The sequence below is a fragment of the Electrophorus electricus genome, chromosome 2, assembly GCF_013358815.1.
Source record: "Electrophorus electricus isolate fEleEle1 chromosome 2, fEleEle1.pri, whole genome shotgun sequence".
NCBI lineage: Eukaryota > Metazoa > Chordata > Actinopteri > Gymnotiformes > Gymnotidae > Electrophorus > Electrophorus electricus.
The window spans coordinates 8,665,143-8,791,015 of NC_049536.1; the positions used below are offsets into that span (position 1 = coordinate 8,665,143).

At 39.9% G+C, this 125,873-nt stretch overlaps 1 protein-coding gene across 1 annotated transcript; it reads right to left on the reverse strand.

Annotated features, from left to right (window-relative positions):
- Positions 1-24,302: 24,302 nt before the first annotated feature.
- LOC113571802 (PDZ domain-containing RING finger protein 4-like) lies at positions 24,303-63,070 on the reverse strand. Its single transcript, XM_027000937.2, has 8 exons — positions 62,822-63,070; positions 41,330-41,583; positions 39,217-39,319; positions 33,443-33,541; positions 31,064-31,126; positions 28,969-29,070; positions 28,070-28,195; positions 24,303-27,720 (listed from the first exon to the last, which is right to left on the reverse strand). Exons 1-8 carry the CDS (start codon positions 62,888-62,890, stop codon positions 26,284-26,286), a joined length of 2,253 nt encoding a protein of 750 aa, XP_026856738.2. The 5' UTR covers positions 62,891-63,070; the 3' UTR covers positions 24,303-26,283.
- Positions 63,071-125,873: the final 62,803 nt, after the last annotated feature.

Below are 125,873 nucleotides of genomic sequence, written 5' to 3' on the forward strand. Positions count from 1 at the left end.
GTCAATTCCTGACCACAGGACCACTGTTACCTCCATATTCCTGCATGGCAGAGCACTCCCAACCCAGCATGTATAAAAAGCCCAGCAACAAATAAAGTTAGTGCTCTGTTCATAATGATCTATGATGCAAATAATATCCAGTCAGCATATAGTCATTAGCCAATGATGAACTGAGTAGATGAAGGCTGACAGATTGTGCATGAGAAGAGATGGGCTGCACACCTATAACATAGATGTACCTAATAAATCTCCCAGTGGGTGTAGGTAGGTGTTTCTAATAAAGTGAATGGGTGAATAATAAATAAAATATACTTGAAATATACTTGTATAGCATTTATTACCCTTTCAACTGTATGACTGAATTGTACCACTATTATATACAATTGTACATATTATTTAACCAATTTAATTGAGTTTTCTGACAGCAAAATTTTGACCATACGTCTGCATGTATTTTTTTTCATACAAATATTCAGGATTCATTATGTGTAAAAATACAAAGGGTTACAAATGGATATGTAGATAAATGCTGTATCCTACTGGGGTGTCAGCAAGATCACTAAGATTAAGATTTTAAGATTCTTTTAATCTAAAGTTGTAGTGTTGGCAACAGGGCGGAACTATTCTAATTAAGAAAATGAAATAGGCCTCTATTCCCTTATTTTATTATTTTTTTAAATGAAGAAACCTGCTATGCGCATGGGTCAAATTCTCAAATTGATTGTAAAAATAATGAATTGGTACCAAGCTACAGAAATACACTAATGAACAGCATTCAGAATCTCACAAACAAATCGTTAAAAACAAAAATTCCAAAAGTGAACTAGTTTAGATGTTATGTTAATGAAATAAAAATGAACACATACATATGTATGTGTATGTAGCACTGCATTTAGCATATATAGCAGTGGTAATGGATGTGGCAGTCCCAAGTGATGGAAACATCCAAAGGAAGGAATATGAGAAGCTGGAAAAATACCAAGGACTGATAGAAAAAAATGCAAAGAATATGGAAGGTTAATACAAAGGTTGCCCCAGTAGAGGACTGGCTCCAATAGAGCACCGGAATGAAAATATCAGTTTTAGTCCAAAAGAGCACAGTCCTTGAAACACCAAAAATACTACACCGCATACTCAAACACCCAGGCCTATATTGATGTATAGTCAAAATTGCAGTAAAGTACACAAGGAAACAGGATGTTTGCTGTTTCTCTGGTAACCTTGTGTTCTACATATATAAGTATGTAATATATAAGTATATAGTATTGTATGTATGTATTACATATTGTATGTATGTATGCACTATATAAGTATGTAGTATAATTGTGTGTATGTATGTTGTATGTATAATTGTATGTGAAGTTTTCTCTCTCTCTCTCTCTCTGTGTGTGTGTGTGTGTGTGTGTGTGTGTGTGTGTGTATACACACAAAATAGTGGTTAGCCCACAAAAAAGGTTATCCTAGAACTTCCACTGCCGTTTTAGGGTGCCACTGATTTAGCATATTGTGTACTGTATGTGGCCAGCTAATTGCAATCTTCGCTCTATGACAATATCTTCTAATCGTTCGGAACTGCTTCTCTGTAACGCTTCTTCATTCGTGATGTCTTCCAGGTATCTGATTTTGAGGATCCTCCTGAGGCAGCATTGGAGGGGATATTCGGTGCTATTTTGACTATAATTTTCCATGTTTTGCATGTGTAAATGGCAGCAGGAATCACAATGTTCTTGTATAAGCTCAATTTTAGTTCTGTATGTTGGTTGATGCCCAGACTATTCAAAGCTTTTGGAACATCACCGAAGGTTTGCCAGTCCTGCAGTTTACATCTGTATACCTCACAAAATGAGTGCTCTTGTTCTCACACACAAACAACTGTCTATACTCAGAGATTTCTGTTATAAATATTACAAATATATAAACTGCAAATATCTTACAGATGGTTTCACTAGCTTTGCAGACAAGAGATTACACAACACAAAGGATTACTTGGATTCCACCCACGGCAGACATATACTTTATATGTACATTTTGGTCCACAAACTAAATAAAACAATTGTACAATAAAAAATGTTTCACACTATGAACATTACTGCACCTGCAAGAAATGAGTGATCTTGTGCTCACACGCACACAACTTGCTGTGGGAAAAGATAAAAATACATGCTACATTAGCTTAACTAGCTGCTACACACTCTTTACCTAACTCAAGACATGTACATGATAAAACACAGCTGTACATGATAAAACACTAAAATTTTGTTCACTACTAATTAAAAGAACACAGCTACATACACTATCCTGTAACTACTCTTAAAGTGTTAAAATTGGTACTTCAAATGACTCTTAAAAAGTTAGCATAAAAAACTCTAGAAAACACCTACATATCCTCAGTAAAATTACTGAGAACTGGGGATAAGGTACAGTCTCTCGCTGATGATGTCATCGGACGATGCTCAGTGCCTCAAAATAAAATAAAAAAGTATAAAATGTATAAAATGCTCCAAATACAAAGGTATCAATAAAATAAGATAAAATACATTAAGTAGTAATACCCAAAGCAGTTATCAGAACTAACAGAGGATTTTATGTGAAGGGGGCAAAAAAGAGCCTCTAAGAGTCTTCATCAAGAACACAATGGGGTTATGGAAGACAACCCTAGAGGCCAACTTCAAACTAATAGCATGATTCACAATCGAGTGCAGATTTTACCAAGGAGATGCCCTGCCCCTGCTGCTGTTCTGTGTAGGCCTGAACCTCCTCAGTGAGATTACCAAGGGTGGCTACAGATACCGGCTACGAAATGGAGCATTCATCAGCCACCTCCTCTACATGGATGACATCAAGATGTACACTAGAAGTGAATGAGACTCACTAATCCATCTCACCAGAATATACAGCAATGACGTCAGAATGTCATTTGGTCTGTATAAGTGTGATTGGATGGTTACAAGGAGAGGAAAGGTAGATAGAACTGAGGGGGTTGTATTACTAGAACGTAACATAGCAGATGTCGAAGGCAGCTACAAGTACCTTGGAATCCCACAGGCAAATGGGAACCATGAAGAAGCCACAAGGAAAGCAGCTACAGACAAATACGTACAAAGGTCTGGCAAGTCCTGCGAAGTCAGGTCAGTGGGAAGACCAAGATCCAGGCTATCAATGCCTATGCTCTACCAGTCATCAGATTCTCTGCTGTCATAATCAGCTGGCCAAAGGAAGAGATCAATATCACTGACATCAAGAAAAGGAAACTCCTTACAATGCACCGAGCATTTCATCGCAAACCCAGCACTCTGAAACTGTACCCTAAGCAGAAGGAGGAGGGCTGAGGACTAGTGAACATCAGGGCAACTATCCAGGATGAAACAACCAAGATCCAGAAGTACACCAGGAAGATGGTCCCAAGTGCTTAGTAAACCCTTTTCCATCAGCAAGGAACTGCAACCTGTTCAGTTCATGTAACTAATTTTAAATCATTTGGTACATTTCCACCAAAATAAATACGTTTCAGAACATAAAAAGTTTGTTCCTAGCTGGAACCAAAGGGGCATGTCAAGTGGTATAGGACGTGTTATCCTGCAGTGGAGCTGGATGGGGTAATTTGCCAGTGCATTATGTTGTGCTTGATGGCATGCTGACAGACCAGCAAACCAGACAACTGGGGCGCTGCATTCAGTTACAGCAACACTAGTGTGACAATGGCCTGAGTTCCACAAGGCACGGAACAGGACACACAGACTCCCTTGACACTGTGAAACTTTTATTAACATGAAACACAAATGACAAAGGTTCTTTTGTGTGAGTGCCAGAACAGTGAACATGAACACACAAATGGTTTTACACAATGTGAACCTTAACACAGATTACATAAACCTTGACAATGGCTAACATACACTGACACTAACATTGACATGAACATTAACATTGACATTGACATTGACAATGACCAACACCTAGGCATGCACTGAGGGGTGTTTAAATAGATGGACAAACACTCGACGTTAAACCCCATGCAGGTGCGTGCCATCACAGGGGTGTGGCTACATACATACACGTGGCAGGCGGTACCATGTGACTGGGGGGGAGGGGGTAGCGTCCCGTGACAGAACCCGGCTCCCGACTCGTCTTTTCCAGGACTGCGAGCCCCAGGTCGCCGTGTACACTTACAGAAACACTGTATGGCTTTGCCTGGTGCCCATCCAACATGAGGCGAGCTAGGAACCAAAAGCCCGGAAGACCTCTTGAACGGAGGGAGGATGACAGAATCCCTGCCTCCCTCAGGGCAATCCGGTATGCTTCTCGTAACATGCATGGGGGAGGCATTCTCCGACGATGACCCCTCCCTAGGGGTGCAGTTCCCAATGCTTCCCCTTCTGGGATAGCAAACTCTAGTCTTGCTGGCGAGTCCATGGAAGGGAAGGAACTTAGGGCGCAGAACAGGACGCACAGACTCCCTTGACGCTGTGAAACATTTATCAACATGAAACACAAATGACAATGATGGCACTCACACAAAAGAACAACAGTGAACGTGAACCTTAACATAGACTACATAAACCTCGACTATGGCTAACATACACTGACACTAACATTGACATGAACATTGACATTGACATTAACAATGACCAACACCGAAGCATGCACTGACAGGGGTTTAAATAGACGGACAAACACTATGTTAAACCCTGTGCAGGTGCATCCCATCACGGGGGACCCCCCACCCCACACACAGCAGACTGTGCTACATGATTTGTGGGCCGGGGGAGTGTCCTGTGACAACTAGAAGCTGACACTGCATCTCCTTCCACATAGCCCACTAATGACAATAGGTTGATTACATTAAACTTACTTGTAGTGTTGTTCAATTTCCATGACTATTTAATATTGTTATATTCATTGTACTAACATACTTCATTAACTCTTATTATTTAATTATCTTTTATTATTTTTGCCAGTCTTCTTATAACCAATAGTTGATCCATGCTTGTGTTTTGAATAAAAACAACCATCTGTAACAACAGCACAAATGCTCGCATCATGCTCACATCAATCTATGTGCACCACCATCTTGTTACTACTGTTTACTTCTGTTGTGCACTGTGCCATGCCCATGTATTAATGACGCATCCTTGGTTCCAATATAAATGGGTGCAAATGCAGGTTGGTTGTCAGAATAGCACCGAAGTTCTCAGAAATGTGAACTGGAATGGTGCGTGAATGAGAACAGAACTCATTCCTCATTGGTGGAAAGGGGTTAAGAGAGTACTTCAGACAGCAGAAACCGGATGAGGATTGGAATGAGAAGGAGCAGGAACCATCATGGGAGGATAAATATTAGAAGTGTCTAATATGAAAAAATCCTACCAATGGCTGGAAAAGGCTGGATTAAAAGATGGTACAAAGGCACTAATCATGGCATGCACAGGCACAAGCTCTGAATGCAAGTTCAGTAGAAGTTGGACCACAGATGCAGGCTGTGCAAAGATGCCCATGAGACCATCTAGCACAAAACAGCAGGATACAAGATGCTAGCAGGCAGAGCGTACATGGAATGGCATTACAAAATGTCTGTCATAGTATACAGAAACGTCTGTGCCAAGTATAGGCTGGAGGTTCCAGGGTCAAAGTGGGATACACCACAAAGGTGTGACAGAGTTAAGATCCTGTGGGACTCCCAGATACAGGCTGATAAAATGATAATGGCTAACCCATCCGACAGTAGAAGAGGACTGTAATGATAGATGTAACAATCCCAAATGATAGCAACATCAAGAACAAGGAAGGAACATGATAAGCTTGAGAAATACAGTCACGATTGGCGCCTCCTAGCACCCTGTCTCCGTGGTAACCCTGTCTCAAGTCTTTGTTTTGCTTTGCTTCCTTGTTGTTCCGCCCCTCTTTTGAGTTTCCTGGCCTTTCATTTGTATCACCTGTTCCTTGTAAGCCCTCATTAGTCTGTGTATATATACCTCTTTGAGTTTGCTGGTCATTGTTATCCTAGCCTCTGTCGTCTTGTCTTCACTTCACTTCACTTTGTTGTTGGTGCAAAACTCTGATCGTGTAAGTTGTATCATTTGTTGTAGCCTGTTTCCCTTTTCTGTTTCCATGTGTTTTTGTTTCTTTTGTTTACTATGTTTCCCAGAAGTGTTCATGTTGGCTCTATGATCCTGCACCATGATTATGACTCTGATTTTGAATCTGCCCCTAATAAATCTTGTTCTTCTCGGCATATGCCTCTACCGCACAATCGCTCCACATTACAAATACCAAGGGCTGAGAGAAGAGCTGGAAAATGTGAAAGGTGAAGGCATCACTGGTGGCAGTTTCAGTGGTAACCAGAGCACTAACACTATAGACATGGAGCACTAAAATATATATATATATATATATGAGCGAGAAAGAGAGAGAAATCTCAAGAAGATTAGGTGAGTAACTGTAGTAAGAGATGTAGAGATCAAAATCGGAGTAAAGTACACAGTTTTCAGAGAAACAGAATAGAGGTCCTTCATCAGATGTTTCATCATTTAGACTGGTCCCTGCTTTTACTCTTTCAAGTTCAATGACTTTATTGAAATCACACTATTGAAATTACACTATTACACAATTACATTATTGTTGCAAACATGTTGGTTCTTTGATTTCTTCTCACGTCATACATAACCAATATGAGCATCTACCACTTTCAGTTACTTCACACTCCCCAGGCTGTACACACTCTCGGAAAAGTTTGAAAAGATTAAAGCTTTAAAAAGGTTCCGTAGCTCAGTAATTGGAGCGCTTTTACAGTTTGATGTTTGAAGAAACACACCCACCTGAGTCTAACTGAAAACCTCAAGGAGGGTGCTCACATCTCCTAGAGATGCTTATTCTTATGAGTCGGCTCAGATTGCATATGAAGTCTACAGCACAGTGAAGCACTGTCTCCTGGGTTGCTTTTCTCAGAGGTATCAGTACCATGTGCTTCTTGAATAGTCGCTGGCTGCCTCCAGAACTCATTTCTGCATCGCATATATTTCCTCTCTTTTTCTTCTTGTTTCTCTAGCATAGTCTGCTGAAATTCAGAATATGTTGTATGCATTTTTATTTGCGCTTTCCTATCCATAACCAGTGGAAATGGATGGCTTCTGAAACTAAGCAATGCCTTCAAACAGGAAGTAGTTTGTAATGTTCCTGTGTGCAGTTATTGGGTTAATTTTCATGAACATATATGGATTTGGACACTTCTGAGCTCCGTAAAGCTCGTACTGTGTCACTCGTTTTTTTCCAGGCATAGAAGATAATAATTTGATCCCTACTTGTGTGTGTGGTTGAGATTTTAGATCTGACATTGATTCTCTGAGAAAGATACTATGGGCCCTTTTCTACTCTTTAGAGTGTTATTTCTCTGATAGTGTGCATTTCATCAACTCCCACCTAACTAAGGGCTTCCCATCTGTGGTGTGTGTTTATTACCTTTAGTGACTATGAAGACAGAATTATACTGTGGATTAACCTATGCTGGAGTATTTTAGTATCAAAGCAAAACCTAATAAAGTGCTGTCTCATTATGGCACTATACACCAGAAGCCCTCAAAACATGCATTTTAAAGAGAAGTAGAAGCCCCAGTGGTATTTTATCTTCGGCATGCACGTACAAATACACAGCACTACACACAATGTCATTATGAGAAAGGTAAGATAAACAATATGATTATGCATGCATTATATTCGTCTTCTGAAAAACTGAGGCTACATACATCTGTAGCTGATTTCTTATGACACACGTAAAAAGCAATGGCTGCACAAATCAATACCAATCAATACCAAAATATCAATGTTTGGCCCACAGAGCAAGATGATGTTTCTCAGCCTTCCTCTTCCCCGTGGGCTTCTGTTTTAAGGAAACCCTAGGCTTTGTTGTAATGCACTTTAAAATATTTGATCATGGCTCATCATTATCCAATTCTAGTTGCCTAATAACAACATTATTACATATATAACAACCTATTATGCTAAAGTGCTGCTGCCCAAGGATGCCAGGAAAGGGAGATATGAGTAGAATACTCCATTTGCATTTAGATTATACATTCATAAGGAACCTGCATAGGCCTCCACACATTCCTGTACCCACCCCTATCAGCTTATTAATACACATACTCATGTTTTTCATGCCAGGGCTTTTATGAAAACTCATAAGAGAAGGGGCACTCTGGTGGTATTCAAATTGCAGGAAAATGGTCATATATGAGAATACAAAAATATTCCACTTGTGTTTCACCAAAATCAATAAAACAGGATTTTAAGTGGTGTTGCATTGGCTCTGTGACCCCATTAAATAAGTAGAGAGATTGTTCAGTGCATGTCTTAACGTGTCTTCTCATTATCTCCTACAATCCCTCAATCACATACTAGCAAAACACACACACACACACGCACACACACAAATGCATTAATAATTTGTTTATTTAATAACCACTGGAAACCACTGGTAAAGGAGTCATACTGGTTTGAGTCAGTATAACTAATTTTGGAGAAAAAAAATACAAATGCAAGGTTTTCCTTTTTTCCATTTAAACAAATAATAAATGTGAAGACATGCCCCATAGGTTCTATAAGGTGTTATCATCTATGAATTTTCTTTTTAGAAAAGTAAACCTACTGTGACATCTTTTTTTGTTGCGACGATAGTCACTGACAGTAATTACAGGCATTCTGGATATGTGCTATGATCTGCTATAATCCCTGAAAAAATATTTAAGGACATTTTGTCAACATTTTGTGCAGTGAGGCTAAAAGTGGTGAACCAGTTAAAGGTAGATGTGTAACCAATTCCACACACAGAATCCTAGTGATAAAAATTATATAATGATCCAAAGTATATACAAAATATATACAACTGCATATATATTGTGGCATCTGCCACTGGTCAGTGCGAGAGAAAGAGGGCAGGGAGTGCTAGGCTTGGCTTTCCAGGATGCTATTTGCCTCCCCATAACTAATAATTAGTTAAAGATTAAGGTGGTTAAATGTGCTGTTTTAGTAGGCTTTTGTGTATGTGTTTATTTAGTTAGCTGTAACCCTTTTAGTTCATTAGAGTGTTATGCGTGATTGTTAGCTAATCTACCCCCATTTCTGTGTGTGATCCAGTCTCATTCTGCTTGGTTTTTTTTTTTTTTTTTTTTTTGGTGTGTCTGTGTGCCTTGTTAAATGTTGTTGCAAGTATAGAGCTGTTATTGTAGCAGTATATAGATAGATAGATAGATAGATAGATAGATAGATAGATAGATAGATAGATAGATAGATAGATAGATAGATAGATAGATAGATAGATAGATAGATAGATAGATAGATAGATAGATAGAGAATGCAGATAGGCTATAGTTGGACTGAGGTTGATATAAGGTTGAGGTTGATATATTGAAGACTAGAATAGAACACTAGAGCATTCTAATTCTTCTTTTAGTTGGGGAGCTTTATCAGTATGCAGAAAGTAGTGTTTTATTAAACTACATTAGTGAATTGACTAATTCCCCACTACCACCCTGAATGTGAATGGACTCCTGTATAATTGTGATAATTGAATCAGACATGTTTCAGATGCTCACAACAAACCATAACGTGAACGAAGCGGCTCTAAACTAATCAAAGCCTAGGCTCCTTCAGGCTCGCCTCTTCTATTTGTGCTATTGATGAAAGCCTGAAGATCAATCAAGACGAGGACCTGGACATTCATTCTCATTTACCTCAGGCAGTTTTTTTTTTCACAGCATCAAAGAGATTTGCAAGGATTGGGCCATCTGTGTGCCTAGGCAGTATTCCCAGTGCCTCTGCTCTGTGCTATGGGGTTGATAAAAAATCCCACAAAAACCCAGTACCATCTAACACTTAAGAGTCGAGGCAATATGAAATTACAACTAGGCCAAATTTTGAGTAGGACAAACACAAGTGGCAGTTACTATGGTGCTTGTCTTTGTATTGCTGACAATGCTATGCATGATGGTATTTCATGTGAATTTTTCAAAAAATAAAAATAAATTCATTAAAGTTGTAGCTCAGTGTTTAAGGTAATTGACTTGTAATTGGACGGCTGCTGGTTCAAGATCCACCACTGCCAAGTTGCCACTGTTGGGCCCCTGAGCAAGACCCTTAACCCTCATTTGCTCAAGTTGTACTCAGTCATAATTGTAAGTTGCTTTGGATAAAAGCATCAGATAAATGTAAAAGCCTTTTTCTGTACCATATGCCCTCTAAGGTGGTCACTCAAAGCACATGATTTCATGGGCTTCAAAAGCATTCACATGCATATGAAACTACAGAGTCAGTTTCTGCAATACAGTGTTTACATAATATTATGCAGCTTGCTAAAATAAGATTATGGATAAGCATACACTCTGAATGCTGGTGTGTAAGCAAATGTTATAACAAATGCTGGTATTTGAGCATACAATACTTGCTCTTGCATTATCTGACACTCCATTCAAATGAAGCCTCATGGGAGTTTTGGGAGCTGACTCTAAAGTTAAGATCCATGAACATCACTGATACACTGGAGATGGATCTGAACATTTTCAATGAAGACCCTTTTTACAAACGATGAAGGAGATGATACCCTATTTTTGACACCCATGAAAGCCTTAATTCTAAGACTTTTCAATTTATGTTGGATCGATCAGAGCAGCACTGGCACAGATGAGTGTCTCATGCTCTCTTCTGTCACAACATATGTTTGCTCTTCTTGTCAGAACCTCAGTGGCTTCATTATACAACTATCTTCATTGTCCCGCCATATTCTTCATTTAGAATTGATCTGTTGCTGGATGACAGTGAGTCAGAGTGTTGGCAGACCCCTTCTTCAGGGCTGTTGAATATTTCTGTTTCATTTTTTCCAAGCACAGCGTCTTCAGCTGAGGCAGGTAATGGGATAATGGCATTCTGAAGTGGCTTCAGTGCCTGTTTGGTCCTGGGAGTCTATCACTTAAGCAGACAACTTTGGAAAACAGATTTACATTTCATATTACTGTTTATTGACGGATATTTCCAGGCCATAACAGTTCATTGGTACAATGTCATGAATTGTGTAGCAGTTGAGACTGCATTCTGAATAACCCTATATATCTGTTAAACTGACTTGTCATGGTCAGCCACACACATCAAAACATGTTTAGTGACTTGTAACTAAATTCATGTCTGCCTTAACAAAGACCACATACATATTCAATCACTAATAGTGTGTCTCATAAATCCATTAAATTCAGAGCTCTCAGTTCAGCAGTAGACCTTATTGGAGGATATTTTCCCAAGGTCTCCAGAAGAAACCTTCCCCATTTGCACTTGGTCTTTTTTTGCTAGTCCCCAGTATACATGTGCACTTCCTGTCCTGTGCTATGCACTTGCCCTTCTTAGGAAGGACATCTACTAAAAGTCTTTCTAATCAGTGACAATGCACAGAAACAGATGGCATGATCAAGCAGAAATCAACAATGGTTTACATGACATCATTCAAAGAAATGGCCATATACTGCATACTCTGTAGTTCAGCATTAGTGGAGAATATTGATGTATGACTTGGTTAATCAGTGGTCAGGTCAGTTATTATTTACCTGATAGCGACTGGCATTGTTGTATCTGCTGGTATCCCCAAATGGCTGTGAAAGGCAGAATAGTTATGTGATGCAGAAATGGAGGAAAGGTCAAGCAGTAGTACAACGGTACAACTGTAGTACACAGCTATCACAGTATGCAATATTCTTTAATAGATGTATCCATGTTTAATACAATACTTTAATACAATATAGTACTAGATTGACGTTAACTCACATCTGAATTAAAGGGGGTCACCTTACAATAAAATCAGAATAACAGTGGCTCTTTGACTGATTAGGTGGAAAGGGGGTTTTCAAGGTTGTATATACAGATTCTTGACTATGTGGAGGAAAAACAAGACAGAGAAGTCTTTGGGGGAATCAATGGTTCAACTTAACCCATCACTCCCAGCAAGGGAACAGGCGGCAAACACGAGTCAAACGCTGCCTCGGCAGGGGGAAGTCTGCTGCTCTGACATTTCCGTTCTGCCAGATTAATAATGAAAGAGATTATAGACACCTCGAAGGGCAACACACAAACAAGACAAAACACAGGAAGATTATTAAAAGAGCATAGACGACAGTTACATATCAAATAATGCTGACACCCAGACAGCTGGGCGGGTATTAATATTTAATAGACTGCCATCAAAGTACTCAGCAAGGAGTCTTGCTCAGATGGATCGGTTGCCAGTATGTAGACTATAGAAGCAGCATATGCCATCATTTACAACTTGGTTTTTAATGAGCTTTGTTATGGAAACCTCCCAGAGAGAACTGGCAAAGTGCATGACTATTAATATGTGACTCAGTGACCTACATTACCTGTGTACCCGTTCCTTGTTTAACCCTAGTATCTGGAGCATGGGACTATGATGTGATGGAAGAATTGTTGCAGCTGACCTATTCTTCTCCCCAGATGAAAATGCTAGCAGTAAGGACCAGGTTGTTTGGACTGGCAATATGTTACACTCCCCCTCGTCCACAGAATTCGGTTCATGTGCTTTACAGTTCCCACAAAGAAATTAAGGCAGAGAAAAATAGTGGTAGTAGTTATGAGCTGGAGGTATTTCAGCTTCCATCACTGAACCTAGTACCTATTACCTATATTATCATACACTACACCGTAATAAGCACATGATTTTTCACAAAGTAAAGAACCCTAAAGAACCAAACAGGTCATAAAAATGTTCCATATTTAAGTGCATCACAAATGCCAGAACCCCATCTAAAATATGTTCAAATGAATATACAAGCCACATTTAATATAACAATTTATTGATCCTGAAGGAAAGTGCAGCATCACAGCAGCATACATATTGCACAAGAACAGACATAAATTTGTCAAAAACAGGGATAAAATCTAAAATAGAAGGTGGGTGTGGGTTACAGCATTACAAGGGTAAAATATATCTACATACATATTTGAGGTATATACATGATATTTATATGAGCATTTACATGAGCATTACATTTACAATTCATTTATTAAACACTTTATTAAACTACTATTTATTCAACATTTTATTAACATTTTCTTCTAAATATTTTAGAAACAGCTAAACTTAGTACACACAAATACACTGCCTGGCCAAAAAAATGGTCTCACACTAATATTTTGTTGGACCGCCATTCGCTGTGGCATCGTTTCCACAAGCTTCTGCAATGTCACAACATTTATTTCTGTCCAGAGTTGCATTAATTTTTCCCCAAAATCTTGTATTGATGATGGGAGATTTGGACCACTGCACAAAGTCTTCTCCAGCACATGCCAAAGATTCTCAATGGGGTTCAGGTCTGGACTCTGTGGTGGCCAAACCATGTGGGAAAATGATCTCTCATGCTCCCTGAACCACTCTTTCACAATTTGAGCCCGATGAATCCTGGCATTGTCATCTTGAAATATGCCTGTGCCATCAGGGAAGAAAAAAAACCCATTGATGGAATAACCTGGTCGTTCAGTATATTCAGGTAGTCAGCTGACCTCATTCTTTGGGCACATAATGTTGCCAAACCTAGACCTGACCAACTGCAGCAACCCCAGATCATAGCACTACCCCCACAGTCTTGTACGGTAGGCACTAGGCATGATGGGTGCATCACTTCAGATGCCCCTCTTCTTACCCTGATGCGCCCATGGCTCTACAACAGGGTAAATCTGTACTCATCAGACCACATGACCTCCTTCCATTGCTCCAGAGTCCAATCTTTATGTTCCCTAGCAAAGTGAAGCCATTTTTGCCAGTTAGTTTCACTGACAAGTGGTTTTCTTAAGGCTACACAGCTGTTTAGTCCCAATCCCTTGAGTTCCCTTTGCACTGTGCATGTGCAAATGCTCTTACTTTCACTGTTAAACAGTTTTAGTGTTGTTTTTCTATGATTTGATTTCACCACACGTTTAAGTGATCGCCTATCACGATCATTCAAGATTTTTTTCTGGCCACATTCCTTCCTCGAAGATGATGTTTCCCCACTGTTCTTCCACTTTTTAATAATGCGTTGGACAGTTCTTAACCTGATTTTAGTAGTTCCAGCAATCTCCTTAGATGTTTTCTCTGCAGATGCATGCCAATAATTTGACTCTTCTGAAACAGATTAACATCTTTTCCACGATCACAGGCTGTGTCTTTCAACATGGTTGTTTAACAAATGAGAAGCTACTCACTGCATCAGTTAGGGGTAAATAACTTGTTGCCAGCTGAAACATAATCACCCATGCAGTAATTATCCAATGGGAGGCTTTTACCTATTTGCTTAGTTAAATCCAGGTGGCAACCTTTTTTTTTCTTTTTTTTTTTTGGCCAGGCACACACTATGTACACACACTATCAAGAGCTTTCATAATAAAGCCTTTGGATTTTGTATACAAACAATAGCAATGGAATCATTAATTTAAAACACCAAATTTATTTTGAGTTGGTGTTGTTTTTTACATCTACACCTCCATTTATGCATTCGTGAAGTGCAACTTGCTTCAAACGTTTTACAGATTTATAACAAACTACAGTGAGCTACAGATAATGACCTCCTTGATAAAGATCAGCTACAAAGGTTGGAAAAGATTATAAAACTATAAGATCAAGCTGATAACCGTTTTTAAGGTGTTTGCAACATATCAATAATTCTGGAAGGCACTGATTGAGTCTGTGCTTTATTGCTGTAAATCTTTAAAACTTTTTATTGCTGTAATCTTTAAAAAGCAAGAAATGACACATTAATTATTATATTTCTTTCATCTGTAATCGTACATCTTAGCAAAGGTGTTCACTTTTGTGGGGGGTGTAATAGTATTGTTTTTCGTGTATTAGCAAACCTTTATATTCTGTAGCATACCCAGGTTTTAATTTTGTTGGTAAGTTTTGGTCGTTTTTAAGATCGATGGCACTACTACACTTCTCTCATGCATGTGTGAAATCTGCAGTGGTAGCAAACAGAATGGTTCTCTTCTGGTAACAGACCATACATGAAAACCTAAAGCATCACCACATTGTTAGTGAGGACAAGACATTTGTTGTTTTTTAAAATGGATATAATGAAAATGCAGGTGTGATTACAGGTCTCTTAGGAATTATAAAAATAAATTGTGCTTATAATTGTCAATTATGATGGTGGCAAGCCTCTCTAGCAAAATCAAAGAGGTGATCATATAAATGCTACACTATATTTACGGAGCACACGCAGAGAAAAAAATATAAATAATGTCAAAAAAAGCAAACCGGAAGAAGTAACGCTACATTATTTAAGGCAGAGAGGGAGATACAAGACAGCAGACGAAGAAGAACAGTCTTCCAGAGCTCGGGGCCTGCAACACTAGCTATAACGCGAACACACTTGCGAAGTGCCGATGCCATGGACGAGAGACAGAATGGAACTAAATAGGGAAGCCATAATAGAAGGGACGGATGGAATAGAAAAACTAAATGAGTTTAATAAACAGACACAGACGAAGAATACATAATAGAACAGAACAAACAGGCTACCATAAGATTAACAGGGTGACGGCGAAAACTAGGTAACAAGGGAATTAAACATTAAGGAAATGCTAACGGAGAACAATGACGAGGTATAAAACTAGGACATGCAGGGAGAACACTGAACCAGACTACGTACGATAGACAAACCACAACCAAGACCAAAAACACAAGTAATCATATCCCAAAAGCAAAACCAGACAAATGTTTGCATATATAAAAAAGGGAAAACCTGATGAGGAAAGAGAGCAGACTCAGACAAGCGAATACAAATGGGGAAAGCAGAGTAGACCAGCACATGAAGGGATTTAAAAAACAAAATAAGTGTTTTATATCATAATTGGGGTGACCGATTTTCTTCAGGATAGCTAGAGATGCAATTAGAATGGCCTGAGCTCTTTTTTTCAGCAGATTCATAGCCATTCAGGCCTTACTATCAGTTAGGCAATTAATCAAAGCAAAAGGTTGGACCTGTTTAGGGAATTAATGTGTATTATGTGATTATTGTGATGTAATAGGATGGGTGATATTTGGCTAGTTGATTCTTTATATAGTGCAATGAACTTTATTTCAGTGGGGGGCATATGCCCTTCTCATGTTAAAATGAAACCTATGTTAATGCATCTTAGTTTGTAAAATATAGTACAAGAGCATTCATTTAATTTAAATGTATATAAAAATGGCAACCGCCAGATGAGTAAATCAAGTTGAATTCTTCTCACCAAAAAAACCCCCCAAAAATAAATAAATAAATAAATAAAAATAAAAAATTAAAAACTCGCAGTTCCCTCCAGCCAGGAAAAAAAAAACAAAACACTTCAGCGCTCTCCTAAGAAAAGCAGCATGAGGTGAACATCTCTCTTTGTGCTTGAGGCATTTGACCCTTTTTAATCTCACACCTCATGAACAAATCAAAATCTCACAACCCCCTCTTTTGAAGAAATCTTCTGAAGCTGTCACTAACCAGCACACTAAGATGTTTGTCTCGGCATCCCCATGGGGCTAGCCATGTTTGACACATGTTCAAAAATATATATACAGTATTCACACACACACACACACACACACACACACACACACACACACACACACACACACACACAACCAGCTGCGGTAATTCTCTGTGATGGTATTTTGAAAAGTAACTCTCACACGACTAAACAGTCAACCTTTGCCAGTTTTTGCGTATTTGAATCCTAATGACCAGAATACTAGACCTGAAAGTGCCATCATGGCAGCTATTTTAAGAGGCTGAGCTCTCATCTGAGGGTGATGATCCACGCTTTCCTTGCTCACCAGTGGCCATTCATCAGATGAGGCAAAGAAGGCTCATCACATTTTTCTTTAAATAAATAGTTAAATCAAATAATCTTTTATTTTTTAATCAGCCTATAACTTTTATATGCTTAATTTTAGAAAAAGAATGTTTACGGTTTCTTCCCAGTACAGTAGATGGAGATTAAACAACCATGGTAACTAAAATGAAACATACTGCCTGGCCAAAAAGAAAAAAAAGTCACTCTAATATTTAGTTGGACCCCCATTAACTTTGATTATGGCACGCATTTGCTGTGGCATCATTTCCACAAGCTTCTGCAATGTCACAACATTTATTTCTGTCCAGAGTTGCATTAATTCCTCCCTCCACCAAGATCTTGTATTGATGATGGGAGATTTGGACCACTGTGCAAAGTCTTCTCCAGCACATCTCAAAGATTCTCAATGGAGTTCAGGTCTGGACTCTGTGGTGACCAATCCATGTGTGAAAATGATGTCTTATGCTCCCTGAACCACTCTTTCACAATTTGATCCTGATGAATCCTGGCATTGTCATTTTGGAATATGCCTGTGCCATCAGGGAAGTTTTACTGTTGTTTTTCTATGATTTGATTTCACCACACGTTTAAGTGATCGCCTAGCACAATCATTCAAGATTTTCTTTCTGACCACATTCCTTCCACTTTTTAATAATGAGTTGGACAGTTCTTAACCCAGTTTTTGTAGTTTCAGCAATCTCCTTAGATGTTTTCTCTGCATGATGCATACCAATAATTTGACCCTTCTGAAACAGATTAATATCTCTTCCATGATCACAGGATGTGTCTTTTGACATGGCTGTTTAACAAATGAGAAGCTACTCACTGCATCAGTTAGGGTTAAATAGCTTTTTGCCAGCTGAAACATAATCACTCATGCAGTAATTATCCAATGGGAGGCTCTTACCTATTTGCTTAGTTAAATCCAGGTGGTGACCTTTTTATTTTTGGCCAGGCAGTGTAGTTCATCACTAAAAAGTCCAAAGTATTTATAACCAAACATATTTGGCATATGTAAGGTCATCTTGTGAACCAATTAAAAATCAGTTAGTGTGTGTTGTTGGCATTAAGTATTTTATGTTCATGATTATGGCTGGCTAGCATGACTGTGATCTTGGAACATTTGCTAAATAATGACTTATCTGAGTTAACTGTATGCTATTATATGTTATGGACAGTACTTTTGAAGTTGGTGAATGGGGCCCTAGCTATTTGGTAAATACAACATCACTATCTATTTGGTTAGGTAACAAAAACAGTCTGGATTACGTGTTAGCCTCCCCAGAAATATTCCTCATGGACTGGTGCTGCTGCTCATATTTTTTGTCAGTTCCTACTGACAATGATTGTTTATATCTTCTAATGATCTTTGGTCCTCCATAGACCTGGATGGACTCATAAGAAACACTGAAAAGGATGTAGAATCAATATAGAAAATGTTCAAAACAGCCTTCCATTATGTGGTGGTCTAAAACTACTACACTATGCAGAAGGTTTGAAGAGCTTTTTTTTTAGCAGTAGGACAGAATGGAGAACCATCAAGTGAAGCCACATTTTAATTAACAGGAAAATATTGACATGCTCTCCAACAACCAATGCTGATCAGGGTTTAAAAATGATCCGTGCCGTTAAGACTGCTTGTAGGTGTACTTGTTTATGATGTAACAGGAAAGAGAAAGAAGCAGTGGAGGTCTGATGGTGGAAGGTAGTGTTCCCATTACAGCACTCAGAGCAGCATTTTATTCTCAAAGAAAATGGAAATGCTACTGTCAGCTGGTGTAAATGAGGGAACTGAACAAAGCGGAGTCATAAGGTCTACAGTAATAATCCTTTCTGTGTTGTATCAGTCAATAAAAAGCTTTCCATTTAGAAAAGCATTCACAATGTTAGCATTGCTTTCAGCTATGTTTTATGTTTCTTGGAAGGGTTAAAATTTGACATTGAGATCCAAAAAGCAATATAAGGCACCTGGAATAAATGTATTCATCTGGACCTGACAGCTACTTCTAGGGCAGGGGCATTGTAATCATACACAGTAATATGAGTACCGTGAGCTCCTTTTGTGTTTGAATCAAAGTCAACTCTCTAAGTGTGAATTTAACACTGGCAAGTTTACTTTGCAAAGATGTGAAAATAATTCATTGTGAAAAATAATTTATTGTTTTATCTTTTTGAATTCTGTTTTATCTTTTTGAATCTTTTGGAAACTCCTCATGTTTATTAATTGTCATATTTCTAATCAGTTTGACAATGCCAAAGCCAAACAGGAAATATTTAATGAAATGTAATGATGATATTGATATATACCAAGTTTTTCATTGTTTTGTTGTGTTTTCCATTTGTTCTTGACTTTTAGGTATTATTCCTTTTAAGTATCAATTGCACTTCAGTTTTACCTGGCAGGAAAAGCCCCTTAGTGGTATGTACAGATACCAGAGATGGCTGACATAAGTCAATCTTACCAGTGCCTTGAAATAGAAGGTCTGATTGACAGCACAGAGCCACTAATCATGGCAGTACAAGATCAAACACTAAGCACTAGATTAATCAAATTAGGGGTATATCACACCAGGCAAGATGCAAATGTAAAACCCAAAACCCAAGACTGTGCAAAGGACCTTCTGAGACAATCTAGCATCTAGTAACAGAATGAAATATGCTGATATCCGCTGAGAGACACAACCAAGGGCTCATATACATGAACATATTGCAAGGCATGTAAGCTGGACAGCCTCAAGTCCAGATAGGAGAAACCACAGAGAATGGTTGGGAACAGCAAGGCTAAGATCCTGTGGGACCTCCAGATCCAGACAGATAAGCAAGTAGTGGTGAACAAACCAGACATCATGATAGTAGATAAAATGCAGAAAAAAAAACAGCAGTAGTAAGAGATGTGGCATTCCCAAGTGATGGAAACATCTAAAGAATGGGATATAAAGTTACAAAAATACCAGGGACTGAAAGAATAAAGAGAGAGAATGTGGAAGGTTAACACCAAGGTTGTTCCAGTGCTAGCAGGAGCACTTTTGGGTGTTACCCCTAAGTTGGAGGAGTGTCATTCTAGGAATGTCAATATCAATCTGTCCAGAAAAGTGCAACAAAAATACTGCTTCCCACCCTCAAACTTGCAGGCCTCTGGTCCTTACTTCAAAGGTGAAACATATATACACATTATATATTATCTAATATTATATATATGATCCATCTTTTGCCATGCACAATTTGTTAACTATACACAAAGTCTTCACCACTGTGAGCTGGATATTTTTGGTGGAAGAGCATGTGACACTGTGACATGTTAAACCATAGCAGCACTGCTGTGCCTGATACACTCATACCAGCACAACACCCACCATGCCACTACTATGTCAGTGTTAATTATATTTTGAGAATGGTCTGCCACCCAAACAATATTCACTCAGCAGTTGGAAGTCATTTTCTGGATCTTTCTCAAATACACATTCAGGGTAGAAACAGTCAGAGAAACATATCTATGCATATATTATGTGTGTGTGTGTGTGTTTGTGTATGTGGTATTTAAAAGAGCTGTAGCGCATAAGACTGATGTTGCCTGTAAGATGTAGCCATGTTTTGATTTAGCTTTCAAAAAGATGGCTAGTTGAAGTAGGGCAATAGGAAAGGCCCAAGTTCACTAAACTCACACACATAATTTACATACAGTTTTTACAGCATCAAGCCCTTCGCCCCTGATCAGTCTGTAATGGACTATGCTTCCCAGAATCCTCCAGGGTGATCCCAACTACTGGAGTTCTGAAAGCACCTCTTACTAGTTACATCTTAATCTGTGTCCCTATATATGTTTTTCCTGTTTTGGAGTAGCTTTGTGAAGTCTCGTTTTGGTTTGCCTTGCATCCCTGAGCCTTATACCTTATGTATACTTTGATGATTACATTGAATACTTCCTTAATGCACATCTATATGGTTTACATCTCTTTGCATGCCCTAGTTTGGATCTGTTTGCTTCTCTCTGTTGCCAACCCTGTTAGGTTTATTTATATTGACTCTGGATCTGCCAGTTGCTGTTACAATAAAGCCCTTGCTATATACTTGCAAGTGGCTCCAAATCTGTTCTTGAGAAACTCTGACATACAGGTTGTTTTTACAGGCTAACTTTCTTTATTAGATTTGCAGCATGATAATACATTCATACATGAGCTCATTCATTCCAACTTAGCTAAATTACTTTAATCTTTCCTGGGAGTTCTTTAAGCCACAGGCCTGCTTGAAGCAATGTTCAATGTTGCTGCAAAGGCTTTTTTGTGCTTGCCTCTTTTAACAAAAGGAAATTCCAAAATGATTATTCTAAAGGAGACTCTCTTGCATTTTCATACCCATATCTTTAGGTATGTGGGGAATGCAATGTGCCACAGGCATGTGAAATTCAAAGGTTTTAAGGCCAATTAGCTACTGTAGTATAAGTGCATTTTAAACCACAAATGTAGAGTCAGTGGACTAGTGGGAATATCACTCCCTTTTCTTCCTTTTGAATATGAGACATTTACTCATGACTATGTTCATGGTTACCATTTGCATATATACCTCGAGAAGCTAAACTTATTTTTACAAAATTGCTTAATAGTTTATTCTCATGGAACAGAAATGACTGATGATTCAAACACTGAGCCATTACAGGAAGTGATAGAATGCTGATGAAATTTACATAAATGTAAGTTAACAGCATAGCTTGGGTCATGTTAACTAGAATATGTGAGCATATTTCCTTTCACACTCCCAGTGCATTTACAGGAATGTACTTTGGGGGAAAACCTTTAGCTGGATTCCTTTATTGTGATGTGTAGATGTTCAATGTTCCTAAAGTGGAGTTTCTACAAAGAATGGTGTTCTGCAGCCTGTTTTATTTGACCCCACTCAAAAGTGACCAGTGGGGCATTGAGCTAAGAAATCTTTGAATATCTAGTCACAAAAGCATCACTTCATGATGAACAACAATCATAAACCATCAAGGTCATCATAAAGAGACCCAGGTAAGGTAAGTCAATCACCAGCCTTATCATTCTGGATCAGTCAGTCAGCCAATCCCTTTTACTTTAGCCTTACTAGTGGAGTCTTTCAGAGTGATGTTGATGTTGAATTCATTTTCAAAATAACTCTTGAAACAGAAATACCAGTGCCAAAGTAAAAAAAAAAAATTGTTACATCATATTAACACCAATTTAATATCCAAAGAGCCTTTCATGATTTTAGGTTTAGACAAATGAGTAAATAATACATGCCAACTGGATCATTGGTATTATTAGAACCAAACTCCTTTGAGGATGAATAAACCTCCAGTATGTCTAGTTATCCATTTATTCCTAGTTTAAATTGGCCATTATCTTGTGAGGTAACCAGGAGATCAGTAAGCCGGCTAACATTATTCTTGGACATTTTATTGGCAGCTGAAATATTCAACAAACCCTGAGGAAAATAACCACAGGCCAGGCTGTATGTGACATTCAGGGAACTGTGTACAAGAAAGAAACTTTTACATAAAAAAGGTTGGTCCAGTAATTAGTTATTGGACCAATGATTTCTATTTAATAATACATTACATATTAAATAAACCATGGAGGAGAGAAGTTGTTTGCACTCTAAATGAGGGTTTTGTGAATAATGTGTTTTAATTACCAATGTCATTGAGCCCTGGAATATTCAGTGTTCTTTGTGCAAAATGATATTTTTTTCTTGTTCTGCTTAGGTAAACACTAGGGTCACAATGACGCAAATATATCTCCTCACATGAAAGTTGATACAAATCTACATAAAATATGTCAGTGAATATCATACAGATATTATACTGTAGATGTGTAGCTAGTGTGACTGTTCAGTTTTTAAGGACTCTTCATATATATTGGAGAGCCAGTATATATGTTTTCCATTGAATATGAACTACTGAATGCGCATGAATACGCTTTTTTATAGCTGTCCAATCAGGGGTCATATTTATAAAGCATCACAGTACTGATTCTGTAGTGTTTTGTAGTTCATGTAGTAATTGAAATAATTGTGGGCTATGGGGAACCTTATTATTTGCTCTCAAAATTTTTCTGAATATCTCCACCAAACCATTAGCTGCACTCTACTGTTAGATATACAGCAAATGGGTACTGCTATTGATGTGCATTGTTTTTTCATAGACAATGTCTCCTTCTTCAAATTATGCAGACTCTCCCTCTTAGCTTGATGAAGACATCATCTCTGGGTAGGTGGCAAAATAAAATTTCCTCCATCTCATCTCACACCTACACTTTCTCTACTATGGGAAGCCTATTATTGCCACTGCAATTACCATATCAAAGATCACAAGCAGCATAAATATACAACAATGACATCAATGGCTACATTATCCAAAGAATCTATGGCTTTGTTACTCTTCCAAAATCAGGGTTTTCATGATGGAATGAAATTGTCTGTCTCTTGGTGCATTAAAACATCCCCTAAGCATTGCTTTAAGGCAAGTTGCCCTTCCATAGCATAGTGAGAGTGAATCTGTAGTCTGTTCTGTCCAGGAAATTCTAAAGGTTATCAGCAGAGCTTCAAAACGTGGGCAGTGGCAACGCACTCTGCCACTGGTAGAAAGGGGACTGGAGGGTGAGCACTCCTATCAGTTTGACATTTCTATCACTCCTAGTATTTGATTCGGTGGATGGCTCTGACAAATGCCAGCGCTGTCACTGGATCAGTTTTAATTATACCTTATTGAGTCTTACTGAAGCTACTGCAGGATGAACTTAATTAATTGATGTAGAGGCTCAGTCTCGCAGATCTGGATAGCTAAGGAAACCTGTGTGGGTGTGTGGTGCAAAGACAATGGTTTAATTGTGACTGCTTCAATGTGAATTAAGTCTAATGAACCAGGAGGGAGTGAGCTGGTGAACCTGATTTTCATTGATGTTCCATTGTATAAAAAAAGCTTAAAGATGTGCTATTCTATAAAAATTGCTTAAGGAAACCAAACATGAATGGGATTCAGTAACCTCTCTGTCCACAAACTGAACAGAATCCTTACTTTTCTGGTATTTACTAAAAATACCAAGAGACCATAATGAAAATGATCTTGATATATAAGTATGAATCCTTCAGGCAAAGGATTCACCATGTTAAATGATTCATAATTAAAAAGAAAAAAGAGGACCGTTGTTTCACACTACAATCATTTTGTTGCATTTACATATCAGGTGCTCAGCCACTTTTGACATGGAATGGCTGTCTTACAAATTTTACTCAAATGACATTTTGTAGGGTATTGTCAGTATTTGTATAAATATTCTGATGTCACATTTAAATGTGTTCATTTTTAAAATATAGGCTACTACATATTTATCACAAGGCTACTGGGAAAAATTTAGTTTAACAGTTAAGAGCGTCAGCAAAGTTAGAATCAGAGTATGCAGTTTAATGGTAGAAGACATTTTTAATAGAAAAAAGGACAATTTATTTCAATGTTAAAATATCACAATTGACTACACATTCACCTGGCCAGGAAAGGCAACTACATATTACTTGAAATAGGACAAATAACATTTAGTCAGTACAATTACAGAAATTTACAGGTGTAATATACAGTTTTTTCCTGGAAAGGAAGTTAAAAGGAACAAAATCCACAAACATATTGATGATGTTTTAATCAGATGTAATTAGAGAACATATGATTTAAGTAGACATAACCTTTCAATGCTGAAATTTAGATTGTCTAAATCCACCTAAAAAGCAGTTTGACAAAATTACAGCAAGTGCTATACTACTTGACATTATGTATACCCCTGAACATCTGTAATTGGTAATAATGCTAGGTACCAACAATGCTGGGTAGCGATTCTCTTCTGGAATTTGAATAACTATATTGATATTCCTTATTTTATGTGCATTTTACTTTATGACCTTATAATGAGATTTGTGGCCTATTATATAAAAGCACAAATGGAGAATGCAGACATAATAGGCTTATTTCAATACTTTTGAGCTCAGAGTTTTTAAAAAGGATCACTGTAATACTGTAAAATACTGAATTCAATATGAAAAGAGTCATTACTGTAATACTGAACTGAGTCTTTGGCGGCATGCCTAAACACAGTGTTATGTATTTAACAATATTCTCAGAGTAGGAGTGACAATGTAGAATAAATACTTTTCTCACAGATCGTAATAGATGAAACTGTGTGTGGTGATAAAGGCCACTGTGCTGGAAAGTGCCATTATCCCAGCATCCCACCTGCATGGCACCTTACTTTCTTCACTTGTGCTAATTTCCCACTGACCTGTACAAACGCAGTATAAACAGCTTCAGTATTTACCTTGATCAACAATTTTAGCATCAGCTGGCCCAGGGCAGGCCCACTGTAGGCCCACTGTACCATTATAAGAGGATTTGTTTTATTGTAATTGCAGACATTATACTATTGAGATATTTCCAGTGCTGCCCTCCATTAACATTTCACTATTCTATTGACTCTTAAACCCAACCCTGATCCTACAAATCTAACCTTTACCTTGTGGACCCTAGTCTCAGTCTTAGGTCTTCATTGTGTAAAGAATGACGCTTGCATTAGCCCATGTCACTCAACTAATTATCATGTTCTTGATGACTTTGACCAATACCATCAGAGCCAGGAAAACACTGCAGTTTAGTGGTCCAAGTACAGTGGAAATAAGAAATGGTGCCCTAACTAAACCTACGTAAACTCTACTGGTGTGGCTTTATCCCTGTGAAACACAAACACACAGAAAAATATCTGTCCCTAAAATGTTTATATAGCACAGTTAGGCATAGGTTTTCTGTTGCCATGGGCCTGTTGCTGGTGATTGTGTTTTGACTGGATAGGTCAGGACTGGTCGGTTTATTTATTTGTTCATTTTTTTAAATTAATGAAAACTTCCTACAAAACATCTTACAGTGTCTAAGACTGAGGGAGGTGACAAAGTTTTCCATATAATTAAGTATTTCACTTAAACTGAGTCATATGAAATTTTGATTCAAAGACCAACCAACTGCAAAGAAATCAAACAAAGCCATTTAAAGTAAAAGCACATAATAAAATGGTCATTTACATTCAGATTACCAAAAACCTGAACCGGATGTTCAACCGGATGTGTCTGAGTCAGGGATGGAATGAGAAACAGAAAGAGTAAAAAAGTTTCATAAGCAGCTTTCAACATAAATTAGCACTTTGGATTTCTTTTCATGGAAGAGTTTATCAATAAGGGTTACATGAAAAACCTTCCTCAAAATGTATGGAAAAAAAATATTCTCATTAAAAATGTGATGAATCTTTTGATAAACTGCTTACAAAATGTTTCTTAAGAACAAAGTGAGAAAAATACATTTTTTGTTGTTTCTCATAAAAATCGCCACATTGAACGAGGCAAAAGTAGGTTGTACCACATGGGGTACAGTTGGAGTCTGATCGTCTCTCTCTATACAGTTGTGACGGAAAGGAAGGCGTTGTGAACTTTGGCCCCTTCTGGTGCTTTCGCACCATGCGTCATCAGCTCCTGGATGGTCATCCAGTTGTCCAGGATCTTCTTGTTGCGCTTCTTCATCATCTTGCGCTGGCTGAGCTCGATGATGCTCACCTCCTTGCGTCCCTCACTGCCGCTCTGGGGGCTCTCGCGCAGGCTCTCTAGCCGGCAGCGCTGCATAAACTCGCGGCGCCGGCGCTGCTCCTTGGCCCGCAGAAGCTGCTGCTTGCGCTCCTCCTTGCTCCAGTAGCGGCCCATCTTCATCTCGCTCATGGCGTCGTCGTCCGTGGTCATGCCACCGCTGCGCTCCTCTTTAATCTTGAGGGCGCGTTCGCGCAGCAGCCTGTCACGCACAGGCCGTTTGGTGATGTACCGTGTGCCATCGCTGCGCACCTTCACCTTCCACTCCAGCCGAGGCTCCGGTGTGTGGGGCCCGAGTGGACCTGGCTCACCGGTGGCACCCTCGGCGATGGAGCGTTGTTCAATCAGCTGCATGTAGCTCTGGTAGTGCCTGGCATGGATGGGAACGTCCGCATGTGGACGGTGGGGAGAGAGGTAGGGGATCCGTGAAATTGGTGCCCGCTCTTTACCCGGAGAGCTCTCTTCCTCTACCGGGGGGGTCTGCTCTGACTCAGACGGGTTGCTGTGGTCAGGGCTGCCACTCGGAGCCCTGTGCACTGGAGCGCAGGGTGGCGAGCCACGCCCGGCCACCAGGCCACCCCTCAGGTTCCTCTGGTTGGTCAGGCTTATCATCCTCTGCAGGGAATGCTCAGGTGAGCGGTCCATGGCAAGCGGCGTGCTGCGCGAGCTTTCTGCTGTGTTGTAGGCGCTCGAGCTGTCCTTGTCCGACTTCTCCGGGTGCTCGTTGATGTCGGCCAACTTGCCCCCTTGCCGGCGGGCAGGGCTTCGGGAAGGGCTCCACTGACCCTGCTCACTGCCTGCGTGTCGCTGGCCTCCTTTCCGTAGCTGGTGTGCCTGCATCAGACTCTGGCACTCCAGCTCGATGCTGCGCAGCTCCTCATTGAGGAGGCGGAGCTCATGCTCCATGCCGCTGCCTCGCTGCTCACCCATACTGCACTCAATGGTGCTGCTGCGATGGTAGAACAGGTCGTACTCGCCGCTGTTACGGATCTGACACTTGAGCTCCAGCAGCTGCTGGTAGCGGTCACCCTCTGGGCCCTCCACCTCTGGTGCCAGCCCGCAGGGGCCCTGGGCTGCTGCCTCTCGTCGCTGCCGCAGACACCGGGACAGCCTCTTCTGGATCTGTGCTAGGACGGTGTGTTGGGCACTGTCTGCTCCATGGAGCAGGAGTTCCGAAGCACATGTCGACTCCTGAGCAGAGGAACATGAGGCACTACCAGCCAAGATGTCCTCCTGCTCGGCTTTCCTCACCTAAAGAGAATGGAATATTCTGAATGCAAAGTTCTTTCTAAATGCAGTATATCCATAACAAAATTCAAGTATGATGTGTAAAGATATTTTATACATTAAAAAATGTCTATGCACTTCCATATTTATTAATTTAGATAATTCTCCTTAGACATTTGATTAACTATATTACCATTTATTTACATCAAGTACTGAGTGATTATTCAAAAGCTCTCTATACTAAAAATAATCATCCATGCTATTGTAAAAAATTTATATATAGATATCCATAAAAGTTAGCAACAAAAACTACCTTTTCTACATGGCTATCTGCATTGTAGGCTCTGCTGTTCCACTGAATTGCCGTGCTCACCTGTTCTTCCTCTTCTCTGGCTGCTCTCTCCATCTCTTCCTCTTCTCTTCTCTGTTCTGCCAGCATCTCCAGTTTGAGATCCTCTAAAAACTCGCTATGCTCATCATCCAGCCAGGCCTCCTCCAGCTGCACACACACACAGAGAGAGAGAGAGAGAGAGAGAGAGAGAGAGAGAGAGAGAGAGAGAGAGAGAGAAAACAGAGATACTTACATTTCATGGTTGTCTATGGTTCTGTGATGTACTGATCATTGGCCTGTACTGAAATCCTGGACACATAATGTTATCACATTCTTGCAATGCACAAAAGATTGTACTTCAGCAGTATAATAAACTGCATGTAATGAAGCAGGATCTCATATCAAGTGGTCAATACACACCAGAGTGCCCTTTTCACCCCCTCCTTTAATTTCTTACATCAGCTCTCTGCCTGGTGCTCGTCCATAAAGCATAATCCATATTTATGGATTCAAATTTATTATCAGAGATGTATTTAATTACAACATGAGAGAAGGGGATCCATTAATGGTGATCTGAGCTCCACTGCTCTGGCTGTTATGACCACTCAGCTTGGTCCAGAGTCATGCAGTATTAGCGTGCTATTCGTTTTTATGAGTGACGGCTGGAAGTCAATTACGCTGGCACAGCTTGGAAATAAAACATAACTGGGCGAGTGTGTTTGTCATGAGCATGGGGTAAAGGCAGGGCAGAATCAAAATGGCTGCCTGTGTAAATGAAGACAAGCGCTAAGCCTGCTGGGTGCAGGAGAGGTCCTTTAAGATTCCCTGAGTGCTTTAAATGTGAGAATGTGTGTGTGTGTGTGTGTGTGTGTGTGTGTGTGTGTGTGTGCGTGCGTGCGTGCGTGCGTGTGTGTGTATGTGTGTGTGTTTATGCTGCCCACCTGCAGCTCTGGCCTGGCTACGAGCAGTACAATGTTTCTGCAGTCTTCTCGAGAAAGTAGAGCCACTGCCTCCTCTCTGTTCTGCACATCCTCCCCGTTTATCTGAGGGTGGCAAGATACGAATCTCAGTCTCATTCTGACCTCAGAAAGCTCAACTGAGCTTGGATGGACGATGCTGCCTTTTGCCTTATATAGGAAAAACATGATGGACTTTAAGCTTTAATAAACTATCTTTCAAATGATCAAAGAGGAAGAAATAAGAATACTGCAGTAACAGGAACTAAGAATAACTCTGGGGTCCAGAGTTATTCTTATTCGTAATTAATATATAGTTCTCTGTGTATAGTATTATACGTTCTGTTCTAATTACTATTGTACTCCTCAAAGTGTTATTTCACAGTGAAGGGAAATGTAGACCGTAGGGGTTTTGCAATTGTATTGCTCTAATGTATAATAAGAAAGGAGAAACGAACTGTCTGGAAAAGATGCTGGAGAAAAAAATGCAGAAATGTAGAAAGTCCGTCTCATTAAAGCAGGTAAACACACTCCCTCACAAACCTTGTTCCAGAGTGAGTGCTAGCAGGCAGGGCTATTCAACAGATGATGTTCTCTCACTGATTGTGAAGGGAAACACTCATGTGACAGAGTGTTTGTGTTCATAAGTGCTTCCCACTCACATCCTCCTAGCCACACAATTAAGGCGCTTGTGACAGGCCGCGTCCATCTTTTCCCGAAATGAGTAACGGTGCAGTAATGGCAAGGATAACAGTATCTGTCCTCAAACCTGCACCCCTCCAATCAAAATTTCCTACACAGATACATGCATGCACTTGCATGTGCAGACTCGCACATGCGCAAGTGCGCGTGCACACACACACACACACTTCGGGAACACTGTTAGAAAGAAAGACATGCATTTTTAAGCATGACCATCCACCCACACACTATTCTGATGTACACTCACCCACTAGCCTCAAGGCAATTACTTGACTTGTAATTGGAAGGTTGTTGGTTCCAGCCCCACCACTGCCAAGGTGCCAGTGTTGGGCCTCTGAGCAAGGCCCTTAACCCTCAATGGCTCAGGTTGTTCTCAGTCATAACTGTAAGTCGCTTTGAATAAAAGCATCAGCTAAATGCCAAAATGAAAATGCAATTAGGGCAGGCTTGTGTTTTTCTGTGAATGCCTAACAGACCTGGCTAGGGTAGGATATTGCCGTTTCTCTTGATTCTCAGGTCATGGTTAAGGCTGGAATTCTGGCATGGAAAAGGGGCCTTAGATCAATCAGAAAGGACAGATCTACAGCAGCCTGCTCCGGACTCCATTCTTTTTTTTCATGATGTACCTCAAAGGGCATCACAGAACTGTCTCTGATGCTGTTTGTTTTTCAAAAATTGTACCCTCAAAAACTGTAGCTCAAAAGCCTAAACAAAATTACATTTATGAGAACAGCTTAAATAGCCAATAACTGCTTACAATTCCCTCTGTCAGCAAAAAAGCGATTAAGAACTGTGCTGAGAGTGGGGCTACAGCCAAAAATACTTGAGCGTGAAGTACAGTAAGTCCTGAGCGCCTGAAACAGGCCACTCTAAAACGCTCCGCAGGGACATATCAGCCTCCATGTGACCTGCACATGCAGCACCACTGCTCCTGGCTAATGATGCCAAGGAGACCCCTTCCCCAAATGTCCTATCAGTATATACACACACACACACACACACACACACACACACACACACACACAAACACACACAAAAAACACATGTGCTGCCACAACATGGAATCCCAGTAATAGCTGTTGAGAGAGTCTCTCCATCAAAGGCTAAAGTCTTTCTCTTTCTCTCTCTCACATATCTCTACATCTGTATCTCTCCACGTTAGTCTTTTTCTCAAGCCCCAGTAATCCAGGATGTTAAAGTGTGTGCTCCCCCTGCGGGCTGACTCTGTTGTGTCCTCCATTGTAACAGCTACAGAGCACTGAGCTTTAATGTGTAACCATTAAAAATGAAAGAGCCCTCAAACTGCAAGCCAATGACTCCTCTGCTGGCATAAAGAGCTCCTCATGGGTGTCTAATGAGTATAGAGAAATAAAGTTACCTGCAAAATCCGGTCCCCTTCCCGGATACGACCATCTCGGGCTGCGATGCTGTTTGGACCCACCTAGGAGAGAGAATAATACTTCATTTGTATACATTGTACATACTCTTTGTTTCATTCCAAATCCAATATGTGCTGCACACAGACATATGACAGAAATTCTGTTACTGAAGAATTACGTTCAGACTGCAGTGCAGTGTTGTTTTTTCAGGAAGGTTCTTCATTTACAAATGAAATTTTGTTTATTTGATTTTATTTATCATGACTTCTGTGTAATATACCTTTCATTTAAAATAACATTGCCTAAGTCACTTATATCTACTACAGGCTTGCTGGTTTTACAGGTTTAAGTTTCATAGGTTCAGCCATCCCATGATCCTCAGTGACAAACAATACTAAGTGAGGGGGCAGGGCAATCTTTCAACAGCCAATCAATTCTTGTCTTGCCCCATTTGTTTCACTCTGTCCAGTCATCGGACATCTCCAGAGATGACTAACAATTGGAGTCTTTCATCTTCATAAAGCGTCAGGCCTTCAGAGTCCCAGCTCTTCAGAATGATGGCCTGCCACATACTGTGATCATACTGACAGACACAGCCTAGCTTTAGAGATGCCAATGATATGTGCCGCTATTGTTTACTAGTAGTTCCTCATAGTATGTGGTTTCTCTTGTAGATAGACTATCAAGCTTATCTCATTCAAAATAGACACAAAGATTTATAACACACCAAAATGATAGAAACTTATTGCTGCACTTCCATGCTCACATTCTTATTTCCATATTGCTGTGACTGCCGTCACTTTGTTGATATTAAACATATTATACTAGCAAATGAATAATGAAAATACCCTCATAAAATGGATTACTGTGCAGTTACCATGATCCTCCTTCCCAGTTTTACAACTTTGGGAGCAAAGGCAGTACATCATGAGCAGCGTATAATATGGCAGATAGCACAGGCCACGGATCTGTAGTCTTCAATTTTATGGAGTGAAGATTTTAATAAGCCTGTAAGCCCTGACTGGCGCAGGCATATCTATATGCAGCAAGAGTCTCTGCAGCAAGCACCTCACGCCTCCAAGGCCACTTCAAATGAATCTGGGAGCAGGAGGCTGGCTGTGGACTTGGTGCCAACAAGTGGGAGAAGAATCCCCTCGACCAGATCTGTCTAACATACACATTTCATGATTCTTGGAAGGAGTCATTTTTTTATGACGGCAGGTGAGAGAGGTGGGCGTTTGGCAGTTACTTTTGTAATACTGTTATGGACAGTATAAAATCATTCATGAGCATATAGCGCATGTAGGCTATAAAGCATTATGTACAGTGCAGTAAGTAATGCAATCATCTGTATACACAGTATCCTCTAGATAACAGTTTCAATGAAAAGAACACCTGTGTAAGACAGTTTTTCTTGATTGTTCCTGTCATAATTAAAACATCCTTGCACAAATGAGTCTAATGTGTCAGCAATAAAGTTGTGAATAAGTGGGTTAGAAAGGCCCTTCACCACATCTCAGTCATATTACTCTACTGCACTGTGGCCTTCACTGTATGCTGAAGAAATCTTCAATCTTACTCTGTTAACAGGCCAAATAAAACTCCACCCAAACATGCCTGTTAAACCAAGCACACAGTGAAGGAGCCAGGGGAGAATGATCCAATTCAAATGTCATTTTTGATGAAGTCATATTTGCACTAAGATCTTTCTCTCTCATTTACATGCTGCCCAAATGTCTTTCCCACAGATACTGCTATATGCCAAGAATGGATAATTATAATCATCATAGGCTTGTTATTTTTTGTCTGCAAACAATCCAGAGAGAGTCAACATCTATGAAATCATCAAAGAGCAACAAAGAACATGTGCTCCCTAGCTGACATTGATATGCAGCAGATTCCATACATTTTTAATGAACAGCATTAAAAGGTGTTTTCACCAGGGGTTAAAAAACAGCAGGACCATGTTTGGATGTTTGTTTTTGTAAATATATGCTGTCAATCACAGTACAGAGCTGCACAAATATTTGTATTGCTAATTGCATACCCATGTGTATTTATGTCAGGGACAGGAGAAAATGACAAACGACAGAACCAGAGACCACATTTTGAACTTTAAACATAACAAACAGCTACTTTGTTATGAAGACTTATACGAGTCCATAAACACCTATTAATACAATAATATTTTTATAGTACTTTTGTCAAATTTGGTAACTACTTATACCCCTTATTCTTAATTGGTATTCCAGTTATGAACTTTGAAAATAGTTGGAGTTGTACTGCATTTAACTATAATCTAGACAGAGAGGAAAAGGTTATTGATAAAATTAGGTTCATTTACTTTGGTTGGCATTTCAACAGAGAGAGACCCTCACCTCTGACACATAGATAGCGATGTCATCCTCATCGTCAGTCCTGTAGCACAGAGTGAGCCCAAGCTTCTCCTGACTGTTCAAACGACAGAGCTCCACCTCCTAAAAGGTTAATTATAATGTTAGACTGACATTTTGGCCAGTTTGTGGAAAGTAAAACAGTCCAGGGTTGTGCTGCACTCTCCTCTAATAAATATTTTGCACAGGGACTACTTATCTGTGCATTTCTAGCTCTTACTGAAATTCTGAAGCCATGTATACAGAAATTCTCTTTAAATGGTACAAACTGTTTTCTTTCAGTCATACCACTTAATGAGTAAGAGTTTTTACTAGCACTTTCAAGAACATTGGCACACTTAATATGCAGTTTCAGTTTCAAAATTAATGTTTGGTTTGTAAATAAGATGTACTTATGCTAATTAGAATTAATTTATTCAGTCAGTGATTGCTGTGTTTTAACCAGAGTGGCTGCCCAGATGAAAAATTCATTGGCTGTTCCACTGCAGTGTTGGTGAAAGTGGTCTCAGCTCATTAGCGCCTCACAATTTTAGTTTCCTGAATGATCAACAAATGATCACAGATGATTCTACAATGCAATATTTAAAAAAAAAAATATTGTCAAAACACAAGGAAAATAAATGAACTACAACTGAAAATACGCAAAATGCTTGAAGTAGAAATATGCAACATAGAACTGAGCAAACTGCAAAACACACCAGTCACAGGTTTGCTCATTGGCAAAGGCACCCATACTCTAGCCTGTAATTCTATAACCCATAAACACCCATACTCTATCTTACAGATTCTATAACCCATAAGCTCCACAACCTCTTAGACTGAGGCCATCAGCCTCTTGGCAGCAATGCATTTATGTATTACATTCATTTAAATATTATACCAGCAAAGGTCACACTAGTATTTCCTCTATACATATTATCAGTATAGTCATGCATGGTGTGTAAATTGACACTATATTCTAGTGCATACTGTCTAAATACAGTGCATCCGGAAAGTGTTCCCAGCGCTTCAATTTTTCCACATTTTGTTATGTTACAGCCTTATTCCAAAATGTATTAAATTCATTTTTTTCCCCTCAAAATTCTACACACAATACCCCATGACAAAGTGAAAAATGTTTGTTTGCAATTGTTGCAAATTTATTAAAAATACAAAAACAAAAAAAATCACATGTACATAAGTATTCACAGCTTTTGCCATGACACTCAAAATTGAGCTCAGGTACATCCTGTTTCCACTGATCATCCTTCAGTTGTTTCAACAACTTAATTGGAGTCCACCTGTAGTAAATCCAGTTGATTGGACATGATTTGGAAAGGCACAGGCCTGTCTATATAAGGTCCCATAGTTGACACTACATGTCAGAGCACAAACCAAGCCATGAAGTCCAAGGAATTGTATCTAGACCTCCGAAACAGGATTGTATCGAGGCACAGATCGGGGGGAAAGGTACAGAAAAACGTCTGCAGCATTGAAGGTCCTAATGAGCACACTGGCCTCCATCATCCATAAATGGAAGAAGTTTGGAACCACCAGGACTCTTCCTAGAGCTGGCCGCCCGGCCAATCTGAGTGAACAGGGTAGAAGGGCCTTAGTCTGAGATGTGACGAAGAACCAAGGGTCACTCTGACAGGGCTTCAGCATTACTCTTTGAAGAGAGGAGAACCTTCCAGAAGGACAACCATTTCTGCAGCACTCCACCAATCAGGCCTGTATGGTAGAGTGGCCAGACAGAAGCCACTCCTCAGTAAAAGGCACAAGACAGCCCACCTGGAGTTTGTTAAAAGGTACCTGAAGGACTCTCAGACCATGAGAAACAAAATTCTCTGATCTGATTAAACAAAGATTGAACTCTTTGGCCTGAATGCCAAGCATCATGTCTGGCAGAAACCAGGCACCGCTTATCACCTGGCCAATACCATCCCTACAGTGAAGCATGGTGGTGACAGCATCATGCTGTGGGATTGCTTTTCAGCAGCAGGAACTGTGAAACTAGTCAGAAAGATGAATGCAGCAATGTACAGAGACATCCTTGAAGAAAGCCTGCTCCAGAGCACTCTGGACCTCAGACTGGGGTGAAGGTTCATCTTCCAACAGGACAATGACCCTAAGCACACAGCTAAGATAACAAAGGAGTGGCTTCGGGACAACTCTGTGAATGTTCTTGAGTGGCCCAGCAAGAGCCCAGACTTGAACCTGATTGAACATCTCTGGAGAGATCTGAAAATGGCTGTGCCCTGATGCTCCCCATCCAACCTGATGAAGCTTGAGAGGTTCTGCAAAGAAGAATGGGAGAAACTGTCCAAAAAATAGGTGTGCCAAGCTTGTAGCATCATACTCAAAAAGACTTGAGGCTGTAATTGCTGCCAAAGGTGCTTCAACAAAGTACTGAGCAAAGGATGTGAATACTTAGGTACATGTGATTTTTTTTGGATTTTTTATTTTTAATAAATTTGCAACAATTCCAAACAAACTGTTTCTACTTTGTCATTATGGGGTATTGTGTGTAGACCTTCGAGGGAAAAAATGAATTTAATCCATTTTGGAATAAGGCTGTAGCATAACGAAATGTGGAAAAAGTGAAGCGCTGTGAATACTTTCCGGATGCACTGTATTGCTACGATGTTCTCTGGTAAGTAAATATGTACTATAACTACACTTTTACTGTTTCCATATGACAGTAAACCTTTAGACGTAGACAGCTACAATTACAGGTGAGGTGGGTCTTTGGCCTTCACACCAGCATTCTACCAGCCCAACTACAGACTGGCCGGTGGTCAGAGCCAAAACGCAAGCAATAATTAAGCCACTGACATCTGGGGCTTGACTAGTGCCACATGTCAGGGCTGTCAGAGCTTTGAAAAGAGAATCTGGGAAACATAAAAGTAGGCTGAGGGGCAGAAGAGAGGGACAAATGAAGCTACCAGAGAGAGCCATCTGGTGCATGTACTGCTAGAGGTGGCACAGACTTCCTGCTCTTTATCTTCTTGTGTTCATCAAACAGTGGCAGCCCCGCATAAGCCCACTAGTCGAGAGGCTTGCACTGCTAATTGCCCCCCAGAGCATCGTAAGAGCTGGGGAGAGGAGAGACACTAAAGTGTGGCAACTATATTGTCAGGCCTTGTGTCTCTTTTTTGACCCACTCCAGTAGAAAAACTCAGATCTTTGAATGTTTCTGAGTGTACCAGTCAAGTGAAGTGCAGTCACTGATGCTAATAAAACCAACAGATGGGGTGCAACATACTGTTGAATACTGAGAGAGAGAGAAACTGACATTCTTCTGTATTATTTGATCATTTTTAAAGTACCAATTAAAGCCCCAGTAATGTGAATCTGCAGCTTTTCTTTGTTCTTCATAGAAAACATGCTAGAGGTGTCATAGTTGTGCTCCATGTGATAAGGACCAACACTGACATGAGAAGAAAACCAATCATTTTTGAGACATAACACCCTAATTAGGGATACTGCCAAAGAAGAAACCAATTTGGTACTAATAATCTTAGACATAAATCACACATTTATAGGTTATAATGGTACTATAACAGCAGTGTTGCTCTGTGTATTTCAGGTAATCGGAGGAATCACTTAAGAACGCAAAGTTTGAACAGCCGTGAGAAGCCTCACTATCGGCCGTGCACACCTGCTCTCCAGCCTACAGTGGCAAACCCTACAACAATGGACTTCATTCTCCAGGGTCAGGATGTCAGAATGTACCATTATTCCTTCTGTGGCTCTATTCTGAAAGCAACATCTGATATCCTTTACAAAGTGTCTTCCCAGGAATGCAGACATCCTTGCTCCTGCTGTTCCGTCTCTCTCTGATTTCATTTCCCAGATGTGCTCCACAGGCTCATGGGAGTGGTGAGATAGAACCGAGGAGAAGAATAAAGGAATGACAGTAAATTAGCAAGCATGATGGAGTGATTAGAGGAGGAGACTGCCACCATAGGCCAGGCAGTGTCCCGTCATAAGTGTGTGCATTTGCATGGCAGCAGTAGAAAGAGTAGCGGGGAGGGAAGAAGGAAAGGAAGTGCTGGGAGTAGGGAGGAGGCAGGAAAGCACACAGAGGAGAATGTGCTTCCTCTCCACAATCGCAGCTCTGAGAGTCAGGGAGAGGGATCTCCTCTTATGATGAGGCCACAAACAAGAAGCAAAAACCCAATCTACAAACAAACAAAAAATATACATACCAAATTTAAAAATCCAGATATTGACTTTCTGAAATACCTAACATAAAAAGATTGCTCCATTCCTTTGCACTAACATTTATGTGACCGTTATCTTTTTTTTTTTCACACATATTTTATAACTATGAGCACATAAACTGTAAAAAATCAAACATGCCAGTGGAATCTAAAGGGACAGTTACAGTCCTTTTTGATTCTCATTTCTCAGTCAATACTTTCTTTTAAAATGTTAGTCAGCTTTAAGTGGGCTACTCTTCCTGTGCAAAGACATTCCTACTGATAAATGTTAAGTGGAGGTACATTTGCGTGGAATCTACCCTTCCAAGCATGAAATAAAAAGAGCACACACAATGTAATAGGATTAGCGAATAGAAATGAGCCGTGTAGTTCAGTGCTTAATATATTATATTTTCTCTGACTTAATGTGAGCAGCAGAAGACGCGAGTGGGTGTGTAAATGTCTGAAGAGGACCTGCAGCTCTGGCTTGGTGGGGAAAATCATTCAAATAACTTTACTCTCACTTTACTCTCACCACAGATCACTCAAATCCCTTAGCTTCACTCAACCAGCCTGGAAATAAATCAGTCTTAAGGTTAGTGGTTCAGCTTGGTGGATCAAAACAAGAATGTAACTTATAAGACTATTGATATCATCTATCAAGGCTTAATGTAATGGAGGGAAATTTCAGATGACGAACGGTGCTTGACAAAAAGATGGACTATCTTAACCTAACAAAGGTTTTAAATGTAATGGCTTATAAGTTTCTGATGCAGTGACATATACATAATGAGCAAATTCACTCATGGAATAAAAACAATCAAAATCAGTGGTACAGAACTGCTTTAGTATGAATATGATACGAGATAGGTCTCATTCATAAGCACATCAATATGATAGACTCTAGAGTGTATCACAAAATAAGAAACACTGCACTTCTGAGTGGAACAAAGCACACTATTGCTTTTTATATGCTATTGCTTTTTTACACCAATACACCAAATGCAGCCACTGAATGGGCAGTGAAGTTCCCATTTGGGGCCCTTCTACACAGCAGCCTAGTGCCACTCCACCTAGCAAACAGTCAAGCCATTTGTCCATCATATCATTAACAGAAAGACTCTTATCCTTGGTTTAATCACCAAAACCAACCACCAAAACACAAACAAGGGGTCCCACCGATTAATAAGCCTGCAAAATCGTGGCTAAATTTGGAAATTACCATATGGTCTATATCAGCAAACTATGACTAATTTTTTAGTAATTACTATAACTAACCAGAGCCTGCCAAATAGAAGCATTGCAACACTAAATGCAACAATGGTCTCAGCTGATGCAGCCAAGGGCAACAATGTGCCCCACCCCTCCATTTATTTACCAGACTGTGATGGTGTGTCTTAGGTCAGGATTATGACCCTCATCTGTCAGCAGAGACCCATGAGCACAGCTCTGGGATGTCTATTACCAGCAGGACTGATCTTATGATTGGGAAATGTCTATTATGAGGGAGTCATGCTGGGTGGATGTTAACTGTTATGAATAAAAGTGACAGGCGTAAGCCAAATGAAGTCTTACCTCATACTCCAACTCATCAGTCCTCTCGGCATCGGGCGCCATGTTGGAGAGGTACTCACTCCCTTCATAATACTCCTGGCCCATGGTGTGGAGAGAGTTACAGCTAGGGGCAAAGCACAACAGTGTACAAGGTGAGAACAGAGGCTAGGACAAAGTGGAGGTGTAGAGGACAAAGGGTTGAGCAAATGTGGTGAGACAAACCGAGTCAGACGGCAGGTAAACCAGAGCAGGAGTGCAGAATGCTCTCTATATGGAGACTAAGAGTGTCAGGGCATGGAGAAAAGGAAAAGGCAAATAACTCAGATTTTCATCACACCCCCCCCCCCTCACTCATTCACTCACTCTCTCTCTCAATCACTCTCTCTCTCTCTCTCTCTCTCTCTCTTTCACACACACACACACACACACACACACACACACACACACCACACACTTCCTTTGTCCTCTCCTCTGATGGCAATGACAGGTGAATAAAGCGTCTGTCATACTTTCTCAGTGATGATGTCATGAGAGGAATAGGGCAGTCTCTAATTAATCATTATAAAGCCTTCAGTTTATAATAGTGCCTCCACCTCCTCGCGCAGTGCCCTTGTCCTTGGGGAGAACAGGCAAGCAACCCCACTCTCATAACATAAGGGATTATTCCAGACATGCACTGAAAAAAATGCTGTTCCATATGCTCTTATATACAGGATTATGTAAACCACAGCACAATATGTACGCAAATAGGAAGGTTTTTAGTGGAGGAAAAGACAAAAAACGAAACAAAACAAAACAATGACAAAAACCTAGACAAGTTTTATACATTATAAATAAGTTGTTTGCAATTTAGATGCACAGCAATATAGCAATGACACAGAAATGGCATATGGAGTGGACATATGATGTTATATCACCTTGAGCAACACAAGCAACTTGTATAAGCAGCTATGTGCTGTAAATGTCAGAATGGTTTATTTTTTTGTATCTGCCATGTGGCATGCTGCACTGATGATGTGAATGCAGCACAATTACACGGTTTTATGATCTGTTGTGATACAGTAGAAAAACTCACAACTGGTGGATCTATAAAAGGTGGATCTGAGGCACCTGATGTTAGCTAAGCAGCCAACAGGAGTGCTGCTTTTATGGGACATGTTGATTACACTGGGACCCTGCTGCAGGCTGAGCAGATCTGGACATAATGTAGGTGTCTACACTACCCTATTTTATAGGTTAATTTGCTTTTAATTACCTAGTAAACCTTTTTGCTATTCCACAGGAATAAACCATGCAGTAACTATTATTGCAAGCATATCTTGAAAGAATTAAAAGCGTTGTGGTCATATGGTCACAGTGTGTTTTGAAAAGAGGTGACAAAGAGCTTTTCTAGACTTCAGGTAAAAGTACCATAAAAGTATCTTGAAGTGGTAGTTGCTGTATGTGTATGCAGTATGTACATCTACAGAGTTCATTTGGGCCAATTTGAGAATTAATGATGCTCATGATCACATGCTTCAGCCATCGTCAAAAAATGGCAAAAATTAATCAAAGAAATTAAAATCAAAGACACTAACATGAATAGGATTTCAAAATGAAACATGACTCTTGGAAGAATGAGAAATTTTAGACAATGAATTATCCAAAGACCATTGTGCAGTATTAATCACCTCCAGCACACATGCTCTCAATCTGTACGTAAGCTGGTCTCAGCCAACTGTGTCACATTCTGTAAATAAAGTCTCACATCTTACATGTCATGGCTGTGTTGAAGAACTTGGGAACAAACACAAGTAAATTAAAAAGAAAAGAAATGAGTGCTCCACTTTCTTTTTATTGTTTTTGAGAAAATCCCTTGATGCATTTAAAGCTTATTAAGAATCCACAGCCTTTACTGAGGAACATATACATGGATCAGTTTCTGGAGTTGAAAAACTCAAGTGCTGAAGTTATAAACTGTGACGTTATAAACTCTGTTGTGAAGCATGTGTAATGATGGAGGATGTAAAGTTATATAATTTTGTAAATCACTGCCAGTAACTATCTAGTTACTGCTTAGTTTGTTTTGGCAGAAATTACATCTCACATTTGTATTGTGATTAAGAATCCTTCACCTGAGATGAGCTGATCGTACCTGTCTGAGAGGAGGAAGGGGCAGACGTCTGGTACTGGTGGGCTGCTGGGCTGGAGTTTGGCCAGGGCCATGATGTGCTCAAAGGTGATGTCTGTCTGTGTGCACACGTCCACCAGCTGGACGTCTGGAGATGACCCTTGACCCCGGGGGAGAGGGTTCCGTCGGAGAACCTGGACCACGATGGGGTCTTTGGCACTGCGGAAGGCCTCCACTGCCTCCTCATGACTGGCTCTTGATAAGTCCTTCCCATTAACCTGGAGGAGGAGTGTTTACATCCCAATTATGCACTGTTTCTCATGTGCAGCTACACTTTAATTATTGTCCCCTTAACTAAGAATGGGACACTAACATTAGTAAACCACAAATTTCTATATTAATAAACCACAAGTGGGACATCTAATGTTTTACCTCTACAGCTTAGTAACTGCCTACTTTTTCCCATCATAGTTCTTCAGAGTCTCTTAGCCAGTGTTCACCCCTGGAAACCATTAATACAAGTACTAATTACCTTGTTAACATAACTTATGGTTCATTAATACAGAAGTTCATGGCTTGTTGATGTATTATACTGCATATAACATTGTATTCAATATTAACCAAGGGAACCTTGATGTAAAGTGTTACCATATTTTTTTTCACTGTATGCCAATAATACAAATACTGGAACGTGCTGCACAATCTGTGGCAGTGGTACAGAGCCTCATGTCTATTTCCGTCAAGTGAGATGTTCACATCTCTTCATTGTGTACCAGTGAAATAATATAAAATGTCACAGACATACAGAATCTTCTCATATTCTTTACTGTTCATATCCTCTCATATTCTTCACTATAGCAACTTTGATTGATTTTGTTGTCAGTGAGACTGTTTTAGTTTGACGAGCTATTTCTTGCTGAGTCAATATAAAACTTCCCTACAAGAGTTTTCTTATAGTATGTATAGACCTGTATAGACCTCCAAAAGGCATCAGACAGAACCTTTAATGCAGAATGTGTGCCTTTCCTTTAAATACATAATTTAATAGAGGTCCCTTCATAGCACGTTCTTGTATGACTGTCAAATATTATTAGCATGTGCGTCAATAACAACATTTGTATCTTCATGAGGGAGAAAAAACAGAGCTCGGGATAACCCTTTTGTCTTGTTCAGAATGGCCCTGGAGGTCCACCTGATACGCCAGAACTGCTCCATATAATTCCTGATGGAGCACTGGCTCTGTTCAATTACTATGCAAGTGCAAGAAAGAGCTGATTATTTAATGCATGTTATATAAAGAAGGCCTTGGCTTAGCTACCAAGCCATTTAGTCTTTTCCACCCATATTTAGCCTTTAATCTATAATTGTTCATTGGCCAGTTGAAATCTGAGACAATTAAGGCACCCATGGGACCTGGAGGCTATTACAGATAAGCATTTCCTTGCACACTTAACAGCAACCATTTCAAACTGTTGTAGCATTAGCTTTTCAAATAATCAATTCCAACAACACTTAATTCAAGTATCTACCTACAAATTCTGTCTTGTTTAGTTTCTAAACGGATAAAGAGAGATGAATATCAGAGGCCCATGCCTGAAATAAATGTAATGGTTGCATCCCTCTTAAAGCTCTGAGGGTCAGTGGTTATGTATACTAATGGCAGGCTGCCTTACACTCAGTCCCCTTGAGGCCAGTCTAGCTTTGTTTAAAATGGAGAATGGTATACAGTGGTTTCTGTTCTCACTGGAGAATATTATCACAAGTAATGAATATCATCACTCTTTCTCTGTAGGGTGTGCATTCAATATGTGTGATGATGTCACAGTTAACTAATAAGAAAGAAGAAACAAAGAAATGAAACCCCTTGCTGTTTACATCTCTGCTCCATCTAATTTTACTTATTTAAACTGCAAACAGTACAGGGTAGCAAATATCCAACAACTTGTACTAATACTATATATGAGAATATATATAAACTAATACTATATATGACACATAGAAGTAAGAAGGAAATTGTACATTAAGATTACTACAGAATACTGCCTGCAGTCTAAACACTCGCAGCACAAGCATTTGATTTCTTTTAAAGACTTTTTTAATGCTGTATATAATTCACATTTGACACTGATTAGCTGTTGGAACATTTATCCTCACAGCAAATGAACAATAAAGCAATTATATGCTCTCCCAGAATTATATAAATTACAGAATGTGTTTCAGAGGAAAAACAGAGCACACACAGCATCTCAACATAATTTCAAATTTGTACCATGATCATCTTCAGTGGTCAGTCTCAAAGAGGGCTTGTGGGTTCCACTATTGGTGGGTTGCTCTATTTGCTGACTGGATTGAATATCATTGCTCTGCGCATGGCATATGTATATAAAGATACCCTGGTTCATTTAGCCCAGTAATTGGGAGGCAGAGCGAGAACAATGAGGATGAAATACTCCTATGAATAGGCTTTGAAACAGAAGATAAGGATCTTCTGCCTGAATATGGTCAAGCCAGTACAATTTTCCCTCTCTGCTTTCGAAATACTGCTTTTACCCCAGCAATGTTGTTTCCATTAGGATCACTACAAAGAACATCTTGAGAGGAACAGAGTGAAATAGAGAGAATGAGAGCAGGAGAGAGAGCGAGCGAGAGAGAGAGAGAGAGCGAGAGAGAGAGAGAGAGAGAGAGAGAGAGAGAGAGAGAGAAAGAGTGTGATAAAAAGGCTGCAATGTTGGGTAAAAACAGCACACATTTATTCATTCATCATTCATTTAGTTGCTTAAGGCTAGTGTATCCAAATGACAAGAGTGCATAAAATACATCTCATAAGCTAATAATAAAAAAAAGCACATAAGCTAACCACTCATTTTTTTTGTGAATATAAGTTGTACTAATGTCCTTTACTTTAGGCTATAATGTAGATTCTTGCCAAGAATACAAATAATGATCAGATGATACGATGTAGAAACTGTTTCAATAAAAACTCTGTAGAATAGAATCACACTATTCTACAGCATTTCACTATTACTATAGAATTACACTTCTCTGTACACATGTCCTGGTTTTCTGTTATATGAAGAAGAAGCCAAAGGATTATGAATTGACAGCATTAGTGTGAGATGGCTGAGAAGCGCTAAGACAACACAAGAGTTATTTCTTGCTTCTCTTTGGGTGATAAACACAACCAAATAACACTCTCTCTGAAGACACTTCTCTTACTGAAGTGACCTTTGTGAGAAGTGGTGTTATATTAATCAGCTGGGAGATAAAGTAGGTCAACTCTCCTGAGGGATGCTCGAGACAAACACGAGAGAGGAAAACTAGAATCAGCACAACTCCACACAGGGCACCCATCTCACCAGGCTCAGTCTCCCCTTCTGCTCTGCTCTTCTGCTCTAAGCAAATTTGCCTCACTTTTCCACCAGTCAGCATTTGAAACTCATCATTAACACTAGGCCCCGACCCTTCGCTGGAGGCCGTGTTTCCTCACGAAGCCTTCGGACATTGTACGGACCACCTCAGTTATGGTCCAGTAGTTGGGTCCTGAAGCCAGAAGATTGGAGACAAAGAACCTGTACGAGATAAATGAGCATGCCTATGGCTTATGACAGGCTGGGAGGAAAATGAACCAACCAGAAGAGCTGGCAATGCCTTTCCCTTCTCCTGGTCTGATGGCAGGCAAGGCCTTACAGAAGAAAAATAAACTATTTTAATCAGAAAGAAAAAAATAGCTTTTTTTCTTCATTGTTTACATGAGGGCCAGATGGACCCATTAATGCAAGTTGAGAGTGTGAATATTAATGGGCATCTATGGACACCTGCCTGGCCACCTTGTTAGTATCCTGCTACCTAAGAGAGGTTCAATGCTGAAGCAACACTGTTATCACACACATGTTCAAGGACATGAGAGTCATATCACAAGGAAATGCATGCGGAGTATAATATGCATATAGGGAGAATGAATCATTTAAAGAGATTAGCATCTTAACTTGGTGAGGAGTAATGTGCTCTAAGAAGACAAGGACAGGTTCTGGACATACTGTAGAGTAGGAGAGGCAACCTGAGTGCAGCGTCTTTTAGTGGGTTGATGCTAAAATCAGCCAAATTTACAAGCACCATTATTTGGTCCCTAATTACTCCTAATCATGGATATTATCGCTCATTTACAGTGGCCACTCAGCATTAAGCACCTAGAATTCTCCAGCATCTTGCAGAAACCCATAACACCTTTTCAATTTTCATAATTTCTTATTTAGGTCCATCCATTCACTGATAGATAAGCTCTTTGAGGAGCCCAAACTCATTTAAAAACTCTCCTCTGAGTAATTACAAATCAGTGTTTTCCTTCCTGCACCATAGTTTGTCTTTATGGAGATGTTTCCAGCAGGAGGCTTATTATTTTGTGCTTACACAGATGTATGTGTGGTGTTTACACAGATGTATGTGTGGTGTTTACAAATATGGATGTGGATCCAAGATACTGGCATGCTGTCCTTGAGGAACTGCTTAGCATGATCTTTCAATGGGTGACACAAATAGCCTCACACATACACTGAACATCTGAAGTTAAACTGCTTCGTTCCTAATGAATCTGGCTCAGTGTCACACACTGGATATTGTGCATAGCACTGGGGCTTTTGTAGAATAGTGGGCATTAACATGGCAAAGCTTTGATTCAGATAAGTAGAATGGCCAAACTGTGATTTATCTGTTAATGTTTGCACACAGGCACACAGCAGCTGTGCTGGGGAAAGAGCCATGTTTTCATCCTTAATCTCACAGGATGCCCTTTTCACACTCACAAAGCTGTGCTACACAAGCTACTGTCAATCTAGGAGTAAACAAAAGCCTCTTGATACATTTGTGTATATTTTAATCCGATTTTTCAATACCTCTCAAAATTTCCCTTATTCTAATAATCTTTCAAAAACACTACTTCTTAAGTAGCTATTATACAAAGGTTTTACATTTTACAAAAGGAATACTGAATAGAAAATATTCCATTGTGACATTATGGATGATTACAGGGTTTTTCATATTAAAATAACTGGGGGATACTAAATTGAACATATGAGCATTTTTTGTTGAATATGTCTGATGCTGTTTTGCAGCGCAAGTATGCTCATAATATTGTAAAGTGACCTCAATGGCATAAATTAGATAACAGACCAGAGTTAATTTAAAATAAGTAAAGCTATGAGTGAAACATGCTTAAGAAAAAAAATATTCATACGTTTAAAAAATGCTAGCATCAAGGGAGATGGCTAGGAGCATTAAACCACACATAAAACAGTGAGACCTCAGTGCTGGTTGACCCTTCTTTATTACTTGCCTTGCAATATTATCCCTTCAGTTTAAAGCAGGTGACAGAGACACTCCTTATCTGAATTGAGGCTTTGACATATTTATTAATGCCCACTATTCTATAAAAGCCGCAGTGCTGTGCATAATATCTAATATTTAGCACTGAATCAGATTCATCAGGAATGAAGCAGTTTAACTTCAGGTGTTGTACGTGTGATGACTAACAGCCATGCTGTGTGATTGCTAACACAGCTATGCTGTGTCCTTTAGGGAAGTGAATCCACCACTGGTACAGTCCAGGGGCCCTGCATCCACCCTGCTCAGCCAGAGGCTCCAGACAGGAGATGAACCTAACAGGCCTATAGAGAGGAGTGTCTGACAATGAACAACTAAATAACCAAAAACGCAGGAGGCTGGTAAAGCATTACATCAACCTCTTCAGGCCAAAAAGAAGGAGCATGTAGGGGGTTTATGATGCATTTCCCCAGCTTCTTCATTATCTTTGTTGCCGTGGTGAGTGGTGGGGGGGGGTGACTCCAGGGGACTTCACTACTGAGTCCTGGATGAGCAATGTGCTCGAGATGCCCACTCTCATTTTCATACATGGCACCGTTTGCTCCCAAGTGTGACTGAATGAGTGAACGCCTCCTGAGTCACAAACTATGCACCTCCGCCTTGCCCCTTTTTGCTCCAGGAATCAATTTACATTTTCATAAATAAAATGCGCTGCTCAGGTGAGAGGTGTGGGGCCGCTTAGCTGAAGAGCTGCATTAAGTCCCTGGAAGGGAACCCCCAACTCCAAGGAGGGGAGAGAGAGCGGCAGAGCCATGCTGCCACCCAGCTAACACTGGGGCCTCTGTTCACTCGTCCTAAATGTCTCATTTCAATAATAAGTGTCAGGCTAAAATATGACGAGTGGTCCGGTACAGTAAAGATGTTATGAGTACATAAATCACTCAGGGAGAGAAGAAGCAGCCTTTCTGGGGAGCCCCCCACACATTCTGAGCCGCTCCACTGATACGGAACTCTAAAATAAAAACGGCCGGAAGACCACAAGGGAAATCTGACTGTCCCCCTGCATCACAGCACAAGGCAGCTTAACATCCAGCCTTTCACCCCCCACAGCAACATAAAACACGAGGCGAACACAGCCATACATTAATGGAGCTGGTCTGCTCGGGGATCTATATCCAGATACATTAAATGGATTTTCAGCAGTTTTCTGGCTTTTGGGTAACTCTGGTTTTGGTTCTGCTCACTTTGGATATTGTGCTCAAGCTTGGCTGCTGGCAGAACTGTCACACATTAGTGGGTCATCAGTTGGTCAGTGAAAAAGGGAAATGCTCAAAATGAGTAGTGGTTGTGGAGCTCCGCTTCTTTTCTTTGTGTTGTTTTAGAGAGGTCAGTCCAAATAGTCAAAATTCTGAAATGCAGAGACCTTTGAGCATGAGATGGGAAGTGTTGTACACAGAGATTAAACCTGGACTAAGACTAAATTACACAATCATGGGAGATTCCAGGTTTGAAAATCATTTCAGCATAATTACCCTTTTAAAAACAATCTTCAGTCTTATGGCATAAGTAAATTCCAGGACCAATAACAGGACTCTATTTTTCAGGTCCTGAAATTCTAAAGGTAATAAACTAAATTAAGTTTCTGATTCTGTAAAGACCTGTAATAAAGCAAACATGTTGCAGAACACTGCAAAGCATTCTCCTTTCAGTGACCTACAGTGTCACTTAAGTCACAACAATTTGATTTTTGTGAAAAAATTCTAACTGCACATGATGTCTAGTCTCTTCTTTGAACGAAAGAGAAGAGGGGGGATAGAGATAGAGTGGGGGTGAAAGAGAAAGAGAGAGATGATTTAAAAGCCCCAATGACTCAGTGCACATTCATTTGCACATCCTCGACCACAAAGTGCACTGCACAGGAGGCAATTAGCATCATGTGAGCACTATTTACATAGTGCCAGACATGTACGCGTTTACAACAAAGACGCTTCCACTGACTGGCTGTCACTTGCTCACTGATTCTCTCCTCATTATGGCAAGAGAGAGGGTCGCAGGGTGGCACATCAGCACAGATATCAGATGTAACAAGCACACGGAGCACCAAGGGTCAGTCAGGACCCCAGTGGTGCTCCTTCATCTGCCTGGCAGAAAATAATTGGGAGACCAGTAAGGTCTGGGGAGCTAAGAGGAGTGGACATTGAGAAAGTCCCCTGGATAAAAGGCAAGAGACAAAAACAAAGACAGAAGGCGTTAGAACTACAACGCAAGAAATACAGCACTGTAACCAAGCCCAATAAATGCAGATTCATATGGTCAATCCTGAGAATATTATACATCATCACCAAAATAATGGTTTTCAACACTTGAGTTGAAAAATTCAACTCAAAAATAAAAAAAAAGTTCAGCACTGAATGGCATCTCAAGATGACCACCAATGGGCATGAAAACAAATGGTTAAGAACATAAACTATTGTGATTTTAGATGCCTAGGTTTCATATCAAAAGAATCGAGGCAGAATTCAGAATTATGCAAATGGTTTACATTGTTCTTATACAAATTTAGTGACAATAAAAATATAGCAATATAATAAGTGTTTAGCAGGGATTCAACATGCTGCATTGACACCGGTCTCTGTGCACTACCCTAAAGCCACAGTTCTTAAAAGCAAAATGGAGTTGCATTCATTATACATTCCTCAGCTTTTCTCTCTGTCTAACTCTGTCTCATATTGTCTCTTTCAGCCTCGTTTTAAACTCACTCAAATAACCTAATTTTATGTTTGAAGACAACTGGAGTATAGCAAAAGTTAGACAAGAGTGACAGAAAAATAGTTAATTCTCTCTCTCTCTCCCCCTCCCTCTTTAGTTCCTGAGCAAATTGGAGGTTGTAGCTTATAGGTTAACAAAGCTCTCTGTCAGACAATCTGGGTGAATGTGCCACTAACACAAAGCAGTCCCGTCACGGAACTGACGGTGGCACGTGGTTTGGCCAGTCACGTGCAGTGGGAGGACTTTCATTTGTGGCCACGCCTGCACACACCTGTACTTGGTTTTGTCTGTTTTAAAGCTACGTCAGGGTGTTTGGCATTGTTGGTCATTGTCGATGTAACGTGTTAATGTTTCTTCATCCTTCTGAAAGTGTATGCATCGTGTTTGTTTAAATGTCAAATCGTTTCATGTTCATGTTTATCATTTGTAATACGTGTGAGTGCCGCTGTCATTTATGTAATAAATGTTCGTCCCTGTCGAGGAAGTCTGCGCGTCCTGCTCCACGCCCTGCGGCACTCAGGCCGACACGCGTTACAAGTCCCACTACCGCCCAAGTTTCCTTTTTGATTTAGTGTGTGGAAAATTCACTGTCTATGAGATGAGGCACAGCTCATCACTATTGCAATAATTAAATATTTTTCCTCTCCAAAACACAACTCTATAGCAAAGACAAAGGGTTCTGTAGACAATTTACATTCACAGTCTTTTTATTACAAATATAAAATATGGGAAACATCCCTTTTCAGCAATTCTCAAATGAATCCTCAAATGTGATCCATTTCTGTTATTTAATAGGTCTGTTGCATGGAATCTATACTGGAGAAGCATCCCACAGCAGCAATCAGAGCAGAACCTCACAGAACTTTGAGAGCCCTACTGCTGCACCATCTCCAACCCAGGCAACTCATTCTGAGCTGTAAAACCAAAGTACCATAAAAATGGATCCTTTTGTGGTACAGTATTGAAAGTGTTTGGAGACATTTAAAAAATGCAAATAGAAAGAACTGAATAATTAAAGTTTAGTCCACACAGTGTCTCAAGTTTCCTTTCAGCCTTTTCCTCACTGCAGTGAGCGCTCTGTGTCTGCACAACCTTAAACTGGACTATGTTTTGAGTTTAGAGTTCCTGAACTCGACTCAAACTCATATATTATTTGTTTAAAAGTAGTATTAGCTGAATTAGCTTAATTTTAACAGTATATGCAAGAAATCATTATGAAGTTGTTAAGCAATACCACTTCAGGACACCATTTGATGCTGTAGTACTATACACAAATTATAAAAGCTGCCCTAGTCGCTTCATACTCCTCTCAGGTATCTGAATAAAGAAATTCAGCTCACATACTCAGAGAAGATTTTCACTGTGCAGAAGTGCTTACAGTTACACAACAGACATCCCAGAGTGACATGGCCCTCAGGCTAGAGACAACACTGAGGAAATGGACCCTACCTCAACACAGTGTGCACTAGACACAGGCTTGATCTAGTGTGCCTGACATCCATGCTGGAATGTAAAGATTCTCAAATTCTTCACATTTTAAGAAGGAACATTATAACATTCTGTCTCACGGCATGTGCAAGTTTTAAAAGAGATAATATATGGACTTGAAGAGAGCCTTGATTCTAAGTGTTAATGCTGTTTACAACGATTGTGTTGTAGAGCGGAAGAGGTAACCATGCGGGCTCATTTGTGTATGTACATATAGCTGGTGCTGTTAGCTACAATTAAAGCACTTGTAAATGTGTCCAAAAATATATTTTTGATGCATGCTCATAAATCATTTTCTTTGGCCAACTCAAGGGACAAGGTCCTCCAACTGAACGAAACTACTCAAAGGGAGAATGAGAATGAGAATGAGAACACGAGGCAGAGATGTAGAGGAGAACTGTTGTGGCTCACTAATGAAATACTGGACCAGTGTCAAGCAGCACACAGCCCAGTCAGATGGTGATGAAGTCAGATGATCACTCAGCATACTTTCTAACACACTGCTGCTCTAAACTCATTGTAAGAACAAAACAAATCACTCAATTTACCAAAGTGAATGTAGCTCAAATCTTAATAAAGCCAATTTATATTTTCCAATATGGGAACCCTCATTTACTCATAAAGAAGATGAGTTGAACAGCACTCCAGATATTCTCCTGCAGCCAAATGAGTGTCAGTGGCAATGATGATCCTTAAGTCATGTTTGCATTTTCATAGAGCTCAATGCATTAAAGACTTGTCATTTGCAGAAAGAGTTCATTGAGCATTTACATGGCATAGACAACCCACTAACTGGTAATGAAATCAATTATGCAACACATAATAAAAAGTGGAAGTCATTCTATATGCTAGTGAGTATGCCATTGTGGATGTAATTATATTCATCTCAGCCATGTTTTCTGCAGATGGAAGCCGATGCAGGCATCTGTCAAGGAGGTGAAGAGTCATATCCTGGAAATACTGTACTTACATCCTAATCCCCAGGTACATACTAACCCCTAGGGACCTGCGCACTAATCTCCAGGTAGTACACTTGTTGGTTTGCTGGAGATTCAAGCGATTAGTGATTATGAGTTTGAAGTCACAGAAGCCTGTTATCTAGCATTCATAGTTATAAATAGTGCATTACAACTATACTGGAGCATGGCTACACAAAACAGTTGTGTGGCTGAGCTTGGCTGCATGAATGAATTCACGCACTGAATGAATAAAGTGTTGGGGCTATTTTGAATGTGAAATTCTGGTCAGTGCAATGTGTGTATGTGTATGTGTGTGCACACCCGTGTGGGATCACCCCACACCGTTGGGGGCTGGACACTAATGGTGCTAATGAAGGATTGTTTCTCAGAGGGTTTATTCTCACAGCTAGTGTAGCCCTGTGCTGCAATCAGCCTACACTCCCCCCTGTAATTTACCCCCACATTCACAGGACTGATTGACTAATGAACACATTTCTTACCAACACACACACATATACACACACACACACACACACACACACACACATATACACACACAAAGCGAGAGAGAGAGAGAGAGAGAGAGAGAGATTTCACTGAATTGTTAAGAACCAATTCATCTATAAGAAGCAATTTAACAATCAGTGTTTCCAGCACACTGGCAAGATCCAAAATGGCTTTGAATGTGAATGAGGCATTTCATGATAGCTCAAGCATGAGGTCAGACACATAGACCACATTTATCAAACTGCCTGGAAGACAGCAAACACTGTCAAAACATGCATAAAAATGCTTGACAGAGGACTGATTGTGCTAAATCTTTATTTTATGTTTATAACATTTGGCCTCTCGGTTGGTTGTTTTTTTTTGTTTTGTTTTGTAATTTACAACAATTACAAACATTACTTTTGCACTGCTATATTTTGGTATTTTGACTGAAGTATTTATGCATGCTTATTTAGGTGCAAAATCATCCAACCAGTCCATCCAGCTTATCTGTCTTGCTTCCTGGTTCCATGGCCAGAATTCCATTTGGGCAACTATCATGTCTCACAATGTTGTACACCAATAAACATTTTTGAAGATGTCAGATTTTGATCCACAGTGTTTTTTTAAAGCAAAGAGATTTTTCTATATGAATATAAACCACTTACTGACTTGCTGAGGTGCGTATATGAATGGACGGACCAGTGAAACACCAGACTGAGTCTTTCCCGTTCCCTCTGTGTGTGAGCACCAAGGCTTCTGAGGAAGGGCTCGAGACTCTCGGGCTGCGCTGTGGGCGTCCTCGGATGGCCTGGCCATAGCTCTTTCAGCCCAATGAACAGGCACTTAATTGGTGGGCGACTCTGCCAGGCATGAGGCAGGAAACCTTGTCATTAAAATTGAACACTGTGAACTCAGCACCGGGTAACTTTTCTCCTCTCAGCCTGCTCACAGACTCTCTCTGTCTCTCTCTCTGTCTGTCTGTCTTGTGCTCTCTCTCTCTCTCTCTCTCTCTCTCTCTCTCTCTCTCTCTCTCTCTTTGTCCTTTTCAGAATCAGAATGTAGAATCTAGTTCTGCAGTAAAGTGTGCACTTTAGGTACCTTTCTTCCTGACTCTCCTGAAAAGGAGAGATTAGATTCACTTAGACCACAGTGCTGTTTGGCGCGGATGCCGACTCCAAGTGGAGCCAATGTAATGCGAGGATAAGACCAAATGGCTTCAACGGTGGGAAAGCTGAGGGAGGGAGCAACATGGGGAGTATTGGGAGGAGGAAAGGGTGAGGTGCATCTGTTCCAAATTCATCTAGCGTTTTATAATTAGATGAGCCCAATTGGTTTGGAGCAAAGCGTCTGTTGTAGTGTGATTTTTCCAATAACAATTCTACAGGACAGAGTTTGGCTTGACACTGTCGGTGAAGGCTATTAGTGAACCCAATGAAAATATCAACCATATTGCATTGGAGAGGAAGTCTGTGTTTAAAGATGCAGATATTCGGCGCACAAATTTACAGATACAATATTGAGACAGATGGGGAGGAGCTGCATTTAACACTCCTGAACAGCACAGATTTTGTAAAGCAAACCAGTCAGTACAAAATAACATCACAGTAACACACGCCAAGCTTGCTCACCTCTATCACAAAATATGCATATCATAAAATAAATTGCCCATATTTACCAACAAGGTAAAGACAAGGTGAAGTCTCTTGCATCGCCAAAAAGCCCCAAGAGCTTGTTGGGTCTAGAGCTTTAGCAATTCTCAATTTGCATTTTAAAACTTTGAAGTTAACACGTGTGCTTTAAGGTCCTCTTGGTTTTAACGGTTGGGCGTGCAATCGCGAGGAACAGGCTTCTCTCTGCCCGCAGCGGAGCTCATGTGAACTCACCACAGAGCTTCACTGCAGTGCACTCCTAGGGTGTGTGGACACCAAATGTTCAGGAGTGGTTGCTTTCAGTTCATTTCATGCATGGGCTGGCGTTGATGAAGATATGGGAAGACTTTGCAGAGGAAGCCCTTATTTCTATTTATACATTTTAGGGAGGAACTGTTTTTTTTCCCATATGCCCCTTCTAGGTATTTCAGATATGAGCAGAGGAAAAAAACGAAAGCTTTTCCTCTGAGGCTGTGTTTGGCAGCAGGCAGCAGGAGTGCTGCGCATCAGCCCTCAAGGGCTGGTCAATGCTGGAAGGGCTTGTCTGACCCCAAAATATGATGCAGGACCTGTCGGGAGAATTTTAATGTCAGTTAATTACCTGTAGGGGTTAGCTGGGGTTGGACACCCCAGTTTCATGGTTCTGGATTACTGCCAAAAAATGATGAAGCTTCACTCCATTGGGAGAAACCAAGCAGGTTAAAGTAGATCTCCATCTCTCTCTCACTCATTGATTAGTGCTAAGTTTAGCTGTTAGCTATCCCTTAGCAGCCTTTAAGGAAAGCATTGTTTCCCAATCAGCAATTCCAGTGCCCTCAGGTGAGCTCTTCCCCTTATACCACACAGTGCCCACACCAGACATGAAGGGTAGTGCATGTCCAGCCTGCACTTCAGTGCATATGGCTTTAAGGGAAATTAGTTTCTCCTAGACACTCAGATCTCCTCTGAGATCCAAGAGCTTTTTCTGCACAGCCTTTGGACCAAACTAATGTATGCTGGAATAAACAAAGCATACAGGACAAGTAGGTGGCTGAAGAAGTTTTAAATCTTTGAATTATGATAGATGTGCTGGAACATATAATACAACATCAACACTTATGGACATTTATCTACAGAAACCTCAGTCAATTCAAATAATTCAAATCAGACTACTATTTTTAACATAGATAATGTTACTCATTATTTGTGTCTTAAAACATACATTACAAGTCAACATGCTGTATAATAGTTTAATTTTACACAATCATGTTCACTCTGCATTTATTCAGTTTTATGGCGAACTGTGAGTCTGATCCTGGCATTGCACACTATCACATCATCTCACGTTTGACCGACAACGTCCCATAATGTTCCCTTTCACTGAGTGGCACCAAAATGCCAAAAAACACACTCTGAATCATACACCTAAAGACACAGCCCCACACATTGCCACAAACATTGGCGCACACACACACACACACAAGGGTGACAGATGTGGTTTTTGAGAAGAACTGACATGAATGATGATACAGCAAGTGTTGCTACGGTGACAGTAACTTTTTTCCTCCTCTTCCTGGTTGGCCTATAGTTTTGAGTCTGACACTGATTCATTACCTGTTGCAAGGCCACCTATGATGCACAGGAATTAAACGTTGCATCAAACAGCTCACTGTTTAACAACATGGCCTGCATTTTGTTTACATTAATACTGGTTTATAGGTTTTGGTTTATTTTGGCACTTAAGTACATCAAATTAACCCTTAACCAATAATGATATTAATACTAAACAATGAACATAATTCAAATGCCAGTATACTCTCCCTCAATCCTTTGCACTTTTGCACATGAAAAATAAATATAACACCATCTTGTGTTATATTAATATCCACCCACACATGCTTTCTCTCTCTCTCTCACACACACACACACACACACACACACACACACATACGTGAGAGAAAGCATTTTCCCTAATAACAGCCCTCATATCTAGTGTCCTTTGTGAAGCGGAGCCCTTCAAGCTGCCCATGCAAATGAATGGTGGCATGCTTTTGTCCTGCTTCTTATCATCTCCTGGCTGAGCCGGTTGGGGCGAGACAGCGCGCCTCCGAACTGTGTCCGCCTGGCCACCAGCCCTGCCGCTGCCGTGGGCCTTATCAGGAGGGCTGCAGAGAGGGGCAGCCACTGACCGGGGGAGGGACGCATTGAATGAGCCTCTCGCTGGGAGGGTGGGGGTTGGGGGGGTGCTCAGAGTCTCCAAGCTTGGCTGCCTGTGATCGCTCTCCCCCCATCAGCAGGCCTTACAGTGAGAGGCAGGCGACATATGTGATCCTCCTTATTGATAGTGGATCAAATGAGCACCTCCATTTGGACATCTAGCACATTTCTCTAAATGTCAGAGCAGATATTGAGGTGGAGATCTATTTGAGAAGGGCACGCTCAGTTATTAACAACTGGAGGAGATAAAAAGGAAAACAAGCAAGACTCCAGGAAAAAGGTACTATTCTGAAACTGAATGGCAAGCCTTCATCTTCTTCATTACCATGTACCTTCTGTGACTGTTATTTTTAATTTTTTTTTGGAGGCAGAGAGGATGACCTTGCATTTGGTTTGAACTTAAAAGAGTTCAATTCAATAAAAGCCCTTGCTATTTTTGCTTCTGTCACAAATGCCCTCTATAAACACATCAATGCTGACCATCATAAACCTAGAGCCACAGGTTTAGAATAGTAGAAAAAGGGAAGTTGTCCGAGCCTGGGATTCAGCACACAGGAAACAGTACAGTCAATTAAATTATTAACATATGACCAAAGATAAATATTTTAAACTACAGGCTTTTTACTTAGTCTCTTGAGGTGTATTATTTAGTAATCACTTTGTACTAATAGGAGATATAAAAACTGACGTCTGGACCTACTGGCTTTCTGTTTAGAAGTTTAAACAGTGGTACGCCAGACTAAATATAAAATGTTTACAATTTAACAAGAAAAATATAAAGGTTTAAAACATTCAGCTTTATGGACTTGAAATGAAAACGCCAGAGCTCCCTTGCCAGCTCACTCTGACTGGTATGCAACTCACAGCCAATTTAATGATAATGGAGAGCAAGGCTGCTTGTGGAGCAGCACATATAACAATCGTAACACCCATCACCAGTCCCACTCAGGTCTACTGAGTTCCAAAATGTCACTGGAAACAAAGCATGAAATGCTTCATGAATGCAGGCTCATAAACCCTATTACATGACTCCCAAACCCACCTTCACTCCAACAGCCCACTAGCCCATCAGCCCAGCCCATCTTCATGGCATTCAAAGACTCCTAACAGGCACTTCCCTCACCTCTCAGGCACAATGCTTCGACTGGAGCAGAGGATGTCTCTCCTCTCGACAGCCTAATTGAGGATAATCAGGCGAGTGGTAACTCTAGTCCAGTGCCAGACAGGGAGGCAGCCCCATGTGCAATTCTGTGGAGTCACACTATATGATTTCGGCTTTATTCACTGTTCTAAAGCCTGAAGCCAAAGCTGGTAAGGACGTTGTCACCCCAACATGTGCATGGAGAGCCAGGCGTTTCATTACACTACAAACAATCCCTTCACTCCAATTTACGCCCAGCCATAAAGGACAGAGATTGCTGCTTTGAAATGCATAAAGTGTCATTTATGTGGAGGGGTCACAACAGCTTCCCGACACTGAATTTAATAATGTGTCTGTGCCACTGAAAGAGAGAAAATATAGTGCAATATTTCATTTACTGCTCTCTGAAGAGGAGATGAACAGTATGGCAACACTGTATGTAATACTGTTGATGCTGACTTGCCCTTTTGACCATCAAATTTGACATACAGCACCACAACAGCTGTCATTTGTGCCGGTGCTTTTGTTGTGATTGACAACATATGGGGAAACGAGACTGACAGTTTGGCTCACCTTGACGAATGTTGACTATAGTGCCAGCAGTGTCCTTGCCTGTTACAAACTTCAGTCAGCACAACCCTTCAGAAGACTGTCTGCTTTCTCAACTTAAGCAATCATACTTTATTTATTCATATAACAGAAAATATTTGAATATATCTGTGTGTCTGCCTGTGTCTGTAATGAGATGAAACAGAAAAAGGCCCAAAAAACACATTCTGAGGAGCCCCTCTCTTTCTCTTTGTGGGGTCAGGAGGATTGGCCGCCGATTTGATACATGACTGCAAAGGTCAGTGGCGCTCTTACAGGGATAAGGAATAGGCGCTAACGCTAAAGGTCAATTCATCAAGTCTCTCTTAAATCCTTGCCACTGCTTCCTGAATGAAATTTGGAGGACTCAGTGATAAGGCTCCGCCAGTACATGTCTGGCTATATAATGTGCATGCCCTGCAGACTGGCCTTCTGATTATAACCCCCACCCAGCACTACAACAGAAGAAGGGAGGCAAAGGCTCAAGCTTACAATAGGCCAGCTCTGTGATGACTATATACTATGCAAAAAGTGTAAACATTTGGAAGAGGTTTCATCAAATGAATAACTAAATGCAATCAGCAACAAAGTGTTTAAAACTGCAGAGACTATGCTCCATACTGTATCAGCCTGCAAACTTTCATGTATACTAAAACACTTTCTACTACCATTATGTAATACACGAAGCTCTAGACAGGCCAATCTTTGGAAACACTTAAATGATAGAAAAAAACCTGACCTAAATTACACTTCAACTAGCAGTAACAGGGACACATGTAGTAGCAGCAGAGGTAGTGCAGAGGTTCCCTTTCCCAATCGAAGACCTCCCTGCACTTCAAGTGGGTGCCTCCTTGTCTTCCAACCCTTGATTCATTTCCTATGTCCTGAAGGGGTTAGCAATGAGCTTATGAGTTCAATCAAGCATGCTAGAACAGCAAAAGCACAGTAATGCAGAGGAAGGCAAGACTACTCCTGTACAGCAGTGCTCTAAATATAGAGCACGGTTGATGCATCATATTGGCCATTCCATACAGGAAGCCTGACAGCCTGAATAACAGATTATATTAAAACAGAAATCCTGATCATATAATTCACTCCAGCGACACTGCAGAGTGTGTGTGTGTGTGTGTGTGTGTGTGTGTGTGTGTGTGTGTGTGTGTGTGTGCACGCGTTTGTGTGTGTGTGTGTGGAAATGAGAGGATTAAAAACAAATATTCTGGGGTAAATAAATATTCTTTCTTCACATCGTATGTTTTAGAGTGGACCAGACGGAATAATGATGCATTGTGTGGTTATGGAGTCAGAAGTACAGTTTTATAAATGCAAGAGGACACTCAGACCCACCCAACATAATGTGTGATAGATCTCAAATTTAATAGGAAGAGAGAAAACAGAATGAGATTTGAACAGGGGGAGAGATGCTCAGAATTGCAGGTATCCCTGGAAAACAACCTCTCCTTTTTAATGCTGGAGTACATGTATCTATTTGTCTCCCTCTCCCACTTTCTCTCTCTCTCGCTCTGTCTGTCTCACTCTCTCTCTCATATATATAATATTTTACTGTAATCTCCAGACGGTAGACAAGAGATCAATCAAGTCATGCATTCTTCTTTTTTCTCCTTTGTTCTCTCCTATCAATTTTAATGGCTGAGGACCATCGCTCAGAAAAAAAAAAAAAGTAATGGGACAAGAAGATGGATGGGAACATTTGTAGTGTAGAAGGAGGAGATAGCACCAGGGCACCACCAGGGTGACCAGGGCTGGGTAGGGTGCAGAGGCCTCAGGCCATTTCTCAGATACACACACACACACACACACACACACACACACACAAACAAACACATCCGAGCATGCACACAGAGTGAGGGTGACCCAAGCAGAAAATTCTCCATTACCAATGAAAGCCATTCGTCAAATATATGCATTCACACCTTTCCGTTTCCACATGGTAGGAAAAGCATAAACACAAGAATGCACACCCCAACCACAAACCCTCGACACACATAAACACAGACCCCTTTTTTGACTTACTATGGCCAAATTATTACAGGCTGTAGCACTGCCACCAGCTAAGCCATAGGGGGCGCCCTCCAACACATTTTTTTTTTACTTTATACAAGGATATGTTTGAGTGAACTTTCAAACCTCTCCCTTTAAAATTCTTCTTGTATACAATGGGGCCATTATAACCAAACAGTAGCAGACTTCTCCAGAATGTACACTACGATACGTGAATAAGCACAATGCTCCAACAACACAACAACCTGTCATGCTATGCTCAGCAGTGTGTATCAGCCTCTCATCCTTACATCCCAAGTCTCACTAATTAGCCCAAACAGGACACACACCAGTGAGTGCAACTCCCCCCAGATGCTGTGTAACGCTCACATGTACACTAGTATGCTTGCAATGCATGACCAGCTCAAAGGAAGAGAGAATGGCTAGATGAAAGAAGAACAGGAGTACAGAATTATAACATTTGTTAAGAATTTAAAGTAATCAGGAAAGGATTTCAGCAACAATCAGAAAGACCCAGACTATAATGTTAAATGGTAAAATATCAGATGGGCCAAAAGAGAGAGAAAGAGAAGATGATGAGAGAGACAGTGAGAAAGAGAGAGATGCACACATAGCAGCACATTCCTAGGCTGGGAGGGTCAGGTGAAGAGAATCCTGGGCCAGCATGTGCATGAGAGGGTTGGGGGTGGGGGGGCTGAGGTTGACCAGCCAAGGTGACACTTGCCAGTGCTGATCTCAGACCTGCCACCCACACTCCCACTGCTGATCCAACATGAGAACTCCATGTTGAGCTGGAAGAAAGGCAAAAAAACAACAAAGCCAACAAAACCGAGGGCAGCGGAATAGTAGAGAGTGAGGTGGAGAGTGAGGTGGAAACTCTGCCAGCATCTCTGTTCGAGCATCAGGCTTTAAAAGCACACTAACACACTTTCATTGTGGAGTGGCTGAGGTCCAGAAATGGGAACCAATTATTCCCTCATATTTATACTCTCGCTTCTAAATGAACAATATGCTACATGTTAAGCTTGTTAATCATATTACTGATCAGATTTACTGGCTGGCTGCTGGTCACATGGGTGGCTGCAGGGCAATAACTAACCTGTTTGCACACTGTAGAAGGTAAATGTGTTTTGCCAGGACATGGTCCACTGGGAGCTTACTATAGGTAATATGCCATATTACCTACAGAAATATGACTTTTACATTGTTTCATTGCTTCATCAAGCTTTTGGGAACTCACAGTTTGCTCCTTTGTATTCAATTTTGGCACAATAATATTCTTCCACTTATTCATTCCAATCCTCACCGCCCTCTAAACCTCAAATACACACACTCTTTCTTCTCCTCTCTCTCCCTCTCCCTCTCTCCTGGTCTCCATCTCCATGAGATGGGAGGTGTTGATGAGGCAGCACTCTCTCACAGAGGGCGAGGGTGGTGTGTGTAGGATCGAACACTGCTGGGTCGACACACACACCCCGTGCCAGCACTACACACAGGACTCTCCATAGCATGCTGCCTCTGGCGTTTAGAAACACAGCTCACTGGGACAGAAGGAGGCACAGGCCATGCCAGGCTGTTTTGGAGAACACAAACCCAGAAGAGCTCCAAATACTCTCTTCGTGATAACTGTTTTTCTCCACAAACAAGGAAGGGTGAGAGAGAGAGAGAGGAGGCAATGCCTTCTTCTCCAGTGTTCAAAGAAGCAAGTTTGTTAAAAGTGGCACCTCAGGATTCAGAGAAACACTCAAGGCATTTCAAAACCTACAGTCCATTTTGGCTCCAGCTCTGACCATGTAAGGTGTGGGAAACTTCTGAGTGGCCAGCGATGAAACACAAGCTACGAGGGGTCATGTGATCTCCTCCCACTAACCAGAAATTTCTGCCTCTATAACAATGCTCACACCGCCAAAGCCCCTCACAGAAGCTCAAATCCATTGGCCAATGGCAGCAATTCACCAGGCTGATCTGTGTGAGACAGTGTGCAGTTTTTATTTTCCTAATTAAGGAATACACTCAGGATCTTCTCACAAAAGCTAACGAGACAGTGATCATACCATGGTGGAAGAAGTTGTGACAAGAACATTGTGTGTGTGTGTGTGTGTTGGGGGGGGGGGGGGGGGGGGCGTGTGCATGATGTGAAAGAAAAGATGTTCTTGTTCTGTCTCTGGTAGGTAGACTACCATGAAATTTGGAGAAGATCAGTGGATCAAATAAGAGAACAGGTTAAACCCACACAATGGTAGTCACTACAAAACTTCTCTGTAATGCTTATAATATGGGTGTTATCTAGAGACATCACAACTAGTACTTGTAAGTGTGAAAGTGCATTTAATAGCATTCACCATAAACACCAGCAATTTAGAATTACTGAAATGTTAATAGGTGGAAAAACAAAAAAAATATTTATATTCTCTAACTCCTCACATGACCAAGAAATTCAGTGATCAGACTAAAATTTATCCAAATCATATATATGTTCTAAGCCCAAACTGTCAAAAGAATTGGGTCTCTTCTATAATGTGTTTGCACAGCACAGGTGTTTGGATATGATCTCTGGTATCTCATCAGGGACATTTTCCTTAGCAAGAAAGAATATCACATTTTCTGTGTAAGAACACACACACACACACACACACACAAACACACACAGGCTCTCACACTTTCGTATTTTTCTGCTTTAGTACTGTCCTAGTTTGTCTAGGTTCCCTTCTCCACACAGCCTCTCTGGATCATCTCCCCCTCTGTTCCCTCCTAATGTCAGTGAAACTTGAGGCGAAATTCCTCAGATTCTCAAAAGTCTCCTTCTTTCTCACAAAATGCCCCCCCCAGTCTCTCTCTCTCTCTCTCTCTCTCTCTCTCTCAGTGTAGTAGTGGCATTGTGAAGCTCTCTCTTCTGTCCTACCTGTGAGATCTCGTAGAGCAGTTTGTAATGCTCCTCTCTCTTCTGCAAAGAGCACAGATTGCAGCCCATCCTCGTTGTCACGGATACACAGGACCTCTCTCTCTCTCCCCAGAATCAGTCGAGGGGTCACCCTCCAGTAGTACGCGCAGTCTCTCATCAGTCTGCCCTTAGCACTTCTCCCGTAGGCTCCTCCATCCCACATGCGCGCGTAAACACACTGCTCTCATAAGCGGCGCATGGCAGGAGTGCACCAGCGTGGTGCGTGTGTGCGAGCCGATTGCAGGAGCAGTGGAAGCAGCCGCCGTAGCAGTGTCAGCCTCCTGCTTTCTGCTCCCCCCCCTTCCCTCGTGATCACATGCGCACATACACACACATTCACACAAGCATGTGCATACGCGCGCGAGAGCTTCCTCACTTCCACGCTGTAGCTCCCAGTCAAATACACAGACACTCCCCCTTGTCTCTGCCAGCCTCGGCACATGCCTGGGCCATGAATAATGATGAGGACGCATATGCATCAAGGGAGGTGTGGCTAGGAGAGTGGGAGGAGACACGGGGCCATGCAGCGCCGGCTGTGCTCATTAAGGTCCTGTCTTGCTAAAGACAATGAAGCTCCTTTGTCCTAGCATTAGAAAAAAACTGCTAATCTCAGGAGGAATAAATGTGGCATACCAAAATACCTTCTGTGATCACACAAATGAATGGATTCAAATGCAGCCAAGGTTTATGTATTCAGAACTCCCTTTCATTTACACTATGGAACTGTGGTGACACCTAAATAAAAAATAAAAAAACTTCTAAGGGAAGAATCCATCCTTTTGTATGATTAATGCAATGGACAGATAAAGGGAGGGAAATAATGCTGTAGAATTGATTGACTACACTCACTTAAAAGCTGGTCCAAACTAGGTCAACCCATGGTAACATCAGCCTTCACAGCCTGCCTTAAGCCAGAGACTCGCTATTACCAGCAGGAAAACTGCTATAAAACGGTCTATATGCAGCTGTATCTCCTAATGTTACATCTGCAGATCCGGAATTTGCTGAGGTAAACATAAAGCAAATCAAAAAAGGGATGAGAGACTCTAGAGTACTGCACTGCTGGAAGTCTTCAAAGGATTGAAAAAAGAAGCTGGTAATCACTTAAATAGATCTTGGACATGCAGTCATCGCAGGTGTCATTATAAAAGCGCCTCCATAAAAGGAGTCTGCAATCAGAGTTGAGGAGGTTCACAGTGGACTGATAATAGCAGGCATGTCTTTCTGACTGCGATAATTACAGTACAATAGAGCCATGGTTACAAATACATGAGTCCCCTCTGAGAGGGGAAGAATAGTAATGAGCTGTAATTGTTAACAAATTGGCTCAGTCGAGAACCACACACACACACACACACACACAGTATATATATATATATATATATATATATATATATATATATATATATATATATATAAAATACACACACACACACACACACACACACACACACTCACACACACACACATACATACATACATACATACATACACACACACATACACACATACATATATACCCATATGTGTATATATACACATAAGCACATCAGTTGGCTATTAGGCTTCTCGCTCAGGAAGAAAATAATCCGATTTGCTGGGCTTTAATTCCCCCACCCACTGCTACAGCATGGGGTCAGGCTGGACAGACCCCACCAACAGCAGTGCTAATGGACGAACAGTAATGGACCTCTAATAATGTATGCCATAGCTCTTAGTTTTACCATGTCAGATATAGTAGCAAAAACTATAAGCACAAACAACTCACTGGAGCATATATGGAAGACATATAATGCATAGTACACACACACACACACACACACACACACACACACACACACACACACACACACACACAAACTTGCTTGTATACAAAGGGTCATACATATCTCAGGAATATGTTTTCTCATATCTCAAAAACAAATATGCACATGCGCACACGCACACACACACACACACGCACACGCACACGCACACGCACACACACACATACACTTCAGATTTTTTGCCGCAAACATGCAGAAAAGCAGGGAGGAGGCTTTATGCAGTTGCCAGGCAGTGGCAGATCCATGAAGTGCTATCCACTAAAGTGTCAATTTTACATCAAAGGGCCTTGTTGTGAGAGGAGAGTGTGCAGAGAGCAAGGCTATGATATTACATTTCAAGGGCTGCATGTGCCAGGCCGTGAACTAGGACTTCGTTTCAGGCTTTAGGTGCTGCGACATCTTGGAGCATTAGCATGAAATCAGCACTGGCATTATCATGTTTGCTCGGCCTTCCCATACTAGTTATCTCATATTTAAGAGTCATAACAAGATCTGCCACAAACTTTGACTGCTGTGTCAGTTTTGTGCAATATTACTTGATATTACCAATATTGACGATATTAATACAACCATGCTGCCATTATAATTACTTCTGCATTGTCATGTAGGGTCTGAATGTTATAAAATGTGTGGGATACAAGCAAGGTAGTGCACAGGAAAAACCCAACACATTACAGTCAGGGAGAGTCATATGCAGAGTCGCACTGTTCTGTCTTTCTTCCATGGACAGGATAGTGCAGCTCCAATGTTCAATTTCTCCTTCCTCTCCTTCTGATCAACCAACATGTGTGGGCCCTTTAGATGCCTGACTAAAAACGTAGGTCCCCTGCTCTCCCTTTCTGGGCTTCCCACTGAGCAGGCATGGAGAAGCCATCTGTCGACACAGCAAGGGTCCTCTTACTTCATTTTATCCATTTTATTAAAGCTAGGGTTCATGAGTACCTCAGGATAGACTGCCATTCTGTGTGAAATCCCAACACGGTGCATCAAAGGTTGACGTATGGCCCAGTAGTAGGTTTTGCCCCTCACCCATCTGAGGAACGTGCCAGCCTAGCAAATGTCCAGTCAGAACAGCCCATTGTTAGCAAAGAGAAATGGAGGACTTTAGTTTTCCCAAACACAGCAGTAGGTGGAAGAGGATTCTCTCTCCACAAGCACATACAATACAGTCACCATACATATAACTGCAAAGAAAGACTGCATCGGTAACCTGGTTATTTCAGATCACGTGGGGCCTTTGAAGAAACTCAAAGGCCCCTAAGAATTGGTTGTGTGTGTATGACAGCAAATCAGGTTGAAACATTTCTGATGAAAAGCAAATTGCCTTCATACTGAAAACAACAGAAAACTGGCAGCACACATTCCACAAGTTTGGCCAATGTGCCACTGAGGTGGTTAATGTCCACCCTGTTCTCAGTTCACCTCAATCCTGGGCATCTGACAGAGGACTGGAGCATCTCTACTTAATGAGTGACAATAAGCTTTCTTCTCCTGAGATCAAGGGCTTTTCTATGAGCATACTATCTTCTTGCCGGTCCCAGTTAGGACAAGTATGTTCCACGTTTTCTCCATGGTAGTCGGGTGGCTGTATCTCTGACATGTTTTACCTGAGCCATGTTTGTGTCAGTGATGAGCATGGAAAACAACAAAGTAAAGTGAAAGTGAAAATATCAGAACCACTATACTGCTCACACTGCATGATATTTATCTCCGGTGACTTGTTGTTTTGACGAAGAGGTGTTCACATAAGTGTTCGCAGATCAAGCTCATACATTACACCATCTTCCAACTGAAAAGATTCCAGACAAAGAGTGCCTGATCTGCAAACAACCCCTTTCACTAAAAATACACAGCAGAACTGTACATCATGCGATATCATCATTGCTTTCGCCATGTTTATTGTTCCTTCCTCCTTTCACTATTTTCACTTCCATTCTCACTGGCTGTTGCTCATTGCTGCTACTACTTGTCGCAGAGGCACTCACACTAAAGATTTGACAGAAGTCATTGCAGAAAATTTCAAACGTTTGAAAGTATGGGAGCGGGAAAATCCTGTGGCTGAAGCATTCATTATACACAAGCAATTGACACAGGCATGCACAGTGATCTGTCGCAAAGCTGGGGGTTTTGTTGCCTGGCCCCAAAATTAACCTGTGACAACAAAATTGGGGCTAAAATTATTTAAGCACCAGTTTAAAACTCTTCTGTTGAAGTGGCATTCTGTACCATAGATAGACATGGATCCTAAAGATAGTAACTCTCTAACACTATTTTCATCACTGCTGAACTGGTAAAGAATTAACCCTTCAAACTGACCAAGACATACTCACATACACTCACAGACATACCTCCACCACACACACACACACACACACACACACACACAAAACTCCTGCTGGTCAACATTTCTAGTGAGGCACAGTATCAAAACAGCAGGAGCTCCAACAGTTTCTTAAAAGACACACTCACACAGATGCTGCCACTGGTTTACCGCTGTGGGTGCTAATGGCTAATAGCTAACTGTGCTCAATCAATCAGCCTCTGACTGGGTTACATCATGCGACACAAATGACACACCAAGACCAATTTCTGACAGTGGGAAGAAAGCAAAGAGAGACAAAAATTCACAGGTGAGAAACCAAGAAAACTGCTCCAGGTTACTTTCACACATTGTAAAAGGATTCTGGAGATGCTTGTGAACACATGAATTCTAAAGGTCAGCATACAGCAGCCAAACACTCTTGTCCAAGTCTCTGTTATAGGTCTCTATCATGAAGCAGAACAGTGATGTAACCTGTTTTATTACAGCCATGAAAGAATTTATTGGTTTGTTTTTTGGATAAGGTTGGGCCAGGGTAGGCTCTCCAGTATATTATACAGCAAAAATTACCATATAGGTATTCTGTGCTGAACTGATCATACCCTCTACTTTTATCCATGTGAGAACACTATGATGCAGCACAAAGTAGTTTAGTATTTTAACTGCATTGTACTAGTTCTTAAAGTCAGAGTTTAAAGCCAGAGTCTAAAGTCAGAGTTTACTAATTCTCATTGCTAGTTCTACCTCTGAAGCAGAGAATTTAATGTTGGGTCTTTAGAGAAAAGTAACAGTGTTTAAATTAGGACTTCAGCAAACTCCCTTTGTTATAAGAGTGACTAAGCAAAGCCAGGTTTCCTGAGGAGCGTTTGGCCTGAGAGGACATTCTATTGCCTGATCTTCTCATCATTCATCTCGAACACATCCAGTACTGCTCAGCATGCATTATTAAACAAACAAGCATCATCGTAAGCCTTGTGGACCTGTCTGGAGACTTTACTGGAGAATGTTAGTCATCTGCCAAAGGCTCAGTGGAGTTGCCACCCACATAGCCGCAGTATAAGATCAGACATGAATGATGAATAATGTGAACACTGCTAATGGGGTGTGTACCGTACTTACATTAATGCCTGTGCTATTGCTATATCTTACTAATGTTTAACTCTCTACAGTGTAGAGTTGATCTTTGTAGAGTTTTCTGTATATAGTATTGTATACAGAAATATTATATACTCTACATATAGTATCATATTATTTATTAGATATTGTACTTTAATTTCCCTAATAATACAATAGGCCATTTGATCTCAGAATTCAGAGTGTTAAACACATAAACCTGAGAAGCTTTGCTATCTAATCTATTACATTTTTATACAGAAACAGTAGAGAATCCATCCATCCATCCATCCAGCATATGTTTGCAAGAATAGTGAGATGATAAAAGCTAACTGTGTTATATTAATGGAAAATGATGAAGCTCCATGTGGACCTGAATAGGATTGTATCACATTTATATATATATATATATATATATATATATATATATATATATATATATATATATATATATATATATATATATAAATACTCTTTATTTATTTATTTATTTATTTATTTAGTTTCCCCTTGGTGAAAATAAAAGTAGTGTCATCCAGACAAACAATGCCCCCTATCCACAGAGTGTGAGTGGTTTCCAGAGTGATCACCAAAGTTTTAGTACAAGGTAAGGTTCAGTTAAACATGTGATTTAAGAATGTGGGTGCTGACTTAATGCCAGTGACGAGGTGATTTATAATCTACATGGGAAGGTTATATGCTTGTATGTTTGTTTGGTAGCTCAAACTTCATACTGCAGCAAAGTCCTGAAAGGGCTGGAGTGCCCCTGTGTAGCAGACCTGTCAGGATGACATTGTAAAAGTCTGTGTTCACTCTCTTATTGCCAGTGCCTCAGACATGATGAATGGGCAATGACACTTCTACTGCACCTATTTAACATTACAATGAAACAGGAAGTTATTACACGTTTTTATATTTTCCTCATAAAAATCTTCTTAAAAGAGCAACAGCAGTTGGCTCAGCTCATCAGAGGGGTCATGCTCTCCTCCAATTGGCTCTCAGACTGGCTACATTATATATGATGAATGTTTAAGAGTTGCAGTGACACGTGAAAAGACACATCCCAGCATTCTTTATGGGCAGAGTCGTGTCATGTTCTGTCTTTAGCAAAGGCACACATTGAAAATGATTTAATACTGCCTAGATGCTGTGCATACATTTTTATCAGACTGATGATACATTTTGAATTCAATGTGTATTAGAAATTAAATATCAACATCAATAATGAATTACGAGATGAGGAAACAGATTTACTGCTTTTAATTGCACTCTATCTTTTTACTTAAATGCTTTTCCATTCTGAGGCCTGAACCATGGCAAAGGGTTAGCGTGAACTTCAGCAAGACACAAAAGAGCAAACAACACATCTCACTGACAATAACAGATACAAAGCCTGTGCAGAATAGGTACATTATTGATTTCACACCCCTAAATCTTCTGCTGCTAGAGTAACAGTCAATAGAGTCAATAAAATCCAGATAGCAAAAGAGTTGAGTCTTTCCTTCAGAGACATAACAGATCTATAGGACAATATGTAGAGAGGGCCTTAAAGGGTACCACATATATGGCAGTCTATTGAGAGTTATGCTGATACTAGCAATACACTAATAGACCCATAAACCTTCCCTGTCCTACGCAAGGCCTTTTAGGCAATGCCATTTATGTGTACAGGGTGAGAGGAGTAGGAAGCTTTTTAAGCAATGACCCTGTCACATTCCGTCAATGTATTTCTGCCTTTAGTGTTATTAAATCAAACTGTAGGAAATGTTCTTACCATTGCCTAGTAATGTGTGTGCATGCTGTTTCAACTGGCTTTCATTCAGTCAGTCATTAAATTTTCTGGTATTTGTTTACCTTATTTTACCTTATTCCTCATACAATACCATGTTATTATTAATTCAATAGACCAATCCAACTATTCTTGGTGAAAAGAGTAAACAAATAACACATTTCCATTGGAAGACAGAAGGCAAATAAGGTGACAGTGATTCAAATTCAAAGCTACAATTTGGCTGTTATTAATGAAAAAAAAGCCTATAAGCCTCTGGGGCAGTCAGCCAGATTTTGGTATTAATAATTCACAGATAAAATGAGTTGATAACCAACTGATCAGCATTGTACAATTTAAGATCACTATGAAAATAACTGAGTTTTACTATTATTGAAATCACAATAAAATCAATGTAATAATATGGAATATTAATGTACAATAAAGTCTACAAGTTTTTCCAAGAAGTAGTTTTTCTTGGTTTGTTTTTAAGGACACAGAAACTTCAAGAAGCCCAGTGCATGATCATCATCTGGATAGATCTTCAGATTGGTTTCAACAGTAGGTTGCATTTATCGTGACCTCTAGGGTGAAACAATTTTGCAGGCCTGTTTTGCAGCCAGCCAGGCAGGATTGACTCATAAAAGTTATATGTTCATAGAGGCCCTTCCATAAATGTTTGACACATACATTTGTTTCTCAAACGATGCACTTACAGTCAGCATTTACAGACGAGGGGTATAGCAGAGCCATAAGAACAAGGCTACTCCTACTTTCCATTCTTACTTTCTTTTATTACCACTAAAAAAGCTTCAAACCCATTTTTGTCCTTGAACACTGGGCTAAATTCCACAGGAATTCTTTTAAGCCGCAAAAACTAAAAAAAAATCACAACAGCAAAAAGCAAATTATTCCAAACTTTGATGCAAGCCATCTGTAATGACGCCCACCTATGAGGGATAGCTGGTTTCCTCCAGGGCCTGTTTGGGTACTCTGTAATTTCAGCTTGGATGGAATCTTTCACCAGTGAGAGAAATGTTTCTTCTCCTCTCTTGTTTGTTGCGCTCTGTACCAATAGGAACTTCCCATGCCTCAGGATAAGCTCAAAATCTTCAGGTCGGCAAAATTCTGATCAGAAAGACTTTGTCTCTAATAACACCAACAACAGATCAGTCTCCACTCTGCTTTGGCACTCAGGCAGATTAGTCAGGTATTATAACCAGGCCCAGCAGACACAAACCTTATTTTCTACTCTCTTGATAAGGGAGCAAAAAACAAGCATAAAATAACTGTATTTATTAACATTGCTGCAGTAGGTGAATCATACTGTTACCTTTTGCTTGTGTTACCAACTATCATGCATTGTGTTACAGTGCCAGCTAAAGATAATAACATCCTGATTGCATATGAATTTTGGGCAAAACTACCAAATGTGAAACGGATTTTACATATGATGCTGCTGTTACACACACAAAAAAATACACAATACACAAAAAATCCATGGTTATTACAAGTCATTCAAACATTCATTGAACATGGCTTGATTACTCTTGAAGATCTTATATTAAATTGAGGGTAGCATAAGCCTTGCCTTTAATGTTAAAAACCGCTGCACATAGGTCTGCTCTCCAATCATTCTTTGCTGGTATGCATACATTTAAACATTAAAAAGCTATTCAAATTCATGAATATATATGCTTTTACTTCCATTCTGAATATTTAACACCACACACATGCCACAGATTCAAATTTAGCACAGAAAAACTTGTATGTTATACAGTTTCATAATGGGACATTTGGCATGCTTAGGAACAGGACAAAAGCAGTGTGATCTTGGATCTCTTGCAATATTCATTTATACCACACTATTGCACCATTCACAAAACCCATTACCATCTTGAGTTAGGGGGCAAAGATATCAGAGGGTTCAGAGAAGGGCTGAGAACCTTAGCTGCATTCTCAGCAGTGAGACATCTTCAGCTTCAACAGCAAAATTAGGGAAGACCCTGACTTTCGTTTGTACACCATGATATAAAATACAGAAACACATAAACCTGTGCCCTTTGCCCATACAGCCTAGCCTCTCCTCCACAGTCCCCAGGGAAAGACTGAATTCCCAGTTATTATAAACATCAAACTATTGAGCGGATGATAGAGTGTGGGGATCCATGAGTACTTCTCCCAAATGTGTTCACTGGGCTCTGTTGCAGCCCCACTGTTTGACAAAGAAGATAACAAGGGAAGCTCTTCTGCAGAGTCTCATCTGCAAAGCCAAAATAACCCACCGGATGGCATTTGACCATGGTCCTGTGGTTAACAGTATTGCACAAAAATGTGCTGGCTAGACGGAAATTGAGAAAATGGTTTCAGTACAAACTCAGGGCGAAGTTATGAGGCACATGACTGCATTTTGTAATGGGTCAGCAGTGTGTGTTCTTATGAAAAATAGGACAGGAAATTGGATCCCCTTTCATTTAGCACATCTAGATAAAATATTGAGACAATCACACAAAACATCACACTGTGGTCATAATAATAATGTAAGGTTGCACTAATCAGACATTGGTAAACTCGTTTCTAAGAGATAAATGTAATATCATGATCAAACGAGTATAATCACTTATTAAATCAAGTCATTGCTACCTGTAAAATGCTTATCATATTGTTTTCCACAACAGCCTTTATGGAAACAAAACAAAGAAAAAACCTCTGTGTGATATTAAGGAGCATATATTTGCTTACATGATGCTATTGGTTAAACATGGATAGCGTTGTGATATATGATTCCCGCACAACACTCCAGCATTCCTCCCAAGAACTAGATGTCAGTAGGATGTTCGACTGCTATGAAGGAACAAGATGGTGGCATAGCTTTTCCTGTTTCAGTTCTTTCCTAAATTTAAGGATAAAAACCATAGAAAATATGTATTACTTCTTTCTTTCTTTCTTTCTTTTTCTCTCTCTCTCTCTCTCTCTCTCTCTCTCTCTCTCTCTCTCTCTCACACACACACACACACACACACACACACACACACAAAGGATTGGGGTCAGTGTAGGTCACTGAATTCCCTACCATTTGGCTGTCATGGTCTTGGTCAGGATGGCTATTTTGTAACACAGTGTTAATCCAGTGGATATGAATTAGGGTTCTTGGTGAAAGGCCTTCAGGGAATGGTTTCCAGCCCACAGAACAAGGCAGATTACACCGAGGGAGGGCAATATTCACAACTCAGTCGAGTGCTATAAGTGAAGAAGCAACACTATCAGTCAGCTACAGCTGGGTTACAAACGAAGACCTACAGCAATTCTACATGAATCTGATAGCAAAACACTAACTGTCCAATAACCACAAACAGTTCTACTGCTGAATTACTACAGAGGACCACCTATAAATTTCTATTCCTTACGCATTAATATTGTCCAGTGTTTTTGAATCCAAAAGCAATTTTACCATCCATGAAGTTGATTATAGCCTACATTTCTTGTTGATTGAAAAAAAAGGTCCTATAAATTCAATGCATTATGCTAATTATTGTCTCCAGGCCTTTGACATGATGTAAAGATCATCAGTTCATAAAGACAAAACATAAACCAAAAAAGGTAGCATTCTGCAATGCCATCAGTGGAGACCTGATTGTTAATTGGCTGAAAGAAAGCACTTTCAATTTCATATTGATTTCCTGTGCCACAAGACAGCTGACTGAAAGGTTACACTTGAAAACTACATGACTGTCATTTGGAAGACTTTTCTGCTTATCTTGGAAGATGAGACAATATCCAAAGAATGTTGCATTTTACAATTCACAATTACAATTAGATACAATTTATATTTTTATAATAGAGCATATGCAATGTTTTGTACGAGATGATTTTAAGGTTTCAGCATGAATTACCTATTAACATTTTAATAACATAATCTTTACTACCAAAGCCTGATCCTTCTCACTGCTGGTTGCACTCATTTTCATGCAGAAACACAAGGAAGCCCCAAAATGAGTTTTCTTACCAGTTGCTGAGTGCTGGATTTAAAACACTCTCACACATCACCACTATACACAAACTTTAATAAAGCTCCATCTGACTGTATTGGCATTGTCTGGACTACATTATAAATCCAAGGTGGTATGATATGAATATAAAGTATATTGTTTACATACCCATATTCACTGCATAAATATGGCACACCTTTATTTAGTACACAATGGCCAATATTTTGTTACTGTAAAATATTCAGATTTTGACATTAAAGGTAGTAACTGAATTGTCACACAGAACGTGAAAGCACCTCACCATAATTTAGCTCCAGTTGACATGCATGTAAAATATACTACCTGAAGTCAGGTAAAACAGAATCATTACTAAACAAGCACTGTAAATGTTTTATTTGACAAGCTATTTATAATGTTTATTTATAACAACTATTCATAATATTAAATGTTATCATGCTGTATACAGAAACACACACACACACACACACACACACACACACACAAGATAGAGGGCTTTCGCGTCGGATAAATATATATATACACCAGCTCGGACATTGCCCAGGTCAACAAGGTCCATGTCAGATGTTGATGAAAAGTGGGCTACTGGAACAAATATAAGACACTCATGGACAAGAGTGGAGAACCTCGGTGTGAGAGGGTATATGCGGAGGATGTGGGAACTACAGATTCTTCAAATCCAAACACCAGGACTAACACCGAAACAACTAACCTAGTAGCTCAGTATTCTAACACCAGCAAGTGGCAATTACTGTCATTATTGGAGGCCAAGACAAGAGCAACATGAAGAGAAGTTAGCCAGCTATCAGAACAGCCTTGGAGACTGCCAAGACACAACAACAATGCCCAGAGGTTACTGAACCTGAAAATGGACAACAGCAACCCCCTGAACAGCATCCAGTAAGCATCATGCTAGCAGATGTCCCAGAAAGGAGCTGGACAGCTCCAGGCCCTGACATGGTGAATGTCTACTAGCTGAAGAAGCGTCCTGCACTACTGGAGTGCCTGGCAGCAAAAATGAACCATCTGCTAATGGAATGGAACCCACCCTGAGTGGTTAACTGAAGGCCTGAAAGTCCTGATCCTGAACGACCCCCAGAAAGAAGGAGTTCCATCCAACTTACCTACCGATAACCGGTAAGGGCCCAGAAATGCACTGACAACACCAAAGGAGCCAAGCACCAGCTACTGGTGGATAAAACAGTCACTCGAGACTGTAAGACCAGTCAGATCAACCTGTGTACTACCTGTATTCATTACAAGAAAGTTCAATGCCCCACACATGGAACCTGGAATGCTTGAGGCTGTATAACATCAACAGGACTCAAAGTCTTCATCAAGAACTCAGTAGAGCTGTGGATGTCACGTTTGTGAGCTGGAGGGTGAACACATGTGCGGAGAACAATCGTCTCATATGAGGGAGTATAGAAAATCAGAATCCGAACTATGACATGAAGCCATGACTAAATGGCAAGAGGGATCAAATAAAAAGGAGTGAGTTTAATAACAAGGGCAAAAGTACAAAACAGTAGAGAATAACTAAACAAGGAAACCAAACCAGAAAACGCTTAACAAGGTTTTCTATACATGGCTAAATGGAAGTAAAACAAAGACCGAATGAGATTAATAGTTAACTGTAGTAACAATGGGAGCTTTTGTCTGAACACAGACGAAACCCAAATAGACATAGCCTAAAGAATGAGGAACACAGGAATACAAACCGGGCTAAGACAAACGAGGGGAATCCACAATTACATAAGCAAACAGAGAAAACTGAAACACAATTAGTGCAACCAAAAGAGAGACATAGCGGGAGACCAAGAGAATACCAAGAAACCATAAGACACTAAGGCAGAACCTAAAAGAATGACCAACAAAGACAGGAGACACACAAGGGGTTTAAATAGGAAGGCTAATAGGAGACAAGTAGAAACAGCCGGAAATAATTAAGGGCAGAGAACAAACCAAATGAGAATGAGAAAACACGGAAGTAAACAGTTACCATGGAGACAGTGGAAGCTCAGGGATGGGAGTGTGACAATGAAAGATGACCCTAGAGGCCAACTTCAAGGCAATAGCATGAGTCACTATCCACTGAGGAAAGAGAGGAATACCTACAAAGAGTGAGACAAGTCCTGAGAAATCAACTTAATGCAAAGAACAAGATCTGGGCTAATGACACTGATGCTGTACCAGTCATCAGATACCCTGCTATCATAATAAGCTGGCCAAAGATGGAGGTAGAAGCCACTGACATCAAGACAAAGAAGATCCTCAAAATGCGAAGAGGGTTTCATCCCAAATCCAGCCGAGGACTAGTGAGCATCAGAGCCACTATCAAAGATGAAACAACCAGGAGTACACCAGGAAAATGGGATGACATGCTTAGTGAATACCTCAGACAACAGACACCCAAGGAGGATGGGAACGAGGAGGAGCAGGAACCATCATGGGACGATAAACCTCTGGTATGTATCACCAGCAACTAGTGAAAATGGTTGAAAAATGGAAAAATCCTACCAACAGCTGGAAAAGTCTGGAATGAAAGACAGCACGGAGACACTAATCATGTCAGCACAGGAACAAGCACTGAATTCAAGATCAATAGATGCTGGGATCTACCACACCAGGCAGGACTTTAGATGCAGGTTGTGCAAAGACATATCAGAGGAATGCTAGATACTACCAGGCAGATCATACATGGAACACCACAACCAAGTGGCTGTGGCAAGTCCAGGCTGGAAGTTCCAAGGTCAAAGTAGGATACATCCCTGAAGCTGGTGGAGATTGACCAAGCTAAGATCCTCTGGGACTTCCAGACACAGACTGACAAAATGGTAATCGATACCCATCTGGACATAATAGTGATGGACAAACAGCAGAAGAGGGCTATAGTGATAGATGTAACAATCCCAAGTGACAGCAACATCATGAAACATGTAACATGAAAGCTCATGAAATACCAATGGAAGAAGAGCTGGAAAAGATGTGAATGGTGAAGGCAACAGTGGTTCCTATCATAATTGGAGCACTAAGCGCTGTGAACTGTGAGAGTGATCCCAGGAACAACATCTGAGATTTCCATCCAGAAGGATGCAGACAAAGGAACAGCTAGGATAATATGCAAGCCTTTGGTAGAGGACCCATGCTTGAGGGCGCGTGTGAGTGTGTAAAAAAAAAAAAATAAAAAATAATAATTATATATATATATATATATATATATATGCTTTTTCTAATATAAGGTGTTTCACCTTTTCCACCTCCTACAATATCAGAAGCATTTTGTTTGCACAGCTGATGAAGGACCTCTGTCTGAAACATCTTGTTTCTGTGGAAACCTTGTGTACTTCAATGTAATTTTGACTACCTATGTTATACACCCATTATAACCTATCCTACTATATTCATAGTGATATATCAAAATATCAAAATGTACAGAGGGGTTTTAACTGCGTACTTAGCTTGGCATAATTTGCACTAGTTAGTTCCAGAATTCAAGAGTAAGCATTACACAGACACGCAAACTTTTCCTTCACAGATGACACTATAAAGTTCACCTTCCCCCTCTGGTGCATTGGTAGTGCCATAAAGCTGGAGTTAGTCCCTTGCTTCCTCCATTCTCCTTCAGCTTTCTCTGCCAACCTTTGCCCTGGATGAGATTTAGTGATGGTCATTTTGCCACCTAATTGCTGCAGCAGTATCCCAGAGGTCAGACATGTCGTGAGCTCAGAGCAAGGAACATCAGGGCGACCATGAAAAAACACATCTTATCACTCATAAAATGTGTCAAGGTCCAGATATAGAGCAGAGGAGTGATAGTGAGGTCACCCTTCTGTAGCCAGAACAGGAGCGTGCTCTGCTGAAGGATCTGGACTATAACCATTATCATATTTTTTGTGCAGTATCAGCTGTATCAACATGAGAAATGCACTGCATTCAGATAAAAAAGATCATTAGTCTTTACATTTAACCTGCTGTTGCTAAGCCTAAGTTTGATCCTGCTGAGCCTGTTACATGCACTGCAGTATTTAAACACAGGGCAGTGACAGTGTTGGAAGGTTGATGCAACAAAATGGTCATTCCACGTAAACTAAGGCACAAATGTAACTAACGCATGGCAAATGAGAACTCCAAAGGCCACTTCTGAATCCAGAGCAATAATTTGATAATTCCAGCAAGCACTAATAAAATGTTTCATAACAATTACCATTGGTCATTGAATAATGTCACTAAGAATCATAGTTATGATATGGCATGAATATGGTTACTAAGAGCTTTAGAACTAGCATCATTTGTAACCTAGATCTATCATGAATGCAACTGTAGGCTACATGCAGTGAGTCATAAGTAGCTCTGCCCTTATCTGATTGAGGGGCTAAAAGAGGAGTTTGTGCTCCGTAACTAGCATTTTCAGAGCTGCATGAAATAACTTAAAATGCAGACATGATGTATCTGTGAAGCCTGAAGTAATGTAATACATATTTTCATTGTTACTATGGCGTTTAGTGCTTAGTGCTACTATTTAGAAGGTATGATTAATATAATTGCTTGAAAGGATAAATAATTCATTACCAAATGGCCCTATTTATATTCTAGTTCACCCAACCATTTTGTAAGAGAAAAAACATGGTGAACACAAGTGTACGAACAAGTGTATTTTGGAAATATATTTTTGTAGGTTGATGTTAACAGATAAAGAATACTATCCAGGATGTAGTCATCATTGTGACAAACACTACCATGAGGTGAAAAATACACCATCTTGGCCTTAGAGAGCACACCACAAGATTTACACCATTGATAAGATTGAAGAACAGAAAGGTCAGAATACAGTTGGCTAAAAAAATACAACCTACAAATACAATAAATAAATAAATAAATAAATAAATAAATAAATAAATAAATAAATAAAACCTGTGGAGGACTGTTTTATGGGCAGATAAGATGAAAATTAACCTGTACCAGGAAAAAGAAAAGCATGGAGAAAAAGAAATTGCTCATGATCCAGAGCGCACCTGCTCACCTGTGAGACATGGTGGTATGGCCATGGATCCAGGCTGCTGCACTGACTCGCTTGCCTTTTAATGATGATGCAACTGCTGATGGCAGCTGTAGGAAGGATTCTGAAGTGGAAAAAAGCATCCTAACTGTTCAGGTCCAACTAAACTCATCAAAGGTCAGTGGACAACATTTCATCTTGTAGCAAGACAATTACCCGAAAATGACTGCTACTATAGAATTTTTCAGGAGACAAAATTGAAATGTTTTTTTATAAGTCAGTCTGCTGAACTCCAGTAAAGACAACACTAATGGCAACAAACCCCTGAAAGGAGAAAATTTAAAAAGCTGAATTACAGGTGTGATAGAGCCTCACCTGTGAAGGTTAACAGTTTCTAAACATGTTTATGAGCTGGAAGCTGCAGGTCATCAACTGGAAAAGATTTGAAACAAAGGCTTTAATTCCTGTATGGGTCTAACACTGTAGATGTACATACTCTCAAATCAAAGGTAGCTAGGGTTTTGCCCTTTAACCTCAGAGTCATTGCTTCATTTAAAATCTAATGTACCAGGGTACAGTGCCAAAAGTACAAAATCTGTTACTGTCTACTCTATTGTTTGTGTGGAGTAGACAACTCCACATGACATCGTTTTATCATGACTATCTGTTGCTACAGGACAGATGTATCTTTAACATTCTAATGACAGTACATAAAAAAGTAAATCAGAGCTTATTTTTAAAAATCCATATAATGAATCAGTTGTGTACTAAAGCCATCTTCTGACGTAAAAGAAATACAGAATTCATCACTTGGTGTTTTCCACCAGGAAGACATGTACAGGGGGAAGCAATGAAAAGGTTAAAGGAGGATGATGAGGACAGAGAGAGGGGACTTGCCGCTCCTGTTCTGCCCATTTTAATTGTCCCTAATGGCTTCTTATTAAGCCTAGAAACTAAAACACACACATGCACAAGGATTTTTCTCCCACCACTATCAGAACTACATGGTTAGCTCATCAGCCTGTGCCTCTCTTGATTTTATCATTGCCAAAGACCCTACCATCTCTCTAATTGGGTCCAATTAACTAATCACTCAAAGGTCTCTTCCAACAGCCATATGGCCCACACCGCTTTACAAGGACAATAGCTCGTTAACTGAGCCTTCACTCCATTACTGTTCCAGAAAGACAAAGGAATTTTTAAGGTCACCTTTTAGAACCAATGCGCTCTAGTGTATTGGACAGTTATGTGATACTACAATAACACATGAAAATGAAATGTAAATATTAATCAAAAACCAAATTTAAAAAACCAAAACAAAATGTGAACTGTTTTGCTGTCTTGTGTTTTTCTTTAATCTAATGTGTAAAAGCAGGATCTGTGTTTACATTCCATTATTCAAAATGCCAAATAAATGACTATTCAAATTTACAGAAACACACATTCTCACACAGAAGTACTCCGATTCATACTTAACAGCCTGCATCTTCAAAATCAGTATACAGTTTGTTTACCTGTTCAGTGTTAATTACAGCAGCTTAATACAAAAACAGGGAACTGTTACATAAATGAAACCTTGTTGAGAACAAATCTGTAACACTTAAAGTGAGAAAGGGAATCTATTTCAGGACCCATTTTTTGAACAGTAGGAGAATGAAATTGATCAAATGAAACAAGACAGCTTTCCAAAAGAAAGACAGACAGAGAATGCTAAAAGCAGAGCACCAGGGAGAAAGAGGCAGAGAGAGAGATGTCCATGTAACATTAAATTCATAAATCTCCCACAGGCTGAAGGGTCAGGTGATGAGAAGCTGGTCCAGACCAGCCGAGGTGATGCTGGTCAGTACTGATCTGAGACCAGCCCCCTACACTCACATCTAAACTGCTGATTGGACATGAGATGTCTTGGAGCAGAGAATAAAGAAAATAAGCGGGTTTTCCCTCCGGCTTGATACAAAGCTGTGGCTGCTAGATCACAAACACAGTGGGGCACTCTGCCAATTTTCTGTCGTGCTGTTTCACGATTACTCCCCAACATGTAGTGTACTGTCCCATTTTCGGCAAATGTATGACTGGTATAACAACAACCTAGCGGAAGACTGCGTCTGTCTCATCCTTTTTGCTTGCACTGCAGAGTATGTATAGAGCACTTGTGCCTTCTAGTTATCTTTTAAATGGGCCTGCTTTCAGCATTCCTGATGTTCTCATTTCCACATTTGACACTAAACCAGAACATGCTGAGCACTGAACAAAACAGATGATAGGGTGGTGCTACATTCACGCAGGTATAATCATAATATCATGTTATATTTGATCTTTTTGTCTGTCAGTATGTAATGTAAAATATGATTTCAGGAGCCATTAATTAGACTAAAAGCACATGGTCAGCAAAATTATGCATATATTAGAAAGATACAGCACAAGCTTAGATAGACTTACATGCCATACCAAAGTAATATTAAACTTGAGCCTGGATTCTTCAAAACACAAAAAGTTCCTATTTCAGAAATAAACATTTACAAGTAACCTTATTAGAAACACTGACCTTGCACACCATAGTTGCAAGTAATGTACAGGTAATAGCAAGATATTTCAGGGTGGTGAAACCACTCTCAACTCTGGTAAAAACCCAATCGATACTGCATTGCCTAACACACTATGGCAACAGCAGCAACTATATGAGCAGTAGCCCTGTGTTCAGACACCAGCGATGAACAGGGTAAAGGGGTAGCTGACAATTCTGCATGCCAACAGATGGGCTGTAATTGTGGACTTATAAAATGCACCTATAAGATACACCTATAAGATACACCAGATCTTATAAAATGCACCTATAAGTGATGTTTCTAATAAAGTAGCTGGTCTGTATATACAGATGTGCTGTAGTGAACCATTTTCCCTCTTGCTCACATTCTGATGCATGAGACCTATGAGGTTACACTTTAGCACCCTTACAGCGCCTTCTCCTGTTTAAACCTCATCTGTTATGTTGCTCCAGCGATGGCGAGAGAAGGTAACTAATAAGAGGAACGGTAATAGAATGCTCATGCTCGGCTAGTCATGAGCATCTATAACAAGCCATACCCCTATAGGTGTAAATGTGTTCGTGGGGTCACACAAGGGTTGCCTTGGTCATTTCTCAGTCACTGTCTGACAAATGGAGCAGAACTCTTCCAACAGCTGGCCTCTCCTCTCTGCTAATCCCAGGGTTCATTGCCTCTGCCAATCACTGCAGATACAATGGCTGTGTGTACATGTGGCCCATTTATACTGATCTGAGAGCATCTTCCTTTTCCAAATCCCAACTCTATGAAATACAAAGCAAAGATTATCTTAAGAAAGCAGACTTCTGATAACACTACTGTAATCCGGTTAGCAGAGGCTTTATAGCAGTGGCCAGCAATTTCCAATTCTGTTACCACTAAAACTATTTGTATTACATTAAGATCAGTGATGAAATCAAATTAAAAAGTGAAGAAACAGCTGTGCTTACAATGCAGGAGGAAAGGCTAAATGTTTTAGAACACTGGACTTGAAATTATCAAACCAACCTGATAATATAGTTTGTAAAATTGTGTTGCTGTATTCAGAATAGGCTAAAAAATGAAACAACTAAAAGAGAATTAATTTGAAATGTTGTCCCTTTAAGGCAAATCTTTAAATGCTTTCACAGAGCCTCTGTAAACAACCATTAAGTGTTCCTGTAGTTATAAATGTGGAGCACTTTGCGTCTATACCACTTGGCCATTATAGCACTGTTATAGCATTTACCACCGTTTCCTGAGTACCTGATTATTAGTGCTGCATTGTCATGGCCCTTCAGACCACCACGAACCCTAAGGAACCATTCAGGAGGTAAAGCGGTCTGTCATGTTTAAATGAACCACACAAGCTCATCAAGAACCATTTTGTGAAAAGTGGTAGACATCATATGTCAGCTGGTGAAAGCAGAACACATCTTTATCTTCTCAAATCAGTCTTTATAGTAGCATTCACCATTCCTCTGTGCATGATTCATCCTGTAAACAGTCTTGCAGGCTAACAGATCCTACAAACACATCCTCTCTGGACACTGATCAGGCACTGCTATGGGAGATGAAGAGATCGTTAACTCTTACTCCCTGTATATGCCTAGGGTGGAGTGGCTTAATTTGGCTCCAACATGAGCTATAAAACCCAGCACAGCAGCCAGAGAATATTGCCTTCCAGATCTTATTTTACTGGGAGTAGTTTAAGGGCAGTCCATCTCCCAAAAGGAGCCCAAAGCCAGACTGCTTACAGTAGCTTCACTTCACAGACGTAAGGTTAAATCAAGGAATGAAAAGCTTAGCTACTTTAGTTTTAACATTTGGATATGGAACTGCCATTTAAGAGAACATATCCATTTACATTAATCAAATATAGTGTCTTTTATGTCTAATATATTAAAATGTTATGTCATGTTTGTCATCTGGTTGCAATGAAATAAAAGAGAGGAAAAAAGCCCTATACAAATACATCCTATATCACCATATAGAGACCTATTTGAAGATACAGTACAGATGAAAGAGATCCTTATGTAAGATTAATCTTTTAAATTACACTAATAGGACACAACTGTACTAGTCATTCAAACAAATACACACAACACACACACACACACACACACACACATACATGCAGAGACACCCTCCACTAGTACTGCTCATACCTCAAAGTCATCCTACTCCATCCATATTTAGATGCAGCAATATATTACATCTGATAATGTGATTTCAGAAACTAGATTGGAATTTCTCACTGTCTCTTATAAAGATGGATTGTTCCGTCAATAGCCAATGGACAGCTTCCATTAGAGCACAGCATTGTGCATTGTGTATGACTTTCTATACTCTGAATAGAAATGCCATTTAATGCTTTTCTAAAGAATCTATAAGTCTTGGTTGCAACCATTAGCCTGTTAACAGTTCTAAAAGCAGGATTTATCTCTCTAAATTAGGCCAAGTATAACAGGACTATATCATGGACCATAAAGTTGAAGTCAATATAGGGTGGAACAGGCTGCAGAGGAGACAAGCCCCCGGATTCTCTTATCCTCCCCCATCATTTATGGGTGCGATAAATGGGGGTCTTTTAAACTACAACTATCATGCAAAGTTAGATCAACAATTAAGACATTATCTATTTATTACATTTCAAATGTGATGGTGCTTAAGAAAAAGGTACCCAAATTAGACCAGAGAATAAGATATTTATTTATTCTGAATGCCGTTATTTTGCAACATCAACATGTATGATCAGGTACAAGATGTAACTAAAAAAAATGACACAGATTTCACAGATTTCTTTCTTCTAATGTAGCTACCTTAGCAAAACAGTTAGATTATCTAATAACCACATCATAAATACACTGCCTAAAAACAGTTCCTTAAAGTAGCCCAGTTGCAGCCCTAGACACCAGACTCTCTACACAGTTTTGCTCTGCTTTTTTTCTACTCATATATACTGTCTGGGGACACCCACTGTGTAATGTGATAGGCCATTAGGCCATAATCACTGTGAACAATCTCAAAAAATAACATAATCCTGATGTTGCTTTCTGTAGCTTGTTTTGTTTGTAAGTTACCAGCTAACACTTATAGCATGCAAATACCTGACTGGTTTGCAAAAACTAATACATTTAATTATTAATTAATAAATGTAATAATCCATGAGAACCCATTCAATCTACACTCTAATCACATAAGAAAACATATGCAAAGTCTACAAGCAGTGTAAATGCCTTCTGTGCATGATGATGTTAGGTGAGAATCAACACTAAGTATTCAGTATCAAGTACTCCGCATTCAGTATTCAGCAAACATTACACAAAAATACTCTCTTAATGGAACATCCACCAATTGCACGAGGTAATTGGTATTAATAAAGGAGCACAGAAGTAGCAGCTGCTCTGAGCTTAACTTTATCTTGCCCCTCTTTCATCTCCTAAAACACTCATTGTAAGACACACCACTACAGGCAGTCCCACAGTAGCCATTTGCTCATTGGCCTATTACTGGGGTGAGGCCTGGCAGTAATTGGCTATTTCACACATGTAAGGGCTGAACTAGTAGGGGCTAAAGGCCAGGCAACCATCCTGCCATCATGTAACGCAAGAGTCATCCATCAATTATTATAAGGCACAGTGAGACACGACTACATTTCAGAACAGGCACTTTGTCAAGGCCTCCCATCTCAGCCAATAGTTAATCCATTACTTGTGTGTGTGCACGTGCGTTTTTGGGAGAGGGGGGTTGGCAATTTTCACCAGCTACAAAACAAAGACAAAAGCTTTAGTCAACACCTCTACAAAAAAACAAACAAAAAAAAACACTGGACACATAAAGGCTTTGTGTGTGTGTGTGTCTGTGTGTGTGTGTGTGTGTGTGTGTTTACAATATGCATATGTTAAAATATGGGTTCACCTTCACAGCTGCCTGATGTACAAAAAACTCACATTTTCTTCATTTTTTATTATAGTCTCTTTATTTTTAAAGAGACTATAAAAATCTTTTAACCAAAACAAAACAGCAAAAAAACAAACAAACAAACAAACAAAAAACACAGCAACTGTGTAGCCCTTATTTTTGGATAGTATTTCTGTATGCAGTAATCCAGTTTGGCAGATCTCTAAAACGGAGACATAAACTAAGCCTCATATTTATGCACAAACAAAAGGTTTCATCTGATGGGGGTTAGCCGAGTTCAGGGCTCCACCCGCTACAGGCTTCTACTCTGCATAGGCCACAAATCACCTGATAAATAATCACAATTCTGTCTACACTGTATCTGCAGAATGACACAAAATCAGTAATGAGACTAATCATGCTAAGGAGAATGTTTTTAATCTGTTTTTTGTTTATATTACAGTCCGAACAAATAACCCACAATAACTGCTGTAAACTGTCCATCTGCAGGTTGTGCAGCCCATCCTATTATACACACACACACACACACACACACACACACACACACACAGAAGGAGAGAGAGGGAGAGATAGAGACAGACAGACAGACAGACAAACAGAGAGACCATTCTCAATACTGCTGCCAGATGTTCAGGAGCAGCTTGATGCAATGTAGCTAATGCATTCTGTACATATTTGCTTTACACACACACACACACACACACACACACGCACATATCTGTGCAAACACAGCCTCTCTGTGATCCTATTGCTTACACAGTAATGCTTTTGTTGTTATTTGGTCTTTCATTACTAGTATATGTGGTGACCATACATCTGCTATGGCAGCAATAATTCAGTGTTTTATAACAAAATTGGAAAAAAAGGTAAGATTCCATAATCCGCCAGGAAAATGTACAGAAACAGACAGTGAAATCTAACTAAATTAAACACCATCCATTCTATAGAGTAGGTCATATATAAAACGAGAGACAAATCACTCATGAACCAAGTGCTAAAAAACAAAGAGGACAGTGATTAACTGGAAAAGCAGTGGTCAGAACTGTAGGGTGTGTTCAGCATGTGCTGCCACTAGGACAGATGAACCTACCTTCCTGTTTGTATGGAACATACACCCTCTAAACTCTAATGCAAATAGCTGGTTGCTTTATAAACAAGCGTGAACAGGTGATTCTTATTAAGCCAAGCTAACATCTGCACTGATAACCCTTTCTTTGCAAGAAACAATCCCCTTGCTGAATCCTGTGGAGAGACCTCCACCTATCTTTCACTGTGCTTTATTAGCAGAGCTATTCCAGTAAGCTCTAAGTCATAAGTGAGATGAGATCACTCACCCGTGCTGAGGCAGCAGTTAGACTACCAGAGGCTGAGATAACATGGGATTACATTTTTAATATCTTTTATGTTTTGACTTACAGATATGCATTTAATGTGTTATTACTGTTACACCCTCACATGTATAGTTTTACATTCAGTCACTAACATAAAAGTACTGGTTAAAAGAGAAGCAAAATGCATATAAATAAACAAAATACAGCAAACCTCAAGCTCCAGTTGCTTTTGCAGCAAGTCCTGATCCAGCTCCATGCTGATGACTGCGTTCAGATGGTGTATGAAAATGAAAAAATGGAGGGTCTTGGTGGTGATGGATGACAGGACTGTCTTCTACTACTTGAGTAAGCACAAGAGTATCACCTGTTATCTGCTAGTTAATAGCATGTTAGCTCACATGTAGTCACTTGCATACACACAGAATCATGCAGAAATGATCAAGTCACCATCAAAATTGGCAGATAACCTAACCTCTCTTACGATGCAGAGGCTTCCAAGATAATTAGCAAAGGGAATCTGGAAATTAAGAGACGATGGTGATAAGGGAAATTAAGATTGAAATTAATCACCAGGGTACGAAAAACGCGAGACACATGATGACTGAGAGTGATTATGCAGTCCAGTGGATACTGATGGTTAGGTATGCACATGCTTCTTCCCTCTTGGACATTTCTAAGTTCTCATAGACTGATGACACCAGTACATTTGCGTAATTTCTAACTCACTCAAATATCATGCAATTAACAATTATCAGTGTCACACTATCCATTCTCTAGTCTACACTTAGCATATGCTCAAGCGCAGAGATGCCTATATGTTGCTTTTAACCTGTTCCATTCTTCTTACTAATCCACTATCACAAAGGAGGCTAGCAGTTATCCCCAAAACATTTTTATAATCTTGAATGGACTTAACCAACCCCATCTTCATCAAGTTCTGGCTCTGTGGAGCAACTTTAGGACTCCCTACTCTTCTTTGAGGAGTCAATAAGTCAGTAAGATTTACCAACAATTTTATCCCATCTCTCAACCTATTCTTCCCCAAGAAAATGTTTTTTTTTATTCTAAACACTTCAAAATAACATTTTTTCTGTAAACTTACCACAAAATCTGATTCTTCCTCATCCTTCCTGATCCTCTTCACCTCTAATCCTACCTCCCATCAGATGAGTACACTTTTAGCCTCTGGATCTGTCCCAAATGCCCTTAAAACATATGTTACTGCATCTGTCCTAAAGACACCTGTTCCTGATATATCCTCTCTTGATAATTACAAGTCAGTCTCCAATCTCCTCTTTGTAGAGATGATAGACAGGGTGGTTGCCACCCGAATCCTAAGTTTTCCACCACACAGTATCTATGAATGTCTATGAACCTTCCCAGTCTTCCATGCCCTGTTCAGCCCTATGGAGATTGCCCTTCTGAGTCATTAATGACCTTCTTTTGCAGATGCTGGTATGTTTACCATTCTCCCTGTCCTTTGAATCTAATTTCTGTTGATAATATGACTCATAACATAGCCCTGCCTCCATATCTACTCAGTTAATATTGCAGACACAGCATTTACTTGATTCACATCACCATAGTATATGGCCGGCAATCATGCCACCCCACCACTGAAAACTCACCAATAGACATTTTATTGCAACAGAAAATCATAAATCTTCCTATGCACCTGTTACCACAGGAGTGCCTCAGGGTGTACTTTTCCAACCCTCATACTTTTTTATGCCCTCACCCAGTGTTCTGCTGAAGCCAAAAGTCTCCCATAGTTCTTTCTCATTTTAGGATGAATTTTCATTTTTTATTTTCCTTATCACAACCTGTGTAAAGCTAGCCAGCTAACAGTACTGTGATCAATAGAGGTAAAATCACCTTTATATTTAATGTCAATACACTAGACTGGTGTGCTGTTTTATGTATTCAGGTGAGGGCCAGTGGCCACAGTGCCTCACAACAATGTAATCGAGAGCCTGAGGCCTACTGAAGATATATACCATTTAACATAAAAAATAATTTGTTGTTAGCTTAGTAATTTGTGATTTTCATAAATTTATTTATAGGACATGTCACAAAGCAGCTTTACAGAAATCATGTATACAGAGAATTCAGTTCCAAGCCCCTAATGAGTAAGCCCAAGCGACAGTGACAAGGAAAAACTCCCTGAGGATAAGAGGAAAAAAAGCTTTGAGAGGAACCAAGGCTCAGAAGTGGAACTCTAACTCCTCTGGTCGATACCAGATGGCAAACTAAACTTGATACCCTTTGGCCAAATCCAATGCCACGGTCTCAGTTGTTGAACTGATGACACCAAGATTTATGCTAGTCCTAAATCTCACTGATTTGATACCTTGCTCAGAGCATGTAAGTCTGATTTAAAGAAGTGAATGAATGCTAAATTATCTCAATGCTAAATACTGACACAACTGAAATATTGCTTGTTGGCTTTAGCAAGGATTTCAAACTTTTAAATATATATTGATTGTGTGGTTGTCAAGGTTTCACAAGTTGTTTGTAGCACTTACCTTCAAACCCCACATGAATTCACTCACTAAAATTGCTTTTTTCCATCTCTGCAGCATTGCTGGTTTACACCCAGTATCCACATGAACGATGCTGAAACACTGGTTCATGCCTGCATTACATCCTGACTCAATTACAGTTATTCCCCCAGCTACAGTTATTCCCCCAACCTTCAATAGACCTCGGTGTGTTCAAAACTCAACTCTAAGCATTCATACATACACTATTAACCTTATTCACTGTTCTCTAACTACACTGGCTACCAATCTCCCATATTCAAATTAACCTTCTATTTATCTGTTTTACATCTGGCTCACTCTTAACTAGCTCCTTAAAGAAGTTTTCTTGGAATAAGGGTCATGAGAGAATTAAGGGAAATAATTGGGATAGCAAATGGTAAAGTGGCAGCAATCAAATCTTCAGAAGTTAATAATCATCAGACCAAACAAAAATAAAATCACAAAAAATGCACAAAAGTGCGACAGAGACACTCTAGCACATAGCAGACAGTATAATATGAAGGCTGGAAGACAGTACTGAGTAAGGAGAGGTTTTCTGTTTAGCTTTGAAAGTAGAGATACAGCAGCAGTCACAGACATATTAGGGAAATAATTCCGGAGTTTCGGACCAAGGAACTAAAAGGCCAGGAGAAATCTTGTCTCATGATTATTAACTTCTGAAGATTCGATTGCTGCCACTTTACCATTTGTTCTCCCAATTATTTCCCTTAATTCTCTCATCACCCTTATCTAATGAAAGCATAAAGTTATGCATGAAGAGATTTCACATTCAGCCCAATACATCTCTGTCTGTCTAGACCCTGCTAAAGTGCAGGGGTAGGGTAATGAAGCAGCTCACGCCCACTGTGTTTACGCAGACCTGCATGAAAGGCAATACTAAGGCCAGATTTACATCCATACAGGAATGAGTCAGGTATCACTTTTTGTTGTTTTCATTCTTTTTTTTTAAATGAATTATACTGAATGGACATTACTAAAAATGGTTAATAAAGTAAAATGTTGATTTTCCCTAAAATTAGAAAATAAGCCCATTGTGGCTTTTGTGAATATTGTGTTATCCACCTCTCCACAGACTTCACTTAGTTAAACAATGTTTAAATGTTCTTTTAAAAATAGTTGTATGTGTTATGTTTCAGTTAGTCATGTCTTGTTTTCATTAAATTAGCATTTTGAGATGTCTTATCATTTTTTAGTCATCTTCCTCCCATTTCTCTCATTGGTTTAGTCCCAGTCAGGTTTTCTTTGCTGTGTGTGAGCCTTCCTAAAGGCTTCACTGTTGAAATAAAGAGCTTGTTCCCCAAGCATAAATATCTTTCACCTCTTCTCTTGCACTTATTCCACTATATTAACTACAATAGTTAGTTATGGTAATGTGTTGGGGGGGCAAATTACTTTTCTCTTCAACTTGACATTCAGTGGTGAAATTATACTATTACATTAAGACATTCATGACTAAAACTAGTCCCACTGATCTGTGATCTAAGACTGGCCACAATTAAAGCTATATTGTCAGTTCAATTATTCAACAGTCATTTCCCAGAGTGATCTGAAATCCCCAGCTTTTATTCATTTATTAACACATTTAAGATCACTACATGCCAAAAAGACCCAGGAACATATCCTGAAGCACCACAGGGTTCAATAAGCGAATCTGACATGCCATTGTGGTGACAAAATAAATTTCAATTACAGCTGTGTGGAATTGGATTTTCCTGCCGCATTAGAGCCTAGAGAAGTGCTCAAAGCCCTCAGCCATTTCTCTTGATGTGAGGTCTGGTCATGAGGTTGCCTCGTTACACCATGATTCTGCACTAATGGTCTTATGAAATCAATAACTCACCCAGGACAGATACGCTCTCCAGTTCACAGCCATGGGAGGATGGGATTAATATAGTTGATTGCAAGCTTTGGATATTTTGTGGCAATTTTCCCCCACCTGGTGAGCTTCCATGTTGATTGGATCTTGGATGGCCATATCAGAACCTTGTTGCATACCTTTGATCAATAAAGTACAAGAGCAGTCAGTGGGCTCCATAAATATGTTTTGTAGACTGGATCCTAATCTTTTGACACACAGACAACCCATTCTGGCAATGCTCCCCTAAGGCGGAAACCTTATTCTCTTTCTGTTTCAAAATATAACCCAATAAAAAAAGAAATTATTTTGAGCATTTTAACTGTCTTTATCCATTTTAACATCCGTGATATGTTTGGTATTATATACCCAATAGCATGGTAACGTGGAACATGATTCTCAAAAAAAGAAACTTGAGCTCAAAATTGTATATAAACATTGTCACCAGCCACTTTACGAGAAGGATCTACCATGTACACCAATCACTGGCCACTCTAGCTTATCTTATAGGGGCAGTCTTTACATGTACAATTACAAATTGTAGTCCATCTGCTGCCATGCACCATTTGTGACATAGCTTCAACCTCAATCTTCAGACCATTCTCAGTACAGCAAGAACACTTAAATGGTGGTGGCCTGACTGCAAGTGGTGGTGAGCTGTTACAGCTCCACTAGTAACAGCAGGCACAGCTCCACTACTGGGGTTTTTACATATAGCAGTGGACCCACAGTGCTTGTACACACATATACCTGGAAAAGTACTTATTTTAAAGGGTTATTTCCTTATAAGATGGTGAGTGTGAGTGTGTCTGTCTCTGTAAATAACGGGCCTTTTTTCTTACAAATGATACTTGGACTATCAAGGTCCTGTAGAGTAATTGAAAGAGTAACAGCATATGAGTATCCATATGCTGGAGTGTCCTGCATGCTTCATGCCCTGACTCTGGCCTGACCCTGAAGGTGAAAAAGACTTTACGTGCAGGAGGCTGTAAATGCGTAAAATGGCACATGCAACTTTAATGAAAAGATGAGACCTTTGCATGACACACACCTTCATGCATTCCCTCTCTTTGCACAGGTGACATTTCACTTATTCACTTTCCCATTCAGAGTGATATGGTGCATTTATAAACTCGGCAAGCAGAGAAAAACCAAAGGACAAAGGGAAATGATTTGTGTATGCATGTGTGTGCCTGTGTGTGCATGTGTGTGTGCATCTAATTACTTCTAAGTTCTGAGGTCCCCAACTGTAAAATTACTCCAATTAACTTCTGAAGCTGTTGCAAAATGCAATATATCATTATTGGATTGGCATCAATCTTTGGGCATCGACTCTGCAGGGTTTATTGCTCATCAATGGATTTTTTTTGGGGATCAGTTAACCCTGGTGATACAGTAGACAATAGAGAGGGCTTTTTAAATGTCAGTGTGGAGAAGCTGCAAATGTCTTTTCCAAAGATGATTTATTGAGGTAATGATGGACAAATAAAGTTAAAGCTGACCATTTGGGATGGAAAGTATTGATCATGTTATATAAACTAAGTGTTACAAAAACAGAATTAAAAAGACAAGAAAAAATTGTAGGATTCTGTAGTACTGTTACACTAAATAAGGCTGACAAAACCATAAGGGTTATTTACTATAACAGCTACAGGGTACATACTGAACAATTTATCATGATCTACCTAAAAAACAAAGATACTTATAGAGAAGAATAGATCCCACATTGTGATGGTTTTCAATCATGCGAGTTAATATATGTGGATTATGGGTATTGCATCAGCTATGTAATACATTTACTAAATGACACCTCTGAGGCTTATTAGCTCATGCAGTCCCAGTGATACACAGAATTTATTCTACAGTTGAAATTATATCCACAGAATTAGCCTGTTATAACAACACAAGTGACCATCATAACAAATACTGGCAGGCCACCGCAACAGCACGCACAAACAACACGCACTGCTCTTCCCTTAAGGAAGAGACTTCACACGAATATCTACCACCCTCCTCACGTCACACATCTGCATACCCAATATAGAAACAGCTCACACAGCACCAAATAAACCCTCCCAACTCCTACACTCCTTGCGCTCCACTTCATTTACTACACTCTTTGACTGAATATTCAGAGGTTCCCTATAGTTCCTATTTTCTAATGACCCTTCATTTTTAGAATTTTCTAAATAGCCAATGCTGAGCACCTGAGGCCACACTTCATAACATTTTAGCCTGCAACACATACATGATGACAGAGGAGGAAGCGAGCTCTCAACAGAAGGCACTTTAGCAGAGGAGAGAGTGAAATACGAATTCATGAGAGCACATTCCACTAATGAAAGCAACAAGACTGTAGACACCAGAGTCTCATGACGGTAATGACCACTCGAGTATTTGTAATAGGTCAATGTGAAATGTGCATCCAGCACTCCACAAGCACATATTAATGTTTCCCTTTTTGAATAAATGTTTCAATTTCTTCTGTTATGCAGTCATGGGGTTTACTTATTGCCACATTAATATGTTTACCCACTTTTTACTGCACAAAGCCTTTAGAGTTTTCAAATATTCTGCTTCCAAATCTCAAATGGCTTCTATGAACCCAGAAAGTGTGATAAAGTGGATATCTCTATTTTACTTGCCTGTTTATTTTCTAGTAAAATTTGGTTTTGGCCTTATGGTGTGTATGGATGTGTGTGTGTGTGTGTGTGTGTGTGTGTGTGTGTGTGTGTGTGTGTGTGTGTGTGTGTAACATTGAATGAGTGTGTGTGCTTCCCTCTGTATGTGGCTCCATGTATAATGCATACTTCATCTGCTCACAGCAGGCTTTGATAAGAGCAGCGAACAGCTTCATTTGTCTGGCTAGCAGGTATTGGCAGGGTCAGAATCATGTTGGGGTGCAGAGTTACTTTATATTAACCCCTGCAACCTCTCTTCAAACTGAATAAAAGCATCTGATTTTGAGATTATGCACTCCACATGGACAATCTTTCCTTTGTAAGTAAACACAAAGGGCCCACAGGTTGAGATGGTCCATAAGTTAGGGTGATGAACCATTTTCAGATAAATAATACTTGTGGGTTTTGGGAGCTATTATCGTAGTTCAAGAGGATCTTTATCAAATGTACAAAACTAGAAGCTTGAAAATTGTCATGCAGCCAGTTTCTCCCAGCTCAGCCAACAATCAATATCACTACATTTCCCAGAACCCTGTTCACAGCAAGAAGCAACATTCCACCAATCACCGATCACTTACTCATTCATCCTCACCTGACTATTAAATTCACCTGTTCCTTATTATCCATGCTTAATTAAACCTGTCTGTTTCTTAGGATCACTGTGAAGTATTGCCTCTATTCTTCCTAATGAGTGGGGTTATTTTTTGTCTTTGCATGTACTGTGCTTTTGACCCTGTTGTGCTTTTTGGATTTTTGCCTCTTGTCTCTCCCTTTATATTTGTTTGCCTGGTTGTATTTTTCTCTCTGGATGCTGGATTTTTGGACTGGCTCTCTCTCTGGCATTTTGGATTCTGCCTCTAACTACATTCTCTTCTTCCCTTTATCCGTGAGCATCTTACCTATTCGGAACATTACAAAAATGAAAGTACAATTGTTTCTTAGTACCTGGTCTGCATGAATGCTTTTAGGCAGATGTGCTTCTATCTAGATCCCCGTGTGCCTCTGCTGAGCTAAGCCATGTCAAGAAATGAAGTGAACTCCAAATGAATAATGGCTAAAGTTCCTGAATTTCCCCTTCTAGAAGTTTTGAAGTTGAATGGGCCATGGATTTAGATATTTAATGGAGAAAATATTTCAGGAAAAGATCAATTACTGAGGCATAATCTACATATAGATTATGATTCTGCTTAAATGGATATTAACTGTCAAGATACAGATACAGACTTCTTATCATAGATGTCACTGTGAGAGCCCTGGTAGGTGCTACATGAGCCCTGGTAGGCATTGTTAGATAAAGGCTGATTAAGAGCTTGCATTCAGCACGATGCTTAAATGGCTGATTCAGTGCATCAAGATCAATAATTCAAAGGTTTGGACAAATCAAAGTCAAAACTGACTTTCATTTATATTATAAGGAAGATACTGGGCATACTGAGTAAACTCAATGTACAACTTTACTGAGATTAGATCTCAAATAGCCTATCACAAAAACTGTTTCTCCAACACATCCAACATGCTGAGCATGGTCTAACAGATGCATTCTCTCTCGAGGGAGCTGATTTTGGTATATCCCCTCTTTGTGCAGCATCTCGGGTACTAGGAGTACATCAATTCTATTGTGTCGTCAGGTCAGTATATGAGGTCATGGGTCATGGAGCCCTTAACAAATATAACTCATCCCTCATCTACATCCAATTACTCTAATGCCAGGCGAGTCAGGGAAGAGGGAAAGAATTTGGCTGCTATAAAGACGAGATGGGCAACAAGAATTACTCACGTCATATTCTTAATATAATAAAATGTATTTACTGCTGTATTTATTGCAAGGTTTTCTAAATTCAAACTAAGTCAAATCCTAGATTAAGATGATATTTAGAGCAGAGTGAAACAGACCAAAGGTAGTCAATACTACTAACAAAGTTTACTGAATGGCTAATGGCTACATGAATCAGCTTTCATCCAGTATCAATCTTGTTAACTTCTCCTTGGCCAACAGTCATGTCTCAAACCAATCTGATCAAGACAAGTCTATTTAATACCCATGTCTACTAGCGATACTGTTAACTTTTGACTGATAAATAGCAGTTTTTGGCCCCAACAAGAAAGCCATACTGAAACTCAACAATGTTTTTACAAAATGAATGAATGTGACCCTCTTAGCCAAGCCCTGAACCCTAAGACCCACTAAACACAACCCCCACCCCACACTCAAAATCAGATTCTTACTTTTTTATGGAAGCTTTAGAAATAGTCATCTTGTTTTGATACAGTGAACAGTAATATGGGTTAACCACATCTACAGCAGAAGTGTCAGAAATATGTATTTTAAAAGATCAACTTCTTATCCCATGCCCAAGGCTCTAGAAATAAAGTACTAAACATTAGCATGCATGACCTCTTGCAGTCTTTGGGCTACTCTTCTTAAGGGTAAACACATTTTTAGGTGAGGTCTGTCACAACTAAGGTGAAGGATCACACCACATGTGAATGTGACAAGTAGATTCCTGTGTTGGTTATATATCTATGACTGAATCCCTTACAGGAACCTGGATGGACATCCATAAAATAGAATGCTAAGGTTCAGAGCCAATATATTGCAATCACTAATTAGAAACCATGGTTCAAAAGATGGAAATACCGCTAAGGACAGAATCAGCTTTATTAGAATAAAACAAATAGGACAGACAGGAAGACAGGAGGAGGCACTCACTTGCTAGGGAGTATTAAAGAGCCATTTGTCATGCGAAGGCAAGGAAGAAGTGCCTGCTTGCTGCAGAAGCATTGATGTATCACTAGGGTTTCTTTGGATGCATAGTCAGTGATTCTAGGTCCTCTAGAGCAGAAAGCATGCTAACCTCCTCCCTGACCACTGGCCCAATTCAAATGAGGCCTATTAGCAGAATTAACCAGTAGGTGTTCAAGTCACACATTATCTGTACCAGCAAGCTACAGTTGGGATTTGGAGTTCGTGGGGGTAATATTTGCTCTCCCTAATTTGGGTAATGCACCCCAACAATAAATGAGGCCTGTTACTCAGTATTCTTTCACCATCTATCATGATCTTAATAGTCTGCCAGCATCTAATGAGAATATTTTAAATCCAAGCCTGCTGCTATGCATACAGCTGGGCTGTGGCAGCAAATTATTTCTCTCTCTCTCTATATATATATATATATATATATATATAAATATATAAATGAGAGAGAGAGAGAGAGAGAGAGAGAGAGAGAGAGAGTGTGTGTGTGTGTGCAAAGAAATGAGTATACTTACAAATTCTATTTAGGGCAGTGAATAAATATTACATTATTCAAAGTGCATTCTTTCAACAAAAGCAAATTTTAATGTCTAGCCACAGAACAGTAGAGGGCATAGTGAAAAAGAACCACATATTCCTTCAGAAGCAGATCACATAAAGGGATTTTTGAGGGCAAGTAAATTCATTAGCAGCTTTCTGGTGGTGTTGGGGATTTAGTGATCCTTTTATTCAAAGATGTAATCAAATAAGGCATGCATCTCATTTCGTTCACACACAAATGTGATTTGCATTGCTTCCTGTGGCTCCTACTTAGCAGAGTAATCCATAATTTGATTTTATGCAGTGCAAAAAAGTCATGTCTCTTTTAATATGAAATGGTGTCTTGCATATTCTCCACTTATCCAATTATCTGAAATCAAATGCAGTGTCTAAGTATATAAGTTGGCAATACACTGTAAAAATCTTTAATGTTAGCATAATATTTTAGCTTTTTAAGTCACATTACATGTTTTGCCTGTTCTTGCTTAGACATCCCTCCTCTTTCATCATTAACACTGTGCCTATCAGATACATTAAACTTTGTTTCAAGATAAGAATGCTGATATACATCTTACCTCCACATCCTCACCATTTTGTTTTCTCGACCATTTTGTCATCTAAAATACTTTGTACAAGTTCCAAAAGCAAAATAAAATATGCGTCTATGTCAGAGGGGAAATGCAGACCCTTTATAGTCCTCTTATTTTAAGGGATCAAAAGACAATTGGGTTTTGACAGACAGACAGTTGTTTCTTGGTCAATATTGCATCACTGCATCATTAGCTGATATATAAGAAAGCTAACAAAGCAGTTATTGCTAGATGTGTCACTTGCATCTGGGGTCTGTTGCTTCTGAGGACCAGGTCAATGCCAGACAAGCAGCTAGATAATGTTGCTTTTGCTTCTCCACATGCAGATAAAGCAGACCATGGTGATGTAAAATAATTATAGACCAAAATGCATTGGCAAACAATTAAGAAGAAAGAACACGTTCAGGATGTTTGCAATAGCAATAGCAAACAACCTGGCATTCAAACAAGACCAAAGCTGTGAATGACTTCCATTCAAGAAGAAAAGCCTGTTTTCTATTGAAGAAATCCAGTACAATCTCCTGGTTGCAGGCTCAGATATATCAACGCAAACAATATACCATTGTGACCTCTGAATTCCCCATAAGATTCAAACAACTGATAAGCCTTAAGAACAGACAAGCCAAGTTTGCTAAAAAAAATAAATCAAATAAACTATATAAAAGGCTATAGAATTTTTTTTGGACCGATAAGATGAATATTAACCTTTACCAGAGTGAATGAATGAGGAAAGTATGAAAAAGGACTGCTCAAAATCCAAAGCATACATCCTGTTACACATGTATGCCTCCTAGTGTAACTGGTCCAGTTGTCTTTATTGATACATACAACCTGTTACACATGTGTGCCTTCTGGTGTAACCGGTCCAGTTGTCCTTACTGATGATGAGCTTGTCGACAGAACTAAAATAATGAATACTGAGGTGCACCGAGGCATTTTAACTGCCCAGACCCATCCAAATGCTTCAAAACGTAGTGGATGGCATTTTTTCTCCCAGCAGTCCAGTGACCCTAAACATAGCTATGTCAGTCACCTGACATGAATCCCACTGAGCACGCAGTGCACTTATGGTAGACACATGACTGAGGAAGGAACAAAAAATAACTGCAGATAATAGCATCAGAGGCCATGTAGACCATCACCAGAGAATGCATCCATTATCTGGAAAAGTCTACAGTTTACAAAAGCAGCCACTGAGAGCAAATGTATTAAACATGACCAAATTATAATTTGTCTAATAAATGGACTGTATAAAAGTGCTATCATCCAAATATGGTTCACTCAAATAGCCTAAAATACAATGACATGCACAAATTGAAGCTGACATTTCGCACCTTTTCCTCCTTGTTTAAAATCCAGTGTGCTTGAACACAGACCCCAAAACAACATTCCAAATATTGCACTCTGAACAACACATTTACTTCCATATAATGTAGTCTTCCACAAGAATTCAATTTAATCGGTATACTCACATAAAATGCTTAAAATCAATATCACACATTGATATTCCAGCCAGAGCAAAAGAATAAAGTACTATGAAGTCTATGAAGTACAAGACCAAATTTTCCTCTCTATTTATATAAGCTAAAATCTCATTGAGTTGCAAAAAGTCATGTTAAACATACTGTAAAACAATGAGTCAACAATGAAATATTGATCTAGTCCATTGTGTGCCTTACAACACTTACAATACTCATGATTCACTAAGATTCTACTTTCGACATTAAGCAGGGACATGGCTCATTCACAATCTCATATTTTACAGAAGCACTTTAGCAGTCATTTAACAATATGGCAGTTTAAAGCCATTTGAGTGACCGTGGTCAAGACAGAAAGTGTCCTATCTCAGACGAAGGCCACTATTCTGATATTCACTGGTACACAAATAAATGTGACAGACAGAGCACAGCTAGTATCTCTGGCATGTTCAGCTTGGTGCATTTGCTCTGTTTTGTAAAAAGGATTCTGATATTATGGAAATCAGTGAGTCAAGGAGATAATGTAACTTACCTATTATTAGGGGATGTTAAGAGCTCTAAGACCAAACTACTATGTTGAAATATCAGTGTCCTTTCATTGTAATTGGTTTTCTGCGACACTGCTACAGACCATTCATGACCTGCTAGTGCTCTCTAGGGTGTGAAAACAGTAAAAACACACTTTATTTCTGCCTCCTCCCACCTCTTTATTTCCCTGGTTCTGGTAGTGGACCAAATATTATGCCTTAACGTCTAGAGGCCATTAATAGGCCAGAAGGGCATCAGATATAACCATTCTCAATGAAAAGGAATTTAGAATGGCGTGCCTACCACACAGCATTTTGTCTTGTGCATTTAATTTTTCTGGTTATCAAAAAGCTGATGCTAATGATCTATTTTATATCCCCATTAGCCAGCCTATAACACGTTTATAACGATTTTAGTGCAGCAGAGTAAAAGCCTTTCCACGCCTCCTGTTAAGCTGGTGGCATTTCCATCATCCTGATATAATGACAGAGACAAAAATAATAACTCAATTATGGGATTGTTATGATCGATACTTAATCCATTGTGGAGTGACAGGTTTTGGGGAGAAGAGGCCAAACCACTCGGTTATCTCCAGAGTGCAAGGCCAGAATCGTTCATTACTCCTGCTGCCTCAGAGACACCTGATTGGCAACAGCTGAAACCCAGCGTAGCGATAAGGCTCCATGCGGGCCACCATACGCATTGTTTCTCCCATCATGACTGGTGCAGGATTGATCCAGCGATAAGGACATCAACTGTAGGTTGAAAACACCCTAGCAATCCAAGAGAGGCCTGTTGAGTGGCTTTGAGTCTGTATTTATTGGTTAATGAATCAATATGGCTTTTGGTGGAGGTAAAAAGGTCTTAGTATTGCCATGAGTGAGTATCTATCATTTCCATCTGGTGGCTACAGCACAGCAAGGTCGCCACTGATAGCCAAGAAAAGGTAATCACTAAGGAGGCGGGAATGAGGAGACAACAGCGATGGATGGAAGATGGAATTCACTCTCACAAAGGATAGTGCAATGGCCATGACTGCAAAGATCTGATTTACACATCAGCTGGATTTGAAAAGTCATAAATCTTCAGTAACATGACATGGTGTATATTGTCCCCCTTTCCTCTGTGATTTGCAAACAATTAGTTGTAGATCACTTTTAACATTGCTGGCCAACAAAATTAAAATTAATTGAAATGTGATGCCTACAGGATTCTAAAGAAGACTACAGAATAGTCAAAGTGCCTCACAGTTATTAAAAGTACATTATACTAAAATATTATTAACCTTATCAAATAACAGATTTAACATTGATGAAACATTTGCTGCTTATTTGGATTTGAATTAGGATTGACCAAGTCATGATGTGCATATCAAGATATCATGTCCTCTAGCAAAACAAAAAAAAAAAAAATTACACAATGCACTTCTGAGAAATAATGATTTTAAGATCAGCAAGTCTGAACAGCATGCCATGCACTAGGAGCACTGCACTGCGTTCAAGTGCTCATGAATATATTTTTGGGTATTATTGGGTTTCTGTATGTTTCCACTGTAATTGTATATATGACTTTCAACGTGTATGTAAGCCTATAATGAAGGACTCAAACTTCAAGATGTGCTATGCAGACTTGGTGATCTTCAAATCATTATTTCTCAGAAGTACACAGCATAAAATACATTGTAGATTATTGGCTATGCACAGCATGTCTTCAGGTCAGGTCCTCATGAGCGACCCTTAACTTAGTCTCATGCCTCTCTGCCTCATTTCACAGGCAGCTGAAGCCAGCATAAACACCATATATTAGCCAAACAAGTACAATGACTTAATACTAAAAATGTTACATCCCGTAAATACGTTAAAAATAATGTATGATAACTCATGCCCTAATACCTAAGAATGTTATGGAAATGGAACTACTCTTATTCCCATTCTATATTCTGAATGTGAAACTGCCCTGCAAATACCTTTTGCAGAAAAAATGCATTACATAACTGTGTTTTGAAAAAAAAAAATCTTTATGATTGTTTGTGTTATGATTCCGAATACAAACAATAATATTACATAAATGTTTAAGAGTAAATTACTAAGCAAAAAACAGTTATGCCAGCAAAAATTGAATTCACAAGCAGGTTCTGAAGTTCTTCTACATGAAGGACAGATACCAAATGAGGAAGCATTCATTCAAACTGTAGGTACAGCATTGCACAGTAGGACTCTAGGCTTAGACTCAATAATTAACTGTCAAGCTCAATTCACACAGGGGCCCTTCTCCAGCCATGGACCCGTCACTAATTAGAAACCATAGAGGTGTTCTAAACTAACAAAGCCCACTCCACCCTTTCAACAATACATGCCTCATAGAAACATATTCTCAGATTAGCTTCAATTAAATGCACAATACAAGATGCTCCTTTTTCATGCAAATGATGTCCCTTTGCTCACCAACACACATTATCTTTGGACGTGATATGATTATGTGTCAGTGAAGGAGGTATGTGAGGATCCAATAAGCCAGTGATGTTTACTTCATTTTCCCCCAGCACTGTTGGGAAATGAAGTCCCATCATCTGATCTGTCACAGGTATTTCTTTGTTACAGAGAAGACTAAATGAAAACAAATATCTCCATCTTTTCAAATGGTCCTCAGCTGTGCCAAGGAAACAAAGGTCTGACTGCCCTCAAGGTTAAAATATGTGAACCATTCCAACAAAATTCCATTTTGCCAAGCTTCCCTTTCACTTTTAAAAAAAATATTCTTACACATACAGAGAGAAGCCATTGTAGTTATTCATCATAATGATTTTGCATGTTAGTAAAATAAACTTAGATAATGCCCAAAAGTACTGAGAAGAATAGGTCTATATCATCTATAAAGCTTAGCTAGCAACATAATACACAAAAACCCATTCAAAAAGGAGTCTGGCTCAATTGAAGGTTATAGCTTTTAGAAGAACCTTATACTCCTTTATTCTTATTTGCAAAGAGTCTATCAGTACTGGCACAAACCACCACTGCTTTATTGAGAAGTATGTGTAGAGCTGAGGGCGCTGTGGTGCCAGAGAATGGAGGTGTGTCCACTGATGCTGCTTTTGCCTTGGAAACGTGCCAACACTGATGGCGCTCTTGTGGTTCTAACAATGGGGCAGAGCAGACACAGGGCAATCAGTACCACCTCATCAAACTGGCAGGGGCACAGTAGCAGGCTCAGAGACTCAGGGTGAAAGACTCCTGCACAGTTAGGTGACAATTAGGTTAGGTGAATTAAGCCTATAAGCAATTAGAAACAGCTGGGTCATACGCATATCATTTATTAAAATCGTGTTAGTTTGGTTTGATTCGGATCTTTGCTGCATGAAGAAGTTCCCCAACCTATAAAACATCAGAAGAGCATTTCAGAGGCAAGTTTGAAAGCCAACACAGCATTCAATATTGAACAAATGTAGATTTGAACAGAACTGGGGACTTAACCATGGCAACCCCGGAGTTAAAAAAAAATCCCCATCCACCACCCATCCACCCACTGTGGTTATAGCTCTCCAGTGGACTAGATGAGTTTCCCCATGACAACCAGAAGTAATTAAATTCATATCTTATAACCTTACCCTCCAGATGCACCCAGTGACTGGTATTAACCTCCCACATCCCAATATTGAAGTTTTATCTCAGAGAAATGGTGATAATTACGGCAGATATAATTTTTTATTTTTTTTTAATTTCCTGAAGACCACTGTGGTGATTATGATGGCTTTAATATGAAAGACAGATATTTGGTGGAAAATTGCAGTGGTAAAGGGTTCTGCCAATGTTATGGCTGATTATGTGACCATAGGCATTAATATATGACATAGAATGCATTAAGCATCCATCTTTAACACAAAGCAAATAAACAAGTTGACCCTTAGAATCGACCCAGGTCATGACCCCACTGGGGTCTATTGGACATGTTGAAGTCCTAAGAAGTGCTAAGCAAATAAACTGGAAGGACTGTGACTCTTATATAGAGTGGACAAAGGGCTTCATAATGCTGGGATATAAGCAGAGGTAACTGAAGCCTCTTCACCTGGCCCATCACTAATCCATAGCAAGATATACTAAAAGTTTACTTTTCTATATAGAGGTTATAATGAATATAATGAATAACTTCTAACCATTTAAAAATGCTAAACTCAGAAAACGATGCAACATACTAACATCTTAGGCTCAAGCCAATGTATCATGCATTACATCTTCATCTCCCCAACAACAGGTCCATCTCTGCACAGTTAACTAACATTAACCATCAGGATGCACTGAGTATATCATCCATGTGGAGATGACACCCTCTACCATTGCAGCAAAAGTAATTGAAAAACAAACATGAGCATAAAACAGAGCCCTTGGCCAAAGGACTCTGTTACCGTACCTTTTCGCTTCTCTCTTTGCATTCATTAACTTCTAGCATTTAGCAGCAAGACAGTGCAAGTCATTAAAAATAAATCCATCTCAATTAGGTAGTGCATTAACAATATCCCAGATGAGGTATTTCTGAAGCTCCCTCTCCGTCCTAGCCTCTGACACAGACAAAAACCTGGCATAGCAGCCTAATGATGCGTTCATTCCACAGATGGCAAATGTGTAGGCTCTTAGCACTGATGGAATAATTAAAGAATCGAAACACAACATCATTCTCTTTCCCTCGCCCTTTTCATTTTGGAATGGGGGAAGTACATCAGAAAAGCCTCCTCGATAAATAACCTCTGGAATGCATCGGATGCCAGTGCTTCCTCGGATGGTTACGGCTGGGTTTTTAATTACATGTGGAATGGGGTGGAGCGAGTATGGCGCAGAGGCTCAAGCAGAGTCCCACAGCCAGTCTGGGCCTGGCTGGCACTGTGCAGGCTGCTGCACCCAGCCTCATTATCAGGCCGGCGGCAGGGTCACCCGTCTGGGAGGGAGCCAAGCTCTCTAACTGGGCAAAAGCCATGCTGTCAGCATTTACTCTCCTCCTTCAGAAATGAGATTGTTTGTTTGTTTGTTTGTTTGTTTGTGTGTGTGTGATGCGAGACAGAGAAGGAATTTGACAGCTCATACAAAGGAAATCTGGAGGAGACGAGGGTGAAACACCTGGCCTGGCCATCCTGGTAGGCATGGATATTGATCGTGATGCAGTCCTGTACTTTTGTGATGCTCTCTATGAACAGCTGCTTCAAGTCTTCATGTGTGTGACAGCATCATCTGTCACTTTTCATTGTCGCCTCGGAGAGAGATGGCCAATGCCTTAGTCCTGGATTGATGAATGGTGTGTATTATAATGGCCCACCCTCTTTTTTATCAAATGTGGCAAGGCAACCATATTGTGTTCTTAGCAATCAGCTCATGACCCCCATCAATTTATTGCAGCTATTTTGGTGCCACGTCACTAGTAAGAAATGGTACTGGGCAGGATATGTTACTGTACTATATTTGAGGGGCATGAAAAATGAGAGCTCTCTTAAAAGGGGAGGTCTCCCTTTTATGGGCTGATAGCTTTGTGATTGATTTGATTGCTTTGTTAACCTTGATAAGGACAGTGCCGTGGTCTTCCTGTGAAAAGATGACATGCTGTAGGCGCACTTGCTAAAGTGCAATATTATATTGACTATGGCTTCTAAATGCTAAATATTTTGTTACTTTTTTTTTTCCCCTTTTTCCAATTCTAAATTCTCTAAATCTAACATTGGTGCACGGTGTGTGCTGCCTACCTGTCTGCTGCTAAAGATCAAACAATTTGTTGTTTTATAGATTGATTAATTAGCAGTATATTGTTTATTTGTTATGCATGTATGGGTAAAAGACACCTTGGGTAACATGTTAGTTTCCTTTTCCAATTCACATTCAATATCTACCATTTTGTAATTCCACCCTTACTGATCATTTTCAGTATATGGTAGGAAGAGATACTACATTGTATTTGACAAATTAGCATAAACTGTCTGGATTATCTGGGGCTCCATTCTCACGTATCATCTACAGCACCACCAATTAGAAATGTATAGTCAGGTCAGCTCATATTTAGTAGTGAATATTTCAGCATTTCCTCACATGTTACTGCTGTCCTCTTTACTCGCCAATTATACCTAGAGGTAAACTACTTGTCTTCAGTAATCTATGGGTTACTGGTGTTCCCGAGGTAATTGATGCAGCAAGCATCTGCGATCTAACAGAACGTGTACCGTGAGAATCAAGATGTCTGAGGATATCATCAACAAATCATGATAATGTCTGTGTATATCATTTATACATTTGTCTTAGTCTTTCATTCTTATTGGGTCAGTGTCTTTGACTGCACATCTCTCCTAATTAATGACCACTATGCTTGTTCTGAGCACAGGAAGGTCTTTACAAATGGATGCAATTAACCTTTATGTGTCAGTTTTGTGGCACCTGGTTGTCTAACTAAAGTCCAGCTACACAGTACAAGTCAGGTGAGACTGCACAGTAATGTATTTTTTGTAAAATCATTTTTCTTGTTGTAGATGATAGTGAGGGATTACAGATGGAGTGTGTGAGAAATCAAAAGGTGGAGCACAAAGGATAGCTTCACACATCATCTTGCCATCAATCCTTCTCTGTCTTGCATCTCACTCTCTCTCACACACACACACACACACACACACACACACACACACACACAGAGAGAGAGAGAAGAAAGAGAGAGGGAGAGAGAGGGGAAAAAAAGCAAAGCCATGTAAAACTTTTCAAATCAGCATTTTTACCCATGAGAATGTCATGTCTGTCTAAGTCTCTGTCTTGCAGGGAGGACTGGCTCGTTTCCAGACAATAGCAGCTAATAGCTGTTCATTCTAAACTTTATGGACAGTTGATTTAGCATAAAACAGTCTGTATCGAAATTGTTTTTGTTTATTCCCCAACAACGAGACACAAATTATTTAGTTTACTCTTTTAGCCGTATGTCCAGTAATTTGCATACATGTAACTTACTGCACAAAAAACATTCAAAACATTCCTCTATTCACTGGGCCTAAATTATCAAAGCATGTAAGTAAGTGAATGTGACGTTGCTGCTGGTCTGAGTGCCGCTGGGCGTGGATCAGGACGCACAGACTCCCTCGACAGTGACGTACATTTACTAACATGGAACACATACTATAACGATGGCACTCACACACATTAACGACGGACATGATTTATACATTTAACTAGACACAGGCTGCAGTAACATTTAACAGTGGCTACACAAACGTTTTACATACATCAGCAAACAACGACCAACACGATGCACACACTAGCAGAGGTTTAAATAGACAGACAAAACACAGAACGGTAAAACCCGCGCAGGTGCGTGAAATCACGGAGGGCGTGGCTACAAATGACGGTGAACCCCCCCCCCCCCCCCCCACCATGTGACTCGTAGGGGGGCGCGTCCCGTGACAGTGAAATTATTTCACATAAGCTTTGATTCAAAATCCCAATGTAACAAAGTATAGGAAGTGTGTGTCTCTGTGATGTCAGATTCCAAAAATAGCCTAATCTTTTATATGATATGGACCCTGGGATGATGTAACCAAATAAACATGCAAAAAGTGAGAAAAATTAAATTAACATCTTCGGGCATTGCAGGCAATTAGCACTATTAAATTAGCTTAAAAAAATAAATAAACCAGATTCATCATATATAGCATACAACACATTGGGCCTCATGCAAAAAGCAATCGGATAAATAGATTCATTCTTAAATCACTCATACAAGGACTTGCTACCATAACCAATTTAAGTTTAAAATAAATTGTACTAGTAGTTCGGACCTCTCATACAAGTTGTGTACAGTTGTTCTAAAAGGCAAAAATTGTATTAACAAAAAGATAGTAGGCCTATATAGTTTAGTTATCTCTTTCTTTAATTTGCTTTAATATAAAATTAAACATGATGAATAATTCAGAATATTTTTGTTTGCACTTGTATTTAACTTTTGATGCCACTATTCTCTCATGGCAATCTAAATCGTGACAACGGCCATGCTTCTGATCATTTAAATCTGATGTATGTAACAGTAATGCCCAGAAATTTTATATATAGAGCCAGAACAGTGTGTCTCATACAAGAACAATTTTGTATTCTTATCCTTAATTAACTGGACTTTTGTACTTCATAAACAGCTCTGCTTGTACAGTAGCATGTGTCCATGTACTGCTTTGTTTTGGCAAGCTGTCTTTTTATATGTATACAGTACCTCCAAAAGTTTGAACACACCTGACTGAATTTTTTCATAGTCTTAAAGGCATTATAATCTAATGGTTTATGCCTAAATTTATTTTTAAAACAAATTTTAATAGTGAAAGTTGAAAAGTAAAAACCTATATATGATCTGAATTTCAAAACAATATATATTTATATAAAATTGAATGATAAAATAATAATACAATTAAAAATGTAAATTACTTCTAAACACCTCTCAACAAATAGTTTTCATTTAGTTTTAACTTTACTGTTCCCTAACTTTAGTGTACCCTAAGCATGTGAGAATTTCTTTAAGACATCACAGGTACCTCATGAAGCTGATTAAGAGATCACCAAGAACATGCAGAGTTGTCATCTAAGTAAAGGGTGGCTACTTAGATATTTGTTCAAACAATAACAGTAATTGTTTAACAGAACATAATCATATAAAAACATTGAAATAACACATATATATTTACTCTTTTTGTTAAATTTTCAAAATAGTGTAAATAAACAAAGAGTACGCGTATCCACACTTTTGCCTGGTAGGTTACTATGGCGGTGGCTCAGGACTCCACTGCCATAGAGCCACCACGAATAAACCTCCAGGGCCACCGAGAGCTCTCCGCGGTGCTGAACATGATGCTCCTCTTCAGCACCACTGTTCTGGACAGCACATGAGAAGGGGCCCAGAAAAACTACAGTGCTGGCATCAACTAATCGCTCAACCTACATGTCCTCACCCAATATCATGCTGTTTAGATAAAGAAGCTCTGGGAACGAAAGCTGGATGAGTTCTCCCCAAACTTGGGCTGCCTGATGCTAACGAACTCTGTCTCTTCTCCTCCCGGTCTCTCTGTATTTCACATTTCACAGATTTCTTTGCCTACTTGGACCAAGGAAGACTAGTGGATATGCTCTGACCTCGCTACGCAGCACCAAACCCTGACGCTGACCTCTCTGGCCCTGAAAGCAGTTCTTTTTGCATGTGTTGTAAATAAATACGTCCAATCCCCTGAGGTTAACACTACTTGTTTCGTGGATCATTGCCCCCTACCCACACCAGTGCTCACTGTATATTATTATTTTATTTATTTATATATATATATATATATATATTTTTTTTTTTTTTTTTTTTTTTTTTTTTAGCATCACACCATATCATCTTTATTTCTGTTATGGTACAGACCGCAAGTGGCAGCATGAACAACTCGAGTATCATTTGTTTCCCATTCTTTGGATTTGATAGCTCTTAGCTACACTACTGATGGTGTTATAGTGATGCATTTTAGTTTAGTTTATCCTGAAAACAGGATCATTTTACCTGTGGACAGCATTTTGTAATGACACCTCCAGACAAATCATTCAACCAGTATTTTGGGGGCTTCAAATATACAAATCTACCATTCCCATGAATGCACAATTTTATTCCTAAACAGAGTTGTTTACTAAGAACATATCTGGTGAACATTGGTAAGTATTATCTGAGTGTGAGCAGAGAAAACATAATCTGTGTGCGGTAGAAGACTAGCTCAGCTGAATTCACTGAAATGTGTAGTTGGATTGTCCAGCATAAATTCAGCAGGGATGACATTACAGACATAAAGGTTCAGTAATATCCTGCTGTGCAATCTTATAAGCACAAGGATGGTGACTGTCACTGATTTCAGACACTAACTGGATGTCATGTCCTTATGTTCATGTAAAATGCTTTTGCACTGACATGACATCATGGATAAATGAGGTTTACATGCAATGCCATTCTGCATTTCCCTTCCACATGCTAATCTGGTATGCTAATATGATCTGGGTTTTACTATGGCTGTCTGCAGCACCTCTAAATGCTTGAGTAGACTTCTGATGAAGTGCACTGCAGATGCACCTTACTGTTAATCTTTTTACCTTTAACTTAATGAGCTTTAGCCAAATGTACCCATTTCGAGTCTAGAAATAGCCCAGCAGTGTTCCCTATAAAAGCAGCTGCTGGACTGCACTGTTAGCCATATTATTTTTGGACTACTTTTCTAGCAGCTTGGCAGAACAAGCTGCCTCTCAGTGGCAATGTGTTTCCCAATTAAAACTTAAGTGAGAAAGAATGTCTTTCATAAAATGCATGGTATCAGCTGTTTAATGCGTTACTGAACGTCAGTGGAGGGAAATTAGCCAGGGGTCTATGAAACACACACGTAAAATGCTCGATAAAATGTTACTTTGCTCATGAAATCATCTCTTAATTGCCAGTGCAATCAATTTGGCAGAATGTAACTTATTCTCCACCTATATATAATTATTACATCTTAAATAATATGATTATGAGACAACACTGAATAAAACAGATGAAGCATCTAACATTGAAATACCAAGTGCCATGAAGAAAAATGGATATCCTTACAGCAGCATGAGCTGCAGTTTGTTGAAATCTTCCTAAGATTTAGATCATGCCATTGTGTGCCCTTTTCATTTAACTTGTATTTCCAATTACTTGCAATTTCTAATTAAGCAATGTCTTTAAACAGGAAGCAGAGTGAACAAAGTATTGTTCTAAAATGAGGGCGAAGGGTAAATCCTGTGAGAGACCACATAAACTCATAAGGTTATTGAAAATTAATGAAAATAGTGTTTTTGGGGGGTTTGCTAAAAGATTCTACTTGCTGCAGTGGTTAATCTGACATTGTGCAATTCCAGTTTGATTCAAGTAAAATAATGACAGGAAAAGGCTAACGGAAAAGCATATGCCTGTACTAAATGAATACTACAATTGTGTATTTCCTTTTTAGTATGTATGCAAATTCCTCATATAGCATATCTGCGTAGATGCACTCTCTGTATCTCCTATGCCCAGAGCAGATGCTAATGTAGAGCTTCCCAAACTCTGTGGTCTTTAAATGACTGTTAGCCCACACTTTCAATCTCAAGCTGCAGATGCAGGGCATAAACATCCAGACGTGTGCAACCCAGAGAGTAAATCATAAGAGCTATCAATAAATAATTACATTCAAATGTCTCCTAATGACCAAACTTTGCTGATGGAGCTGGAGTTTATGGGTCCCGATTAGGGCTCACACTGGACGCTTTTACTACATGCCGGTCGTAAAGAGAGGCCTTTGGCTCACTAATGACACATTGGTTTAAAGATAAAAGCCCCCTCCGATGTGAAAAAGCACAATAACAGCACGACAGCAACTGCGGTGTGGTGCAATATTACAGCTGGTCCTACATTAGACAGAGCTTATATCAACTAATCCATGGTGTGGTTATTACAGGAAAAAACATTTTGAGATAATACAAACACACATAAATAAATTTTAAAAATCAAACAAAATAAATTCATCTAATATATTACTTCTTATTTTAATATATTTTGTCCATTTACTCTTTTCCAGAAGCAGGTGGTGTGCCCTAAATATGGACATTTAATTATTCATTATGGGTTACACCACAATTTTATGGGGCTGTCATAGAAAAAGGTTTTTATGGGTCTGCACTCACTGCAGTCCTCAAGCCTCTTGAAGATGTATGACATGCATGCATGAAACTGACTTTTATGTTTGTTTAGACACCTCAAACAGGTTAGATTCAATTTGAAGATATAGCAAAATATTCTTATTTTTGTAACACTTCAAACACATACTAACAGAAAGAGGAATAAACAGGATGTGCTATGAGCAGGATGTTCAGTATGTATGTAAGAGACCACAGAAGACATTTTAAAAGGAATAACATATGGAGTGAGGTATCCAAGCAGCAGAGGAGCAACATCTTTCTTTTATATGGACAGTACTTCTGACAAGATGCAGAAGATAGCATTGTTTCTACACACACACACATACACTCCAAGATTCATCTGCCAGACAGCTACCTGTGGAGCACTATGCTATTACTCCTATCGCCTGCCCTAGTAAGACCCTCAGAGGTGCCTTCTTGCCCAGCACACACACTTCCTCACAACTCACCAGCTTCACACAGATAAACCCACTGTTACCCCTGATACCTGCAAAACAAATCACTCTCCCACCACCTCCGCCCACCAGGCCTTCAGTAGCTAGCATATGAAATATATAAAAACTCTTAAAAAAAGAGGAAACAACAAACCTGACCTGACCTCAAAAACAGCAAGGTGCCATAATAAGAGAAATCTAGAAAGATTTACAGCAACAGGCAAAGACTGACTGGGAGACAACTGAATGACAAGGAATAGACAGGAAAGGGATGACTAATGCAGGGAAAGAGGGAACAAAAAAGAGAAAAACAAAAATAAGCTCAGGAACCCATTTGCTTCTTCTCACCCACTCATTCATCACTGGTGTAGCTTAGGGCCACAGATGAGAGTCTCCTGATAGGCACTTCTGACTACAGATCAGAAAAATCCAGGAATGTGGGTTGTATCTGATCATTACCAAAGGGCAAGAACACTTGCAAAGACACAGAATGAGTTGAAAGTCATGGTTTAAAGTTTGATAACTAGCACTTTGTGCTACTAAGTGGGTCAGTTCTTATTTTTGGAAAGCAGATATGCAATCAGATGGTTATAACAAAACATGCAATGTAGACAAGAAACCTGACAGCAGCACAGTAAAGACTTAGGATTATTGGACACAAACTAATAGTAGGACTAAAAAGTACATTTAAAAATTTTTTCCTTGACTTTGCAATATGCCCACAAGCTCTGTGTATATGAATATAAATGTGTAAGGTAAGCAGACGTTGTGTGAAACTATATGAAACAGCTCATCTGTATCAGCTCAAGTCTGCCAGCATGAAGCACGATGACATGGCAACACATTGTTTACCCCACACCACAATCTTCAGGACAAACATCATTTACCCCACACTAATATCTTCAGGACAAACATTCCTTACTCCACACCACAATGTTCAGGCCATACATCAATTACCCCAGACAAAAAACTTCATGCCAAAAAATGTTTCCTCCACATCATATTTTTTGGGCCATTGCATTTGAACAGTACAACCAAGGCTGGAACAGTCACCCTGTACTTAAAAAGCACATACATTATGGAAAGCAGTCTTAAGGCATTCACTGTGGGAGCTTAAGGTTTACTGACTTCAAAAGAAAAGAACATTCAATTTGATTCTGTGTAAGGTTCCACTGGTTCTTCTAGATTACTGCCCTAGTGATCAAAAGAATGGCCTTAAAGGAACGAAACATGATAATGGGCACTGAGAGAGAGAGAAAACAAACTGGAAAGAACAGTGGAGTAAAAATGGAGTAAAGTATTTGATCTTAATCTCTCCAGAGTGTGAGTGCCCACCACCTTTAGAAGGTTAAAGAGATATATTCAATTTAGAAAACAAAAAAATCTGTTAATCGATACATAAAATATTTGTTTCACATTTCTCATCTTGGATTAAAAAGTTTCAGGCATCATTCAAAACAAATAGACCACATGCGGCTTGTGTCCTACATTACATTAACATTTACAACATTTTTATTTACATTTACAACATTCTGCAGATGCTCTTATTCAGAGTGACGTGCATAATTATCTGGATGTCAGCAGGTACATTCCTTGGGCTAGTAACACAACAACCTTGGTGTTACTAGTGCTGTGCCTTACCTGTTCTACCACGAGCTACAGTGGTACCGACTAGCATTGCCCAAGTGCATTGTGCACTCATGCTAAGTGCAGTGTCTCTGGCCTGAGCAATGATTTGCTCTTTTCTGAACCTGAATGAATTTCTGTTGATGATGAGACACAATCCTACTCAAAGAACCAAAGCAACGCCACAGTTTCTACTCCAAAAAGCACTCGCACCTGCATGTCAAATGTGCATATCCACACATTTATTCATATGCACACACAACAGACCCAAAGGCCTTTGACAGTTTCTGTGCTAAGGGTTATACAAAAAAAAAAGAACTGTAGTGTTAGGAATGCACATATACAGCACAATATTAACTATTATTCACATGATGCTTCAACAACAAATATTTTTCTTTCTTCAAGTATCGCATAACTTTCCAATAAACAGGACAGTTTCACTTTCAAGTCTTCATATATTTAGATCTTTTGACTGATTTAAAAGAATAGAAGAAACAGAGTACGTCTGAGCTCACAGTGTAGCTAAATGGTGCCATCTGCTGTTAAAGATGCAACAGTACATCTCTCACTCTCTCTATCATCAATTGTGTAATACCATAGTGCCTCAGCTACATTCTTAAAAAATATGACCCAGTAGGTGGGTTTTCTAACGTAAGCACACAAAGCCACACAACCATATTAAGAGCTCAAGAATTACACAGACAGTGGTATTGGAATGGAATGCCTACAGTGATCAGTGATGGCTACACTATTGTTTTAAACCCACCATCGTAGTGGGCATGAACCCAGCACGTTTGGAATGCAATATGAGCCTGAATAGTGAGGTTCAAGGATGTCTGCTTTAGGGAGCATGGAGGCCAGCTCATGCTGCTAATTAGTGAGGTGTTAACCATCAGTCCCTCACTGGGGAGTTTGGCATCTCACATACACATACTGACCAGCACTCAGCAGTCAATCAAGAAAGGGCAAAACAGTGCTTTTTATTTTAAATAAAAGCACAAGGAAAATCATTCAGCAAACCTTTTGCCAATATGTGCATATATAGCATTACTGAAAGGAATGCTTGCTGCAGCCTCCAAGCTAAAACTATTTGACACTTTACTGTAACCACCCCTCCCCCCTCCAAAAAAATAAAAAAAATAGAGGCATTGTGCTGTACTCTGAAAGTAAATGGATAGTTTATTTTATAGAGCTCTCAATTCCATTTGAGGATGCAGTGAATTAAGTTTTTGAGGAAGTAGCTGACGTACGCAGAATTGGTGGCTGAGGTGAGAGAGCGCGGGTGGCAAGCGCATACAAGATCGGTAAAGATAGGTGTTATGGGATTTGTAGAAAAGTCTGCCACATTATTGCTTGTGCAATTCAGCTTTAGAGGTTGTAAAATAACGTTGGCTGTGAAGGAGTTATCAGAAGTAGATGATAGGGCTACTCAGTGGTTATGGATAAGGAGAGGACAGAGTAGTTGGGGAAATGCACTATAGCGGTAGAACAACTGAGGTGTTTGGTGTCATAGGAACATGGAGCACTGCGTAGGTGAGTGGGGTGTTGTGCCGAGTCATTAAGTAATGTGGTAGATCCAGATGGATCGGAGGCACAGAGCATGCATTAACAGTACCAGTGGCCTTAGTCACCAGTGAGACCAGGATGGCTCTTCGGTGTTAGGGAAAGCTTGGCGATGCATTAGGTAACATCCATGTGGAACAGACAGCACTGAGTATGCACTAATGGGCTTAATTCAGTGAAACACTGATGAAGGGATGTGCCTACTTGATGAGCCCTGAGAAGAGATTGCCATGTTGTGATTGCTAGCATGAAAAGAGTGGGCTGGACCTTATGTGAAGCTCTAATAGATTACCAAAGCTCTAACACATTGGCATTTTGCATGTTATCCTGTGTATAATTACAACTGTCTACCAAAGTACATTATATTTCATTACTAGTGACCTGTTACATAGTCGCCATTTTGGTGTCTGTACTGCAGTGGGATAACCTTACTTCTCAGACAGCAAATATATATATACTTTCCTATGCAAAGTAATGACTTATAACTCTATTTTTAAGAATATATATCTTCTCCATCACTTCATGCGGCACATGTCCACTTGTACTACTAAAAAGAACACTTCTTAATGCCTATTTTCATTGGAATGAACAGCTTATGAAGAGCTTTTAATGAACGGCTTAACTGCAGTCCATGGAATTACCAAGATAACTCATAGTATTATGTCCCAGGTCAAGAATGTGTATAAATTTCAATATTTGTAATTTGTCTGTTGCTCTTCACTGTTAGTTATTCATTGTCATACACAAGCAGAGTAAAATAAGATTTTGGTCTCAGTTGGGATTTCCATATATCAATAAATTAAATCTTTGCTGTGAATAAAGATTTTAAGCTATTTGCTGTCATATGATAAATGCTTTATTTGAGGGAAAAAATGCCAATGGTGAGCAAATGGTGTGTGTGTGTGTGTGTGTGTGTGTGTGTGTGTGTGTGTGTGTGTGTGAGCATGTGTGTGTTCGTGTGAGCATATGCCTGCACAAGATTGTTTGTGTGTGGTCAACAGATTTTAATCAGCATACTCCATGTCCATTAGCTGCAAATGAAGCAGCACCACACTAATGCACACCACCCAAAGGAAAATACCAGGCTCTCGTGTACAGGTATATGCAGACACACACTCCCTGAAGCGGAAACACAAAGTTCATTCTTTCAGCACATTGCTTTCTCCTTATATACTCCAACAGCAGAATTTTGGAGTCGGAAAGCAAAAGTAAAGGAACAAAACTGAGATTCATGAATACCATCCATTACCTCTCTTTCTCTAATTCATGTTGAGTAAAATTGGCTCACTGTCAGAGCCAATCAGAGATTCAGATATCTGCATAATGGTCAGATATCCACATGTAGCACATAGCTGTACCTCATACTAGGTAAAATGAATTCATTTGGGAGTTAGTATGCTTACATGAAAAGCCTAAATTACCCACTCTCACCCACCCATACATCAAGGGCCTGTAACCAGAGGGCCAGAAGTGACATCTGACAAATTTTACAGGAGAGCACAAATACATTTCAGCCTTACATTGGCCTGTCAGTGTTTATTAACATGCACTTATAATTTATTGCAAAATTGTTTTATATCTGTATCTGATCTTTGTGCCATTGAATAGGTCTCATCATCAAGAGCTTAAATTTGATATATAGAACTATTTTTCACCCAAAATGTCACTTACACCCCTCTGGTTTCCAGCCCTAGACACACCAAAAAATGGGTTTCCCCCAAAAAATCCTCTTAGGGAAGTGATTCTGATACCCCTACCATAAATCCCCACACACCAGGGCTTGGACATACATCACATACTCTCTTTCACATACTTTCTTCAGGCTCTAATGTTCTATAGATGTGACCTCGACATGCATGTCAGGAGCAGACCTTTCACCTTTATCAAAAGCTTTTTTCTGTTTTGCTTTGTAATGGCATGCCACCAACATAAAAGCAGAACAAGTGAACACAATGTCAGAGCTTAGCTGGATTTGGTCCAATAAACATGGCCAAGGCTATGAGGAGGACCACAGTACTTCTTAATATCTTTAGTGGCTGCAATGTCTGTTCTGCTTATCCTGCTCATTAACACCTACGCAAACCATGAACAAGGCCTCCCAGTACAAACTACCCCATGTAACAAGGCCTCCCAGTACAAACTAACCCATGTAACAAGGCCTCCCAGTACAAACTAACCCATGTTTCAAAAGTACAGCAAAATGTTACAGAACTACATGTTAATTCCAATGAGTAAATTTCTAAAAAGATGGGTTCTTTCAAGAGGGATGTCAGCACAGCATAAAAAGCTGTGAACCTCTCTGTGTTTTCTTCTATTTAAAACTTTACGATACAGGCCCATTGGCTCCTGGTTAAAAACCTAAGCCTGATTAATATCTGGATGCAGTATTATAACAATAAGACTCTGCTCTCCAACCGCTGACCAGAAACTTCTTCAGAACCCCATGAAAATGTAAAAAGCCACAGGTCCAAATTTAGCCCCTCTCCATTTCCCCATTGGTATGGCGGCTGAGGTTGGAGCATAGCAGGCTATTTCCGGCTTCACGCTTCCTGCCTAGAACAGCAGCCTCCTGAGCCTGTGGGCAGAGGGACCAGAAAACCCAGAATCAGCAGCACACCTGCCAAAGCAAACATATCCACCCATGTTCCTATGAATGTAATCTCCCTGTGAGACATCTCAATTATACCTTCAACAAGGAACCCATGCTCCATGAAAATGCCCTGGTTAATACTGAAATAATACTGAATAAATCAAATGAGGTGGAGACCACATAGCCTAAGGCATTAGGCAGAATTAGGTTAATCTGAATTTTTTGGAATATGGTGGCTTTTTCCTAAGGCCCATTTTTAGAAATTATAAGCAAAGGAGCTTTTAAATATGAATTGATCTGCTGTGTGAAGTTTCTGGTATGTAAATTCACTATTTTCCTGTACCATACCCCAAATTTTGAGATCGTTTAAAAACCATTCAATTATCATAACCTGATAGTCAAACATTAGCAATGATAAAAAAGCTACAATGAAGTTCATAAAAAATTAAACAAGGGAAATATGAGCAGTACAAAAGTCATAAAACTCAAATACCTCCTGTCAGGTCACCTTTTCAAACTGAGGAGGAAACTGATAAGGGTTTTCACTATGAGGCTATCAGCAGCTTTTAAAGACTTCCAGGTGTCTGTGGCTTAGATAGCAGAAAATGTACATCAGTCAACAATTTGAAGAGCACTGCATAAAACCAACCTCTGTGGGAGGGGGATATGAAGGAAGTCACTGCTTAAACATTGCAAAAGTCTTTGCCTAAAAAACATTGCTTAATGCTTACAAGAGAGAACTGAATGATGGGCCTGAATGATCCAACAAACATGCATCAGTGCTGTGGTCTAATAAGACTAAATCAAACCTGGTTTAAATGCACAGTCGTATGCTTGGAACAGACTGAACAGAGAGCATAACTCAGTCAAAACAATCCATCCCTTCAGTGACACATGGAAGCAGCAGTCTGCTAAAGCATCAAATAAATATTTTTGCTACAGGATAAAGAGAGAGGGCAAAGAAGTGGCCTGAAGTGGCTTCAGAAAAATTGCCCCAAATCTCTGGCCTGAAACGCAGCAAGAACCTGTTAAATCTGCAGCCCATATGGAGCCAAGTTGCCAAGAAAAAAAAAGAAGAAAAAAACATCCCAAATCAAAATTGTTAAGACATTTACCCAAGACTTCAAGTTGTAAGTGTACAAAGCATTTCCAGCAAATACTGTTTTCATGCAGTATTTATGCAATATTATTTTTTTATGCATTTTCTGTATGCTCATAACCCTTAAAAACCTATAGTTTGGGCACCAGGTTTTAAATAATGTTTTGTTTGTTTGTTTGTTTGGGGTTTTTTTTTGTAATTGAACAAGCTGGGACATAAGAGGATTTGAATATTTTTGCAAGCCAAAATACTTCTGTCATGTGCTTACGCTAACAGTAAAGAGGAAATGGTAAATAATGCATAAATCTTAGCAGGTAGCTTGGTCATACACAATATCAAAGAATTATGGAAGGGCAGTTCAGGCACATACACATCAAAGAGTAAGATTGCTGACCTAGCACTAAGCTCAGAGCAGAGTTGGTCCCGGAGCAGAGGTGATCCTGGAGCACTGAGCCCTGAGCAACAGAGGCAATCCTGGAGCACTGAGCCCAGAGCCAAACACAGACTTCCTATATCAGCACTTTCACACCAGGACTTTCCATACACATGGCTCCTTTGTCTGGATCAAGCCTCCTGCTGTGATATGGCCCCTCTGTGTAGACCATAGGTTAGAGACCTGTGTTTGAGAATATGAATTATACAAAAGAGAAGACCCACAGGAAATAGCCCAGTGGGTGGACTCCTGTGCAAACAGGCAGCGTTCTTCTTCTAGCACTCTAATAGTGAAAATCAGTTTGGAACCCACCCACCTTTCCATGTGAAACAGTGCCAGTATCTAGTTCAGATTTCAAAACTGTATTTTCGAGTATTCAAAGAAGCCAAAATTCCAGCCCTTTCAGTTTATTGCAGTAATATTAATTTGATGATTTAGAATATAAAATTGTCAGTGACTACTACAAGATTACAGCTCAAGAAGTGACTCAAAAGAAATGCATTATCATTTGGGCCTGTTGACATTTCTCAGGGCAGGAAATGTGTTTGTAAATGTGTGGCTCCTTGATGAAAATGAAAATGACATGCATCATTTGATAGCCAGCAAACACCTCGCTGGAGAAAACCAGGCCCCAGTTTATCGGCAATCATGTTTGGATTTTTTATTCTTGCTCCTGAAATCAAATGATCTTACCCGAGAGTTAAGGTCATAAATCTTATTTTCTCCCCATTATGGCACAATCTGCTCTTGTCACATTTTTATTATGAGCAGAAAACATGGGATCCCTGTATTCTCCAGAGTCTATGATTCCACTGTGTGACTGGGAGCTCTCAGAGACCCATTTCCATGCTTAAGGGCCCTTTGCACTGGGAACAGAGAGAGCACAATGAGAGCTCTCTGTGTTGTGGAGGAACATTTGTGGAATCTGTCCCTCTTGGTAAAAAACAGTCAGGCTTCTCTGTAAGACTTACTTCAAGCAAATTATTAGGCCTCTCTGGCAAAATGTAGTATACTAATGCTTTTCCACATTGCTTATATCAGTGGCATAATGGTTTTTAACACTGCGTATACATACTCTGAGACAGACAATTCCAAACCTGTTTCTTACAATATGATTCTGATATTTTAGAAGATTTTAGTTGGTTGGGCCTTGATCTAACACATTAACCACATATTGATTTTAATCCAATTATATATTTGTTGATAGACTTCCAATTTCACAACTGGAAAAAGTTTTGAATTATCTACCAAACTCCTCCAACAGCCATTTGGGTCCCTTTAGTTGTGTAATCACTGTCTCATTGCATCAGCTATTGGGATCAAAAGCTAATTGGGACCAAATGCCTAATACAGACTCGCATTTTGAATCATGTTAGCTATTCAAACAATACCTTTCACCTCCCATTAAATACAGAAACACAGCTCAGCAACTGGCATATACACTATGAAAACAAAAGTCTGGAACAAAGAAATCATGTACAGTTAGTGTAAAATAGAAAAGCATGGCTGGAAATCAAAAGCCCAACAGTGAAAATATTTATATCTACAACACCTTAATTTTTTTTTCCCTGAACTATGGAGAATCTTGTAAAGGAAACAGGTCAGACACATTTAACCCTAAAAGCACTAGTTACAATATGAAAATAGTGGACCCCTACAAGTTTTAAGCCAAAAACACTGCCTGCTTAGCTTTCTCAAGTACAGACATAAATCTGTCTCTCTTGAGATCAACTACACAGCAATGCAGTGAGTAATCTAATGATGGTGAGATCAACTACACAGTAATGCAGTGAGTAATCTAATGATGGTGAGATCAACTACACAGTAATGCAGTGAGTAATCTAATGATGGTGAGATCAACTACACAGTAATGCAGTGAGTAATCTAATGATGGTGAGATCAACTACACAGTAATGCAGTGAGTAATCTAATGATGGTGAGATCAACTACACAGTAATGCAGTGAGTAATCTAATGATGGTGAGATCAACTACACAGTAATGCAGTGAGTAATCTAATGATGGTGAGATCAACTACACAGTAATGCAGTGAGTAATCTAATGATGGTGAGATCAACTACACAGTAATGCAGTGAGTAATCTAATGATGGTGAGATCAACTACACAGTAATGTAGTGAGTAATATAATGATGGTGAGTGAACAGTGGTGCAGATAAGTGAGTGGAAGTCATCAGTGACACCTGACTTTCCCTCTTTTTCCCCACTGTATTTGTGAGCCTAATATTCCCCTTCCCTTAAGATAAAGGAATGAATCTACTCCCACCTTGTCAAAGTCTTCCCACTGGATACACACACGAACAAAACATTAAAGCCAAAGGGCTGTCATTATATCATTCTGGGTGGCCACCAACTTATGGATCAGCAAGTCACAAGAAAACATGAAGACTCTGCCGTCATAGTGCAACACAGTTCAGCCTGAAAGTATGTATAACTGTCAAAGTAAGTGTGCATTAAAATGCTTATCTATATTGCTATCCTGCACAGTACTGGGTGTTAAAATCTAATAAACACAACAGGCTGGCAAGGTTATACTGTCCTGAGCAGAACAACACTGATTTGAGATCAGCGGCTGGTGTTATTCCTCACCTCCACTAGCATGTCTTGAACCTGAAGCCCACCCTCCCTGTCTGATGGACCCCCTTTCGTCACATGAGACACAAATATACCTCTTCCACCTGTGCATGTCTGTGGACAGAAAAAAAAAATAGGAAAAAAAGTCATGATGGGTTATCAGATTGTGTTGGACTGAAAAAAAACCTTTAAAAAGATTCAGAATGTACTACATTATAAAGTTGAGATATTTGACAGCTTACTGTTTACCAATACAAACTTCAGTTTGTACTGTTTAACAGTACAAACACATTAGAATGCATTTTACAAATTAGACATATATACCTGGTCATATTCTCCTCCTATAATTTTGAATCCAAGTAAGTTGTTTTTTCTGTGTAGAGTGACCTTAAAGATCTCGGGCTCTCTAACCTATGTGAAAAAAAAACTTTTGATTTGCTTTTATTTGCATAGTTTTAAGATAATCATCTTTAAAATATTAGCCGATATCAACCGTTTAAAACATGAAGCATTTTACATTTCATTAGACCCACCTTGCAATGTTCCCTTCTGTCCATCATACGTTTCTTCAGCTTTCCCTTAAACTTCTGCGATTCGACTTGCGCTTGGAGCTGAAGAAATGTCAGCTGAGCGAATAGGTCTTGCTCTCGTTGTCCCCATTTTGAAATGTTATGTTTGCAACCTCTGGTCCACATATTCAATCGATGTGCGCTTCCCGTACACTTAAACAAGTGGATTACTCATTAACGTTTGTTCAAGTCCGTGACCCCTTTTGACAAATGGTAATTGAAGCAATCTCCCGACATGGGCAAGCTCCTTTTCTACTAACTACTGTTTCCTTAAATGCGCCGGATGTGAAAGGTGGGAGAGAACGTTTTCACTGGCGTTACTGCACGTGCATAAAGCCGACTTTGCAACGTGCGTTTTCAACTAACAGCACGTTAACTTATTATTAGTATGGTGTTCTTTTTGTTTTAAAAGTATTTTAAATGTGCATGTAAAAGGTGTACATATAAATATTAATATTTGAATTTCAAAATGTAACAATTACAAATACTAAGACTGTCCAGTTAAAAATTACTCCCCTTAACAACGCCCACTCTAAGAACTTCAAACAAATTAAGAGTGAATACTTTATGTGCAGTATATGCTTGTAACCAGCTGCTTCATGAATGAAAACTCAGAAATGATGCAATAGGAAACAAACACCATTTTACATCAATTTGGCAGTGTGTGAAATAAGGAATAATTATAGTACCTTTCTACTGTCTAAATATTGGAAAGTTTTATTTTAGAACATCCATCCATTAGTTTGAGTAAGCTCCAGTATTCTAATAATAACTCTAAACTCTAATTCACAAATACTACACAAACAGGTTTAGAGTTAAAACGTTTATACAGACTTACCATATAGAACTGCAACAGGCTGTAACTCAATTTAAATATTTTAAAATGCAACAATGCTTTCCATTGGAGATTTGTACATCCCATTTTCCATGGGTATATGCTTGCTTGTTTGAGAAAGCTGACTTTTTAAATTTAATTAATTGAATCCACTTCAGTTTTTAAAAATTACATTGAAAACATTTACATTTACATTTACATTTACGGCATTTAGCAGACACTCTTATCCAAAGCAACTTACAAAAGTGCTTTGTCATTTACTCTTAAACCCTTAAAGATTGATACTTAACGTAATTTGTTTATTTTAAACTGCTACAACATAGTGCCTAGAGGCTAAATTACCTATATCCTTTCTAGAAAAGCTATAATACAGGTCACAAGCTACATTAGATACTTGTGGGTGCAGTGGGGGATTAAGTTGAAAATAAATGAAAAATAAGTATCCCATTGTGTAATAAACCGAGTAATACAGTGATTGAAAAGTAACTTTCCATTTAGAGTGGAGGAATAGATCCATGCAGGCTATATATTAAGTAAAGGTTAAGTAAAAGTCCAAAGTCAGTGAGAGCCCATTTAACTCATATTGGTTTGGTCGTTATAAGCTTTAATTGAGAAGAATGGCTTTAATGAAGCAGATAATGACTCATCGGTTAGGCTTTATCTACATGGTCTGACAAAGAGAGCTTTGCTATTCAGGCCAAACAGACTTTTTATTCAATGACAGACGCAGATCAGAAGCGGAGTTACACTTGATCACAAAGGAGTATGGTGTTCTAATGCAACTGGAACAAACCATTCACTTCCAAATCAAGCATCTTAGGGCGTACCATTTTCCTTCTGAATAACTGCAGATTCCAAAAGTTAAAGGCATTCATGCATTTGGCATTTTTTATGTTGGTGATTTTTGTTGAATGAAGGAGACTAGAAAGAGAAAGCACTTTGTGGTGGTCATCAAATATTACTCACAAAATGTTAAAGCAATGGACAAAATTGACATATAGGGAAACACTCCACCTGAGGTCAATTTTTAGATACAAGCTATTCCATACATGACAAATAATAAATTATATTAAAATATCCTGGGACTCAATAAAATGGAAATATTCTTGTCACGTCATGGCCCCACCCCCTCCTCAAACGTCTTTGTGTGTTCATCTGTGTTGCCACACCCTCTCGTGTCGTTCACGTGTTCTGTGTTAGGAGTAATCATCATGAGTGTATATATGTCTCCTGTGTTGGTGTTTGAGTTGTGCATAGCGTCTTGAGGTTGTCGTATGTGTTGCATGTTTGCAGAAATAAAGCTGTGTTTCATCATGCCTCGTCCCCGCATCCTGCTTGTCCACAGAAACACCAACCGCAGAAGGATGCCCAGGAAGGGAAAAAGGAAAGGAAAGATAGGAAGCAAACGCGCTTCCACAACTCGTGCAAGGAATTCCCCCATGTTCGGGGGTGCCCTCTGGACCCCGCAATAGAGGAGTGTGGCCCAGGTGAGTGTGATACCGGTGCAGAAGCAGGGGTATCACACGATACTACATCGGACTACCGGGACTGGTATAATGATTTCCAGTCCTCAGAGGCTCATTCTGGCCTTGCTCCATGGTCCTACAGAGGGGGAGGGACCCGCTGCATTCTACGCAGACCAGCTGGATCATGAGAGCCGCTCTTCAGAGGAGGAAGCCACTGGGTCCTATGGAGACCAGCTGGCTCATGAGGACTGGTATTCGGAGGCGGAATCCGCTGGTTTCTATATGGACTTTGCGGAAGGCTACGTGGAGTATGGAGAGAGAAGGGGGTGCAGTGATGTCACTATGGAGTCGGACAGGGGGTCCGATCACGAGGAGGACCCAGTGATGGAAGTGGAGGGGGTACCTAGGGAGGAACCACCCTCTGCGGACGACGTCACGAGCTCCGAGGACGATGAGACCCCAGCACCCAAGGCTCCACCTAAGGCTCTGCCCAGGCCAAGGCGCTCTGGGGGGCTATCTAGGGGGAACCTCCCCCTATGAGTGACGTCACGAGCTCTGAGGACAACGAGCCCCCCCGCACCCAATGCTCCACCTAAGGCTTTGCCCAGGTCCAGGCACTCTGGAGCAGGCAAGCAGCCTCTGGTGACTGCTAGAGTGCAGGCACTGACGCCTAAGCCGAGGGGAGGAAAGAGGACAGCGGCCCCGGGGACTGCCTCACAAATAGGGAAAACAGCCAGGACGCTCCCCCACGCACATGCGCCAGGGTCAGCACAGCCACTGCCAATCGAGCCGGCGATGAACACTCCCCCCGGCTGGTTGGCATCCGACCCAGCCGACAGCTGGGGTTCCCCCACTCTTCCCCGGACTGTTCAATTTGTGTAGTGTTGTGCCTGTTCCCGTCACTGTAAATGTGCCTGTCACTTTGTTCCCGTCTGTGTCTGTCGCAGTTAGTGTGTGCTCCTGTAACTGTCATGTTGGTCCCAGTGTTTCCCCCCTGTGCTCCTGCTCGCGCTGGCCCGTGGCAGACTGCCTGGTCCTCTGGCCTCGCCGTTTGCCGTTGGTTTCGGGTCCGCAGCCCGTTAGGCTGGCGCGCCGAGAGTCGCGCCTTTGAGGAGGGGCTCTGTCAAGTCACGGCCCCGCCCCCTCAAACATCTTCGTGTGTTCATCTGTGTTGCCACGCCCTCTCGTGTCGTTCACCTGTTCTGTGTTAGGGGTAATCATCATGAGTGTATATATGTCTCCTGTGTTGGTGTTTGAGTTGTGCACAGCGTCTTGAGGTTGTTGTATGTGTTACGTGTTTGTAGAAATAATGCTGTGTTTCATCGT

Coding starts and splice junctions, on each gene's coding strand:
- LOC113571802 (XM_027000937.2), bottom strand. CDS start 62,890: ATGGGCTGCAATCTGTGCTCTTTGCAGAAGAGAGAGGAGCATTACAAA. Junction 41,584..62,821: donor TGCTCTACGAGATCTCACAG/GTAGGACAGAAG, acceptor CTCCTCCTCCAG/GTTAATGGGAAGGACTTATC. Junction 27,721..28,069: donor CCAGAGAAGAGGAAGAACAG/GTGAGCACGGCA, acceptor CATTCTCTTTAG/GTGAGGAAAGCCGAGCAGGA.